Source organism: Phaseolus vulgaris, chromosome 4 (genome assembly GCF_000499845.2).
Source record: "Phaseolus vulgaris cultivar G19833 chromosome 4, P. vulgaris v2.0, whole genome shotgun sequence".
NCBI lineage: Eukaryota > Viridiplantae > Streptophyta > Magnoliopsida > Fabales > Fabaceae > Phaseolus > Phaseolus vulgaris.
In genome coordinates this window covers 43511467-43654171 of record NC_023756.2, presented here as the reverse complement: position 1 = coordinate 43654171, position 142705 = coordinate 43511467, and the positions used below count along the sequence as shown (strand labels likewise).

The 142705-nt window shown below is 30.3% G+C and overlaps 15 protein-coding genes and 1 non-coding gene across 22 annotated transcripts; 5 read left to right on the top strand and 11 right to left on the bottom strand.

Annotated features, from left to right (window-relative positions):
* The first annotated feature begins 445 nt into the window (after window positions 1–445).
* On the top strand, window positions 446–7941 carry LOC137837816 (uncharacterized). 3 transcript variants are annotated; one of them, XM_068646963.1, is made up of 6 exons: window positions 446–816; window positions 1402–2353; window positions 2467–2633; window positions 2923–3187; window positions 7474–7530; window positions 7782–7941. In XM_068646963.1, exons 1-4 carry the CDS (start codon window positions 629–631, stop codon window positions 3128–3130), a joined length of 1515 nt encoding a protein of 504 aa, XP_068503064.1. In that variant the 5' UTR covers window positions 446–628; the 3' UTR covers window positions 3131–3187; window positions 7474–7530; window positions 7782–7941. The 3 variants fall into 3 exon arrangements, with proteins under 3 accessions (XP_068503064.1, XP_068503063.1, XP_068503062.1); XM_068646962.1 differs by lacking the exon at window positions 7474–7530; XM_068646961.1 differs by lacking the exons at window positions 7474–7530; window positions 7782–7941 and adding an exon at window positions 4022–4685.
* Window positions 7942–8379: 438 nt separating this feature from the next.
* On the bottom strand, window positions 8380–9037 carry LOC137838886 (toll/interleukin-1 receptor-like protein). Its single transcript, XM_068648098.1, has one exon. It carries the CDS (start codon window positions 8917–8919, stop codon window positions 8380–8382), a length of 540 nt encoding a protein of 179 aa, XP_068504199.1. The 5' UTR covers window positions 8920–9037.
* Window positions 9038–9608: 571 nt separating this feature from the next.
* Window positions 9609–14538, bottom strand: LOC137837814 (alcohol dehydrogenase-like 6). The gene is made up of 10 exons (XM_068646951.1): window positions 14298–14538; window positions 14054–14190; window positions 13533–13570; window positions 12850–13172; window positions 11678–11760; window positions 11511–11586; window positions 11360–11421; window positions 11018–11113; window positions 10762–10923; window positions 9609–9907 (listed from the first exon to the last, which is right to left on the bottom strand). Exons 1-10 carry the CDS (start codon window positions 14332–14334, stop codon window positions 9791–9793), a joined length of 1131 nt encoding a protein of 376 aa, XP_068503052.1. The 5' UTR covers window positions 14335–14538; the 3' UTR covers window positions 9609–9790.
* A 1776-nt stretch (window positions 14539–16314) lies between these two features.
* Window positions 16315–19099, bottom strand: LOC137837813 (uncharacterized). Its single transcript, XM_068646950.1, has 5 exons — window positions 18812–19099; window positions 18071–18213; window positions 17383–17567; window positions 16764–16877; window positions 16315–16681 (listed from the first exon to the last, which is right to left on the bottom strand). The coding sequence occupies exons 1-5, from the start codon at window positions 19049–19051 to the stop codon at window positions 16554–16556; spliced, it is 810 nt and encodes a 269-aa protein (XP_068503051.1). The 5' UTR covers window positions 19052–19099; the 3' UTR covers window positions 16315–16553.
* Window positions 19100–24837: 5738 nt separating this feature from the next.
* Window positions 24838–28628, bottom strand: LOC137837811 (receptor-like protein kinase HSL1). Its single transcript, XM_068646949.1, has 2 exons — window positions 25875–28628; window positions 24838–25429 (listed from the first exon to the last, which is right to left on the bottom strand). The coding sequence occupies exons 1-2, from the start codon at window positions 28477–28479 to the stop codon at window positions 25023–25025; spliced, it is 3012 nt and encodes a 1003-aa protein (XP_068503050.1). The 5' UTR covers window positions 28480–28628; the 3' UTR covers window positions 24838–25022.
* A 13021-nt stretch (window positions 28629–41649) lies between these two features.
* On the bottom strand, window positions 41650–41734 carry TRNAM-CAU (transfer RNA methionine (anticodon CAU)). The gene is given in 2 exon segments: window positions 41650–41685; window positions 41697–41734. It is a non-coding gene; the product is annotated as a tRNA-Met (tRNA).
* Window positions 41735–42735: 1001 nt separating this feature from the next.
* LOC137837810 (uncharacterized) lies at window positions 42736–46252 on the bottom strand. The gene is made up of 6 exons (XM_068646948.1): window positions 46021–46252; window positions 45843–45913; window positions 44901–44949; window positions 44692–44798; window positions 43380–43462; window positions 42736–43284 (listed from the first exon to the last, which is right to left on the bottom strand). The coding sequence occupies exons 1-6, from the start codon at window positions 46067–46069 to the stop codon at window positions 42981–42983; spliced, it is 663 nt and encodes a 220-aa protein (XP_068503049.1). The 5' UTR covers window positions 46070–46252; the 3' UTR covers window positions 42736–42980.
* Window positions 46253–47825: 1573 nt separating this feature from the next.
* LOC137837809 (abietadienol/abietadienal oxidase) lies at window positions 47826–52857 on the bottom strand. 2 transcript variants are annotated; one of them, XM_068646946.1, is made up of 10 exons: window positions 52699–52857; window positions 51593–51862; window positions 50791–51115; window positions 50553–50702; window positions 50013–50252; window positions 49781–49864; window positions 49568–49646; window positions 49111–49232; window positions 48879–49006; window positions 47826–48248 (listed from the first exon to the last, which is right to left on the bottom strand). In XM_068646946.1, exons 2-10 carry the CDS (start codon window positions 51823–51825, stop codon window positions 48146–48148), a joined length of 1464 nt encoding a protein of 487 aa, XP_068503047.1. In that variant the 5' UTR covers window positions 51826–51862; window positions 52699–52857; the 3' UTR covers window positions 47826–48145. The 2 variants fall into 2 exon arrangements, with proteins under 2 accessions (XP_068503047.1, XP_068503048.1); XM_068646947.1 differs by having other exon boundaries at window positions 51593–51875; window positions 52699–52840.
* A 3890-nt stretch (window positions 52858–56747) lies between these two features.
* LOC137837808 (uncharacterized) lies at window positions 56748–63695 on the bottom strand. Of its 2 annotated transcripts, none has more exons than XM_068646945.1 (5): window positions 63525–63695; window positions 62362–62521; window positions 60731–61115; window positions 58405–59045; window positions 56748–57604 (listed from the first exon to the last, which is right to left on the bottom strand). In XM_068646945.1, exons 1-5 carry the CDS (start codon window positions 63604–63606, stop codon window positions 57490–57492), a joined length of 1383 nt encoding a protein of 460 aa, XP_068503046.1. In that variant the 5' UTR covers window positions 63607–63695; the 3' UTR covers window positions 56748–57489. The 2 variants fall into 2 exon arrangements, with proteins under 2 accessions (XP_068503046.1, XP_068503045.1); XM_068646944.1 differs by having other exon boundaries at window positions 62362–62524; window positions 63525–63693.
* Window positions 63696–66507: 2812 nt separating this feature from the next.
* Window positions 66508–69178, top strand: LOC137837807 (probable leucine-rich repeat receptor-like protein kinase At1g68400). The gene is made up of 3 exons (XM_068646943.1): window positions 66508–67575; window positions 67775–68164; window positions 68249–69178. The coding sequence occupies exons 1-3, from the start codon at window positions 66711–66713 to the stop codon at window positions 68845–68847; spliced, it is 1854 nt and encodes a 617-aa protein (XP_068503044.1). The 5' UTR covers window positions 66508–66710; the 3' UTR covers window positions 68848–69178.
* A 5065-nt stretch (window positions 69179–74243) lies between these two features.
* Window positions 74244–76011, top strand: LOC137837806 (probable aquaporin TIP-type alpha). The gene is made up of 3 exons (XM_068646942.1): window positions 74244–74598; window positions 74821–75071; window positions 75370–76011. Exons 1-3 carry the CDS (start codon window positions 74466–74468, stop codon window positions 75754–75756), a joined length of 771 nt encoding a protein of 256 aa, XP_068503043.1. The 5' UTR covers window positions 74244–74465; the 3' UTR covers window positions 75757–76011.
* Window positions 76012–76169: 158 nt separating this feature from the next.
* On the bottom strand, window positions 76170–81023 carry LOC137837805 (uncharacterized). The gene is made up of 6 exons (XM_068646941.1): window positions 80409–81023; window positions 79556–79675; window positions 79383–79436; window positions 77875–78032; window positions 76844–77026; window positions 76170–76563 (listed from the first exon to the last, which is right to left on the bottom strand). Exons 1-6 carry the CDS (start codon window positions 80814–80816, stop codon window positions 76338–76340), a joined length of 1149 nt encoding a protein of 382 aa, XP_068503042.1. The 5' UTR covers window positions 80817–81023; the 3' UTR covers window positions 76170–76337.
* A 16751-nt stretch (window positions 81024–97774) lies between these two features.
* On the top strand, window positions 97775–103198 carry LOC137837804 (alpha-galactosidase-like). Of its 2 annotated transcripts, none has more exons than XM_068646940.1 (15): window positions 97775–98207; window positions 98428–99989; window positions 100080–100136; window positions 100248–100282; window positions 100514–100617; window positions 100697–100772; window positions 100862–100920; window positions 100987–101052; window positions 101216–101299; window positions 101478–101542; window positions 101687–101769; window positions 101856–101946; window positions 102028–102077; window positions 102680–102820; window positions 102907–103198. In XM_068646940.1, exons 2-15 carry the CDS (start codon window positions 99896–99898, stop codon window positions 102991–102993), a joined length of 1092 nt encoding a protein of 363 aa, XP_068503041.1. In that variant the 5' UTR covers window positions 97775–98207; window positions 98428–99895; the 3' UTR covers window positions 102994–103198. The 2 variants fall into 2 exon arrangements, with proteins under 2 accessions (XP_068503041.1, XP_068503040.1); XM_068646939.1 differs by having other exon boundaries at window positions 97786–98207; window positions 99931–99989.
* A 1981-nt stretch (window positions 103199–105179) lies between these two features.
* Window positions 105180–107436, top strand: LOC137837803 (pentatricopeptide repeat-containing protein At4g35130, chloroplastic-like). The gene has a single exon (XM_068646938.1). The coding sequence runs from the start codon at window positions 105295–105297 to the stop codon at window positions 107137–107139; it is 1845 nt and encodes a 614-aa protein (XP_068503039.1). The 5' UTR covers window positions 105180–105294; the 3' UTR covers window positions 107140–107436.
* Window positions 107437–107758: 322 nt separating this feature from the next.
* On the bottom strand, window positions 107759–115464 carry LOC137837802 (nucleus-vacuole junction protein 2-like). Its single transcript, XM_068646937.1, has 7 exons — window positions 114691–115464; window positions 114344–114576; window positions 112691–113366; window positions 112101–112455; window positions 110919–111013; window positions 109471–109665; window positions 107759–108861 (listed from the first exon to the last, which is right to left on the bottom strand). Exons 1-7 carry the CDS (start codon window positions 114886–114888, stop codon window positions 108187–108189), a joined length of 2427 nt encoding a protein of 808 aa, XP_068503038.1. The 5' UTR covers window positions 114889–115464; the 3' UTR covers window positions 107759–108186.
* An 11917-nt stretch (window positions 115465–127381) lies between these two features.
* Window positions 127382–133634, bottom strand: LOC137837801 (uncharacterized). 2 transcript variants are annotated; one of them, XM_068646935.1, is made up of 6 exons: window positions 132728–133634; window positions 129402–129619; window positions 129071–129314; window positions 128853–128938; window positions 128320–128411; window positions 127382–127949 (listed from the first exon to the last, which is right to left on the bottom strand). In XM_068646935.1, the coding sequence occupies exons 1-6, from the start codon at window positions 132869–132871 to the stop codon at window positions 127696–127698; spliced, it is 1038 nt and encodes a 345-aa protein (XP_068503036.1). In that variant the 5' UTR covers window positions 132872–133634; the 3' UTR covers window positions 127382–127695. The 2 variants fall into 2 exon arrangements, with proteins under 2 accessions (XP_068503036.1, XP_068503037.1); XM_068646936.1 differs by having other exon boundaries at window positions 129402–129586; window positions 132728–133633.
* Between the last annotated feature and the right edge of the window lie 9071 nt (window positions 133635–142705).

Below are 142705 nucleotides of genomic sequence, written 5' to 3'. Positions count from 1 at the left end.
GACCAATTCATGCCAGTTTCACTATCCATTTTTACTTTGTAGTCATCAACCAGAAAGAACAAGGAAACTAGCAAACTCATCATTAGGATGATACACTGTTTTGTCAATGCTTTGTGCTATAAAGTTTTACCTATAAAGGAATTTTTATGGGATAAAAACTTAGATCGGTCATTGTACTTTTGGTATAAAAGAAAAATTCTTATGGCTTTCAACTTTCAAGTTGCTATAAACTAATTACAAAAGTATTTGAAGTTAAATTAAGTTAGACATTATGTTAATAGTTTTATATTACTTTGAATTATTAAAAATATAAAAGATTTAATGCATATAATTACATAATTATTTATTAGAGAATATTTATTTAGTCTGAGTTTAGGTACATTAAAAATACTAGTAATTATGTGCAAAGGTTACACTAAAAATAATCATGTAAAATTATAATTAAGGGTGAAAATCATAAGAAAATGGTAGCGGTAACTGTGAAATTGGTACTAGGGTTTTAAAAAGGATCCACTCTCGAGTAGCGAAGAATCTCTAACACTGAACAAGAAATGGGAAATTGGAGAAAAAGGGTTTGCAATTAAAGAACAAAGTTGATTCCTTGGAAGCAAAACAGAGCAAAAACAGAATGGAGGAGGAACAACGGGTTGCGCAAGTGGAAGTGGCGAAGCAGAGATGCAAGTGCGTCATTGATGCCATTGACAAGTTACCTTGTTCCACCAACATCACTCACTCGTGTAAACGAACCCTCCTCAAATTGGCACGTGCCGAGCTCGCTTTCCTCTCTCGCCCCTCTTCTTCTTCTGGGCCCCTCAGGTTTCTCTTCTCAATATCATAACTTTTTTTTGTATTTGATTCTATTCGTGTTTATAAATCAAGTTTTGATTGGTGGGTATTCCTCTTATGTGTTACTCTTTTGAGTTGTTAGAAATGACTAACTTTGACCTACTTGGTGAGTTTGGAATTTTGGATCATTAAACAAACATGAGTAATCCTATAATTTCTAATGGAGCATAGAGAAATGCTCACTAGCGCAATAATTTATGATGTTGAATTCAAATGAGCCTTACAGAAAGAGATTTGATTCAAATTATTTGTGGAACTCACATGAAATGTACCTGATAATTGTGTATTGGAAAGAGTGCATCAAAAAGTGTGTTGCTGGCATTTATCATAAAACATTTACCAGCAGTACCTTTTACATTGTGTATGGCTGGAAAGGATTTTTGTGACTTTACTCTGATGAAGTGTCTTTTATTTGATTTAATTCTTGTGCTTATTTTTTAGCTCTAAATAGATTTTGTTTGTCATAGTTTTATCTTTAAATGATTACTCTTGGTTAATACTTTCTATATTACTCACAATTTATGAAAATTTCTATGTATGTGATGAATATACCAGTGTCAACATTGGGCACCTTGAAGCAGTTGTGCATATGCTCCAGCAGCCTTTCATAACTGGAGTTTCTCGAGTTTGCAAGCCAATCCCACTCTCACCTTCAGTTAGCAGTGAGGAGAGATGTTCTCTTAAACACATTCATGTTGATGTGGTTTGTACCCTCAACAGGAAGCCTGTCTGGATTATAGTATCTGATAGAAACCCAGAGTACATTTCCTGGGATAGATGCCGTAAAAGTAAGGGTTTAAAGCTACGCATTCAAGAAGTGCTTGCTGCTGCTCAGTCTAACTTAACATTAAGACCATCCTCAGTTATTCTGTTCTTTGCCAATGGGCTTGCAACCCACATCTACAACAAACTTCGAGATGAACTTGGGGCATCTGAAATCAAGTTGGATTTCTCAGTTTTCAGTTCTGATGTCTTGGAAGAAACTGAAGGTGACTGGATAAATGTTATTGCAAGATCATATAGAAATTCATGTGTCCTTGAAATTAACCCTGCTGTTGGCAGGGATGTTGTTCCAAAATCTGGATGTAGCGTTCGAGGTTCAGCTGTGGACTCATCCCAAATAGATCTTTCTGTAGGAAAAACTGAAACTCAGCCACAACAGTTTGAAGAAAATCCCAGAATTGGGGAGTGCTTTCATCTTGAACTTTTGGTAGATGAAGCCAAAATTCAACCACGGCCTGTAGAAGAGAATGTTGGAACAAACTTGGGTGATACATTCTGTTCCATTCTTATGGGAATGAAACCAAGTTCAATGGAGAATAAAATTTTTGAATCCATGAAGTCTAGGAATCTCTTAGGTGAGATTGACCTAGTAAATTTTGATACAACAGCTTTGATAGCTCTAGTTTCAGGAATTAGTAATGGTGGAACAAAGAAACTTCTGGCCACTCCTGAGAGTGAAATAAGACAGCGGTTTAAGGGAAACTTCGATTTTGTGATTGGTCAAGTAAGTAAATTTTATTGAAATTACATGAACAACCATTACTTATGTAGTCTTTGTAAATTATTCTTCAACATCAATTGGAGTTATTAAAATTTTCCTCATTTTCTTTTTGGTAGATAATGTCTGAAATTCAAAACCCAATCCATATTGAATTTGGTAGAATCCTACATGGGAAGAATGGCCTAATTTGTGAGAGTGTTCTTGTGGAATTTAAGGAGTTGGTATCGATGTGTGGAGGGCCCAATGAGAAACTGAGAGCAGACAGGTTGATAGATTATCTCAGGTGAGTTTAGTCTGTGTTTACCTGAAATAAAAGAAAGAAAAATTTGCAACACAAAGTTATTGACATAACTAGTTTGTTACTATGCCGAGTAAATCAGTTTTATGAAATCAGTTGGAGGATGTTTTGCTATACTTATGTAGTTGCGGTAATGAATTCTTTTACATAATCTTTTATTTATACAGTTCAGATTTGAATCAAATGTTGTTGATACTTTTTTTGTCGTATTGTTACCAATGCCTAAATTACTATCTCCAACAATTTGCACTGACAAGCTAGAGTATCATCTCAGGGTTGTTCCTGATACTCCTTCGGAGCGCATGATGGGCCTCCCAACAACAAGGAAGCTGGCATTGAAAAACAAAGTTGTCTTTGGCACTGGTGACCATTGGCATGCCCCTACTTTAACTGCAAATATGGCATTTGTCAGAGCAGTTTCACAGACAGGGATGTCCCTTTCTACTATTGAACATAGACCAAGGGCCTTAACTGGTGATTAGTTGCATACATTCCTGAAAACAAGTCTTGTGGCTTTCATTCAGGCACCACTAAGCCAGGTACTAAAATCTATTTTCAATACGTTTGACATGTCTATTTTTTTTTATAGAAACAAGAGTTTATTGCATCACTATGTTGGTAGTCATCCAAACCAAGTTGACACCACTATCAACAACAATCATATGCAACACTCCTAGAATATAAAAATAAAGAAAAAATAACAGTACAAACAAGGGGGGGACCAAACCAAAATACACTAAGAAGAAAACCTATACCAAGGAAGATTGTATCTTTCCCTGAAAAATACATCATTAAGAAAATCAGGGATATTATCCCACCAATGAAAATCCTGACATGTAGTACCATAATCAGCAAGCCTATGGGGGCACCCTTTACCCTCTCTAAAGATATGTGAAATGTGCATAGACATGCTCCTTGCTCTCTCTATGCAATTTAACCATCTATTTCGTAACTTCCAAGGAATAATGTGACTATTTTTAAAAGCCATCAAGATTACATGAGAGTCACATTTAATCATAACTGGAATCAACCTTTGACACGAGCAATTTCAATAGCAATAATAACTCCCATTGCTTCTGCAAAGATAGCTATGATAAATAGATAGTTTGTGCCATCAATGAGTGCTTCACCTTGAGAAATTTTGTGTAACTGAACTAACATTGTCTTCAGTTTGCAAATTTCGTACATTTCCCTAATCTGGCAACTATGATGATAATTATTGGAATAAGAATCAGAGAATGTATGTGGAAGAGTTAAATGATACGGGCTACAATTTTTTTGTATTTGGTGCTTCAATCATTGTGTCATTTTTGCTTTAGAGCTTTAGCAATGTCAATTTAACTAGCCAAATGGAATCTTCATGTTTAATTCAGGAAGCCAGCCAGGTTTAATTGAATTCCTCCTCTCAGATCACTTATCCTCTGTCAATTGAACAGTGGGGAAGTTTAAAGGATCCTTGTAGTTGCTGCCAATATAACGATCAGGAAGACAAGCAAGCTTGTGCATCACATGACTCTCAAATCCAACCTCTTTTTGGTGGTATTGATTGTATTGCTAGCATGTCATATGATAATGGATGATGGTACCGCACCAACACCATACTATTTAATGATCTTGAGGAATCTATAATCATCAATGGAGATCTTTGGTGGCCCTGGTGCTTCCACCTCCAACAGCTGTTCTTCCTTTTGGTCTTCTTAAGAGATAGAATATGTTGTAAATAATTTTAGGCTCACTTTAGGGGTCCAAATAACAAAGATAGGCTAGAATAAGGTGCCTTTAGCATAATAGGGGGTGTAGGTATCATTTTAGCTTGTTCCTAGCCCTTTAGAAAGACAATTTGACCTAGTTTCTAGAAGGACAAACCTAGGATGCGGGTTTTACTTAGTCAAACCCTAATGTTGCCCATTTTTTCCCTTTTCCCATCCTACCCTCTTGCTTGTTTTCAAGGCTCCTTCACCTATAAATAGGAGGCCTACCCATTGTATTTTACAAGGTGAAATATTGTGAGAGCTTGAGTGAGTATTGTCTTCTCTTCCTTTTGATCTTATCTTGTTGAGAATGAAACTCTCAAGTGACGGTCTAGCACTTATCTTGGTGGTTTCCACCCATCAAGTGGCGTGACCACCTACCACCATCTCCATAAGTTCCTTCATCCATTTCCTTCATGTTTCCTTTCTATTAATGTTTTCTAGTTTTCTTTATTTCGGCAATTGCATACATGTTCACCATACAATGTCTTTTATCTTTGCCTTTGTGAAATACACCTTCACATCTACTTAACCACTTAGTTAAGTTAGAGTCCAATGAGAATTTTCCTAAGGTGTTAACTCCTAGATGTTTTCATTTTGGTGACACTTTACTTTAAGATTGAGATTTTAGGAGTTAATGGTGATGACCTTAGAAAATTTTTCACTGGACACTAACTTAACCAAGTGGTTAAGTAGGTGTGAAAGTGCATTTCACAAAGGTAAAGATAAAATACATTGTATGGTGAATATGTATGCAATTTACGAAATAAAGAAGAAAACTAGGAAACATTAATGGAAAGGAAATGGAAGAAGGAACTAGGCCGCTTGAGAGTTTCATTCTCATCAACATAAGACCAAAAAGGAAGAGGAGACAATACCTACTAAAGTTCTCACAATATTTGTGCAGAGTAACTTTTCTATTTAATTTCAACTTGTAAAATAAAAGGGTAGGCCTCCTATTTATAGGTGAGGGAGCCTTGGAAAACAAACAAAAGGGGTAGGACAGGAAAAAGGGAAAAATGGGCAGCCTTAGGGTTTGACTAAGTTATACCCGTATCCTAGGCTTGTCCTTCTAGAAACTAGGTCAAATTGTCTTCCTGAAGGGTTAGGAAAGTTAAAATGATACCTACACCCCCTATTATGGTATAGACACCTTATTCTAGCATATCTTTGCATTTTTGGATCCCTAAAGTGAGTCCAAAATTATTTACAACATATTCTATCTCTTAAGAAGACCAAAAGGAAGAACTGTTGGTGCTCTGATTTATGCCCATCTCCTCTGGTCGGGTCCATGAGATCCTTGGTAGGGTCTTGAATTGTTCGCTGAGATGATTGCTCACCATGTGCTTTGTCTTTTGTTTCCTTCGTCATCTTCATAGCTACTTGGTTTGTATCATGATTTCATCTTTTGTGATAGCTAAGTGCTTTGTGTTTAGTTCAAGAGAACAAATAGTAGGAATTATGTAATGTTACTGCCGAGTACAGCTTCCTTATTTGACCTGTCAAGTATGAAAATAAATTTGGAAGCTGAGTTGTGTAATACACTTTGGTATGTCACTTACTTACGAAAACATCAAATTAATATGGTTGACAAGAGCTGCTTTTTATTTTGTGGAGGAAGGTTGTCTTTGATGCATGTTTCATTGAGGAAGCAACAACTTACCAATGACATATACCCTAATGTGCATTTTAGAAAGTTCATTTTTTTTTACTCTTAAGGGAAGTAGGAAACTTGCTTATGCAGGTGTATCAACATTCTTTAAAAAGAATTTACTTATCCTAAAAAAATTTAAACATGTTTTAATTGAAAATGCATATTTTTTCCATTAAAAAACAAGAAAGCAAGTAGATTGATTGATTCATAAAACAAACTCAGAAATTGGAATGCAAGGAGAGTTAGATTTATAGTTCATAAAATAAATGGAGATCCACTCTCTTAAGGACTATGTAACTAATTAATAGAAAAAAAGAAGAGAACCAGAAAAGTGTTGAAATTTGAGAAAATACTGTAAGATGAAAGGAAAATAAACATTGCAAAGAAAAGGCACTGTAATTATTTTGAAAATAAATGTGTCAGTTTTTAAGATTCTGTAAGCCCTATTTTTTATAAATATACTTTTACACACTAAATATATTTTTTGAAAATAAACATGGCTTTTCTTGTACTACAAATGTTTTGAAAATAAATGACATTTTTTTTAGTACAACACAAAATGAGTATTGACCTAGTTTATAAAACTAAGAACTTCTACTTTGATAACATAATTAGGGATCTTCTACTTTGCCACAAAATTCTAGTTCCTATCTCAGAAAAAGAAAAGTTCACAACTCAGTAACAATATGTTTTTACCATTGTGATTGTAGCTATGCTGCTAAATAGTTAAACGAAGAGTTTATAAAAAGCTATTTAATTTTGATGATTTTCTCACCTAAACTTTGTTTATATCAAAGAAGTCTCAATTTTTTGAGCTGTGGAAAAAGGAAACAGAAGTCTGCCATGAAAAGAAAACTGAATAAAGATGGCCAAATAATTAAAGCACAGTTTTCACATCATTGGAGTTGAACACATGCCCCTCATTCTCACCTGCAATACCAAAATCAAATCAAGCAATGCCATATAAGACCTATTCAACCCAAAAAAGAACATTCTTAACCAAGAGGTTAAACCATGGAAATCCCTTTACATATTCATACCAAAATCTCATTTGTATTATAAAAATATGTTGAATCACATATCATAACTTTTGGCAATACAAAAATCTCTAGTTTACAACTGATAAGTAATGATATGACAGATTCTGTCAAAAAGTTTCCTGAAAAGGAAACCAATGCTGCTGGAGCAACTACCAATAGCTTGTATGAGGAATTTGAACCTTAAGATCATATGGCTTAAAAAGGAAGAAGAACTTACTAACCTTGCTCATCATTTATTGTTTCACCTCCACTATCTAATTTTTCAAAGTTATAAATTGTCTCTGCTTATCAATAGAAAATTTTCAAAGTTATAATCATCATCAAATAAGCCCTTCATAACAGCTTTCCTTATCAATGTTGTTGTGTTTATTAAATTTCAGAGAATCAGTTTCTGAGTTTTCGCTTATGTGCATTTATGATCATCAGCACTGGATTAGGTACCTTCTTTGGTTGTCTACCTTGTTTTTGCTTGATCTTATAGTATCCTTCCCTTCTCTTTTATAAAATGTGTGATGTGCTGGACTTTGGCTTGTTTATTTCTTAGGCTTCTTCCCCCTTAATGTTTGCAATGTAAGACCTGTTTATTATATTTAAGAGAAAGAAGTTAAACCAAATGGAGAAAGAATTTGTCTTCTGAAAAAGGTTATGAATAGTTTTAAAATATAATTGATAAGTTTGTGAATTGTAGTGGCAGGTATGGGAACCAATTAAAGGAAGGAGATATCATAGCTTAGGGGATGCTTCTTTATGTTTTGATATATATTTATTTGGATATGTAAACTCTTTGTTGAGTAATTTATAATTAAATTTTGTAAACATAAATATGTAAAGTTATGTTTTGATGTACATTAGCTGGGTATGCTAAGTTATTCTTTTGTCACTACTAAAACACCAAATTGAATTCCTCCTCTATGTATTCTTCAAGAAAAAAAATATCATGTACGCTAGTTTTAATACTTCTTCTCCTTTGTTTCATTTATACAGATCACAACAATAAGGACAACTACAATCAGTTAGCCACAACTTAATTTAAAACTTACACTAATTGTACCCTTGTTCAGTTTGACATCATTGAATTTGAATACAACTTCGCAATATTATACAATTTCAACTTAATAGAGGTGACCATAAATTGTACATTTTAACCAAAGTTTCATCATTAAATAAAATTTAATTTTAAAAACAAAAATAATTAGTCATTATATTGTCTCATATCTGTGTTAAACGTTCGCATTTATCAAACTTTAATACTCTAAGAATGACGAAATTCGTTTAGAGAAATCACTCTAAGAATCACAGTGAAAATTAATCAAACAAAAATTGAGGTAAGAGATTGGTAAGGTGGGGTACCCATGTTTCAAATGAAAGCCAGACAAGTTAGCTACTTGATGCAAAGCCTTCTTCCAATTCTTCAATTTCTCCATGTTATGGTTGAACCTTTCCTCATGCTTAGCCAATGCTTCTCCATAACTACCTTTCTGGTGTATGACATCAGAAGAATCTACCTTAAAGAAATCTGGCAACACCAACATATATTTTTTGTTAAAGCACCCAAGGATGTAGTCAAGTTCATCTAAGCAAAATGAGGAAGAAGCATAGTTTATAGAGAGCACAGTGATGGCAATCCTGGACTCTTCAATTGCCTTCACAAGTGCTGGTGTTATTTCCTCCCCTCTCTGAAGCTCCTCATCATCAATGAAAGTGTAGATTCCCCTGTCATGAAGGGCTTTGTAGAGATGGCCAGTAACACCATGGCGTGTGTCTTCCCCTCTGAAGCTGAGGAAAACATCATAGGTGAAGGAAGAGGAACATGATCCCATTGCCATGAGAACTGAGAAGAAAGTACACTATGATAGTATGATTGTGGTGGATGAAGTGTTAAGTCTCCAGTTTAATATGTAAAGCAAAGCACTCTCACTTTCTGAAATCAAACCAATAGATTTGTTGATCCTAACTAGTATTCACTGAAACCTTCCACCAAGATTTATAAAATAATCAACCTTGCCCTTCTTCTAACATGCATTATGAAATTATGTATCTACTTTTGTACTATAAAGTAGAATCTTCAACTTAGATAACACTCTCTTCAGTTGTCTCTGAAACGGACATTCTCAACACTAAAAAAAGTCTCTCTGCATCATATCAAATTACTCTCTTCTTATTTATATGTATATTTTGTTTGATTAACTATGTATCTGTTTTAAATTAGAAATCACTTATATCACATTTTAAATTGTTTCATTACATTTAAAGTATATTTTATATATTTAAAAATATTTTACAAATTTTAATGATATACAAATAAACGTTTATTATGTGTTGTGCAAGACTTCAAAATACTAATTTCATTAAACTGGTTGCAACTAGTCTAAAGAATACATTAATATGGCCTGCCATAATTGACAGATTACCTTGTTTCTTAAGGATGTAGTGTAACAACTTAGAGTGTATTAGAAGGTAGAATCGATGTGTACAGCTACAATGTCAGATTCTTTAGCATATGTAAATTTTATAGTTGAGCAAAGACAAAAATTAGCATAGCATATGATTAGCATAATCAATATTGCCATTACAAGATTCAACTCTCACCAATGTTCAATGATAACTATGCAAAGAAGTTTCTACATTCTATGGGGCACTGATTTCTACAATAACTTTCTCTTTTTAGAAAAAATAACATAAAAGAAACTTCAGGTATTATCTTGGCATGTGGATAACACAACGCAGACACTTTCCTTCCTTCATGAGATTAAAAGCTTTGTTGATGTCATCAAATGGCAAATTGTGTGTTATGTAGTCATCAATCTGGATTTCCTGCATATTAATCATAATATTAGTAATTTGGTGCATATATTTTTTGCTAAAAAACACTGCTTATAAGAATGTATCTCCAATATCAAACTAAAGAACAATAAAATAATCCACGGGGACAAAAAGTATATAAAGCAAGAATCTAGCTCTAATAGAATTTGAGGTTGCATTCTCAATTCCTTTCTCTCTGTTAACTCCAGAAAATCTCAGTTACAGACTTTTGATAGACTTTATAATAAAAAGTAAGACTAGGTTGCAAATACCAGATGTACATCACATCCCATGCTAAACGTTGTAAACTAAGATTTTTGTTCTTGTATTAATGATAACAGGAAATTTTCCTCAACTTTTTCGTGAATAACTATACAAGTGAAGCAGATGGAAGTAAGAAAGTGGCACACAGAAGCTAGATAAACACTTTCAGAAGAGTAAAATAAGAAAGAAAGATGAAATTAGCTTAGGCAGATAAGTTTATTTGTAAAAGTTTTCTCACATTAGCCTCTCAAAAAGCATATTTTTAACTCGTAGGCAATAACTTATATACAAAAAGTTTATTTCATTACACTTTCTGAATTTTTCTCCTATAAGTTCTTATGGAAAAAGCATAACTTCTTGGGCAATAAAATGGCATTTTCAAATAGTCTTGCTTGAGAACCATTTATGCAGAAGGTAACAGCCTAAATTGCTCGGTTTACCAACATTCGGTTATGTAAGAATACATATCCATCATGAAAGGGAACACATGATATTTCGATCAAGAAGTAGAGATAGACATGTTTCACCTTAGTGTAAAAATATATGAAGTAGTCATGCTTAGAAAGAAAAAAAGGAAATGTTCAGGGTACTGTTATTGTTACCTTGTTGACATACTTCTCTACTAATGAAGGCAGATCAGATTTTGGTTTCCATCCTCCAAATAGAGATCCTTTCAATGTTCTTCCCATTAGTAGTAGTCCATAATGAGCTGACATCACAGGCTTCACCTTTGGCACACCAAGTGTTACAGTCAAACCCCATCCCTATGCAACCAAGGAAAGACAGAATGAATCCAATTATAATGAATAAAAGCTTTTAAATGTCAAAAACACTAATTTTGGGTATATAGAGCATTACATCACAGCATGACTGCAATGCAGTGGTTATCATATCAGTGTCACCTACACATTCGAATGAGAAATCTGCTCCACCATCAGTAATCCGCTTAATAACCTGGAAATTTTCAACATATATTAATGGTTGTTATGACATCATAACCTTTTTGTGTACATACTAATAGATTTTGTGCTGAAGAATTAACCAAATTAGATTAACGATAGATTTGTATGGATCACATGTAATATTTGATCTTGAAGCATACTTTGGTTATACATGAATTAAAGCTATATACAATACTCTCCATAAGATAAAGTATGAAAAGTTAAATCAGATAATTTTGTAATGAGAAGATCAACCCACCTGAGCAACAGGTTCTTCACATGAATTCGGGTCAACAACTTCTGTAACACCAAAAGCCTTAGCTGTGGTAACACCAACAAGACAGCAATAAATAAATCAGGGGAATAATAAAAATAAATTAAGGAGTAATTTGGGGGACTGAATATGGTACCGTTTTCACACTTCTGTGGATTGTTGTCAACACCAATTATTCTAGATGCACCTCTTAGTTTTGATGCTTGAGCAACCTAATTGAAAGGAATGTTAACTACAATTTGGAAAATATTATCACTCATCTGTTGAGAAGCAAAGATACAATTGCTCAGTCCCTTTACTTACGGATAGGCCTACAGTTCCAAGACCAAAAATCACCACAGTTGATCCTTTTGACACATCAGCAACATTCCATGCTGCACCCAGACCTAATGTTGAAATGCAATGACTCCCATAATCAACCATAAATGAATAATTTATCAATGACATCAACAACACAACACTAATTGGGATCTTTGGTGAAAGTGTCCAGCAACAAAAGTTCATAATAAATTATACGTGAGGTGTAAGAAAAAGGAGGAAAATAAGTTATACCCTACAAAGTCATCCAGTGTCACTTAGAACTAACTAACAACTGCATCCAGTGATCCAATCTTTACCTAAGCCACTCACAATGGCTATAGCATCATCAAATCTAATATTAAAACATTTTAACACTATCTGATGTTTCCTTACCAATCATTTCTGAACCTGCTTTGGTTAATAATCTGGAAGTCCAGTAGAGTTTTGGGTCACATTTATAATTAAATTAGTTTCATGTTTTTCCGGAAGTCCAAAAGAAGCAACAAATCATCAGTTAATATCTCTAAACATGCAAAATGATGCGATTAAAAGTATTTTTTTCAATAAATTATTGGGATCAAACAAATTAGTTCATGTTATATTTGTCTTCATACAAAATAGTTGTTGTCAACAAGAAGAAAATATTAAAAGCAAACAATGCGATAGATGAGGACATTTTGCAGGCAAACCTATACGACAAGGATCTATGAACCAGGTGATGGAACAGTTATATGCCCTAAAATCAGTTTAAACTGTAAAGAACAGTAGACCTTTGACAATCAATCGGTGACAAAAATGCAAAACAACATAAAAGGGAATCATTATCTTTTTAAGTTCAACTAATTTAAGAGAAAATCAGGCCAATTCACATGGTGATCTGCAGCTGAGAGGATCAATAATGATAAGATTACAATTATATATATTGCCTTTATTTATTTGGTGAGGTCCTACTGTTCCTTTAACATTCAAGCTGCTGAATACAGAGACAGAGTCATGCCTCCTCTAACCATCCATGGGAAATAACAAGAAAAAAAAATCAGACAGCCCAATGGCTATTAACCTGTTACTACATCAAGTAATTTAAGTACAAAGTTAAATTTTTCAATGTTGATCTAAAACTCCTTTGATCTATTCCCAATTTTGTAGAACTAATAATAAACACTTGAAATTTTTACCTGCAGCAACCCCACAACTCAGAAGGCAAATTTTCTCAAGAGGGGCATGGGGGCTCACTTTCACTGCACATCCGGAATGGATTACTGTATATTCACTGAAACTTGAAACAGCACAATAATGATAAACTGGCTTCCCTTTTACTGAGAAGCGCGTCTTCTGATCACTGTGCATTAAACCCCTTCTTTCCAGTCCCAAAACTTGACAAATATTACTTTTTCCAGATGTACACTGTTTGCATGTCATGCATTCTCCAATGAATACTGTTAGTACATGGTCACCCTCTTTGAATTCAGTCACTCCCAGTCCCACACTCTCAACAATCCTGCAAAACTACACTAAATATTCAACTGACTATTCAGATAATTACTCATTTTTCCATGATTTAAGACATGTCCATGATGCAACTATTATCACATTGCCATGCATAGTGCATCACTTTCTAGCATCAGTAATATTCTCAGCGTCTGTGCCAAAGCCAATGCAGCTGCTCGCTGGTAGTTGGTCATTGTCACTCAAGGAACTTGGTACATGAGTATTTGATGCAATGCAATTCTCATACTGACTAATTGGTAACTCTAAAAGAAATTCTTCTTGAGAAATTCAAAGAAAAAATCCTAAGGATCAGTAGTAGTAGTGACTAATGTTGTCTATAGTCCAAAGATAAAAATTAAGAATAGATTACCCTGATGCTTCATGGCCAAATATGCGAGGAAATATGGCCTGCACAAAAAAGCACGCACAGTCTTAAATCTTTCAACAGAAAAGACAACAATCGTGACAGCAAAGAAATATTCAACAGCAAACTAATCCATCACACCACCAACCATCATTAAGCTCGAATAAGTTTCAGGTACACCTTACCTCTTATGTTATTCAATTACATCTCACAAAGAGTGGTTTCTGGACCCTTGTTGCCCAAGATATGATTCCACTAATTTTCATTAGTTTAATTCTAATACATGGTCATTTGTCAGCGCATGGACTTTTACACTCTTAACCAGTTAGAAGTCACATTAATTACTATTTTTAAAATTAAGAAGTCAATAATTTTCAATGATATGCCAATCCATGATTGGATGATGATGTAAAAAAACTTTGCAGTGTCAGTGCATTCCAATTAAATTATAGATTTGATATTCCAAAAGATCCCTAAAAAGTTCTATGAAACAAATTCTTCTGAAAGACAATGATGACAAGACTTACATGAGATTCCCAAGCAGAGAGATCACTGCGGCAGAGAGAGGTGGAGACAACCTTAATCCTAATCTCCATTGGTTGAGGAGGACTCACTTCCACTTCCTCCATCACCAGTGGCTCCCCAGCTCCCCATGCCACTGCAGCTGTTCCATGTTCCACATGCCATCATTAACAAAAACCCCACTATCAAATGTTCATCATAAAGAATGGAGAGACAGAGATATCAAAAGAAAAGGGTGGCTGAGTTTACCTTTGCAGGTGATGACTTGAGGGGTTGAAGTTGCCATGTTGGTGAGTGAAGAAGAATTAGAAAAGTGAAAAAGAAAAGGGTGGAAGAGAACTAGAAATAGCTGTTATTGTTCTTGTTGGTGGTGGTTGTGGTTGTGGTAGGTAGAGACTGTTGAGACATAGAATCAACTAGTTGGTGTTGGTAGGATTAAGAATGTAGTTACAGTGTGCCACTAGAGACATTAATTTTAAGGTTGTATCTTAATCTATACAACATAAAAAAATTCTTAGAAATAAGCTTAGTTTTTAGAGATCATATTCACAGATAAAAACTTATTCTACGGTATCAAACAAAACCAACAAAGATAAAAAAAAAAAAAAAAAAAAAAGCCTAAAAAAACGAGAAGAAGAACAAGAAGAAATTAAAATTAGTATGACAATAATGAACAAAAAAAGCAAAACTAACATAACAACCATTGAACTACGAAAATAAATGACAAAAATCATAGCCAACAAATCAACTCACAATAACTTATATTCTTTGCTCCTATATATTATCGTATTACTTTTGTTCTTAATAAATTTGTGACTTTTTTATTTTTAATTAAAAAAATTGTTTTTTTTTCAAAAGCACTATCTAAATCACTTAATTTTCACAAAGTAAAAAAAAGTAATATTTTTTTTATTAGAAACCAAATAAAAAGTCTAAAAGTCTACCAAGAACAAAAAACCTGAAGAAAAAAATATGATAACCAATAAATCATCGAAAAAAAACTTTAAAAAGTTAGCAGGAGACCCCATGAAGAGATTGGACGAAAATGAGTTAAGTTGAATTAACTGACAAGATTATATTAAATTAATATTTTAATTTTAAACAAATTATAAAAATGAGTTACTTAAATTTTTATTAATATAATTGTTTGAATATGATAATAATACAAGAGTCAAATAATTATTTAAATATAAAAAAAAATTATAAATAAGTATCTTAAATTTACAATTTGAAAAATTGATATATGTTTACTTAAAACCTATGAGGCCCAGACACTCCTCCTAAATGACATGTCCGTATCGGACACACGTATCGAATACGGACACTCGTAGAACACGTATTGGTGAAGTGTCAAATTCAAAAAAATATTTGTTTGATTTGTAACAATTCTAACACAATTTTAACACGGTTCTAACACAATTTTAATAAGGAGAAATACATTAATTTTTTTAAAACTCAAACTTATTACATAAATTTTTATTATAATAATAAAAATAATGAACAAATCCTCTTAAATCAATCATAAAAAAAATATTTCAACTAAAAAAGACTGAAATATACTTGTATACATACATCTTTATTGTCAATTTATATAATTCATAATTATATAACATATAAATTTGTATTTACATTTTAAAAATTATATGTATCTTCGTGTTCGTGTCGTACAATTATCTTTTGTTACATAGCATAAAACATTTTCTTAATCTTTAAACCTAACTTAAGAATTTCAATTTTAAGAAATCAAAATTTCAAATTCTTTATAAAAATAAATTATCTTTTTGAAATTTGTTAAAATAACTGGGAAGAAAAGTTAGAACTAAATCTGTATCTTGAATAACCTTTAAACTGTATCTCATTATTAATTTAAAATAATAAACAGTTTTGCATAAAACACTTATTTTCTTCAGATGCTTTTCACACTGGTTAACATTTTCTATTATCAAATACCAACAAAAAAAATGTGCATGCTTTAACAAATTCAGCTAAATCTTCTGCATTCCATCCCTTTAAAATGTAATAATATGGCAAAGTTTTTTCTTAGAAGTCATCAACCAAACAACAATGATAAACATAAAGATAAATAACTAATTTAGTTCTTAAATATGATACTTTGCCAATGTAATCCTTGAAAAAATAAAAAATAATAATTTAGACTCTAAATACATTAAAAATTCAAATTAATTCTTAAAATTATAACTTAATAACAAAATAGTGATGATTTTACTACTAAATTGATCCACAAAATTAGTAGTCTCACAAAACATAACAATAAATATTGCAAGATTTTTTATATATTCAAAGACTAAAATAAATATTATTTCAAAAGATTAAATTGACAACACTTCATGAACCAAATTAATCATTTATCCTAAAAAAACAAAATACTTGTGGGTTAACAAAGAAAATACAGTGAGAAAAAATCATAATGTCAAATTCTTAATGCACTTTATGGACATGGTGTTACCAGCATTACACAAGACAATTAAACATTAATCTCAACAATCATTTCTTCACTAGAACATAAAGAACAACACGATTGCTGCAATAATCAGGGTGCCAGAGTGTTTGATCCACACGGCCAATAGTGAAATTGTTCATTGCAGCTTCTAAGAAGTACTCAAGAATGGCATCTGAAATCAGAAAACACTATTTAGTACAACTGGTCATGGATTGTGGTCCTGAAAAAGAAGAAAAAGGAATGGAATTCTTTACCATTTCTGAGTTCTCCAGCCAAAAATATTGTTGTATTTGGTCCAGAGAGCTGCATAAGAGTCTCTAGCAGATCCACAACTGCCCCCTCACTGTACACTACATCAGATCCTAGCACTGATAACAGGAAAACAAGTATTGAATCAATAAGCTATTCATATAAATAGTTGAAAATTTAACAGCATCTTAAGGAACTCTTCTCATTCAATTCTCTCATTAGCCAAAAACACCAAAATGACAATTTTAGTAAACAAAGCATTAACAAGAGCCTCATGATGCAAGAATGTAAAAAATAAATACACTTCTGATATGAATTGAAGTGAAAAATTTCATGGGACCATGGTGGCATTAGTAGTAACACATTATCTAAATTATGATTTCGGAAAACAGGTTGTATTTGCAATGATCGCACAACGAATATTAGATTATAAACATAAAAGAAAGTACTAAAAGGAAATGCTAGCGAAGTAGACAAAGGTAACTCCAATAGGCATTCAGATCAACAGAAGAAAAAAATGCAACTAACTACAAATCTATTATTAGAACGAGGACTGTAATCACAATTTATAGCAACGCAGATCACTGTGACATGTGGGAAGGGGTTGAGGGAGAGAATTTTTACCGAAATCAGGTGTGGGATCAATGAGTTCTGAGTCAGGATCTTCTCCCCATGTGAGTTCAGTTGCTGTTATAGAACCCCGTAGAGAAACATGTTTCATATTGGTCTCAATGTTCTTTCTCAGTAGCCTCAGCCTATCAGGCAGATCAGTAACAACAACTTCTCCACCCAAGAGGGCTGCAATACAACTAAGGAAGAAAAATAAGAAAGGTGCATCATAGAATGAGTAAGAACAACCTGAAACAAATTGTTCTCCATTTGCTAGACAACCTAGAGCTAGTAGGGTTAAACTTCTTAACAACAGTTACAGAAAAGGATAAGAAGACAAACTAAGGAGGTGAAATAAATCAAACTTCTCCCATAAGATGAAATCAACTCATACACCACGACTAATAAGGTAGCTAGGGCTTATGAAAAAGTTGGTAGAAAAGTATATTTAAACTAGTGGGGGAAATTTGATTCAATTATATCTTAATTCATCTTATTTCTTCTGCCATAATGGCTCATTGAAAATTTTATCCAAATTGTCGCTTGGTTGTAAAGAAAAACAATGCCAAGGCTCAAACCTCTACTTTCCTAGTTCATTTAATCCATGTGAAAAAACGAAAAGCTAATCAAGAAATTACTGACAAACCATAGCAATGTGTCATGAACAGATAAAGAAGAAGAAAGAGATTGCAATTGAACTTACCCAACCAATCCACAACCAGATCCCAACTCAACAATCTTCTTTCCCTGAAGGACAAGCATCCCTGAGTCAACAGAATGCTCCAGAAACTTCCCCAATACAACTCCACTGTCCCACATCACCGATCCAGTCACTCCAGGTGTTCCCTAAAATCAAAATTCGAAAGTACCATAACTGTGAGCTGAGTTATCAATAGCCAATTCACCGTATGATATAAATTTCAACAATAAACCAACAATTAGAAAAGGCACAAGCTAAAGCAGAAGCTGTTGGGGCAATAATGTGAAGTTAACTTGCTCATTTCTCCAAATTCAAAGCTTCGATAACATACGTAATCAACAAGGGCTATTGCAAGATTCTTACTTTAACCAACAACAATCAGCAGCATGGCATTTTATGAAAACAGTAATCAAGTTCGGGCTAAAAAACAACCAAGTCATCAAGTTATAACCCAAACTACGATCAAAATGTTCATGATTACTCAGTGTGAAGCTAAGTGGTTCATTTTCTAAAATCCAGAGCTTCAACGGCACAAGTCATCAACCAGGCCTGTCATAAAGCCTCCACCTTTAAGCAACAACAATCAGTACCATGGTACTTTATGAAAAGGGCAATCACGTTCGGGCTAAACAAAGCAACTGGGTCATCATGTTAGAACCCGAACCACGATCAAAATCAAAGCTTTAAAGCTTTTTTACCAATAATCTTTTTAACTAAAGCAGTGAGGTTAAGAGAGAAAGATACCAAGGAAGAAGGGGATTGAAGAATGGAGAGAGAGTGGCCACAAGTGTCGAGGGAGAGCTGCAGAGAAGATTGAGAGACAAAAGCGTTGGGTTTGGAAAGCGTGGGTTGCTGAATACCCCAAAGAAGCATGGTCTCTTCCGCAGCAGATTCATCTCCACCAACCATCAACCGAACCTCACCACCGTACGATCCCAACTTCACCATTGGTGCCACTGCTTCCTCTTCCTCTTCCTTTTCCATGGTGTCTTCTCTCTCTCTCTCTGTGCTTCGCTTTCAATAGCCTTCGTTTTTTATGGCCTTTTTTGTTTAGGACATTGAAACAAACAAGGCCTTCTAGGTTTATACTTCCTGCACCCCCATAATTATGAACTACACCCTATTACTAAGAGAAAAAGTTTAAAATACCCTTCATCATGAACTACACTCTTGGATAGGAAGAAGAAGATAAAGAGAGGGTTGATGATATTCTAACAATCTATCTTTTTTATACAACCATATTATAATCTCGATATTATTATTTTAATATTTTTTCATATCATTTAATTATAAATTTACTCTTTATTATATATATTTATATCTAAATTTATGATTTTGTATAAAACTCTCATGATTGTTTTATCAAATATGATATTTTTTCTAAAGAGATGTTTTGGAAAGATAGTTCTGGAAGTTATCATTTATGTATTGAAAAGTGTGTTTTGAAAATTTTGTTCTTGAAAATTTATTGTAAAATGTATTTCATATTCTAAAAAACCAGATAAACTTGTTCTAGAATGTCTTATGTATATATTCTAAAAAAATTGTTCTAAAAATTATGTTATGAAAAGTTTGTTCTAAAATATATTTAGTGTATTTTAGATAGTTTGTTTTAGAGATTCTATTCCAATAATTATATTATGGAAATCATGCTCCAGAAATTATGGAAAAGTTTATTCCAAAAGATTTCTAGAATAGGTAATTCGAAAAATTTATAATCCAGAAATCACTTTTTACAAAAAGGTAAAATGGTTATTTTAAAAAATTATAAGTGTACTTAGAAATTATGGGAGTGAAGAAAGAAAAAAGAGATCGTGAAATTATGGAAGTTAAAAGAAAACGACCTTGCATTGTTACGCTGCCCAATAACACAGGGAGATTTTCTTCCCGTACTCTACTCTTTTATTTCTTCACCCCCCCCCCCAATAGAAAATACCATTTCAAAATGCATTTTAGAAAATTTTATCTGAAATATATTTACCATTTTGAGGGTATTCATTCTGAAAACAAAGATGGTAAGAGGTTTTCAGAATGTATAATGCACAATGAAATCAAATACATTTTAAATTATATATTTTAAAATATAGTCAAATATTTTTTTGAAAAAACCATTATGAAATAGTTGTAGAAGACATTTTGTAATACACTTTTTCGAAATTATGTAAAATATTTAATACAATTCCAGTTAAGACATTACACTAAATATTTCAATAAGAAAATTTGAATTCAGTTTTTTCATAAATTAAAATTAATTGATGTTCTCTTATACAAGTTATTTTATATACAGAGATAAAACCAAAAATTATTATGGTGGGTGGCTTAAAATAATTAAAATTATCTACTATTCCTATTCTTAGAAATAAATATAATTTTGATTAATTTATTTATTAAAAGGGTGAGCTTTTTTTGAATTTTTTTAAATAATTATAAATATATATGGAATGAATTATAAAATGATAAATTTTCATAAGTAATCCACAACTAAAAATCAATTAATCCTAACTATTATAGAAAATCAAACATAATATATAAACTGGTTCAAATAACTAGGAAGTTTTTTTTTCCTTAGTTGATTTAGGTAGACAAAATACAAAATTTCCACATATAAAAGAAAAGGAAAAAAAGAAAAAGAAATTCAATTGTAGAGAACTAGGAACTTTTTCCAAAACAAGATTTTTATCAAATGAACTTAATTTATAGTCAATTGTCTCTTAAATTGTAAAATTTGATTATAAAAAGGATGATTGATTTGTTGAGATATAAAAAACTTAGAGTTTATAATTTTAAAGAGATAAAATTTTGTAATAAATGAATAATGAAAATATTTTTAATTTATTTATAGTTTTTTAAAGATTTTTTTTTCATTTTCTATCTGATTTAAACTCTATTATCTAAACTCAAATTCATTCTTAAAAATTACATTTGAGTTAATTTATTTACTAAATTTTAAACGATATACCAACTAATGCTATATAACAATTTTATAACATAAATAATATTTAGGTCCTCAAGATACTATTTTTATTTTGAGTACTAAATAAATTTATTTTTTTTCAAATTAAATAATTAAAAAAATTTAAAATTTTGGTTGAAGTTTCTGAAAAGACATTTATTTATATTTTGTCTCTAATATGTTGTCGCGCTTTTAAGTGATCTCTAAAATATTTTTAAATTTATATTTTAGTCCCTTTTCTTATCATAACAATAATATATTTTTCATATAAGATGTAGTATTAGTATAAATAATAGAAGTGGATTAATATATATCGTTTTTTAATATGGTAAATTGTGTGAACAATCAAACTAAAATGAATAATAGAAGAGACTTAAACAAAAATATTTAATTTATTGGAAACCTAATTTAAAAAATAAATAAATACTCAAAATAAAAGAATATATTATATATCCAAAACCCATTTAAACCTAATATTATATATAAACTTAATATAGAAATAATGTGTTTAATACATTCACATTACATTATTAATGAATTTAAGTTAATCAGAATTTAAATATTTTTTTTCTTAATCATCTAGTGGTTTTTAAAAACAAAATCGTAATAAAAGTTAAAACAGACAATATTTATATAGAACACTTGACTTTAACGATACTATTTCACATTAGAAGAATAACTTATATGTGATGATTTAAAATGTAAAAATATTGGCTATTAAATCTATCAATAATGAAACTTAGAGATAAAAAGTAGTTTTCAAGCTAAAAAAAAAATCACATTCCTTTCAAAGACTTTTAAGAGAGAAAAAATTGGAAAAACTAAATAAACTTAAACTAATATCTAGAAGCTGTCATACAACTTTTCTAAATTTTTATTTCTAACTTTTGAATAAATTAGTTTTAATTTATAAAAAAATCTTATACCAAAGTTTTAGAATGAAAACCTTTAATTTCTACTGCTCTACAAAATAAATAACTTATACTTTTGGTTTCATGCATTTTAAAGTAAAAGATAGAACAAATTGTAAGGTAAATCATGAAAGGCAAGTTGTTTTGAATTCTTATACTTTCCAAAACTTTGAGCTTTTTGTTCATACTTTTCTTCACTAACTTTCATTTATAGCTTTTATGGCTTCACTTTTCTTTGCATGCCTATTTCTCAAAAGTCAACACATATGTTTGAATAGAGAAAAACCTAAAGTTGACTAGTTGACTCCATTCATTGCTACAAATGCTTAAACACTAGTAATCATTTAGAATACACTAATTCATTTGTTTTCTTACCTAAACTTGACTTATTTAGGAGATTAAATATCCAAAGTTTTAAATTTGGGAGCACTTTACCAATAGAATTTTTTTTTTCAAAAAGAAAAGTTTTGAAGCTTTTCATTTTATCAGTGGGAGTCTTCAAGCCTTGTTGTGTTACACAACAACTTAATCTCACAAGAAAAATATATTAAAATTATCTTAATATTATATTAATTAAATTAGATACTATTTTTTTAATTAAATTTTTGTTGATATTTAAAGTGATTTTTTATTATTAATAAAAAATTATATTATAAAATAATTTTTAAATTGTTATTTAAATTAACTACTAAGATTTTAACTAACTAATATTTTAGATTTTAAATTAGTCAGTAGAAACTAATTTACAATATAGGATAGTTAGTAGCTAAAATCTTGGTAGATAATGGTTAGATACCAATCTAAAAACTACTTTTTAAAACTTTATTAATAATAGAAACTATTTTAAATACTAATAATTTTTTTTAGTTTATAACATGGTCTTTAATTTAGTAAATATAGTAATTAATTATTTTATATCTAAAATTAGTTTTTATTTAATATTTTTTTATATGTATATATTATTTTGATCCATATTATATTATATATATGTATATATATATATTAGTTTTCAGGGTTTACTTAGATAGAAAGTAAAAAGAATTGAAAAAACACATCTATAAGAATAAAAAATAATAAATTTGAAGTATAGAAATTAAGATATTAAATTTAGTCAATTATGAGACTGAATAATTTATTTTTCAATATTATTTGTAAGAGGATAAATAAGTATGTTTTTAGGCCACATGATTAATAGCATAATGAAGAATAAAATGACCAAAACTATACGTTTTATGAAAGGTTGATATTGTTGTTAAAAAATCAAAAGAGATGCTATTTGGTCTAAGAACATTTGATACAAAAATCAATACTAATTTATCAATCATTTTGTCCAAAAGGAAAAAGAAGGATTGAAAGCTAATAGGACAACTCAATCTTTGATTTCACATTTCCTAGAGTCAACATATGTTTAAATAAACAAACAATATTTTTTTTTCCTTCCACGTTTGCTTCTACATTAGATATTGACTCTAATGAATTTTTTTTTTCTTAAATAAATTGTAAGTAAAAGGTACTAAATTATTTTTAAGTTTTTTTTTTCTTTTTTAAATTTAAGAAAAATAAGAGCACTAATTTTGTTTAAGATATTTGTAAAAATAAAAGTTTATATTTAAATATAACAATTTTCAAGGTTATAAATAAACCTATTATATATAACAATTTTATATTGAGTGACAGAATAATAAAATTTACATTCACAACATTCCAATGGATTTCAAATAAAATAATTTAAACACACTTTCATACTCCTATCTAGATAATAATTGTACCGGTTAGGACCGCACGACCGATATAACGTTTCAGACCTCAATGTTGGGTCGACCGAATATAGTCGAGACACACATCCGTTGGGCCGACCGATAGCTCAATCCAATTACGCTCAATCAAAGTCAGCAGAACTAATATGTGATTAGGAGCTAGGTAATTCAGCCATAAACACGGTCCAACCCCTTAACCTGACTCAATAAGAAAAACTCATCACAGGTAATATAAATAACGAATATTCCAAGAAACAGGCACGTCATTATCTACGTGTACTCTGATAACCGAGTGTTGAACCCTTCTGCGAGCGTCAGAGTGCCTTCTACAAGTACCTCCATTCGTGAATCACCAAAGGACCAAGAGCCGAGACTAAGAAGGACAGGAGGAACAAGCAAGGGAGTTGAAGTGCAATTCAACCGATATTAATAGTTCTTCAGGCCCATCCTCACACGAGAACAATAATATATATTTTAATTTGAATGAAAACCTCTTTTCATAAATATATAAATATGTTGAAGTTCATCCACCCCACCCACTCGGTAGATATATATGCAGATCATGATTTTATCAGTTGTTTCCAAGTTTGCAACTATACCAGCATTCAGAGTCAAAGCAGTTTTGCCGTAAAGGGTATATACCAGCAAGGATCCAACAAGAGCAAAACTATTGATTTTGCATAAACTATGTTTTAGTTTTCCTCTTTATTTAATGTCTATATTCTACACCCCCACATAGTTCCAACCTTACAAAACAGAATTTTGCTGTCACCAATGATTCTCCTTTGAAACAAATTTCAATTTGGATTTCTCTAACTAGACCAGCTAGTGCAGTCTAGAGAAAGGTTTTCAAAAGTATGACATTTGGTTAAAAGACAGTTAATAGTGTACTAAAATAACCATCCAAATTTAATAAAAATTTCTGATGATACTGGTATGAGAAAAAAAAAATGTTATAAAATTGTTGAAGATCTCACCACATTTACTAGAAATAAAGATTAGAAATAAAGACATTTTAGAATATATAAGTAAGAACAAACTTAATATTAAAACCAGATTTATAAATTCGAATTAGATTTAAGAGTCGGTTTTATAAGTTGGAGTTAGATGAAACTTTTCAAATCTCTCACTATATTGACTAGTTGGCTGTTGAAGCTTCAATTATGACTCTTCAATCATAACTTCACATTTCATTAAATCCATTCTATACAACAACTCTGTGACAAACTAACTACCCCACTCTTCATTTTCAAAAAACAAAAACCATTGCCTCAAGTTGCTAAACCTAATTTTTTTTTCACTATCTTGGCATTCTAGGGAATCCATTTTGCTAATCATTCACTATCAACATGCAATCTAGTTTCCTTGGAACTCTTAAGAAGGGGAATGGCATCATAGTAGTGGCCAAAGTTCTTCTCACCATAAAATAATGGTTCTCCTAAGCTTTGCAATATTTGTAGAGCATCCTTCATGGAAGGCCTACTAGTAGGTAGTGTTGCAGTGCACATGACACCAAGTTTGAAAACACTGCACATTTCATCTAAGTAACTGCCTTCAACCACATCTTTGTCTAGCAATTCTTCAACATTGCCTCCAATCAGAATGTGACGCCACGCCCACTCTGAAAGAGATGAGTGTTGGTCTCCATAACTTGCTTCTTTACCGGTTGTCAGTTCTAATAGGATCACCCCAAAGCTGAACACATCAACCTTTTCACTAACTCTGGTTGATTGCACATATTCTGCAATTCAAATATGAAAAGTTAGATTGAGAATAAACTAGTATGCCAGTGGAAAGAGAAGTGTAAACACCTCTATTTTTTACTAAGATTATAAGTGTCAATCAGTTTAGTTAGTTTCTTATTTTACAAAAAAAAAAGTCAGTTTTTTTGTTCACAGATTTTGCTCTGTCAGAGTGAATGATTTTCTAGTCAATGGTTTTGGATGTTTTTTATATGAGCAGCCAAATTTTAAACTTTCCCTTGTTTACCCACAAAAGACTAAAGTGAATGACATAGTATAAAGTCAAATACTAAGTGAAAAAATAGTAATTTCAAGGACTAATTTAGTGACTCTTAAAATTTTAAGATTAAATCCAAGGTTTACTCAAAAGTGGCACAGAATTTAACTTAGCAAAAGAAATAGTATTTTGCTAGTTAGGAACAAAAAAGATTGTATGTCACTCACCTGGAGCAATATAGCCAAATGAGCCAATAACAGCTGACATGGTGCTAAGTTCCTCTGGCTTGATTAACAACTTGGCTAGTCCAAAATCAGCAACTTTTGCATTGAATTGAGAATCCAGAAGGATGTTGCTTGTTTTTACATCTCTATGAACAACAGGTGGTAAACAATCATGATGCATGTAGCTCAAACCCTGAGCAATTCCAATTGCTATTTTCAACCTCTTTGGCCAATCAAGGACCACTTTATTGACTGAACCTGGCTTAACATTCTTATGCAGCCACTTATCTAGGCTGAGATTTTCATGATACTCATATACAAGGAGCATAGAATCCTCATTAGAGATACAACACATCAACTTCACTATGTTGGTATGACGAATGTTGCTCAATATTCTAACTTCTGCACGGAAGGAGCTCTCAAGCTTCTTGTTCAACTTTCTGTTATTCCAAATCTTTTTCACAGCAACATATTCTGAACCAACATCAATGCGGTATACTGTACCATATCCACCACTACCAATAATGTTTTGTTCTGTCATTGATGATACAATGGTTGATTCTGTGAAATTCACCCTCTGAAAGGAAGTGAGCTTCCAAGAGTTATCTAATCTGTGCTTTCTCTTCCTTTGAAATCTAATAAACAAGAATGATGCCAGAAGGATCAGTAACAAGGCTACTACCGCCAAGCATATAATCGAACCAATAGACCAAGATGAGCCCTTGCTTGTTCTTTGAAGGCCAGAATTGCACAAGGCGAGGTTCAGTGCTGGGTTGTCAGAACAAAGACCAGAATTGCCCAAAAAGCTACCAGCAAACACAGAATTTTCATATTCCCTTTGAATCCTCCCAGTCAAATTATTATAAGACAAATTGAGATTGGTGAGTCTGGAAGGTAGAGAAGGAACTTGGCCAGAGAGTTCATTTTCTGATAGATCAAGCTGACTAAGGACAGGTAACTGACCAATTGCATGAGGAATCTGTCCAGAGAGTTGGTTTTGGCTCAAATTTAGAGTTACCAAGGATTTCCATGATATTATATCTGATGGAAGTGCCCCAGTGAGTTGGTTCTGATCAAGTAACAAGGTTGTTAACTTACGAAGAGCTGTTAGCTCTTTTGGAATACTTCCATTGAAATTGTTCTTGCTGGCATCAAACACTACCAAATTAGTCCATGATGATACTCCACTTGGAATTTTACCAGAAAACTGATTGTAACTTATCTCAAACCTCGAAACATTCCAAGATAGCCTTTCAGGAAGCACACCAGTGAACTTATTATGGCTCACCATGAAATTTGACAAATTGAAAGATGTCCAAAGACCACTAGGAATGTTACCAGAAAACTCATTTTCATGAATTTTCAGGTCCAGTAAACTACTGCAATTTCCAAGAAATTTTGGCAACTCACCACTCAGATTATTCTCATAAACAGACAAGTTAAGTAACATCCCATGATAGCACAAGTTCTCCGGTAACTTCCCAGTAAAACTATTAGATGCAATCAAAAAGGTTTTAAGCTTTGAGTAACGGCCAAAATCAGGAGGAAGAGTACCTGATAACTTGTTGAAAAACACGCGAAAATCCCTGAGATCTGGAAGATTGCCTAAGCTTTCTGGTATCACACCTGACAAGCTATTCAAAGACAAACTCAACCATGACAACTGCTGCAGCTTTCCAAAATCATCTGGTATTTTCCCTGTGAGATTGTTCCTTGCAAGATCAAGGTTGACCAAGTTTAATGCCTCAACCACACTTGGTATCTCCCCTGAGAGATCATTTTCAAAAAGATAGAGTGAGGTCAGATTCTTCAGCAAGAACAAACCACTTGGAATTCCTCCAGTTAAGCCATTTTTTGACGCATCCAGCTTCTCCAAAGCCACCATATCTCCAATGTTATCTGGGATTTCCCCAACCAAGTTGGTTCCATACAAATAAAACACCTTCAATTTGTTGAACTTGGTCAAGTTCCAAGGCAACTTCCATTTGGGAAACAAGAAGTTAGAGGACAAGTCCAAGTACTCAAGATTGGACAAGCTATCAATCTCAGCAGCAACAGAGCCATTCAATAAGCAAAACTGAAGTCTAAGCTGTCTCAGTTGCTTTAAATTTGCAATACTAGCAGGAACACCACCATGGAAGTTGGTAGAACCAAGGTTGAGATATTGCAAATTAGCACCCAAATGGTCAATGTCAAGAGGAACCTTGCCATCAAAGTTGTTACCCGAAAGATCCAAGTACTCCAACTTGGAGCAGTTGTAGAGGGGTGTGGGGAAGTCACCAGGGATGAGGTTGAAGCTGAAGTCAAGGTGTGTGAGGTTGGTGAGGTCACAGGTGAAGGGTGGTATAGTTTTGTTGATGTTGGAATGGGAGAGGGTGAGGGAAGTAACCGAGCCAGAGGTGCATGTAATCTCAGCCCATGAACAGTGAGAGGAAGTTGAATTCCAGTGGGAGAGGAAAGAAGGGTCTTCAAGATATTGCTTTATCTTAAGCAAAACTGCATGCTCTTGATCATTCAATGACTGTGAGCTTGTGTGGACAAGGAAGAACAAAAAAATCAGAAAAATGTGACATGAAAAGTGCATACAAGATTGAATTGGCATAATCATCTTGGTGAGTGTGCAAAAGAGAGTTTCTGGTTGCTGCAGAGAGATAAGAAGATGATTCTGGTCAGCACTGTTACAATGAATTCTGAATGTGTACACAGAAAAGTCGAAGATGGTTGGCTTGCTTTCAGACAATTCACACGTTACTGTGTGATCTTATTCATACTTATATACAATTTTTTTATCATATTATTTTATTTTGAACTCTGTGAATAAGGATATTAAAAACTAACCATATCTTTTAACTATATACTTATAGATACGATTTCTGAAATATATAAATACGAAATAAAATTTATTAAAATGTTCCAAATAGATCCATGTAAAAATTATTCGTCTTTGACCCTAAAAGAGAATCTTATTTAAAAAAAATAATGAATCATTTTTTAAAATTAGGAAAAACATGATAGTATTTTTTATTTTCTGGGTTATTAAAATTTTAATTATGTAATAAGGTGAGTTTTTTTTAAAAAAAAAATAATGTGTCATTATTAGACCAAAAGAATTTATAAGGTGGGAAATTAATGCAATAATAAAAAATATAAGAAGCTTCTACGAAGTGCAGTAATATTTTTTTATACTATAGTTATGGATCAACATTACTGAATCTTTAATTACATACATTAATATGCTTTGATGGTGATGTTGACAATGACACGAGGTGTGAAACACAAACCAATAATTAAAAAAAAAATTGAATAATGGCAATTTTAGTTTTAATAAATTAATTAAAATTGAATTTATTTTTGGATTTTAATTTTATATATTTTCTATGCATAAAAATACCCAGACTTTGATCATGAGTTAAATTAACTTTATTAATTTAATTGTTTAATGTGTTTGATGAAAATATACACTATTGTACACATGGCCACTTAAAATGAGCCCTAAAAAATGTAACCCCAATCCTTGTTTTCCAAGTGTTTATTAATAATTTTGGTTTTAATTTTTTTCTAATTTTAAATTATTAACTTTAATTTTATTCCTTGTAAGAGAATTTTTTTAATTCAAGTCCTTCATTATTATTATTTTTTGACTTATTTTAGTCACTTTAAATCTCTATAATGTGTTGTTCAAATTTCACTTTTATTTAACCAATATTTTTATATATCTCACGTTACCTAAAATGTTACAATATTTGAAACTATAGGGTAATAAATACAAACTTAATTAAATTTTAAGTATGTTATAAGTTTACATATTTTTAAACAAAAAATTAAATTATATTATCAAGCACTCAAAATATTTTTTTATTTTTATTTAATTTTTTGTTTTTAAGGATGATGTGATTATTATTCATTTTCTCATCTAAAAATAACAGTAACTTCATTTAGTTAACAATTAAATCAAACTATACAATATTTAGATGAAAATAAAAAAGATTTTAAATACTTAATAGAATATTTTTAATGAATTTTTTTTATTAAAAATACATAAATTTATGAGATATCTTTAATTTAATTAAGTAAAAAGTAAATTAATAGTGTGTATAAGATCTTAAATTATTTATATATATATTTTTCTGCTTTTCTAATTGAATATACAAACTAATATTCACGAATAAAAAAAACTTTTTTTTCTAGTTTAAGAGAAAATATATTAGTTTAAGTAATAATGGATTCGTTACTTAAGCAAGAACATGGTCGAGAAAGTTAATTTTTCAATGTTATTTTCACTTTAACGAGAATTGAGTTGAGTTAGGTTTAGTTGTGGTACTATTTTTTGTTTGAATGAAAATCCCTTTACTTATGCAAAAACTTTTTTTGCTGGAATAAAAATAGTCCAAAGAGTAAATTTAGTTGCAATACTATTTTTTGATTGAGTGGAAATATTTTGACTTGAACGAAAATTCCTTTCAATTGAGTGAAAATTCTTTTTGCTTGAGCCAAAAAATATCATAATATTGACTAAGCTAACAAACTCAATTTCAATCTTCACCCAAAATCAACACTTCAAACCATTCATAATAGATTTCAACAACATTCAATAACATTTTCAACATAAAAAACAATATTTAAATACGAAACTATTAAAATCTCATATCTTTACCTTTTCAAACAACATAAAATCAAACATTTTTTATCAAATAACATTCCAATAAAAAAAGTTTAGAACTTGTGATCACGTTAACTTCACATTTAAATCCTCCAGTATAGGGTAATATTGAAAATTAAAACTAGTATTTTTTACCTGAAATATTTATCATCAAAGTAACTTCCCAAAATAAATTAGTAATGCTATAAAATTTGAGAGCCTAGAGAAAATTATCTACTCATAACAAAATTTCGTTGATAAAATAAGTTGAAATAATCAATTTTATTAGTTGAATCCACTTATATTGATGAAAAAATATAAAAAAATATAAAACAATAAATATTTTAAAAAAAAGTAGAAACTTAATTCTATTTGAAAATTTCATCAAATAAAAATAATCTTTATTCCTAACTAGTGGAAAATGATTCTGAAATAGATTTTAGAAAAAAGAGTTAAAGATGAAAGAGTGAGTTTTGTATTTTGTTACGAAAGATACATTTAAAACAATTATCTAAAATTAATGATATTGCAAAATTTAACAAATTACTTTGAAATATTAAAATTACTTAATTATAAAAACTATATAATTTGACATGTCTAGAAACTAAAAAGTTAGTATAAAGATGGGTTAATTAAATCTAAAGATTTTGCCTTAAGCATAAAAGCTTCTAGAATACCATTAATCCTTAAAAAGATTGGTCAACTCACTCACAATAATATATTATATTCACATTGCTTACCAAATTAGCTTCAAGTTCCAATACTCCATTAATAAATTTATTATAACTCTCAATCAAATCACCAATAACATATACTATGTCACATCACTGTAAAACTATTATATTAAGTTACATTTATTAGAGATAAATTTATTTATTTATTATTATTATTAAATTACATTTATTACAAAAATAAATTTATTTTTTAATAAATTCTTATTTTATAAATTAATTTTGTGACATTAAATTAGAATTACTTCTTAATACAATATTAAAATTTATTCTAATAAAATTTGTTGATCATCTGTATTTCTTTTTATTGAACTATTCACAAATATTTAATTTTATATTTGAAATTATATAATTAACTTAAAAGAAGAGTCTCTCTTAAAAATATTTCCTCAACTAAAAATATTTAAATTTGAAATTTAAGTCTTAATAGTTTTTAATATCTTTCTCAAGATTTTTTATATTCTTTTAATTTTCAATATATATAATTACATGAAAAATTAGAAGACAACTGTACTACATAAAATTATTTAAAAAGAGGTTTATCCTGAACATTATCATAATATTTGATATTCTAGATATGAAAGAACATAGAACTGTGTCAAGTTATTATAATTTTTAATTTGTCTTTGCTTTTGGATTGCGTGACGAAACTCTTTGTTTCTAGAATGCGACGAATGGTTGATTTAATAAAACAAAGAGATGAATATAAGAAAATAAAAATATTCTGTTGTCGTTATAAATAAAGATTTTTATGTGACACTAGAATCATATTCTAATTTTATAATGTTATCATTAAGTCTTGTTATTGTTAATCTCTTCTAAATGCATCCTGTTTTGTCTGAAAATTTCATTTTTTTTTCTTTTATTATTAACAAGCTAGTTTAAAAATATATCAAACTATTATTTTTAAGGATTTAGAAAAAAATTTAAGGGTAAAAATGGTATAATTAAGATAAAAATGTAAGATTTATAAATAGTAAAAAAATAATTATTTAAATTTCACGTTAAAAGAATTTTCTTCTTTCTAAAACTCTTTTTTTTTTCTTTCTTTCTAACTTCTCTATAAGATTCTAAACCTATTATAGGAATCTTGGTGGAAAATAGAAAAAGGTTATCTTATTAGAATTTTTTTTAAAATAAGTTGTTTTTTTCTTTGAATTACTTTTGGGAAGATATGCACGGGGGAGATTTTTACACATGACGTTTGTAAACTTAGGATGAGTACATGTTAGTCTAGGATTATAGAGGTATGTTCATATTGTTAGTTAAGACTCTATGAGTTAAATTTTAGTTTTATGTGAATTTTGTAGAGTTGAAACTTTTGGTTTAGTTTTTAGAAATCTAAATAATTAAGGAAAGCTAGTTTAGTTTTAAATTGTACCTTATGTTATACACTCCAAATGTGATGGTAACGATGTAACATTGCTTTTAAATTCTCGCAAGGATTGATGTATTGGTTAATTCTTTTGATTTAAATGAGTTCATCTTAAATTTGATTTGGTTGATTGAGTGTGATTTAAATGATGTTTACTTTTAATTTGTTTTGGTTGATTATGAAATTTAATGAGTCTACCTGGAATTTATGTATTGGTGGAATTGAAAAGAATATCCTATTTTGATTTTGAATACTTTGAAGTGAGTATGCATTTATCAATTAGGTTGTTTGTAGAAAATATAAAGTTAAAAATCATCTTGAATAAATTAAGATTCCTGTGTTATCTACAATTTTTATAATTTTTTGCAAACTCGTTGTGCGAGCCAAACTTATGCTGAACAAAAATTGTTTTAATAAAAACTCTAGAGTTTTGGTCCCTATGCGATCCAAGTCTTGTTGGGCAAGTTGTTAAATAAAATCTCACATGGGATTGATGGTTGGGTGAGCCACACTCTTGCTTGATGGATTTTATTTTAATAAAAACTTGAGAGGTTTGGTTGTTAGGCGAGCCAAGTCTCGCGGGACGAGTTGTTAAATAAAAGTTCCAAGAGATTGGTCGTTGGACGAGCTAAAATCTGATAAGGCAAATGTGTTTGTTCTGGAAATTTTAAATTTATTGTTTTAAGTGTTTTTTATGCTAAAAGGTTTTCTATCTTAAATATCAGAGTTGTATTGAATGAAATAAGGTGTAATTGATTTCTCTATAAAGCAAAAGATGATATAAAATTCATGTTAGTGATTTCTTAATTGAGTTATCATTGTTTAAAATACATTGTATATAATATGAAGTATGATGTTGACATAGTTACTTCCATGAAAGAGAATACTATGTTGTGATGTATATGATATGTATAATTTTTGAGATTCGTATTAAGGAGATGTCTTGGCTCTAGTGATATATTAGAATCACGTATATAAAAATTATTAGGTAGTGAAAGTCGAGAAAGATTCTTATGACTAAGTTTTTGGAAAAATAATTGATCAGGTAAGTCACCAGAATTTGCCCTAATGTAATTTTGTTGGAGAGACATCATAATGAAGGTAGTATGATAAAAAACGTCTTAGTCAAATTCAATGCGTGTGTCTTTCGAGAGTAAAGTCAAATGTTGTGTTATATGCTAGTAGTGTTCTCATATGATTTGAAAAATTTCATATACTGTGAAAAAAACATTATTAATATTTAATAAAATTATTTGAATATATTACGAAGTGAACTTTAAATCTAATTCAACTGAGATTTAAATTCCATTTTGTAATAGGATAAATATTTTTTAAACTTTAGATTGTCATGTTTTTGTTGCTTATATATGTTTATTAATTACTATAATTATGTATTACACGAGAGTAAAAGATATTGTAGAAAATTAGTATGAATGGATGGGGTTAGAATAGTAATGATGTATATGTATACATGTATTTTGATTTTTTACAAAGATTATTTTTTTAAAAAAACTTCTTGAGAGTGTTATTGATGATATAACTATAAATTACAAATTTAATCAAAATAAATTTATAATAAATTCATTTTATTTGTTTACCTTATTACTTATTTTTATAAGCTATTTCAATTATTTTATAATTTATAAACTCTTATTTTTTTCTTTCCTATTTGGATATTCTTATTAATTTAATTTAAATATTTTTTTTATTATTTTTTCTTATTTCATAAATTGTTTTTATTTTAGACCACCAATAATGAGTAAGCACAATAATCGAGTTTTATAAAAAAATAATTCGAACAAAATTTAAGGATAAAAATATTAAAAAGTGTAAAAAGTGAAAAAGTAAATTCGTGAATCCGTACATCATTGAAAAAAAATCATCTCTGCGCACCATGCCTATTGCACCTTCGCACTTCCCTATTCTCATCTCTGTGCACTCATGCTACTGCACACTCCTCCCAGCATTGCTCCCATTCACTCCTTCTCCTAAATCTTCCATTCCATTATCCTTTTCCCCAACTTCAAATTTATTACATACTAAAAGTTTTTACTAGAATAATATTTTTCAACTAAAAATACCTATTGAGCAAAATGGAAGACACAAAAAAAAGAAATGGAACGAGATTTGTAGTGAAGAAATGAAAAGATACCTGTTGAACACAATGGAAGCACAAGCAGCATAAAAATTTTGACGATACAAACTCGCAAATTTCAGAGAGATGTGTAGACCTTCAATGTCTCTAACACCTTGGAAATCTATTTGAGACATCCACAAACAAAGCACACATGAGAAATTATGAGAAATTAGAGTGAAATTGAAATTAGGAAAAGAGAAGAACCTGAACTCACGTAGAGAGGCAAAAAGAGTAGGAAGATGTGAGTAAAAAAACATAAGCATGAATATTTGCTGAATACGGAGACAATGTTAGTAGAGGAATGGAGAGATGAACTAGTAAAAAGGTAAAACTCTAAAAAATTTACTATAACAGCTGTCATAGTAAAATATATAAAATATATTTATTATGATGGTTCCTTATTAAAAGATATAAAATATATTTATTATGATGGTTTTTTGATAAATGATATTATAAGTTCTTTTATAATTATTATTGTGCCACGGCTTCACTTATTATGACAGGTAAAATATAATTGTCATAATAAGTCGTCCTTAAATGTATTTTTGTATTAGTGTGTAATGGATAAAAATTGCGGAAATCTAACATTAATTATTTTTTATTTGGATTTACTTTCATTGTTTTTTTATTAAAAATTCATTCAAACTAAATCATAAAAAAATAGTCCAATTTAACTTTAATTTAATACAGAATTTAAACGAAACCAATATTTTACAATTTAGTTGTATCAAATTTTCACTTTTTGTTTATAAACATTTTATAAAATTATTAAACGTGTTTTAAAAAATTATTAAACATTTTATAATAAAAACTTATTAAATAAAGAGATATGGTATAATTTTGTATTCATGATTAAAAAAATTCAAGTTATTTATAAATAAATTATATAATATTTTTAGTTGAAAGCAATAATATAATTTTGTTATTATATTTTGATAAGTATAAATATATTTTGAGTATAATAGAATTAAATTATGAAATAACTTTCAAGATACACTTCCATTTATGTTTATCAGTAGCTAATAAATTTTAAATATATAATATTATATTCAAGCGGCTTAATTTAGCTCAATTTAGTTTTTAATTTTCAATTCAATTTTTTATTTTTCATCAATTTTTAATTATTTCAATTTTTAAAACTTCAACCATTCTTATTGTGATATCATCATCAATCTCAAATATAAATATTCTAACTATAACAAAATTGTCGTTTATGTCCGAAACAAAATTGTAAATTGACGACATTTGGAGTGATTAAATGATAGAAAAGAATAAAATAAATAGAAGCAACTACTTATTTTAATATAGCAAAGGTTCATTGAAGAAGAAAGTTTCAAATAAAAAAAAAAAGAAAAAGAATATTTAACTAGCTAGCACATCACTAATACAATTAATGAAACTTTTGAAGAAAATATTTATAGTTTACTTGAATTTATCTTAAGATATAAATATAAATATAAAAATTTAAAAAAATTGTGAAAATAACGAAGAAATTGTCCGTGCAAGCAATATATAGTTTTTGGAAGTTAATAAAAAATTGTAAAGCGGGTTTGAGTTAAAAGGGTTATATATAAACTGTAAATTAATTTATTTTTCATTTTTATAAAACTAATATAGCTCCAAAATTTATTTTTTTCTAATTTTTTAAATATTTTTTTTTTGTTTTTCCTTGAAAACCACGTGTGAGGATTCATTAGATAGTAGATCTAAAATAATTTAACACAATTTTGTTTATGATAAATTTTAAGTTTCTTTTAGATTTCGAGTTCTCTTTATGTAATATTAAATACGTCATATGAATGATTAATTGAGAAAATATAAATATATATTAGTCCAAATATATAGTGATGTGCTTATTTGTTATGTTTGGTTTAAAGAGAAATATCTTGGAAATATATTGATAGTTTTTAATTTAATATTTTTTAGATAATTTAATATTGAAAGAAATGTTTTTTATTAGGTTACTAAATGTACTACAAAATATCGAGATAACAAAACGTCGAGTTCACACTTTGGCACACGGTCCAAGAAAACTATTAGTTCTAAACTCATGACATATCAGTCTTTCGACATGGTAGATCGATCATTAAGTCAAAATTATAGAATGTCATGATCAGTCGATCTCTCAACCTAGTAAGTTACATCTGCCATAAGATTAATTAAACATAAAATTTGATTGCCCCTAAGAGCATAATTAGGAGAACATTGAGCCTGAATGGACCTAGAATAATCCCTTTCGTAGGAAAGACTCATGACAAGACTATAAATAGGTGAAAACTTTCAAGGTAAAAAGTAATGAATGTTTAAATCCTAAACTTGTAACCTGAATATAACCACATCTAACTTGAAGTCAAAGTGTCTTTGCAGGTACCTCATCCCTACCAATAAGTTCAGAGAACGAGAGACTAAACGACCTGAAGATGAATTGGAATACCTCGAATAAGAGGTATTTAGCCTTGTTAAAAGACTAAATATTAATGCTATAATATTTTATTGAAGTTATATGAATGTAATTTAATTTTTCTCTTTTATATGTATATATATACAAGTTTTGTAATTATTTACTGTATGCTTATATTTTATAATATTTGTGATATAAATTTAAATATGTTAGATTAAGTTTTGGGCATGTTAAGTATAAATTACTAAATTGCTTTCAAATTTGGTGAATTATTTCATCGAATTCTTCCCAATATACCTTAAGAAAATAACTTATAACTTGTATGACAACAATTAAACTTTTCTTAGTGGATTATAAAGTAACATATATGTATACAAATAACATTAATTATTTAAGTTTAATTAAACTATTTCACGTTTAACTTGTACAAGAAAATTGAAAAGAGATATATATTATTCATGACTAATTACTATAAAAAAATCATTTTAACTATTTTTAATGAAAAAAAAATCTCAAATTTTTCATTCATAAAATTCAAATCTTTGAAAAGATCAAACTAGTTCATTGGTACAAAAATAAGAATCAATGACAATTTGCTATGACAAGTGTAATTTACCTACCATAAAAAATTATGCGTGTGATATTTTTGTAATAATCATAAATAACGGTTAAAATTAAAACTAACATAGTAAGTATTTATTATGTCTCTTCAGATAGAATCATCGTAATAAATTTTTAATATGTCATTTTTTTATTTTAACTTATATAACCTATTTTCACTTTCTCTTCTCAAACAATAATTTCGTAATAAATTTTTAATATGTCATTTTTTATTTCAATTGATATAATCTATTTTCACTTTCTTTTCTCAAACAATAATTTTTTTTAACTCTATAGCTTCCGCATCTTCTTGTTCCGCACTATGGCCTCCATGTCTTCTTCTTCCACAATAAAAGATCAAACTAGATGTTCAAACCTAAAACCCCAAACATAGATCTCAAGATGTCTAACATTTCTAACTAAAATTAATTGCAAGTTGACCAATATATACCTAATTTCTCAAAAAGCTCGAAAAATGAAAAAAACAGGTATAAATTATTAATTCCTACAAAATTAAATACTTTTCATTCCTTTTGATATATTTTTCTTTTACTAAATTTAATTATATGACTAAATCCAATTCAATTCAGAATACAATCATTTTGTTTCATTGAAGTTGTGCTGATTGAATAAATTGTTGTTACATAAATGAATATTAAAACATCTCAACATGTCTTTAGTGAACACAAATTAACATATCTAACGTGGTAAAAATTAAAAATCATTTGAAATATAAGTTATACTAACGATTTTTTTATAATACAAATTTACATCGATACAAGCTTAAGTGATTATATGTCTGATTTTACTAATCATTATAATTGTAAGAATGTGTAGAATTATAAAGATGTTAAGATAGGAGAGTTTGGACACTGGATAAAAGACACATGAGTGTTATTTCAACAACTTGATAAATATTATTACCTTTAAAAATTAAATAGGAATAAAGTGATGTGTTTAAATGGAAAATTTCAGAGTCCAACTTGTACACAGTAAGCAATGCTTACTCAATATTGCAGCAATCTTGTACAGAGGAGAATGGGAAAATTTTCAGAATGTTATGGAAAATTAGAGCCTTACCTTTATTGGACTGAATAGTTGCTAAGGAAAAATTAGGACTTAGAAGAATAGTAGTGCAACGGTTTATCCACTATGCAAAAATTGACCATATGACGATAAATCATTTGATATTTAAGTGTACAATTGAAATAGATGTTTGGAATAGATGTAACAAATGGTTAGGAATTAGCAATGTGCTATATTGCTATGCCAAAAATCATCTAAGCCAATTCAATATTGTGGGACTGAATTCTAAGCAAAATATGGCTTGGAAATGTATGGCTTGGAAATGTATGTGAGTGGTAGTGATTTGGGTTTTGTAGAATCATAAGAATAGTACAACTTTTAGGAATTGTGTGATGAATTCAAATGAATTTTTCACAATAGCACAATTAAAATGATGGGGATGGTTAACAAGTGTTCTTACAAGGCTGGATATCTCTTATGCAAGGTCTCCTTCTTCGTTTTCCTTCTTCTCTGTCGGTCTTTGTCACTTGTTCTCGACTACGTGTCCTCGATCTAGGCATAGTGTACCTGCAAGAACACTCTGATGCTCAAATCATGTGCAGTTAAATAGAGTTATTGTTAAAGATAAAAAAAATCATTATCTTTCATCCTAGGGGTGTCCATCTATTTATAGTGTTTTTCATGGACCCTATCTATAGGTTGGATTGAGCTAGGCTTATGTTATTTTGATCATGCTTTTAGGAAATGATTAAGTTCCCTTAATCACTAATCACCATTGTAGGTTTGCTTTTTTTTGGGTCGAGAGACTGATTGGTTGTAATACGTTAAGTATGTTGAGTCGTGTGATCAATAAGTTGAGGTTTGGTGAGGTCTTACTATAGACTCGGTGTCGCGAGATCTTATTATGAACTCTGTGTTTCGAGCACCTGATAGTACAAAAAGTATGTATCCTAAGGCAAGTTTCTCATTGTCTTACAGGTGCTTCTGTCCCGTTTTGTGTTTGAAATTAATCTAAATTAGCGTGTTTATGTCAACAACTCAAAAGGCTCAACGTAAGTTAGATAGTCCAACATTGTAGCTAATTCATGACAAGGGAATATGTCTAAGTGCAGGCAATACGAACAAGAATGCTTTATTTTTGCAGATTTGTGGAAGGAGACACAACATTCAACATTCAAGAACAAGTAAAATGATTCATAGGCGGATTCAACTTTAAACATATTTTCATATTTCATGTATCAGAATATCTCCTACAATCAAACATAACCAACACGTTTCAGGATAATAGTGAGAATGACCATATATCCATAATGAAGGAGGGCGGTGCAGGAGATGCAAAATACATAAGAGTTAATAGTGACGGGATGATCACACTACATATATCAACCATAAATGTCAATGAATGTAACTAAGATAGGGAAGGTATTTGTTTTTTAGGTGATATTTGAGAGGGTTACTAAAACATTAGAGGTTATTTTTTTTTAAAGCTAAACTATATGAAGTTCATTAACCTTACCTACTTTTATATACAAGTTGAGACATCCCTTAAATATCATAATTATTTAATTTTATTATTTACTAATTAAAAAAGAAATTATGTAGAATTATTTATTTTGTTTTATTCATTAATATATGTCCAAAAGAAATGTGTTGTTACGCACCTATAACTTATTTTCTTTTGCACAGGATCATCTATGTTTTGTTTACTTCCACTAATAACAAATAAAATACATGTTTTTGGCGATGAACAATCAAAATTATGCAAACTAATAAAAATATATTAAATTAATTGCTTAGTTAAAATATAGATTAATTTTTAATTGGTGCACTTCTATGAATACTCTTAAAAATAATTCAAATGTAAACACAATCAACATAAAATATTATGCACACCAAACACTAACATATAACTCCACCAAACTCCACCAAATGAGAAGGTGTGCCTAATTAAAACTGTGAAAAGAGGAAACATGGGTTAAAATAATATAGTTCATTTTCATGCTAAAAATAAGAAAATCTATTAACACACATTTAATACCTATGGCATGAAAGTATCTATAACAAGGAACACATAAAGAACCAAACAAAAACATGAATTGCATTGTAGCCCTTTAGGATAAAATATTGAGTGAATCCATCTCCATCATCACCCACATTCATTCAAAACTAACTTTTCTTGCAAACCAAACTTTCACAATTTCCTAACTCAACTTGCATTGAATTTAAGCAAGCTTTTCCTTTCTTCATGTTTCCTTGCTTATCAAACTTACTTTCCTCACTTTTCTCATGGATTTTCTTGCCTTTCCCGTGAAAAAGTTTCATGTAGTTAGAGATAAAATTCTATAATTTAAATTTATTTGTGGCATATTATTCAATCTTTTCAAATTCGTTAAATTTCTAGCAAAATGGTAATATGTATTATGAAAAAATTGATACAATAAAATGAGATCAAAACAAAGTGTTTAAGGAAAATAAATGGCGAATTTTTTATATTTTATTCTTTTGTGAGACATTATCAATCCGATACAAAATTAATATATTAGTAAAATGTATAAAAATTTATGATAAAAAAAATGGACAATCATTTATATCATATTATCTATATGTTTATATCTCTAAATTTTTCGAAAAAAGAGTTTATATAATAATATAAAACAATTTTATACTATCATCCTATTACATCCACTAATTTGTTGAGTTTAAAAATGATAATAATAATGATATCCAACTAGTTAACATTCTCCATTTTCTCCACTAGAAACATAATAACCTAAATCTATTATTTTTCATGTATACAATGTTCAAAAAATGTACTCATCAAATTAAAAAAAAAATATAACATTTTATTTTGTATGTGAAAAGCAAAAATTGGGGTGAGAGAGGCTCGAACTCTCGACCTCAGGATAACTCAGAAGCTATGAGACCTACGCGCTAGCCAACTGCGCCACCACCCCTATATTCTGTTATATGCATTTGTAAAACTTTGATAGATAACAGCTATTCATTTTCAAACAAAATTTTATTTCAACCCAACTAAACATTTTTAATTGAACCCTGTAAATGCATTTTTTTGTTAGATGCATTCAGTGTAAAACCAAGGATTGATTCAGTAAAGACATTGAGTTATTGACTGGTTGATAAGGCCAGCAAATTATCAGTTGAATGAAATAAACTGATACATTATAAAGTAATATAAGTATATGAAATTGGATATATAAGTTTGGCACATAATTGTGAGGCTGTGTTTGTCTCTAATATGTAACTTTCCATGTCTAAAGTTTCTATATAGATGAATGATGCCTGCAACTATAGACTACTTTTGTTACTCAAGATGTTACAATAATCACAACACCCAAAGAGCATAAAGATATTAATGTAGGGAATTAGATGGTTTGGTTTAGTTAGAAATACATTAGATTAGAACCAAAATATAAAAGTTAAGTCATTTGATAATCAACTTTTTATAGTTTGAATACGATTTTATTGCACAATTTTTTTATCAGTATATTTATCAGTATTATCTTTTTAAAATAAAATATAAAAGTATGTCCATTATTTTACAACAACAAAAAATAAAATAAAGAATATAATGACTCATCTTTCACATGTTTATACAAAAAATTTAAATTTATATGGAAGTTAAAGTTATTCTTCACTAAATTTGTTTACACATTACCCAAATTTCTTATCCAACCATTGACTAAACCAAACCACTAGGTTCTAAAAGGAAATCTAAATTGATACAATTTTTGTTTTGTTTTAATTGATTCTCAATTCTTTAATCTTTTTTTTCAGTTATTTTTTTAAACAATTTTTTGTTATTAAAACTTGCATTGGTTATCCATGCTACAACATGCCACATCCATAATATATATGGGTTCTGAACAAGTAATTTCTCAAGGACCACCATCATAGTTAAAATTATAGCAAGATAAACAAAACTGGCACATTGAAATGAGATGAGATGAGATGAATTAGCATACAAAATTGTATCTCACATACTCATATTGATGTAGTTATGGACTAGTTCTTCATTTTCTTTTCCAACCTTCAAAGGCTAATGCTTCATACAGGAAACTTTTTATGCCTTGACTACAATTCAATACTTTCTCTAAACAAATAAAACATTCTGTACTAAAACTAAAACCTACAGAGACAATGATGGAGAGAAGTAATCTGCCATCAAGCTGCAATTACCAATCATTCATCATCAGAACTATCATATGCTAGGCCTAGTAAACCCCCACCAGAGTTTTCAACACTAGGCTTAGCTTCGGTTTCAGGGGACCCCAATGGAGCATGCTCCTCAGCTTTCTTTAATCCAGATAAAGATTGTTCCTCCACTTTCTTTGGTCCTGGCAAATATTGCTTCTCTTTTGAAGGATCATGATCAGGCTTACAAGTTGTGACAGGAGCGTTTCGAGAAGCTGGGTTTGACTGATTGCCATCAGATCTTGGCCTCTTAGGTTTAATCTCAACAACTTTTTTCAGCAAATCTTGCTGCCTATATCATAAAACCCATAAATACTTTGAGAATCACTGAAGCTAGGAAAAGACAAGGAAATGCAAGGAGGGGCAAGAAGGATTGGGAAGATCTACCTAATACCACTCTTTGGCTTTGGCTCAACGCGAAATGCCAATGGTACAGATGCAGGTGTTGAATCTGCTAAACTTGCAGCTCTGTATTTGTTGGTGAAGGGGAAACAATGTAAAACAGACAACTTCACAGGCAACTTCATCAGAAACACTTTACCAGTATCATATAATATAGGTTTCACAAACTATGAAAAAGGACAAATGAATATGTAAATAGTGCCTACGTTGCATTTTGAATATATCAATTCAGCAGAACTTATTAGGATCAGACAACCATATTAAAAAATGTAACACCTGTTTAAATTCATTCAATCAAATTTCCAGACTAAAAACAGCATTATAATCATAAAGCTTGAAATGTATATTTTGTCATGCTTAAAGAAAAACCCTACTACTCCTACATAACTTCTTCATCAAAGCACTTGCATAGCATTGAACATCTTAAATGTATGATGTAAGATTCAGTGCATAGTTTCTAAAACTGGACCAGAATGGCTAGTTTGATTGGATTGAAGTGCACTACTGGACAGTCCAATCAAGGCTGAATAACATTAAAAGCCAGCCTTGAACATACTAAACTCCAAGTGAACTGAACTAACCATGTGAACCAGTCAGTCAGGGTTTGACCAGCTAAACCAATGCAAGCTAAATGGAAGCATAGCTAAAAGAATGCAGACAGGGATTCAAACCCTGAGCAATAAAATTCATGCATGTACCATTGTAGCACTAAGTCAGGAGTCAGCTGTTAAAAGTACAAAGTGAACCATATGTATATGTATTGCATCTGATCAACACATGAAAAATAACTGGCCCCCAAATGTCAGCATAAAACTACATACCAAGAAACACTATGTATTTTGAGAATAACTTTATTCATAGAAAACTGTTAGTTATAGCACATATTTAAATATTTATATAGAGTGACTATGATTTATTGTGACTTTGTAGCAATTGATTTGCTATAAATTACTTATACCATTATACACACACACACACGCATATTCTTATATTTTTACTTAAGCATATATATGTTACACCTTTTATATATTATCATACTATGTAGTTTGTTCAAAATCTTGGTTCAACCCACTCCAGAACCTTGAACATCTCCTATTGTGAGTTCACAGTCAGACCCTGATTCACAGTTTTCAAGTACCATTAAGAAAATAAGATGACTCTGATCATACACTAAAATGCATGCAAGAATGAAGCAAGAAATTTGTAGTCACAGGGCATAAAAATCAGTATCAAATCAACTCAAGATGAAAACAAAAACAAGGATTGTTATGTGTTACAAATGACTACAAAAGGATATCTTAAATGCAGCAAATGCCCGTTTCTCAGTTCGCCGTAGGAGGCGCTCTGCATCCTCCTCAGCTTCCATTTGCTCCTTGAGATAAAGAAGATCATCGCTGTCCAAGGCTGCATACTTAAACTTTAAAAAAAACGGAAGAAAGAAACTAAAAAAGCAGGTGAAGCAGAAGCACAGGCAAGACACAGATAGTAAGAGGAAATGAACAGTACCGCCTCGACCATGAAGGTAACCTCCACGCTCCCCAGCAACCTCTTGCATCTGCTTGCATCAACCACCCAATACAGGAAGCCAAGATCCCTGCCGGGGCATGTTATCAGAAAAATCCCTCAAATTGCAAAAAAAAGTGCTTGAAAGTTGAAAAAAAAAAGCATAGGCAGGCAGCACGTGGCCAAAAGAGAAAACCAACACAGGAGAATGACCAAATTCTGATTAGCTACATTCCCTAATGAAGGACAATGAAGTTAAAGAAACCACCAACAAAGACATGTTAAATACCTGACTCAACTCAACACTCAAGAACAAATCGGTCCATACATACCACCAAGGTTCATGTAGTGTTGTTCTGCTCAGTAGCAGAAATGAAGCAAACAGCTACTTTATTCAAAACTTTTTCTCAGTTTAATTTTTAAGCATAGTTTTGTTAGAACATTATGAAAATTGCATTTAAATTACCATTTTAATACATTTTTCTTATACTTTCATGTTTCTCTAAATAAATGATATACCATCTCATCACATATCCGTCCCATAGTTGTAGAAATTTTTCCAATTCCTCGTACTGATACCATATCAATGATAGTAACAACATAGCGGAACCATAGCATGCAACACAGCTAGAAGGCTTATTCCAAAGTTACTATTCTAAAGTCCATGCAACAATTACAGAACAATCGACAATCATAGAATAGTTTCATGAATAATCAAAGAAACAGTATTTTAGGCATATCACACATACATGAAAACCAATTCCAAAATATCATCAAACATTAAAAAAAAAAACCCATAACTATAAGGATTTCTTACAAAAAGGTTCAGACATTAGATTAGCTTCAACAGCAATTTAAAGCACACTTGCAAAAGGGCAGCAAAACACATATTACATTAATATCCAGATACACATAACATAACGGAGGGTGAATCAATGCGCTAACCTTTGCAACCATTCGTTGGAAAGTAATATCCTCATCGTCAATCCTATCTTTTCCCTTACCCCATTTCTTATCTGCGAAATTAACACATACCCAGTAATTAAAATCCAATAAAAATCAAAACTTCAAACAACAACAACAAATTGAAAAGCTCGAAAAAAAGAAATTCAGAATGGGATACCTTTGGGGTCGCTGAGATTTGTGTATTCTCTAACTTCCCTTCCTGCCATCGCTTTTTCTCTGCAAAATTTTGTCTATGACAGTGGGAAGTGATGAGAGAAGAGAACGCTGAGAGTCTGAAATTGGATTTGATTCCTTCGCAAAAGACACTCAAAGGGGAAGAAGATGACCCTTCCCGAACATAAATCTTCTTTTCTTCTTTTATCTCACTAAAACCTACACACACAAAATTCGTTTGTTGTTTTCATTTTTAGGGGTAAATAATGTGGATGAACTGATTAATTAATTTTTTTATTTGGTAAAAAATTAGAATTGATAAAAAAGGGAAAGTGTTTAAAAGGATTCGAATGAAAAATAAACTTATTTTTATTTATCATCAATAATAGAAAATATTTTGTATTTATTGGACATAAATATTCATAGATGTATTTTTCTCAAAAGATAAGGAAAGTTATGAGTTCATTTCACATCCCTAATAAAAGATACTTAAAACCAAATAAATAAATAAAATCATATTATTTCATCAATAAATTTAAAATGTTTTAATTTTAATATTCCAGAACACTTTTATTAGAATAAATGGTTTTTCTTTTACGACATCTCCTTAATTTGGTAACACCTAATAGAGTGTACAATACCTTGATAAATAATAATTTATTACGTTAACTAAAAAGAGCGTAGTTGACATAAAAAAACTGATGAAAGAATTAATTTACTTTATACAAATTGTTAAATGACTAAAATAAAAAATTTAATCCTGCCGAGTCAAATTAAAACCAATAAGTTTGATGAAATGGTGAAATTATATTTTATTGTGTAGTTTTATAAACAATTATGTTATATATTTAAAGACATAAAATAAATAATTAAATTTAGTTATTTGAATAACTTTTACTAACATCAATAATATGGATTATTAACTTTTATACTCATTAATATAAATTTAAATTTTTATCAATTATTTAAAAACTATTTTTGAAAATATTAGTTAATTAAAATTGTGTAATACTATATAGAAAAGAAAACCTATTTATTTATATATTAAAAAAAAGAATTATTTTTAAAAAATTCCAAAATTAAAACGAAATTTCATAATTTAAAAAAAGGCTAAAAACTATCTTCAAGCTAAGTATGTTATCTTCTCTTATCAGACTCTCGGGATTGTGTGTACCTGCAAGGCGCTCGGATGTCAAAGTCAGAAATAGTTTATATCATTATCCGATCAAATTCACTCTACTTACCTCTTAGATTCATGTCCTATTTATATCATCTTCTTATTGAACTTATAACCTTTTTGGGCTTTCATTTTGCACCCACATTATTTTAAACACACCTATTTGGACCTTATTAAGCTGAACCTTGCTATAGTAATAACATATATTTATTCCTAATATTTTATATTTATATTTTTCTTCTAACCCTTTCGATTATACTTTTCGGTAGACGCTTTCGATTATACCTTTCAATCCTAACTGTTCATGATCAATATTTGAAAAATCAAGGATTAAGTCAATGTATCACATGAAAAAAAGAGTAAAATCTCACTATAGTCTTAGCAATTGTGAAATACTATTTTATATTAGTCCTTCAAATTAATAAAATGCAAAATAAGTCTTTAAAATATAAATTTATTTAATTTAATTTTTTATGCGTATAATTTATTCTTAAATTTTAGAACCTAATATCATTATAGTCTTTAAAAATTAATGACAAAGACTAGTATAGTTAACGGATTTCAATTTCAAACATTTATTTTGATATTTTTTAATTTCATTCATACTAAAATAATAATCTAACTCATTGATAAAACAATAAAGGCACTTTTGATTGCACAAAAAATAATGAACATTAGACTTTGGTAAAAATAATAAATAAATAAACACACCTAAACTGAATTGGTGTATGCTATGCTACCTTTTATGAGTAATTACATGTTACAGTATAAAAATATAATTTACATTGATATTTTATACATGGCAAGTGACTGCAGAATTTGAACTCTGAAACATTACTGTTGTTGTTGGAGAACTGAGAGAGTACTCAGCAAAAACAATAGCCAGAGAAAACAATTACTGAAAAATAGTGAAGAACTAGGTTTGATTTTGAGGTGATCTTGGTGACATCTTTTAATCTGTCTCATTATGTCTTCTTGTTAGGCAGATTTCAAAACCATTCACCAAACGAGCAGAGGGAAAGAAGGACATCCTATCTTCCTTCATTTGTGTCCATCTGTTCATGAAAACATTCAATCAATCAGCTATTGTTAGTGTTCTAGTCAAGAAGAAAGACCATCTCAGTTATAGCATTAAGTTTGCTAGAAATATAGGGATTTCTAGCTAAATTGTTATCCGTCTCCTTCAATCATAAGTTCCTCTTAACTACATTGATATGCTTTATTTCATGGTAAAATGTTCTACTTATACCGTAATCGGCTCGGTCCATGACACTACAGTTATCGGACTCGGTCCATGACACTACAATTAGGTTTACAGTTAGGTTTGTTAACCTATGATAAACCTCAAAACTATGGCACTTAAATTGTAGAATAAGAAAGCTCATTGACTACTCTCTTAACACATTCTTTATTATTATTGTATAAAACTGATATAGTGGTTGAAAATCATAGATTCTGCTAGTTTGAAAGAGAAGCATTACCAAAACAATGAGACATATGTACTAATACTTAGATCTTTTAGTACATTCTAACAGTAGCTAAAAATATTCTAAATTTATAGAACTATAAGTGAGAATCATTATCAATAGTAGAAAGATGTGTTGTGATTATCATTCTCTGTGATTCTTTTAGTGAAATTTGTGAATCTTTTAGGCCACAATGTCTAGTGAGTTTGGGAGGGGTACCTGTATGTAGTGACAAAGTAATGAAGAAAAAGAGCAATTTGAAGGCGTGCCAGTTCTGCTCCTGGACAGAATCTGGCACCTCCTCCAAATGGTGCATAGAATGGACTACTTCTCCAGTTTCTCTTTTCCTGCATTCAGACCATAAAAATTAAGAACAAATGAAATAAAAAATAAAGAACTATAAAGTACTTAATTAAATCAAGAATGCATCAAAATGGTATGAGAAACTAACCTCATTTTCATGTTCCATCCATCTCCAAGGATTGAAGTTTAGAGCTCCACTGTATACTTTCTCATCTAAATGGACTGCTGAAAGAAATGGAACCACAAAGCACCCTTTGGGAATAACAAAATCTGCTCAAAACCAGAGAAGTTTGTGTTAGATAAATTGGCTGCAAGGGTACTAAAATGTATCAATGCTCAGTTATTTTAATCAATTATCAGCAAAAAAAGTTTAGAATCTAATTGGTATGTTGCTATCAATACAAAGGAGTTCTACTCTTGTATCTAGTTATGTTTTGACAGACTATTATTGATTGCTTTTGCTTTGATCATTGAGATTGAGAGAATGAAATTTAACTGATGAACAATAAAGTGTGAATATATATCATTGGATGTAAAATGTAATAGAAAAACTATTTTTAGACTAACTTTGCTTATCATATTTACACATACTCAAAATTTTGTACCTTGGTATTGAACGTCTTCTTTTGCTTCTCTCATTAACCAAATTGCAATGCCCCCAAGTCTCAGTGTTTCATCAATAACCTGTTTGTGAAGACAAGAACATGAAAACTTAAATAACTCCCTATTTTCTATTATTGAATATAAAAAAAATTAAATATACTCTAAACAAATGGAATTTAAAATTTATGAAACAGTGAAAATCTAATCTCACTTACACATTGAGTGAATGGCATTGCTTTATAATCCTGCCATGTAAGCAATTCATCTCCAGAATTACTCCTCAGTGAACCATGTTCATCCTGTCCAAGGGAAAATTTTGTAAGAATTATTAGACAAATTCTTCTTCAGTTTAAGTATTAAGCTCTAGAAATCACCTAAGGACAGTTATATTATATGTACCAAATAAATTTTCAGGAAAAAAATTTCAAAAATAGTTGTGTTACATACCAGCAACTGCTTCATGGCTCTAGGACATTGAGTAAGGAAATAGACTGCAAAGAGCATTGTTTTGGTGGTTGTTTCATTTCCCGCAAAGAGAAGATTGATAATGAAGTCTGCAACAGCATCATCTGGCAAGCTTTCTTCCTCTAGTAATCTTCCAAGTACACCATTACCTTCCATGGGAGCACCATTTTGTCTGTGTTCCTCAATGATCTTGTTTATCTTGCTTATGATATTCTCCCTTGCCTGATACCAAAACAATGTAAACTTCAATACCATTTTACTTGATAATCTCATCTAATCATATTAGTCTTAGAATTGTGCTCTATAATAACAATCATAAAAGGAAAGAAGAGGGTGTCCTGTGATAAATTTGAATACTAATGTAAGATTGGGAAGTTAAAAATTAGTTTTTCATGTTTCTTTACTACATTTAAGATGGTTCTTGAGTTCACTCATCGAAGGAAGTGATAATGAGAATGACAATATTCACTCTGTATTTTTTGTATGTATGTAAGTATGATTTTAGAAATTTAATTGTTGTACCTTCATAGCAGTGTGGTATGCATAGCCAGGGATGTTGATAGGAATGGATAAACAACCATCAACAAAGTCAGAAAACAACTGAGCCAATTCACTGACTTGAGACTCACTTGAAACCCCCAATAGCTGATTAACCATTAAATGTATAGCCACCTGAAGTAAATCATGTAGATATAGTAGAAAATGAGCCACTGAAACTAAATAGTAATGGTAAAACGCATCATTAGTTGAAATTACTTACTTTCCTACAAACATCTTGCAGAAGAATGACTTGGTTGTTGTTAAAATTGCCCAAAGTTTGGAGCATGACCTTTTGGATATCATTCAAGAAATGGAACTTAAGCTTCTCCAGACGCATCATGTTGGAGGCAATTCCATGTAGTTTCCTTTGTTGCTCTCCTTGCACTGTGATCACACCATTTTTTCCAACCAAATCTCTGAAAGATTTTGGGTAGCTGGAAATGAATAATCTTCCTTCATTTTGCATTACAAAGCGGTTGAAGCTTGGATCTGCTGACACCACTGCCCATTTGCCAAATAGGCTGCATGAAAATATCTTATCGTACCTATGACAAATGAAGGTTCCATCTGTCAGATTGGTTTCACAAACCATGTAACTGAATTTTGAGCTTTTGTAAAATATTCCCTTAAGAACAACTTAATTCTTAAACTAAGTGATTTCTAAAGAATGACCCTCTTCAGAGCATTTTTCATACAGAACAAAGCTTATACACATAGGTATTTTTCTATTGTTTTCCTATCAGAATTTTATATCAGCAACCTATGTTAACATTTAATGTAGGCCTTCATTACCTTGATGATCAAGATAAAAATCCAATTTTATTACAAAACAATACTAATAGTACCAAAAGAATTGCATCTAAGCTAGTCCTTTCAAAGGGTCTATGATTGGATTAATCAGCTCTTAAAAATTGAGAAGTTAACCTGTTAAAATTCTTATCTAACACATCAACCAAACTCAACTATTTCAAAAGCTAGAATATGTAGCACTTTTGTTGTGGTGGCCAATTGGCAGTAAATACCTCTTCACCATTTCTTCAACAAACTGAGGAGGATGAGAACTTGCAACAGCATTGTACCAATTGATGCTGTCTCCAATCAAAGGCCACCCTCTCCTTCCTGGTGGTAATCTGCATTTGCTTTTATCTTCCTTCCTTAACTTGAACTGAATTACTTTTGCAAATATAGCCGTGACCAATATCACTGAGATAATAACTAGCCAAGATTCTGAAATATTCTCTCTCATTTTCTCCATGGAATAAGATGGAGAGAAAAAGAAATCACTCGTCAACCTGCAAGAGAAAACTGACTATTCATAGTGAGCCAGACATGGTAATCATTTGGCAATGCAAATCTGAACTATTTATGAAGAAAAGGAAGAATTTATGAGGGCCAAACATGCATAGTTGACCAAACTTAAGAAGATCTGGTAGGCCATGTTAACTTAGTATTTTACATGAATAAATCATTCCCAGAATCTATTTTATTAAAACAAGTTTGAACATGTAAAGATACAACGAAAACTAAATAAAACAAAAAGTTGTGTTGGAGAACTATAAAATTCCAAGTTGAACAGAGAAAAAGTGTACATAAACATAAAAAGGGTTGAGTTCAATTGATTTTGATTTTTTGGACAATTATTTGATATAAATCCAACCTAGTCCACACTCTCCTATTTGGCCCGCATTCACAATTTCTACATCTTAACTTAGTATTTTACATGAACAAATCATTCCCAGAATCTATTTTATTAAAGCAAGTGTGAACTTGTAAACATTCAACCAAAATTAAATAAAAAAGGTGGGCACAAGATCACAATCTGGCAGCATTATTTGGAGAATATGAATCCATTTTTTTTGTCTCCATATGCAATCTAAAGCATAATCATATGTCTACTACGCAGCTACTCCATAAGACTAAAATTTTTGCTATATATAAGATTTGCTGACTCTTCACAATCTCACAAAAATACCTCTTATCCTAACAACCAAATGATAGATACTATGAATCTTTCTGGTGTGAGAAACACAAAAAAATGATGATGAAAATTTGAGCAAAAGGTGAGATAGTACTTCTGATACCAAGTGGTAACATAACATTAACATACTCTACCATAAAGAACAGTCACCTTATAACTCTGCTGCTGATGAACAGTCACCTTATAACTCCTTATTAACATACTCTACCATAAAGAACAGTCACCTTAAGAACTTCCTGTGTGTTCCTTAGAACACAGAAACATTGAGGAAAGGGAAGAAGGTGTGTCTTGTGGTTGTGATGACTTTCTAATTAGAATATATAAGGAAAAGGGTCACTTAACTGGTCCAAAAAAGTGCTTTTGGTGTGCATTTAATAGTGTCATGAACTCATCTGTTCAAATTGATGTGCACAAAATAAGGAGCATAATGATCAACTAGCAGAGGTTGTCATCAAGAAAAGTTAGCTAGAGTTTGACTTGCCCTTCTTACGCTATGCATTAATCAATTTGCCACATTCCAGTGACGCAACACTCACCTTTTTGTGAAAGAAATAAAAGAAATCATAGATTACTAGCTACTATAAATAGTATGAAAGACATTGAATAGGTGTGTTCCCTATCATATAGAATGAACACACATAATTGACAACCATCAATTAATGTAGGTAGCTATAAGTAGGAGCCACTACTCTCATATCTATCAGATTTAAATCTAATTAGAGAAACAACAATTTCTTTATCTTCTCTGGTTTTTATAGAGTGCTTGGATGAGAATACATTTTCAGACTCCAATGAATGTATACTTACAAGAATCTGACAACATTTTGATGTCTGTTCAAGAAAAAAAGAGCACTATTCTTAAGAAGAAGTGCTTGTCAGATTCTTGCATGTACATCATGTTAGGATTGTTAGCAAAAGTTTATTCAAATGTTGAAAACCACAAGCAAAACAAAAAATGGTTTGCAACAAACTACACTATGATGTTCCATATATGTTTTATGATAAGTCATTTTTATAATGAAAAATAATGTGAAATAGCTTAACACAACAACAACTTATTCACTTCTAAATCTTTAATGATATATACTTAAGAAAATAATGTGGAAGCTTTGTAGAATTACTATCACAGTATCTAAATTGGAGATTAATTCTTTCTTGTTTAATTTTCTTGACTTTGTCATATGAAAAAATTGTTTCTTTTTCTATCATGATATACATCAAATAGGTGGGGGCGTAATTAATGTTTGAATATTTAAAAAAAAAGATAAATACATAGTTTCAGTTTGATAAGTCATGCAGAAGTTCAACTTAAAAAGAAAATATTTTTAATTAAGTGGTATACTTTATAATATAAACTTTTTTTTTCTAAACGACAATAAAAATTGAGTTTATGCTTTATACACTGCCCAACACTTTTACTTTTGAGACCTTTATGGATTTATAATATCAATACAAGGACAATAGGACATATAAGCAAACAATCTTCCAATTGACATAGTTTTTCATTTGTTACAATTCCATTCATGTATTTCAATTTAACAAATTACAAAATAATTACAAACTACTTTTTTTTTAATGATCTGATCTTTTTAACTTATCTAGTGAAAATATTATAATTTATTTTTTATGTCTAGCAAAAGATGTATATATATATATATATATATATATATAAGTATGTTCTTTCATTATTATTTAATGGATTTAAAAACTAATGTATATGGAAAATGTAATTAAATATTGTATATACATAGTATTTGTATTTTTTTTTTCTCTTTTCACCTTGTGATCTATACAAACACCTAATCCATTTGTAGGAGGAAAGTTGGGTTTCTTAGGTCAGAATTATGGAAATGAATGGGTTATTATGGAGCCACTAAATGGAGCAGTCAAAGTAGTAAAGGCTTTGAATCCTAATTTTAAGGCCTTTTTCCAGGGATGACCACCCTAAAGCTATGCACTTAATTATTTAAGAATTATAAATGTTTAATGGTTATTGGGTGATTGATGTGCACTCAATTATTCTAAATAAATGCCAGCAACAGCCAGCCATGCATCACAATGCCAGTTATGTCAGCAAACTAGGCTACCTTGCTTCAACACAATACAAAAATAAACCAAAGGATAATTATAGATAAACTTATACCTTCATTATTAGCAATTCAAATCATTTAATTATTACTCCAATAAAGTAAAAAAAAAAATCATTATCTTTAAGAACATTGAGAGAAATAATATGGCTTTGTATTGATTGAATTATTGTTTACAAATGTCAGCAAGGTAACAATTTCTAAAAGAAAATATTTGAGTTAAAATTTATTGAAAATTATAAACTTTGATGGGTCTTGATTGTCATTTATTAAATCTCTCTTCTCAATTTGTAATCTTTAATAAGTTTTAGTAAAAAATAAAAAATATTTTTAAAAGGGTGTGTCAGAAAATTTATTTGTTAGTAGTATCCATGCTTGCCCATTGTATATTACATATGATCTCTCATATTTTTCACATTCCTTTTTTAGTTTATTAGTATCTAAAATGTATATTTGTCCACTATGATCTATAATTGTCCTCCTAACACACTTCTAATTTAAATTAAAATTTATTGAGAAAGTGCAATCGATAGAATTGTGTGATTTTCAATCAATTTTACTTAATAATACAGAGTGTATTTAAAAAATATATATCAAATTATAAAAAAAAGCTTTGTGCATTAAGTAGTATACAATATTGCTTCATTAACCCATCAAATCAAATAGCAATGTGATTCAGTTCTTTTTAAAGTGATTATTCTAACTGTTCAACCAATTTTGATAACTCTACCCTCCTCTCTCTTATAGTCTGATTTATGCTAATCAACAATTTGATTACATTACTTTGCTAAGCACGTCACTGACATGGTTTAAGAAATGGACGATACTATAATCAGTGTAGTTACCAACAGCAAAAAGTCACACAATATCATTAAGAGCATTCCAATGTTTTTGGGGGAGCTAATATGAAATGTTGGTTAATGAACTAAACTGAGATTCTAGAATCAGATATTAAATTAAGGATGCTTTTATTTAAAGCAGTTGAGAATGGCGTTTCTTGTTTGCAGAAGCCACCCCATTTATTTTATCACACAAGCATCTTGCAGGGTTAGAATATACAAATAAATTACTTGAGTTATAGTTATCTTGCAATACCAGCCAAGAGCTGTCATTCTTAAATTTTATACAACAATGTTCTGCTACATGATGAAATCACTGACGCAGTTTTGTTTGCCACAAAACATCTTACATGATCTGAACATAACAATATTCAATTCAAGCAGGGCATAAATATTTTTTGTTGCTAGACTAAGTAAATATCATTGTTTACATGATCTCCAAGGCCAGAATTCAACCCAAGGCATAAAAAATTACTTATTTAATATTACAGAATACTTTAAAAGAAACTGATAACAGATACATACTTAAATACTAACTATGGAGACAAAATACAATACAACTTGCATTGCAGGCCTTCATTGTGACGTCAAGATCCACAAGATGGAGCCCTGCAACTTGCAAGTGGTCAATGTTGCACCAAGATAAGCCATATGAAACCTTTTTCACATGCTCCACTACCCTAAAATGTCTTCATTACAATTATTTATTTAATTTAAATTTGGTACCTGTGAGTGCATTAATGTTTGCCTTTCTAAAGTAATGTTGCAAACTAGACATATCAATGCAGAAACAATCTCTTTCTAACATATACCTGACCTGGAAATATCACATTATCCCTGCTCAATTCCCGAAAAAAAAAATAGTATTTGCATAAAAAAATATATCCATTGCTATTAATGAATACAACACAGTTGCAGAACTCATTTCCATTTAACTGTCACTTCGTTTCATTTGTGTACATGGATGGCAGAGAGCCAATCAAACAATACCAAGTTTTACATGTAACCTGAATTGTTGTGCTCCACCAGATAGCATGGAAAAAATTATATTATATTACATCCTATTATGTCATATCATATATTAAAACAATGCATAGCTTTACATGTATCATTTATAACCTGACCAGTCGTTCTGTCAGATACCAAGGAAAAATACATATTATAACATAAATGTTCTACATCACATTCGGATCTGGCCATATTTGAAAATAGTTCAGATAATGCAAATTACACATTCGAATCGGATGCAAATTACATGAACAAAGATGGAATATAAAGGATAAGACTATTTAATTTTTTATTTAACTCCAAATTACCGTAGTTTCGATTTCTAAGCACACAATTGGTGCTCATGCTTTGCAAGTTTGGACAACATAAACATATTTTGGATGGAGGGTAATCAGTATATTTATGATGAAAATTAAAACAAAAATTTCAAAAACCCTTACAATTTCTTCAATTTGTTAGTCTGGTGCCTGGGAGGGGGAGGGGGAGACTGCAGTCCTTGAAAACCACTTGGTTATTCTTCTAATCTAATGCTATCCAAAACACAAACGCCTCGCCATCATAAACTGACCTTGGCTTTCTTTCACCCTTCCATTCTGCTCTTAAAATTCATATATGAAAACACAATTTGAGTAGGGGAGAAATTTGCAAATCGTGCATTTCCTTGGTGAGACTCATTTACAGTGGGAAGCTAATTTATTGAATGGGAACAAGTAATCCCCCATCCCGCCCCAGATGGGGGCCAATGGAGCAGAGGAGCTAGAAACTCATGCGCAAATTATCTTCCAATTAAATTGAGCAGCCAGCTTTATAATTAGCCGAATATCAGCTGCAAAACCTCTGGAAATGTCGAAGGATAGCAAAAGGGCAGAATAGAATTTGCAGGAACATGTAATGACTAGTCAAAAAGAGTTAGGAAGCCCATGAAGCCTATGCATACCGTCTGTCTATGTTGCACAGTAAGATTGAGATTCTATCTAACAAGTTGCACTATACACTTTCGTAAAGCTTCACAATTTTTTCCAGATATTTAAGATGTCATTAGCAAATGACTTCACATTTCCCCAAAAAGTTGATTTTTCTGAATAGACTGCAAGATTGTTATCCCTGCTATTAGGGCTGTCCCTGGATATTTGTCAGAAGAATGAAAGCAACTTTAATATCGTATACAATTTTCCATCAAATAAAATAGACATGAAAATTGACAAAAATAGAATAATATAAGGAAACATAGAGAAAAGGCAGGAAAGATTGCATAAGACAGATATATGTTATTTGCACATGCACCATCCACGAATGCCTATTTCAGGAAGAATACACATATAAGTTCCAAATCTCAGAAAACAAAATAATCTATAAATGAATGTACAACGAAGATGTACCCACACCTGGACCAGATACTTCAGTTTTTATGCGTGCATGATTTTAATCTACCTCAGATGTATTTTGCACATAGAAGTGGCTTGTTTTTCCTTTAGGGAAACTTTATTTCTTAAATTTTATGACTTCTATTTCATTAACATAAAATGATACTCATGTAAACTTTGTTGCACCTTTTCATTATTCTCTGAATATTCTCCTTGGTATATAAAATGATGAATGTAAGTTTCAGAGTGCATTTGCTTATTGTATAGAATAAACATTAATTTTAAAATTTTCTACAAGCCTGTTCTTTTGTGCTTCTCTACATCATTGCTTAAACTACTATTTAATTTTTCAAATTTGTTTATCAAAGTTTTATGCACAAACACTAAGAAGGAGTGCCCATGGAATATTAGAAGTTCGACTACGTGTATACTCTCACCTTACCAAATTATTTATCATACCAATGTTATTCACTGGTGAACTAGTGCTCGTATAGTGGTAATGGAAATAATAATAATATTCTATTAGCTATCCATCTAAAAAGATATCAAAGAACTCACAGTTTGGACTCATCCAACTCTGAAGACCTTTGAGATTGCTCTATTTCATGCTTTGAACCATCGACAGCCTCTTTGTCTTTTCTCTCATACCCTGCTTTCTCAAATGCTGAATGGTTTTCCATATCAACAAACTTAGAATCATGGCTCTGACCTTCGCTGCAACTGCTTTCAGATTGCTCAATAAAAGGAGCAGAAAATTGGTTTATTTCTTCTTTTAGAGGGTGTCTTTCTAGGGAATCAGAAGAACTAGATAGAGCTTCACTACCCTTCAAATGATTTGGCACCTGGAGACTTGAATGGGGAAGTTCTCTAGACAGGTCTTCCAAGTCAGGTTGCTCCCTACTCTCACAATTTGCTTTCTTAATGCATTTTTCCTCCAACTTTTGATGATTTTCTATATGAACAAAATCATATTTGCGGCTCCGAGCTCTATCATAACCAGTACCATCATTTTGACTAGACAAAGGAGAAAAATGTTCTCTTTCCTCTAGCAGCAGCTGACTTTCAGGTGCAAAAGAATCAAAATAACTAGGGTCAGCTTCCTCTGTTTTGATATCATTTGGCATATGCAGACTTGATGGGTAAGGCTCCTTAGAACACGTTTCCACAAGATTACTTTCAGGTGCAATGCAATGATTATTCTGTCATTAAAAGGAAGATAAACTATAAGTAGTACGAGAAAACTGCTTATTTTCTTTATATAATAAAAGCATATTCAATCAATGTTATTAAAATTAAAATTAACAAAAGTGAAGATTTAAGGAGCCAGATCAAAAAAGGTGAAAATACTGACAAACCCCATGAAAAAGAATGAGATGCAATTTAAGAAGTTTTGCACAATTTATAAGCACAATACATGTTTTGTTGTCAGGTAGAAGATGAAGGTTATGCAGTATGGCAGTGGCTTTAAATCTGAAGCTTTCCAAATTTATGGTCAGTTTAGTAAGGGGTTAGAAATAAGAGTGAAAATGCATTCACAATTTTACTACCATAATTGATCCATGAATTCGTCACCCTCTATGTTTTTCACTACACCAAACTGACCATTTACTTTTATTTAAAATTTGGTTTTAAATCTTAATTCTATGCCCTAGTCAAGCTAACATGCCCCAGCCAAGTCGAAGAGAAAACAATGTCGAGCTAATGATGCTCCAGTTAAGGTCAAGCCAACAACACCACACCAGAGGTTGACCCTACAATGCCTCAGTTGAAGCTGAGTAGATAATGGTTGAGCCAACAATGCCCCAGTTGTGGCTGGTAGACAACATTGAGCCAAATAAACCCCATCTAAGATCAACCAGACAATGCCATGGCCAAGCCCAATTGTGGCCGAGCAGATGACTCCCTATGCAAGGACGAGGCGACAACACCCCCAGCCAAAGCTGAAATGGCAACGCCTTGGCCAAGTCTGAACCAATCAAGGTCAAGCTGACTACACTTTGATCAAGGCCAAGCTAATGACTCCCTAGTCGAGACTGAGCCAATGACTCTTTGGCCAAGGCTAATCAAAAGATTTCTTGACCAAATGATGTTTTAGGATGAACAGTCTACAATTTATTAAAATCCAAACAAATATCTAATCCATATCCAATTGATTGGATTGAATTTAAAATCCAAAATTTGGAGTTGGACATGAAACTAGGGGTGGCAAAGCAATCCATTTATCTACCATCCATTCAGTCCATCAACAAGTAAATCCATCCAATCTATCCATTAAAAAATATAAAAAGGTTGATCAGATCAAATTCATCCACTTAATTTTATGGAAATTAATTATTTCATCCATTATTTCTCAAGATCCAATGGATCCTTCTATTAATGATTATCGGATGAATTATCCAAGCATTTTCATAGTTAAATCTTTCTTGAGTTTGCCTTTTTAAAAAGTTTTCAAGAATATATTTTTAAATTTGTTTACAAAATTATTTTTGAAAACTTCTGAAAATATATAAAAAGTTATTAGTTTTTCATGGACTGGATATCCATTCATGAAAAACTTGTTAATGGATGGATTGAATTGGATTTTTATTAATAAGATCAGATTTTTAATTAAATTTTTTGTGGAACAAAATGGGCTAATGGTTTTTTATCCTATCCATTATAATCTTAAATAAAATTTATCCAATCCATCCAGATTGCAACCCAGATAAAACCAATTCATTAAAACGGAGTTGAAGTGATTTGGTGGCTTTGATAATTTGGATATTTTGCACACCCTTAACAAAATTCATAATCTAATCAAGTAGACCTAGGAGCATGGCTTATCTTAACTACTATATTTAATATATTCATAACAACAATAAATCGTTCTTAATGCAACGCTTACTGATATAGGCATGATTTCTACTTCTTCAAACAACCTCCTTTCCCCAATGGATGTATGTGCCTCTCTCTTTCCTTCATGATGCTCATATCCAGTGTTCACAGTCTCCTTGTCATTCAAATCTAACGATTGAGAACCATCTTGGATAGCGTTGTATTTTGCAATCTCAATATTACCAGATGAAACACTCACAGATTTGGTGGTGGGATGTTTACTCTCATCAAATTGTTTTTCCACCAAAATTTCATTCACACTATGATGTGAAGAAATTGTTTTAGACTTATATTTTAATTCCTGAATGATGTCCCGGATAGCATAAAAACTGCCACCAACTTGGTTCTGGGCATCTGTTATTGTAGGGAATTTCCCCTGATTCTCTGCTCTATACCTACAGAGAGAACGTTATTTCATAATAAGTAATAAGAAACAGTTCAACAAGTGAAGTTCAATCATTGAATAGTTAACCAAAATTCATAAACAATGACAGTGTTTCTAATATTGGCATTACTTCAAGAATAAAATAAGGGATGTTCTAAGAATATCCACACAAAATTCTCTTTTTAAGTAAATTATCAAAATCCAGTTTTTCACAACAGAACAGACACAAAATTATCTCCTTTCCTGTCCCTAAGAACCCCCTTTGTTGCACCTCAAGGAATAAAACTAGCACAAAGGTGCGAGATAAGTACATATATAGAATTCTCCAATGTGAACTAAGATAGTATATATGCAATCATGTGATTCTACTGTGAGCCATAGACAAAAGGATCAGAAGAAAGGATGACTGATCAATAAAAAACAAGCATTTAGATCAAGCATGGGCACAAGAAAAATTCAATATATCATTTTTTTAATTCCTACTACCCATAATCTATTTTATTACCCCTTATAATTTGTTAACATACAATAAAAATGTAATTTTTTCTTGTTTTAAATATGAAGCAGGGTCGTTTGCTTTTGAATCCCTTCCACTTGGATGAATGTCTCCTGGTACCTAACAGTAGGTTTTGAATACAGATTTGGATTTTGTTGATAATCTTCTGAACACTAGCATATACTAATTAGTAAAAGCGAAAACATCCCAGACAAAGCCGAACAGACAACATCCCAGCCCAGCCCGAACTAATGATATCAAGGTCGAGCTCTTGCGGGCAACGCCAGGATCAAGGTCAAGCTGTACACTTGGTCAAGGCAAGATGATGACTTCCTAATTGTGTTCGAGCCAGTGACTCTTAGGCCAAGGCTAATAAAATAAACTCTTGACCAAATGATGTTTTAGGATGAACACTGATTTCAGATCTATTAAAATCCAAAGAAATACTAATGCATATCCAATTAATTGGATTGAATTTTAAATCCAAAAAATTGGATTTGGTACTGATTGAATCTTTTAATGCATTGATTTTTTTATGATAAAAAAAAATTTAAAAATATGAAAGAAAAGAGGGACAAAATACAATATCCCAAACTATTTTAATTCTAACTACATGTGAAAATAGTCTGAAAAGGTCAGGTATCTGTGATGTGAGAATCCTTGAATAATCGAAACACCAACATGGCAGGATGAAACATAGTGCAGGAAACCTCATAAAATGTTAAATAAAGCTTCAGCTTTAAAAGAAACCAAGAAATACTTGTTCACAAAAAGCTCCACCATATCTCTCCTTTTATCTCTTGGAACCCTTTTTTGGCCTTTCTGGGCATCCGGTGCCTCATAAGGGACAGTAGCAGCATGTGACCATCTATGCCACTGGACTTTAAACGGATCGACAGAATAGCATACTTCAAAGGATACTGCTGTCAAACAACACAGGAGTTATATGATCACGTTATTCAACAACAGAATCAATATCTCAAATAGTTGGTAATGCATTACAACCACAGTTCCAAAGAAAGGCATTGGAAACAGTAATCAACACTTACAACTAGAACCTCAAAAACGTCAAAAACCACTCACATTGATATGCATCAAATAACGCCAAAGCGTTGAACAGAAAAGGTAATAAAATTACAGTAAGTATCAAGAAAAGTGTTCCCAGTTCCCCAAAAGTAACAATGAAGAGTTATACAATGGCAGTAACGAGATGTGAACCTACAACCTCATGCAAACTTCCCAAACCTCCCACCACTAAGACAGAATCAATCTCACACGTGCAACAATAGAGTCCTATTCACTATCTAAGGTCTGCAACATGGATCATACACCGCCATTTGTCAAACTAAAGCTTCAAGATTATTATTTACCGTGAGATCTCCCTTGAAAACTCCCACCAAGTATTTTTTTATTATACCTCTACTCTTTTGACAACTTCGCGAAACTAAAAGTCATTCAACAGCCTTCTTTGTAACAACAACACAAAATCACAAGCTACTCCTCTTTCTTTAAAACAGTCTACAAACTATTCCTCTAGCTTTAAGATCATCATCATTTAACCTCCCCAACTATTTTTCCAAAACAAGACAAACGCAAAAAAAAACATAGACCTTAACAGAAATGAGAAGAACACGACAATGTCATAATGCCATTGACCCAATCCCCCATTCTAATTCAATTTCTAGCCAGATTAAACTTAACATGGCACCAAGCCTAAACTCATTAAACAGTTTCTAAAATATTGCTATTGATTAATGAACTCAGTTTCATTTCTGTCAACCATAAAAAAACTTAGTTCTAAAGAATACAAAAACCATAATAGTTGTGATTTGAGAAAAAAAAAAGAACAACAACAACAGAAAAGGGTATTAGAACATAGATAAAAATGAAACAGGAGAAGAAAATGAGAGGGAAGAAAGTTACAGTGATTGGGTTTGGAAGCGATATTGCGATTGGAGCGGAAGGAGAAGCCTTTTGTGGTGGCGATCAGAAGCTTCTTCCTCATCTCATGTATGTGTTGGTGGAGAAAGAGGGTTTAGGGTTTTGCAGGTTACTTCGTTCAAAATCCAAATGCGCAGAAACAAAATTAATTACATTCAATTAATAAATGTTCTTTAGTTTAATGTCATTTTTTTAAAAAAAAAATGTTTTTCACATTAAAAGTTATCGTAAATTAGTAATTAAAAAACATCTTAAAATGATTTTTAGAATAATCTATACCTATACTTATATATAAACTAAATTTTCCGTTATAATAACTTTTTTTTATATATACACATTTGTTTCTATTTTATAATTACTTTGATTTAAAATTAAAATAATAGTTAATATTAGAATTGAAAGAAATTGTTTGATTCGTACAAACAAATATTTGTTTGAAAAGAATAAGTAAAATAAAACTTTTGAATTGAAACGTGATAAGAATAAGTGAAATAAACTTTTTTGAATTGAAACGTGATTTGATGAGTATAATTCAGTTAAAAAAATTATTTTATATTTTATTATTATTATCGTTTTGAATTTTAAAAGAATTATTATTGTTATATATTTATATCAGTTTGTAATCATTATTTAGTGGATATAATTAATTATTAATTTTACTTTTATTAATGTAATTTCTTTTTTTATAAAATTAATAAATTTAAAATTTAGTTTTATAAATATTAATGGTTAAATTACATAAATTTTTCTTAAAATTTAGAGAATTTGGATCAAATATAAATACTTAAGATGTGTGCCAATAATCCGATTAAAAGACAAATTGTATGTAAATTAATATTTAAAATTGAATAAAATATTATTATTTGCATATTTATATTAAAAGTATAAATTATAATTTATTTTAATAAATATGAATATATTATATCTATATATAAAAATATTCCTCTTTTCAATGATTTTAAGAATGATATTATAGATTTGTTTTAAAAACTGTTTTTTCAATATGTAAGTATCTGCAAAACAAAAATTAAAAAATGATTTTTAAATGTATAAGTATTTTGCAAAATAAAATTATATATATATATATATATATTATTTAACTTTTCAGCTTACTAAAAATTTGTGGCTCTCAAGCAACTTCTTTCTTTCTTCCTTTTTTTTTTCTTTTTTTTTTCTTTTCTTCTTCCACTACCATCAGGTCTTTTTGTTACTTTTTTATTTATTTCATGTTGTAATCCCATTTTTATTTTTCGTATAAAAATCAAATAAATTATAATACTTAGAGATCATAATACTTCATCTTACTTTTTTTTAATCTTAATAAGACTATGTAAGTAAGAAAATAATAAATAAAATTTGTAATTTTTTAAAATTGAAAAAATTATAAATGATATATACAATTTGATTATTGTTATAATCTATACCTATATCTATACCTATCTATACTTATATATAAAAGAAATTTTCCATTATAACTGGTTTTTGATTGTACACAAATTTATTCCTATTTCATTATTTTATAATTATTTAAATTTAAAACTAAAAAAAATTAATATTAAATTTGAAAAAAATTGTTTTGAGAGACGGGTATTATATTTATTTGAAAATAATTAATCAAATAAAACATTGAATCGGTTTTGAATATCAATCTTTGTCTTTATTTGGTCATAACTTTAAATAATAGTTTAATTTTATTCTTGAATATATATATATATATATATATAATAGATAATTGTTAATGTTTCTCATTTTTATTTCTTTTACTGCATTTCATTATTGTAAAGCAAGTGGAAGCGAAAGAGATAGAAAATACAGAACATTTAGATTTTTGTATAAGTACAGAGTTATCTTGATGCATTGTTGATGAGGGTGTCGACAGAGAGGGTGTCGGCAGAGAATATGAATGCGTTCTGAATACAACACTATTGTTATCTACTATGATTAACTATGGTTAAGCTTACAAAATACTAAGACTACTAAACTAGGTTTTACTAAATTCTTCCATTCCCTTCTTATTTTCCGAATATCTCACTTATTTATATATGTGAGATTTAGGTTAACACAGATTGGATTTGTATGCTATTGAGTCTATCCTAACATTATATAAGTGAAATTTAGGTTAACATAGATTGAGCCTATTGAGTATTTCTAATATCATGTATGATGATGAATTAGTATAAAATAATTCTAATTTAACCACTAATCTCAATGCATATATAATGTTTGAAGAGAATGCTCTCTTACTCACACTACCTCTCAAGAATTTTATCCTCTAGAAATGATAGAGACGCAACAATTGACATTGAAAAAAACAAATCTAAACAACAAACCTCAAAGTCTAAAAGGTTCTCCAAGATTAAAAAATTCATTATAAATATTCATACACAATTATTATTCACAGTAGGTCCACCAAAACAAATGAAAAAATAATTAACATGTTTCAATCCATAAAATTATTGATTTGGAGCATAATCAAATTAATTAATAAATACGAACATGCGTAGCCACGAATCGACGGCGAATAATCAGTGTTTTACTTTATCTTCCACGAAACCTTTTTTTCTTGTTGTTTTTTTCTCAACGGATAATCACAATTTTGTTTATGCGTAAGACCAAACTTGCACATAATGTAACAAAAAATAAACACAATAAAATAATTTACTTTTTTATTAGCAGGAATTAATGAAATAATTCACTTTTAATTAGTTTAATGTATTCTTTAATAACCAAAATTGGTTAATACATGAAAACTTATTTATAAATTGAATAAAAAAAAGATAATTGGCATTTTTTGCTTGCCACGATGCCACTGTATTTGCATCAACCAACACTTGTTAAACATGAACAATTCAGTCACCAAATAAAAATCTGGAACACTGCATCATGCAAGATCATGTATATGAAAGCTGTCATCTTATGTAACTATAATTAGTATATTATATATTGATGTAATATAATAATGTTCACAGAGAAATTGCAAAACCTTGTTCTGATCGTTTCTGTCCAACATGATGTTCGGCAACATAGCACAACTTTACTTTGTCAACTTCGTCAAACTGTGAAATCATTGGAGACAAAAAGAGGATATGATAGTATTCACTCGGCAAACAATACCTGTTTGGTTCAAAAATCCATGTCAAGTTGTTTGGTGCAGTTTCTTCCACCATCATGAGCTTGGCCTTAACCATAAGGCTTTTGTATGTGGTCTTGTTTGTGTCATTCAAATCCAACATGGTGTTGTGCATTGAAATTGAGGAATTCTTCCCAGAAGAAAGAGATGGTTTGATGCTCATAAGGGATTCTTTGAATTCATCTGTGAATTTGCATGGGAATTGGACAGGTCCTCCTTGTATAGAAAATCTGAGTAGATGGATTGGTATCACTTGCTCAAATTGGCATGTTGTTCATATTGTTCTTGAAGGAGTTAACCTCAGTGGCTATTTACCTCCCACATTCCTTCAAAACATAACTCTCTTGAGCCAACTTGACTTCAGAAATAATGCACTTTTTGGACCATTGCCAAGCCTCAAGAATTTGGTGTTTTTGGAACAAGCCCTTTTATCATTCAATCGTTTCTCAGGGTCAATTCCTCTGGAGTATGTTGAACTTACCAGACTACAAGAGTTGGAGCTGCAAGAGAATTACTTACATGGTCAAATTCCACCCTTTGATCAACCATCATTGACCAGTTTCAATGTGTCATATAATTATCTGTCAGGGCCTATTCCTCAAACTTCTGTGCTGCTAAGGTTCCCAGAGAGTTCATATGGCAATAATTCAGATCTCTGTGGAGATCCATTGGATAAGTTATGTCCTATTGAACCTCCTGCCCCATCTCCAGCACCATTTTCTGCTCCACCTCCTTTTGCTATGCCTCCAATCCCAGCAGTGAAGCCAAATAAGAGGTTTCAAGCATGGACTGTTGCTGTGATTGGTGCTGCAGCTGCACTGATTCTTCTTTCTCTGATCACTATTACTGCTTTCTTGTTTCGTAAAAGAAGAGGAAAAGAAGTAAGAAGAAACGATTCAGATGGTAAGATATATCTTATGCATGCCAATCCAATTCCACCATTCACTTTGTTAACAGCTTATTGCAATGCTATTTGTGTAAACTTTCTAAGATAAAAAAAAAAATATGAAAGAATTCATATAGTAAATTTAGAATTTCCTATACTAAAATGCAATCTCATGCTGATTCAGGATTTCTAAATGTGTTGAATTTTTTAATATAGGGCATGTTTTTGGGGATTGGGCAAAGAAGATGGTGGCTTATGGTGGGGGCAGTGATGTTTCTGAAAGATTAGGCAGATTGGAATTTTCTAACAAGAAACTGCCAGTTTTTGACTTGGATGATTTATTAAGGGCATCAGCAGAAATTCTAGGGAGAGGGAACTTGGGTATTACGTACAAAGCAACACTTGAAACTGGAACTGTTGTTGCAGTGAAGAGACTAAACCACATGAATGAACTGAGCAAGAAGGAATTTATCCAGCAGATACAATTGCTAGGACAGATGAAGCATGAAAATATAGTAGAAATAATCTCCTTTTATCATTCAGAGGAGCAAAAGTTGGTCATATATGAATTTACTTCTGATGGCACTTTGTTTGAACTCCTACATGGTTAGTTTTGATTCTTTCCTTCCTTAACACAAAATAACTAACTTAAAAGTTCATACACTAACATTCATAATCTGCTGGTGCTAGAGGGTAGAGGAGTTGGAAGAATGCCACTTGATTGGACCACAAGACTTTCTATTATCAAAGACATAGCAAAGGGTCTTCTTTTCCTTCATCAATCCTTGCCTTCTCAAAAGGTCCCTCATGCCAACCTCAAGTCATCCAATGTCCTAATCCATCAAGATAGTAAAGGGTACCATTCCAAGCTCACAGACTATGGTTTCTTGCCACTACACTCAGCCAAACAGAATGCTGAAAAACTAGCCATAAGGAGGTCACCAGAATTTGTTCAAGGGAAGAAGCTGACACACAATGCTGATGTCTATTGCTTTGGCATCATTGTGCTAGAGATTGTAACTGGCAAAATCCCTGGCCATATCATAGGTGATATTGAAGAAACAACCAATGATCTCTCAGATTGGGTAAGAACTGTGGTGAACAATGATTGGTCCACAGATATATTGGACTTAGAAATACTTGCAGAAAAAGAAGGGCATGATGCAATGCTAAAGCTAACAGAGTTAGCTCTAGAGTGTACAGATATGACACCAGAGGAGAGGCCTAAAATGAGTGTAGTATTGAAGAGGATAGAAGAGATAGAGCAAATGCCAAAGGAGAATGACTAAAGTTTAAGTCCAGTGCATCTCAAGAAAGTGATTGTACTAATCTGAACACTCAATTCATTTGAAAGACACATAAAGTCAGAAATGGCTTAACAATTGCATATAAAAATATGTGGGAGAACATTTTTCCCAAGAAGAGATAAAATCTCTCTGATATTGAGAAGAGATAAAATCTCTCTGATATTAAGAAGAGATAAAATCTCTCTGATATTGAGAAATTATTATGTCCTTTGCTTTTTTTATGATTTTACTTTAGAAGACAACAAAAAAACTTTGTAAAAAGACACATATTTTTAAATTAGATGGAATTTATTAAAAATTAAAATTTTTGTTATCATGTTTCTTACTTAGTGAGTTTTATTTATGATTTTGTATTTTCAATCCATTTTAATTAATAATAAGAATCTGATAGAAAAAGAATCTGTGTTGAATAGTAACATGTACCCATCAGAAGGAAAGTAATATTTTTACTCACTGTTTTGGGATATAAAATATCAGTTACTCAAAATTACTTGAGATCACCTTTCTAGATGTACTATTTTTTTTGCCCTTTTGCTTCAGCTACGTCCAGATTTTGCAGAATATCACAGTTTAGTTGATCTGTTTATTGAATGAGAGTATGATTATTCTATTCTCTCCATTAGATAGATTCATTTGAGAGAATCATCATAATCAAGCAAGCAAGCAAGCATTTGAGTTTGAAGAGAAAATGACAATTTTTAATTTATGAGTGCCAATAATTAGTAAACTTACATTAAAAAAATTGGTCACTTTTGGATTTTAATTGTTGATTAAGATCACAATCTTTATGAAACAAATGAAGTTATTTAATCCTAATTTTGTATAAATTTCAGGTAATTAAGGAGTGAGAAAAGAAAGGATTGGAATATGCATGTACATTAGAAGATAGAAAAGAAGAGTTTTGATGCTAAATTTCTCAAGCCATAACTCTTCTCAAGCAAGATTAGTACTTGCTCAAGCTATAATCATCTCGCTTAGGCAAAAATTGGCTCGCTTAAGCGAGAATTTTTCAAAGAGTGGGTGTTTTTTAGCATATCCTCATTTAAGTGAGACACAACTCGCTTGAGCGAGAAAATTTGTCTTCAGGATAAACATTCTTCTAGTTTGAGCGAAAATTGGTTAGAATCAAGCGAAAAGTCATTAATCCAAATGACGAACAGGGTTTACAACAGAAACAAATGAAGAAAAAAGGAACTTTTTAAAACCTTGAAGCTCTAAAGAGAAGAAGAAGCTCTTTGTATCTTTTCTTTTGCAATTCATCCAATCTTGATGTTTGTAATGGCTACCATGAGTAGTTAACTTCTTTGATAAATGTAATCTATTCAACTTAAATGTATTTTGGTGATATGTACATACAATACTTTGTTTCTACTCGATATTGATATTTTCATTTTGGGCTTAATGCTAGATTCTATCTTATAAATAAACTTTTGAGTTTGTTTCTTAGATTTATCTAGAAAGTATTTATGAGAATCTGACCTAAATGACAATTCCCTACATACATTTCGTTAGAGTAGAGTGGAGTTGTGATTGTTTTGGTCTAGTTGCTAGGGGTTGAGGAAGGTCGTAGGAAGGCTAAGATGAGACGGTGTTGTGGCGCTCACATTGATAAGTGTCATTATTTAGTGAAATTTCATGCAAAAAGTTAGACATTTATTGATTTTAATTGTTTATTAAGTTATGACTCAATCCTAATTTGAAAAGTTAGAATTTGATAATATATTTTGGAGTTATGAGATTAACATAACTATTTATTCCCAATTTTCTGTTATTTTTAGGAATTTAAGGAGAGATGAAGCCGGATGATATATTATAAATAGAGAAGAGTTAGAAAAGAGAAGAATTGGACATTCAATTTTCGCCTCACTTGAGCAAGATGTCACTTAATCCAAGCCCAATTAGGTTAAATAAGGACGTAAGACAGAGCTAAAGGGGAGGGAGGAAACCCTGGGAAGCCGTTGTAAAGGAGAAACGTTTTTTATCTCTTTCTTTTGCTTTGGTGCATATAATGAACACCATGAGTGACTAATTCATTTCTTTCTTTTGGGATTAAATGTAATTTTTTTCAAACTCTGATAAATCCTGCTAATATTGATATATGATATTTTGTTTTTCTTTGATATTGATATTGTCATTTTATACTTAAAAGCTTGAATTTTTATTCGTGAACTTGATTATTGTATTTTGTGCTTAAAGCTTATTTTTTATTCATGAACTTGATTCTTGGATCTTATTCTGAAAAGTTTGAATTTTTATCCATGAACTTGATTCTTGTATGTTGTGCTTAAAACTTGAATTTTTTCTCATTAACTATTCTTGAATTTAACTGAAAAATACTTATGAGAATCTGACCTAAATGAAACCATACAAAGAAATACTAATAATATGTTACATTCCATAATGTTACATTAAATAATGTATAATTTTTTTTATTTGAATTACCCAAGCATGAATTTAGGAGCACTTCCCCGATATGGAAAAAAAGATATTAATCTCATATACGAGGTACACCTGCGGGCAACACGATATATAGTTGTCTATCATATTTGTGTTGTTGGTGATGTGCGAGTGCAATTGGATGGTCTGACACATGATGACACATCCCTTTACCAGGCTTTTTGAGTTCATTTATTTATTCTTTGGAGACCTTCGAGTGGGCAGCTTATCATAGAAACATGTGTTCGAGTGTGTGTTGTGTCAATTTGACTATGAGCGCAAAACATTCTATGACCTCTAATGTTGGCTAAGGGTTCTACTGCAATGTTATTGATCAAAAGTGGTTAAAATTTGTCGACCACCTCATCAATTAAAGAGCATTACATGATCAATTGACAATGCACATTATCATTATATTATGATTATTCTCTTATGACTGATAACTCATTCCACCACTAATGACCTCTTTATATGATCTACCCAATGTCGCGTATTCTTCTTCGCTCCATTGTATTATTTCTTTGAATAAATCCATTTTGACCAGTGATCACGAGAAACTAAAAGTATTACAATAAAAAAATTAGAAAATAGATATCATTGAATTTTTAAATTAGTTTTTCATTCTATTAATTAAATAAAAAAAATTATATATATATATATATGTATTATTTATTCACATTTTTTATTTCATAATAAAAAAATCATATTTATAGATTGAATTAGATGTATTTTAAATTATATTATATATAGAGAATTCATATTTACATTATATTGTAAAGAAAATGATAAAAAGAATTAAATTAAAATTAATGTAAGAAAATACCTTAAAAATAATAATTTTTTACATCAATATATATATATATATATTATTTTATATGAAAATAAAATAAAATAGTCTATAAAAATAAAATAAAATGAATTATAGAATTCAAGTAATTAAAAAAATAAGTGAAATAAAATAAATTATAAGAAAGATAATAGTTATTGCTAAAATATGTCTTTGTAATAAATAGTAACAAATATATAATTATTTTTAGACACTTTTAAAAAAAATTAAAGTTGATAATTTGAATACTTTTTATTATTAATTAAATTTTTAAAAAATGGTAAAATATTTATGGTAAAATAGATTTATTTTTTATTATTTTATTTATAAAATTAGTTTTGATACTTGTGTATTGTAAGTAGGATATTTTGTTTCATAAACTAAATTTAATTTAATTTTTTAATTTCGTAGAGTTTATTTATTCATTTTAAAATAATATTGAAAAATCACATAAATTAGACAAATTTTGAACATTGTTGTACGAAAATTTTAATATATTTATTATATATATATATATATATATTAGTTATAATGCTGCTCTAAAATTTATCCTTACAAAATTAAATTTTAAATAATTTGTAATTAATAGAAAAAAATTGTATAATTATTTGTGTAAAATTATTTTTAGACAATAATTTAAAAAAAATTATGAATTAAACACTTTTTATAAGTAATTATTATTTTTTAAATGGTAAAATATTTATGATAAAGTAAATTTAAATTTTTTATTTTATTTTATAATTTTTTTTTTATATTTGTGTGTTGTAATTTGTTTGACAATTTAAATTTAAATTTCACTTGCTAATTTCATAAATTTTATTTATCCATGAAATAATAATAAAAATCATATGTTATTTAATAGAAATTAAAAAACACTACAATAAAATAAATAGAAGTAGATTAGTAAATTTAAATTTTCTTATTTTATTTTATAAAAATAATTTCGATACCAAACAAGGAGTGTGACACCAAGCAAAGAAAGATGGGATGAAGAGATAAGAAGAAAAATCACTTACCTTGATAAACCCAAAGGAAAGAAGAGTTTGTGGTGTGCAAATTGAAGATGTGTGAGAGAGTGAAACAGTAATTTTTAATATATATATATATATATATATATTATCTCTTTAATCATCTCTATTATTTTTCTATCAGATTATAAAGTATATAAGTTTTTTTGTGGAGAACTTGTCACTGTGAGTTATATGAGGAACTTGAACTGGGCCAAAATTTTTGGGTTAATCAAGCTTCTTCCCATGGAGTACCCTCTACAGGAAAATTTGGCACAGTCACATGCACTTCTTACACATAAATAATTTGCATGTAAGCACTGCTTTTGACAGGTTCAGTAGGATGCAACCAAAATGGAGGAGAATACATGACATAACTTCTATAAGAAATTATATACTATTTTCAAATTTGTACAGTTTGAACTTAAAAAAATAAATTGACAATGTTTTTAATAGTTAATCAAATATTATTTCTTAACAGTGATTATTCTCTGTATTACAGTAAAATAATAAGTTTATCAGAGTTATGTTAATTAAAAGAAAGATATATCAGTTTAGATTTCACCATGAGGTGAATTTTCACTTGTCCCAATACTGTCAGTATCGAGAATCACGATATTATAATTTGTAGGGAGATTTTGTTGGTTAAAATATTGAATTGCATAGTTGTAATATTGCCTAAAACATTTCCTCTAAAAGAAAATTAAGTGGGAGAAAGGTGGTAGTTAATAAGTTAAATTTATTGAATTCTACATGTTTTGGTGTAATTATAATCATATCTAATGGTTAGATTTAATAAAAGATTTGAATATTATTGTTTTTTGCAATATGTAACATTTGTAAAAAAGAAAGAAAAACGCACTTCAATGCAGGAGTCAGCCAAAGCTCTTGAACCGCAACCGCAAGGCTTAGCTGGTGTCTGCACCTTGGTTTTTGTCCTGTTGAGAAAATGTGGATGAACATAACACTGCATCACATTGATGTTGATATGTGTAGCAAATAAAGAATGACTCAAATTGTAAGAAGCAGCCAACACATAGCAATAACACCACGTGTAAACCATGTAGCATTTCACATACTTAGGTGTCTCTCAACTAAGTTCCACACCTAGTTTTCCCTTATAAACTCAATCACTCCACCTTTAGAAGGGCACTCTTTCAGTTCCACCATAGTTTCTCACCTTTCAAATCTCCATTCTGTAAAGAGAAAACCCTTTTTTCTGAAGAAAGAATAATATAGTCTGAGCCGTTCAAGGATCTTTGATCTTGAAAGGCTAGTTGTGTGTGACAACCTTAGTTGTTAGTCCTAAGGTCTTGTAAGAGAGTGAGCTCATGGCAACCCGAAGATATTCTTTTGGAAGGGCTGATGAGGCCACTCATCCAGACTCCATGAGGGCCTCTTTGGCTGAATTTGCTTCTACTTTCATCTTTGTCTTTGCTGGAGAAGGCTCTGGCCTTGCTTTGGGTTTGTACATATTCAAAATCTTGGTTCATATACAAATGTTTTTGAATTGTTTATTGTATGTTTACATGAGCTGACATTACATGTCATGATCTAATCTTCCTTAGCTGAAACCTTTTCAGTTTGGTTAAAGGTGCTACTTAATACATGCATGCTAAGAATATATATGCTGATTTTTTATTGTGTTCTTGTGGGGGTGATTTGTGTGAGTTCTCTTTGTTGCAGTTAAGATTTACCAGGATTCAGCTTTCTCAGCTGGTGAACTGTTAGCACTTGCACTTGCCCATGCATTTGCTCTATTTGCTGCTGTTTCTGCTAGCATGCATGTATCAGGTGGTCATGTCAACCCAGCTGTGACATTCGGTGCTCTCATTGGGGGGAGGATCTCTGTGATCCGTGCAGTATACTACTGGATTGCTCAACTTCTGGGTTCTATAGTGGCTGCCCTTGTGCTCAGGCTTGTCACTAATAACATGGTAAACTGTTTTCTTTGTCAAAAATAACTTCTATAATTTAAGTATGATGTATATAAAGATGTCAAGTGTAGATGTTTATTGTAATTATATATTCTAACTAGAAGATTGTAAAAATGTGGCTTAACCTTGAATAACTATTATAAAAATAAACTCTTTGATTGGATGAAGTTAAAGGATTTTAAAAAGTTGAGAAAGGTCTAATCATATAGATTCAGTGTAATCAATTTAATTTTAAGAGTGACATGATAAAGATTGGATTTTTAATGGAAACTGATATGTTTGTGGTTGCTTGTTGCAGAGGCCATCAGGGTTCCACGTGTCACCAGGTGTTGGAGTTGGACACATGTTTATACTTGAGGTTGTGATGACATTTGGGCTGATGTATACTGTATATGGTACTGCAATAGATCCGAAAAGGGGTGCTGTTAGCAATATTGCACCCTTGGCAATTGGGCTCATTGTTGGTGCAAACATCCTTGTTGGTGGGCCATTTGATGGAGCATGCATGAACCCTGCTCTTGCTTTTGGACCTTCCTTGGTGGGCTGGCAATGGCACCAGCACTGGATCTTCTGGGTGGGTCCACTACTTGGGGCTGCACTGGCAGCACTGGTGTATGAATATGCTGTGATCCCAATTGAACCACCCCCACACCACCACCAACCTTTGGCAACTGAAGATTACTAGTTGCTTCTACCAGTTGTTGCATTTGTGCATCAAAATATGTTACTACTTGCTTTTGGGTATCTAAGTAGAATTGTATGCTTGTGTTTTCCTGTATTTTCTCAACCAACCTTCTCCTTGAGTGGTTACTAGGCTTCTGCATCTGCATTTTTATTTTCTTGTTTTGGGGTCACAACTTCCAAAACCTAGTTAAGTGTGTAGCTGTTGTATTTTATCTTTTACACATTGAATAAAATGTGTGGAACCCTTTGTTGTGTAGCTATGCTGCATCATATTAAATCACTCTGTAGATTACTATTATTCTAAAAGTAACTGATAGACATTTAAGCAGGGAATACTAGTAAAAGGATTGCAAAAGATAATACTAATTTGATTTAGGGTTTAGAACAATACTAATTTGATTTGACACAATTAGATAACAATGCAACCATTCAAGATTTTAGATTTTGGCTTGTGTTAGAGCAACAACTTTCACCTTACAAAAGGACTTGTCTCATTTATTGATTTAATCTAATAACAACACAAAAGAGGAATATCTAATTAACAAAGAAATCCAGCTTTTTAAAGTCACTTCATGGTGAAGACTATACATCTACAGTTTCTGTTTGCTTATAAAATCTGGCAACCCAAGGAGCAAGTTTAGTATTCTGAGGTGTTCTGGGGTTGGCAGAGTAATAATCAGACCAATAGCAAGGGTTGAGTCTATCAGCAAATTTGTTGTCAGCATAAAGGCAAAACGGTAGCCAATTTTCACCTCCATTCATTCTTCTCTTCCTTTCCCTTGGATAAGCTAAGGGTGCCTGAACATACCTGCAATTGTGTCAAAAACCATTTAACAATACAGCAAGTTTACTCATTTTCACTCCAACCAATAATTGTAAGTAAAAAATGACAGGCCAAAACACATTTTTGGTTCTTCCTCTTATTTCAGTTTGATTTTCCTTTGTCCTAAAATGTTTTTGTTATCTTGTTGATTAAATTCATCTTTCCCTTAGCTTTTTGTAATATTTATTTTGATGATAAACTGATTGAAGAACTAATTTGATTTGACACAATTGAAACTTTTAAGTTAAAGAGACTAAAAACACACCTGATACCATCAATAACAGCATCCCAGCAGAAGTGAGTATGACCAAAAACATGACAAGAAGACGCATCCTTCCTTCCCTCAGCCCCATGTATGGATCTTATTCGATCTTCGAGATAGTCTGAACCAATTATCTTTGGAAGCTTGGGATAGAATAACATCCTCTTCTCTGGACAAAGTTCCTGCCTGTGAAACGTGCAACCGTGACCACAATAAATCAACATATTTATCTTTTGAAGTAACACCATCACACAAGTGTTATCGTTTAAGCTGCTCCTCATGCACCAAGAGACTTGTATCATAAACTAATATCACGCATCTTGGTGTTTAATTATGCAAAGCAACGTCACAATTTGTAGCTTGATATCATGCAATCAAGCATTATAGGCCACTTCTCATTAGTTCAGTTTTGCCGAATCCTATAGCTCTGTGCATGCAACAAATAAGGTCGTTGTTATTACCTACATCTTTTCATAGGTAGATAACTGGGTAAAAAGTGTCAAACTATATATCTTCAGCACACAATTGGAAGGTTACATAGCAGAAGTTTTCAGGAGTGAGCTCTCCTTTACATATGCAGGGCGAAATTATACAAGAACAGATGGCTACAGTCAAGCAAAAGATCAAATAACACCATGGACTACATAAGTAGCTGCTACAAAATTTTCGAGTCCAATCATCTAAACTGTTCTACACAATGAGCAGTATCGTGTAATCAGATCATGTGAGATAAATCTATGAACACTTAATCAATTTCTCCAGGAAACCTAAGTTCTATAATGAAAAAACTACAAAAGGGAATTAATTAAAGTTTTTCATGTTGTCAATTAACCACCACAGTGCCACAACATAATTGGTTCCTAGAGAAGTTAGGAAAGAACAAAAAAGGAGTAAAGGACTACTGCATCATCTCTCATAACATGATTAGATAGATTTTCAGACCATGTCAGTTAAAACAGCACATCATACATGCATAGAAACAAATGAGTATACCAGACCAATAAAGCTACAATTTCAATGATAGATTTAACCACCTGGGAACAAAGTGGGAAAAGGTAATAATGTGATCACAGGTCATCTGAACGTCCTTTATCACTTCCATTCGTTCATCATTCATGGCATCAAAATATAAAGCCATATCTCCACTTGAAAGGCCCTCTGGCCACTTGCACGCATAGAAGTCTTTGCATGCCTAAAAAAGGGTACAGATTGCCATTAATATCAATCAAATTGAGAACTACAAAAGAGTTATAACAAAATCATAGCAATAAACATATTTGAATACTGAAATGCTATTAAAGAACAATGTTCCTACCATAATCTGTGCACCTAACCTTGCTCAAAAGTAGGCACAAGTAACTGTAAAAAATAATTTTCCTAATTATATATGTCGGGAACTAAGTCGTATATTAGAGTGACACTTTTAACCCATTGTTAGTTCCATTCATTTCATAAATGCCAAATTGATGGTATCCCTAATACCAAAAAAACCAACACTATTGTCTCCATTTTTTTACTACAACTTCTTACTTCCCCACTGTGAATAACAATCTCTAAAAAAAGTACTAAATGTCACAAAGCACAGGTCAATTTTAACATATGCTGAAATGTAAGTCTTATTTTTAAAGAAGAATGATAGCAGCAAGAATCAAACTCCTGCCTGACCACTTAATTATAGAAGCTTTGGTAACAAGTCAAGGACCAGCTCCCCAAAAGCTAGAGCTTTTAGGTGAAGGTTTAAGATTGATTTTATATCTCTAACAACTTTGTAAGAAGCTTGCATAAGAACAACCACCCTACATTATCTGCATATATATCACCAATCATAGCGTAATACAGCCCTCACAAAACTCTTGACCGATATCTTCCTGGTGCGTTCCTCTGATTTTGTGCTCTATCTTACCAAGTGACTGAATAGTGCATTGACTTAGGCAGCCTTTCCACACACTATCAAAAGCTGAGCTACTCGATTTCGTCTTATCATATGTACCACTAAAAATCTTTGTCTTTACCATGGTCTATATCATGCTTGAATTTCTTCTTGGTTATCCTTTGTTGCTTGCTACTTGGCTTTTTCCAAAAACATATATAGATAATGTCAACCTCGAGAGTGACTCAACATATTGTTTTATCAGAACTTGATTTTGAAATTTCTAGATTCTACCAACTAGCTAATCTCCTTAACCTTACGACCTTAACATAACTTTAGTAATGTTGTGAAGCAACAATCCAAGAATTGAGACAGGTGATGTAAAACTTTCCAACATATTTACACAATAATTACCAAACAATCACAAGCACAGTATTTCACCACCAGGGAACAATTTCAGGGATCGTGATTATATTATATTTTGTTCATTAGTAACACCATATCCATATAGTCAAAATCACATATATGTTTATCAAACAAGACAGCAATTGGCTTCATATCCATTATGCAGATAGTCCTTCTCAATCAAGCACTGTAGGAAATCAAGCGCATGATCAGACCATCAATTAATTTTTTTTAAATGGCTTACTAGGAGTTAAGGAGAATAGTCACCATCTCCAAAGACGGGATGCGAAAGCCTGTTATGTCCTTCTCTTTGTCAAAGCTCTGTCAAAGAAGCAGGTTGAGCATTTAAATAAATTGTCAGTAATGAACACTTTGGATCCAGTCCGACACATGGTATGCAAGATTGAGGAGCTAAAAACTGTCTCTATATAAGTAATCACCTCATGGTACCAAGAGAACAAAGGAATGATTCCTATTTCATCTATAACCATTGGATTTGTCTCCACTCCAATTCTCTTGCATGCATCAAGCAATTTATTCAGCTTTTCAAGAGAATCAACCTGGAAAAATATAGTATGAACTTCATCATTGTAAAACTATTGTAACAAAGATAGAAGGATTCAAAACCTATAAACCCCTGAAATAATGTTCATGGAATAAATGGAATGACATTCCAAAACAAAGTAACAAATCCTTCCCCTTTATTTGTTTACTTTTTGGTGGGGAAAGCTCAAAGGGAAACCATGATCGACTGACACAATGCAGAAAAACAAAGTCACTTGCCTCGAACTCATATTCAGATATTTAGACCGCAGGAATGTTGTGGTTCATTCATTGATCAAGTATAGGGATAACAGCTCATTGTTTAGACCAAAGCATGGCCAAAACCAAATTTAACAAAGAAGCTATAATTCATAATACATAATGTTTAACAAAGTCAAACTAAAGCATCTACTTTCAAATAATGGCTGCATAGCTAATTAAGTTGGCAAAACAATCCCCTTTAGAATTATGCCACGGTTTTCTCCTGAAGCAAGTAACATATCTCCATGGTGCTCAAAGTATAAGCACGGTCATGAACCATGAGAAAAAAGATCGCACTTTCAAAGTAAATAATGTCACAAATAAAGAACCAACCGTCCTTGCCTGACAACAAAACCAGTCATTCATCCCAAAAGTCTCTGTAGTTAGTAAGATAGAGGCATAGAATAATTTTCATTTGTAACAAATAGGATTATCAATCAAACATCATGCACAAACTTGAACCTCGCAATCATAGTACAACGACCTTACATAATTCTGTCCCTCACGGCGGCACCAAAGATCATGGTTTCCAGGAACATAGAAGACATGTTCAAACCTCTCTTTCAAAAGAGACATTGTCACAACAAACATGGAATATGTCTCAGCCACATCACCGGCCACAAGAAGCACATCATTCCTGTTCTTCACACTGGGCAAGCACTCCACCCACTTCAAATTCTCAGCATAGTCAGTGTGCAAGTCAGACACCACAAACACACTCACCCCTTCACTGTTACTGTTCCTCAGAACTGAAGGCACTATCTGAGGCCTTCCAAGGTCACCCTTTTTCATGTGTTTCCCATAACTGCCCCTAACTTTCACTTGTTTAGAGAAATATGCAGTGTGGTGAGGATTGTGATAGAGGGTGAGACATGAAGGGTTAAACCTCACCACCATGGGCACAAAATGCCGACCAAAAATATGAAAAAAAATAAATAAAACCCTTTGATATCCAAATTCGCCAAGGTAAACAAATGGCAAAAGGGTAGTCGTCAATTAGCTCAGAATAGAAAAACCAAGCTCAATTTTGGAACACGAAGAACTACATAGGAAACATCGAACAAAATACCCAAAATCGAAACATCATAATAAACTCACAAAAACAGGACCGCAATTAAATAAATTATTATTATATTATAACATAATATTTTATTTTAAAAATAATAGGTGTAAAGTAGTGTCAAACAAACTTTATAAATATACTCAAAAGCGAAGAAAATCAATTTGATCATGAATTTATGGTCACGTGTAAGATGTGATTATTTAGGATAATTGGTTACCTTTGTTGGAGATTTAACGTGGATATGGGTAAAAATATTATTATGAAATTGAAAAAATGATTTCAGTAATATTATTTAACGATTTTACTATAAAAATAATATTATTAAAGTTGTGTCACTTATATATACGAAGTTGTGTATACTAAATTTGTGTATCGAAATTACAACTTGAGTTTTTTATAATATTTTAAAGCAAAATTATTTATTTATTTTAAATAGAATAATTAATTAAATTTATAAAATATTAAAAATTTGTGACGAAATTTATAAAATATTATAGGAAAAAATTTTAAATCGTCATAATTTTCTATAAAGGAGAGATGTTAAAAATGAGAGTGGAAAAAAATAAGATAAGTAGTGTCATGACCAATAGTAAAAGGAGATTGAGATACAAAATTTATAAAAAAATCAATCATAGGTTTTTTTTAGTATTTTTAAGACATTTTTTTATATATTATGTTTCTTTTATGTTTTAGGTTTAGGGTTTTAATGTCGTTCTTTTAATTAGATTTTTCTTACTAATTCAAATTAATTATTCCAATTTTTTATAAATTTTTCATATTAATAATTTAATTAATTATTCTATTTTTTTAAAATAAAACAATTTTTTTTTTAAATAATTCAGTAAAAACCAAAGTCGTGGATGCATAACTTTTATACTGAAATCAGGTATGGTGATACGATTTTAATAGTAACATTTTTACACTGGAATTGTAGGCCATACACAATTTTACTTAATATTTAAATTCAATTAATAAGCTATGCAACACTTATTTATTATACAAATTTAAGTAAAATCGTATTATGGCACAACTTTTATAAGAATTAAATTTAAACCGAAATCGTATGTATGTGACAAATTTTTTTCATATAAAATTGTGTTAATTAGACAATTTTTTTCAGTAACGTAATAATTTTCTTTTACTCATACCCATAATACATGAAACGAATTGCATCATATCCGTGAAAAAAACCTCATTGGAGTATATTAAATTGGTCCACTACTTTTTGTGGAAAGCAATTCTTTAAAAGCTACCATTTTTCTTATATTTTGTGTAAAGTTGTTGTAGAGTTTAAGTGTTATTAGTAAACCATTTATTTAATTTTAACCAATTAATTAATCATGATTTTTTGAACAAAAAAACTTTCTTTTCGATTTATTTTTATGGACTCACCTCTTAATTCTTATGATTCTCAATTTCTTAAGGTTAGGAATCTCTCCCTTTCAAAACTCTCATGAACAAAGATTGAAACTTTCTTGTTTTCTTATCAATCAATTCAGGGAATTCTCAAAATTTCTGCCTCTAAATGGAAATTTACAAAAAAAAAAACTATTGTAATAAAATTACTATCTTTTGTTTGATATCTGATTTTTCTCTGTGAATCCAGAACAATGCATATTATGTCCATATAATATATACACACGTATATATAAAATGTATTAAAAAAAGTTGCATTATGTAACCCTAAAGAATCAATGAAGTTTAAAACTAAGAAAGGAACTAAACCTCACATTTTCCAACACACTCATAATCAACTTTTCATAATGTAAAAATTATGTTTATGGAAAGCTTATTTCAAAATAAATAGAGGTGGCCAAAATTTTAAGGGGTGTGCAAAAAAAAACTCTCACATTTGTTTCCAACTTTCTCTTTCACTTGAATTTCTTTATATGCATATGTGAGATTCTCTTTCAAGACTATCTTATTGATTATGACCTCCCTAAACTCAACAATATGCCTTACAAAGTGTAGTCTAACATTTATATGTTTGGTCATCTAGTGGTAAATCTAATAATCAACTAGATGTATGAAATTTTGAGTATCATAGTGAATAGTCACACTGTCTTGCACAATATTCAGCTTTTTATCATTAATTTCAACCATAGTGCCTTCTTTATCCCTTCTATGAGTGAAATATACTCGTCCTGGTAGTAGATAAAGTCCCCATTGATTGCAAACTGAATTTTCAACAAACTATATTTGCAATGTAAAAACATACCTAGAAAGTGACTCTCTGGTATCAAAACCCCATGCATAGTTTGTATCTACAAACCCTTCAATAGCACTTTTGTTATGGCTAGATCGTTTATATACCAAACTAGGAAATATTGTTCAGATATCTCAACACCCACTTCAAAAGCGTCCTAGTGAGTATGTTTAGAATCTACCATAAACCTACTAACCATATTAACAACATTTGCAAGATTATGCTACATACCATCTATAAATAATTCTCCCCACTCTATTAACATATGGAATAGTCTTTATCTCCCTTCTACCTTCCTCAAAACTAGAAGCTTGGATAATTGAGAGTTTCGTGTGATGTTCAAAAGGTGTACCCATAGGTTTAGCATGCATCATAGACATCTAAACCACTTTCTTTCTTTCAACATATTAACATTCTAATAAATAATACCCACAACTTATTTTTTTAAAAATAATTTTTGCAATGTATCAACACTAATAAATAATACTCACAACCTAATATTTGAAGATAAGACTATCAACATATCAACACTTTAATAAATAATACCTACAATTTCAATTTTTTAAGATTTTGTGTTAAAGTTGCTATAATGTTGTTGATAAAAAAAAAGATGTTATAATGTAGCTTAGTCATGCTTAAAAAACATTAGAAAAAAAAATTGAGTTGTAGCCTTTACCGTTGTGGGATGAGGTTGATCAAGAACCAATAAAAATTGGAACAACTCAAATTTGAGATTGCAACTGGGATACAAAACTCTTCCCCCCACGCTTCCCAAGAGAGACCAAGGGATATTTCCAATTATATCTTCCAAACAGCTCCTGGAATCATCACTAGACAAATCTTGCGTACATTACTATCCTTTATATCCTTCGCCATATTAGCCAACATATTTGATAGTGTAAAGGTGAAAAAATTTTGCTCAAGGGCGGTGTTGGAGACATCGATGACGTTCAACATTTGAAAAGTTGGATTTTTGTCTAGTTGGGAGAAGAAATAGCGCTTGGAATAGCGAAGCATGCAATGGTTGTACCAAATTACAACCTCTTGAAACGAATTGCACTTTGAGGATATTAGGTGGGTTGCATTGAGGACGCATTTTTCACAGAGCCGAGATGGGAGACCACCTTGGCACATGAAGAGCCCATTCACAATATTCTCCACACCAGATTTTGTATTCCTATTTTAATAAATGAAGACTCGACTTGCAACATAGCTTAAGGAAGTCATAGGGCCAGGGTTTTAATTGAAACAAAATTGATTATATGGGATGAAGCACCAATGATGAATCGAATGTGCCTTGATCCCTTCAGATGCAGGTGTGCCCTTTAAATTCCAAAGAAGACAATTTCCAGTAACTTTATCTATTGCAATGACAATCAATAAGAGCCAAGGTCAATCATTGAAAAAAGTTGGTTTATATCTTCCACGTCCAGTTTTCACACATGGACAATTGTATGTAACTATCTCTAGAGTTAGAACGAAGAAATGATTGAGAGATGAAGATGGGAATGTAACAAACAAGACAAACAAATGTTGTTTACACTAAATTTTTTTGACAATAATTGAAAGCAACACAATTATATGTTACACCTTGAATTACAGTAAATCATATTGTGACATTCAATTTATATTGTGTAAATTGTTGTTTTTTACTATGCACAACCTAATTTTTATTAGAATTGTGTTTTATGCCATAAAAAAATGTTTTATAATTCAATGTAGTTTTTATGATTCATCAGTCAATAATATTGTATAGAATTATTTTAATCACTGATGTTGTTGTACTAAATGTACAAAATAGTTCAATACCCATCTCGCTGAAACAGTAGTATAATTTTTACAATATAATATGATTAAAAACCAATTTTACTTTTTTAAAAACCAATGTTACACTAAAAGATTTATTTATTCATGAGGGTACATTTTTTAGACATGCACCATGCTCTACTTGATTGGATTTATGTATTGCCTTATAAAAGTTTCTCATTTCACAGTAAAATGTATACCTAACCCCTGAAAACTTTTTGAAACTCTTGCCTTTTAAACCTGATGTTTACCCAATGTTCTTTTCTATGGTTGTCTATACTTCTCATTCATAATGGAAAATATAAATTTATTTAGTATGACTGTCATTTCCAAAAACATTGGGTAGACTGCTATAACTTATATTGTTATATTAAATGTGTATAATAGTATTGTTATATAGTAAACCCATTATTTAGAAAAGTATACTACTTTTATATTCCTACTACATAATAAAAGTATATGCTAACTAATTAAGAATAAATTAATTTAATTTTTCAATTATAAAAGATATTTTTTGTTAATTTGAAATTAAATAGATAATTTTCTAATTACATGATAATTAAATAGAAACAAAATACATAAAAATGAGAAATATATATTAAAATGATATTATTATGATGTGCACATGTATGTTCAAATATGCACACGCTCTTTATTTCAAATTTTGTTTATTTTTTTAGATACTGGATATGTGTGAATGCTATTTAACCACTAAAAGATTTATTTATTCATGAGGGTGCATTTTTGAGGCATGCACTATGCTCTGCTAGATTGGATTTATGTGTTGTCTCATAAAAGTTTCTCATTTCTGAGTAAAACGTATACCTAACCCCTAAAGACTTTTTCAAAATCTTGCATTTTAAACTCATTATTTACCCAATGTTCTTTTCTATGGTTCTCTATACTTCTCATTCATAATGGAAAATAGCAATTTATTTAGTATGACTGTCGTTTCCAAAAAATTGCATTCATCATTTCAATACCAAGAAATTAAATTTTTTTTCCTTCTTTTATTGTCATAAAAACTATTAAATATTACTTATTAGTTATTATTTATAAATTGTACACCTTTCAACAATCACACCATAAGTTTGGATTTCTAAAAAGGTTTTGAACTATAATCTCCATCTCTTGTCTATATACTTTGATTTGGTAAACCACTTGAGTGTTTCATTAAGTTTTAAACAAACCAAATGAACAACGCAGACCCAACGAAAATCATAAGCAGGGAAACACTAGGTACATTCAAGACCACCATAGATCATTCAAAGGTATGTTCTCATATTTATTGTCAACCAAATGGTTTCCGAAGGACTTCTCCATATGTTTTTTTCTTTCTTTCCGTTTTAGGGTTAACTATTCTTTTTCTGCATTCTCATATCATTCTTATATTATCGTAGGATGATTTTTTGTGGACTGGACCTTTGGAATAATATTTGGTACGGAACTGAATCCTATATGTACCCTTGTTGATCAAAGAGGAAATATATTCAAGGTAAGTTATAATATGGACCTCCACAATCCCTTGATCGTTTACGGCTGCGATGAAATGCATAACCTGTACACGTTAAAAGAAGGATCTCATCAAATTCTATTTCGTTACGTGGAAGAGAGTTGTTTTGATGTAACAATAGTTGAGGATACGTTGTCTGAAGATATTGTCGTAGATTTCTTTCTAGAGATTGGAAGTCGAAGCTCACTAACGTATCATGTACTTGTGTATTTTACACTAACTATGACTGTTTCCCAGTGCAAAACAAGTCATCTAGTATTTTTTTTTATAATAGACTTTCGTTTTATATATATTAAATATATTAAATGAAAATGTATTTTTTTCACAAATGCAAATATTTAACTTTTTATTGTTGTGTAGGATTTTCCTCTGCCTTTTGTAGGGAACACTCACTTCAGGAGAAGGATAAAATTATTTTTGAGGTAGATGATGAACATACATGGCAACACTTTTGGGTTATCATTATGAAAATGATTTGATTGAAAGTTTATTGTAATATATTTGGGAGTCAGAACTGTTTTTAAATCCTGCATAAATTACAATTATTTATTTATTTATTAATATGGTAATAATACTTCATAAATAATTATACCTTATATTTCTTTCCCGTGCGATGCACGGGTTACTAGCACTAGTTGTTAACAAAGCTGAGAAGGAACGTCACCCCTACACATGAAAAGTCCAAATATAAAGTTCGTTTTATCGAGGGACTGTGTTGTTGTAGAATCAGTTGATGTCGTTGGCGTTATTTGATAAGGACGAGAGTAGGGTCTTGAGATTGGATTGGAAGGTGTTGTCATCTATAGTGTTGCCTTGGGAGCAACTCTGGTATAGATAGATAAGGTCAAAAATGTGTTGTGCCAGAGTAGTTGCAAAATTAAGGAAGCTAAAAAGGAAGGACAATGATGGTTTGACAACTCCAAGAGTTGTATACAACTCTTGATGTGATATGTTTAGAAATAAATATATATAATAAATGGTTTTGTGCGACCAAAATTATTCTCGCTCCGTGCTATTGGAAATATTATCACTTCGTGCGATTGGAATTATTATCGCCACATGCGATCAAAATTATTATCGCCCAGTGCAATCAGAAATATTATCGCCCTGTGCGATCAGAATTACTATCACTTCGTGCGACCAGAATAAATTATGATCACCCCGCGTGACCAAAAAATATTATCGCCCTATGTGATCAGAATTATTATCGCCCCATGCGATTATAATTGTTATCGCACTGTGCGAGCAAAAATATATCATCCCGTGCGATCATAATTATTATCACCCTGCGGGACCAATAAAAACATTATCATCCCATGCGATCAAAAAAATATTACAACAAGCCATGGATGTCCTCACTGGCTCTAGGATCATGTTAAAATATTAACATTCTGATAAATATTACCCACAACTTAATTTTTTAAAATAAAATTGTCAACATATCAAGACTCTAATAAATAATACTCACAACACAATTTTTTAAGATAAGAGTATCAACACTTTAATAAATAATACCTACAATTTCAATTTTTTAAGATTTTGTGTTAAAGATGTTATAATGTTACTCATAACAAAAAAAGGATGGTATAATGTAGCCTAGTCATGATTAAAATACATTAGAAAAAAAATATTGAGTTGTAGCATTTACTATTATGGGATGCTGGAGAAGGATCACTGGACGTTGGCCGTTGAGGTTTGTCAGGAACCCAGAAAAATTGGAACAATTCAAATTTTATATTGTAACTGGGATACAAAACTCTTTCCCTCATGCTTCCCAAGAGAGACCAAGGGATATTTCCAATTATATCTTCCACAAAGCTCTTACAATCATCACTAAACAAATCTTGCGTACATTGGCTAAGTGCATAAAGGGTTTGTAAAGAATTCAATTTCGACGATTTTATCAAATATCTCTCATCACTATCCTTTGTCTCCTTCACCAGATTAGCCAACTTCTTTGATAGTGTAAAGGTGAAGAACTTTTGCTCAGGGGTGGTGCTGGAGACAACGATGGCGTTCAACATGTGAAAAGATGGACTTTTTTGCACTTGGGAGAAGAAATAGCGATTGGAATAGCGAAGCATGCAGTGGTTGTACCAAATTATAGTCTCTTGAAACGAATTGCACTTTGAGGATATTAAGTGGGTTGCATTGAGGACACATTTTTCACAGAGCCGAGATGGGAGACCACCTTGGCACATGAAGAGCCATTCATAGTATTCTTTGCACCGCCCTTATTAGAGATTTTTCCATTGGTGGCATTGGAAGACATGTAAGAGAAGAGGGTCTCTAGACACATTTTTGAAAGTGTTGTCAATAGTTATATTAGTTGAGCAACTGTGGTTTAAATAATTTGGATCTTCTGAAAATCTTGAATCTACATATCCAAATTTTGATGCAGGAACCCACGTTGGTGTAGAAGTAATACTATTCAAGCGATAGAAATGGTAGAGTTCATACCTAACAATACAACTTATATACAGAATTTTCCCTCCTTGATTCCCTTGGCAGAACCATGGAAGGTCGCCTATCATTCCACTCACACACCTCATGCAATCACTAGGTGACAGGTTTAGAGTACACTGAGCTAGACAATAAACTCTCTGAAGTCTAGAAATATTTGCTTCCCTTGTTGCAAACTTTTTATCAATAGCAGCAACATCTGCAGTTTTGTTCATGACCTAGAACAATAAATGCATGAAACTATCCGGGTTTGAGATATTAGCAGTGTTAATCACGTCAACCTAGGTTCGATGGACATAGTATAGAAGAACAAGGTGTTGGAGGAACGACTGGTGCACTCATAGTACCAAATGACAACTTACTTGACCAATGGGCAATCTAAGGATAATTGGCAAGTTTCATTTCGGACACATTGTTGTGAAAGTTGAGAAGGGACATCACCCCTGCACAGAAAAAGTCTGAGGAGTTTTATCGAGGGACTGTGTTGTTGTAGAACTAAATATATGTAATAAATGGTCCCGTGTAACCAGAATTATTCTCGCCCCGTGCGACCAGAATTATTCTCGCCTCGTGCGATTAGAATTATTATCGCCACCTGCTATCAGAACTATTATCACCCCGCACGACCAAAAAGATATTATCGTCCCGCGTGACTAGAATAAATTATTATCGCCTCGCGCGACCAGAAAAATATTATCGTCCCATGCGATCAGAAAAATATTATCCCCCTGTGCGATTAGAAAAATATTATCACCTCGTGCGATTAGTATTATTATCGCCCCGTGCGATCAGAATTATTATCAGCCTGTGCGATCAGAATTATTATCGTCCTGTGCGAGGAGATTAGCCAACATATTTGATAGTGAACGGTGAAGAACTTTAGCTCAGGGGCGGTGCTGGAGACACCTTCTGCAATCACTGGGTGACAGGTCCGTAGTACACTGAGCAAGACAATAAACTCTTTGAAGTCCATTAATATTTGTTTCCGTTGTTGCAAACTTTTTTATCAAATGTAGCAACAATAACATTTGCAATTTCGTTCATGACCTGAAAAAATAAATGTATGAAACTTTCCGGGTTTGAGATATTAACAGTGTTGATCACGGTCAGCCTAGGTCCGATGGACACAGTAGAGAAGAACGAGGTGTTGGAATAACAAACGGTACCAAATCATAGATTGCTTCGCCAACAGGAAATTTGAAGATAATTGGCAGTTTGCATTTTGGATACATTGTTGACAAAGCTGAGAATTCCAAAGACAGATTCCGAGGAGTTTTATCGAGGGACTGTGTTGTTGTAGAATCTATTGTTGTCGGTGGCGTTATTTGATAAGGAGGAGAGTACGAACTTGAGATTGGATTGGAAGGTGTTGCCATCTGTAGTGTTGCCCCGGGAGTAAGTCTGGTATAGATAGGTAGGGTCAGAAATGTGTTGTGCCTGAGTATTTGCAAAACTGAGGAAGCTAATAAGGAAGGAAAATGATGGTTTGACAACTCCAAGAGCTTTTTTTTTTTTTTTTATCAGCAAATAATGAAATTAAATTAAAAGGGATACAATAGGGGTATCCTAACCCTTTTACACAAACCAAATACTAGATTAAGAGTTCTCTAAACAATTGAGACACCCTAAAAGCAAAAGAAAAATGTTGTTTGCTGCATAATACACCAACAAGCACCCTGCCTCGGAAAAACTATATAAAAACTTACAATCTGCTACTTTTGAGACACCAAAACCTACCAAAAGTTAGAAACCTCCCTCTTGATGTTGACATTCATTTGGCTTCAATTCACTTTAGAATCAAGGCACTCACCTTCCATATGGCCACAATACACAAGGCTACGTTTGCTCCAGACCTGACTCAATCAACATAAGCTATAAGGACAACCCTTCCTCCAGATCTTCTTCCTTGTCAGACCTTGCATAGACAGTTCCTCTGCTAACAAAGCTGCTCAGCCCCTCATAAGACCATTACTCTTCACTTCTTCTTCATTGGCCATTTGATTGACTCGATGGCAAGACACCTGCATCTCCCTCTCCTTCACCACACCATCCTTTACTTCATGATATCTAAGAGCAACTAAGTATCCCGAACTCCAAGAGTTGTATACAACTTTTGATGTAATGGGTTTTGAAATATATATATATATATATATATAATAAATGGTTCTATGCGACCATAATTATTCTTGCTCCGTGCGATCAGAATTATTATCGCCACTTGCGATTAGAATTATTATCGCCCAGTGCAATCAGAAATATTATCGCCTTGTGCGATCAGAATTATTATCACCTCGCACGACTAGAGTAAATTATTATCGCCCCGCTTGACTAGAAAAATATTATCACCCTATGTGATTAGAATTATTATCTCCCCATGCGAGCAAAATTATTATCATCCTGTGAAATCAGAATTATTATCGCCCTGCGCGACTAGAAAAACATTATCGCCCCGTGCGATCAAAAAAATATTATAGGAAGTCATGGATGTCCTCACTGGCTCTAGGATCATGTGAACATATTAACATTCTAATAGACAATACTCAACTTAATTTTTTAAAATAAAATTGTCAACTTATCAACACTCTAATAAATAATACCCACACCCTAATTTTTGAGATAAGACTATTAACATATCAACGCTATAATAAATAATACCTACAATTTCAATTTTTTAAGATTTTGTGTTAAAGATGTTATAATGTTGCTGATAAAAATAAAAAAGATGTTATAATGTAGCCTGGTCATGATTAATAAAACATTAGAAAAAAAACATTGAGTTGTAGCCTTTACCATTATGGGATGATGGAGAAGGATCACCGAACATTGGCCGTTAAGGTTGGTCAGTAACCTAGAAAAATTGGAACAATTCAAATTTGAGATTGCAACTCGAATACAAAACACTTTCCCCCATGCTTTACAAGAGATACCAAGGGATATTTCTAATTATATCTTCCAAACAGCTCCTACAATCATCACTAGACAAATCCTGCGTACATTGGCTAAGTGCATAAAGGGTTTGTAAATCATTCAATTTCGATGATTTTATTAGATATCTCTCATCACTATCCTTTGTTTTCTTCGCCAGATTAGCCAACATATTTGATAGCGTAAAGGTAAAGAACTTTTGCTCATGGGCGGTGTTGAGTAGTTGCAAAATTGAGGAAGCTAACAAGGAAGGAAAATTATGGTTTGACAACTCCAAGAGTTGTATAAAACTCTTGATGTGATCGGTTTAGAAATAAATAGTGAGCACCTAAATGAGATTTCACGCTCATTAGTGAGCACCTAAATGACCATTACGGAACATAACGGATCGAAATTGGATTAACTTTGTTCGCATAAGTGATGAGTATGAAAGAGGAGTAGAAGAATTTATACAATTTGCGCAACATAATGCTAATAATAGTGGTCATCTATGCGTTAGTTGTTTGAACGGAAGGAGACTGGATGTTAACAAAATCAGGGAGCACCTTTTATGTGATGGGTTTCTTCGATCTTATACAACTTGGACATGGCATGATGAATTATTAAATTTACCAAGTGTTTCCATATCCGAACAATATGTGGGTTGCACCATGTATGATGTAGTATATGGTGAAGATGATGATGATCAATTGGAGGACATGATTCTTGATGTTGGAGCTGAGTCTTTTGCAGAAGTGCAAAGATATAAAAGTATGTCAACCGATACAAAGATTTCATTGTATCCTAGATCAACTAACTTCAAACAGTTGTTAGCAGTGTTAAGATTGATGAATGAGTTTATAATATCTATGAAGTTTTTTATTTCATAATTCATTATAAAAAGTTGGCAAGAAACTAATCTAGGTTATATTTGATTTGGAACTCAAATGAATGTCAAGTTTAAGGTTTTCTTTTTATATGCTATAAACTTTTAGTGCCTCATTCATTTTGGAATGAACTTTTCATAATGTAAAAAATATGTTTATGGAAAACTTATTTTAAAATAAATAGAGGTGACCAAAATTTTAAGGGGTGCGCAAAGAAAAACTCTCACATTTGTTACCAACTTTCTCTCTCACTTGTAGTATTTCTTTATCTGGGCTTGAGAATTTGTTGCCCAATAACAAGAACCTCCATAATTTCTAACTTCACCTCCATAACTTTAAAATGAGCCTTTTATCTTTTATAAATGTAACTTTTGTATTACATGATCCGGAGATCTTCTACCATAAGTTTTTCAAAATATATAAAATACAATGTAGAACAAGTTTTTTAAAATATAATTTTTAGAACAAACTTTCCTGAATAAATTTTCAACAATATATAAGATGTGTTTCAAAACTGAAATAAAACTTTTCATAACATATAATTTCCAAAACGAGTTTTCCGAAACAATTCTGTTTCTCTCATAAGAGTGCAACAAAGATGAAAAATGAAGGTGTAGATGATGGCGGCAGCGGCAAAATGTGCAACGATGAAGGATATTTTAGTGTTTCTCCTCTTGGTATTCAGGTATAGTTAGTAATTATGGGGTTCAGAAAGCAAAAGCCCCTTTATTTTTATGGCGTGTGTTGAAACTATTGTGAATTGGACCCACTTTTTTTAAAAAATTTCATAGTACTTTTTCCTGCACGCTACATTTTTCTTCCTACACCCCTACAATTTTCTAAATCCCAAAATTGGCTTTGACTTTTTATTTGAAAAAGAACACCGTGGTTACTGGAAATCAGGATCTGGGAGTGTACTACGAATTCATCAATCCGGAACTGAATCATTTTTTTTCCGGATGAGGGGGTGTTCCAAAAGCAAATTTTGCATAAATTATTGATTTTTGGATTGCTGAATCCAAAAGCCTAATTCTATTACGGATTGATGGATCCATAATGATTTTTTTTTAATTATGAATTTCTTAATCCGGAATGCATATTTCTGTTACGGATTAGTGAATCCGAAATGCTTTTTTTGAATGATGATTTTTTAATGTGAAATGCATATTTTTGAATTATGAATTGATGAATCCAAAATTTTATGGGAAGTGTCAATTCAAAAAATTTCTGGATTCCATAATCTGGAATGAAAAAAAAATACAGTTAAAGTGCATTTTAGGGTTTTTGAAAAATAATAGAATAATTTGGTCTTTGCATACCATTATGAAGATGCAGGAAGAAAAATGTAGGGGTGCAGGAAGAAACGGCCTTCTTAGTATATGAGACAAAACTATTTATATAAAATATGAGAGAAAGAAAATAAATATAAGCCTCGTATGCATATTTTATTATATATTTTAGATGTGATAGTAGGTAAAACATTTCAACATGAATGGTGGATGCAATTTAGTTTCATATGTTTATAAATTCACATTCTTATATTATTAAACCTTTTTCTCTCTCTTTTCTTTAATATACTATTATTATAAAGGTATACGGGTTTGAGCATTCTAAGTATTTCCTTTTTATTTATTTTTTATCCATAAAAAAATATTATAAAGTAAAAATATCAATGATATCACATTAATTTGCTATATTCTTCAAGGAAACATTAATTTGCTACCTTCTTTAAAGAAAGTTGAATTTAACAAAAGAGTTCATTCTTCAAAATAAAATAAAAAATTAAAATTTTTGTAAAATACATTTTTTGTTTAATATTTAATTATGTCTTAAAGAGAATTGTCTTGAACTTTATGTATACATATATATCAAATATTTATATGTTTAATCTTGTATAACAAGTCTCTTTAAAATTATATAAATAAGCACGATTTTTTTAGCAGGAAAGAAAATAAATAAAGCTAACAATTTAAAATATAATTTTCTATATTAGTTATGACCATATTATCATATAAAACATCATTTCTTTATATTTAGAAAGAAATGGACATACAAATTACTATATCAATACTTTAATTAATATAAAAGGTTTGAATGATTGATTTTTTTTTATGTTGGTGTGTTCATGTTAATCTATTATTTTTCTTTTTTTAAATAGATTTAACACTTCCATCAAAATTATGTTTTATGAAAAATATAATAAAAATTCTATAAAAATAATAATGTTTATTTTTGTATTTTCATTATCTAAAGAAATATTTTAATAGTTATAAAAAGTCAAGTTTAATTTTTGTATTTTCATTATCAAAAGAAATATTCTAATAGTTATATACAAGTAAAGTTTAATTATTTTCACCTTAGTAAAATTAACTGTTTTTTTGTAAGTTTAGTAATTCTTGTCTTCAGCTAAATTGAAAAACCTTATAGTTGCTAATTTAATTAAAAGAACTTCCCAATTTTCTTCAATTAAATTGCCCTCGGTTAGAACCGTACCTAATAATCTTCAATCCATAGTGAAATTGATTTTTTTTTTAACCTAAATTTTAGAAATTAAAGATACCAATTTTTTTAAAGAAACACATTATTACAATAAAATTATTAAACAAAAATTAATTTTAAAGACAAAAAATAATTAATCACTATATTAACTAAATTAAATATTATTTTAAAAATAAAAAATTATTCATATTTAATTTTTTTTTTTTTAATTTATAAATTAGTTTTTAAATTGGTATGTAAATTAACTAATTGATATTTAATTAGTCATTAAGATTTAGTTATCAATACTAAAATCTAAAATAGTCAATAATTAATTAAATATCATTTTAGAAAGTAATTTATAAATTTAAAAATTATTTTAAATAATAATATTTTTTAGTTTATAAAAATATTTAATTTAATCATGATTAATTATTTTTTTGTTTTTAAAAATAGTTTTTATTTAATAATTTTGTGTTTTTAGAATGATGGAAAAATATTTTAATGTAAAGTTAAAGGAAACAAAGTGTAATCACAAAAGAAACAAATGCAACCCGTAAATTAACAAATAAAAATAAGTTTAACTTGAATAATAAATTAAAAAAACAAATTAAAGCATGAGGTCAAGGACATCAATTCAGAAACATACCTTGTTAATATTTACATTTAAGTTTAATCTAATATAAATTTATAAGAGAAAGTTTATTTTATTTATTTATATACAATCTTTAACAATTTATATATATAAAATATACTGAAGTACGTAAAATTTTTAAAATTAAGAAATATAAGGATAAGGATCTATATATTATATAATTATGAATTGTATAAATTAATAATAAAGATTTATGTGCATAAGTATGTATTAGATTTTTTTTAAAAAAAATATGTTTTTTTATGACTGGTTCAAAATAATTTGTTTCTTATTTTTATAATCATAATAAAAATTTATACAATAAATTTGAGTTTTTAAAATATTAATGTATTTCTAATTTTTAAAATTATGTTAGAACTACTAAAATTGTCAGAAATCCAACAAATATTTTTTGAACGTGTTTTACGAATATCAATGTATGATACATATATCCAACATGAACACACCATTTAAGAGGAGTGTTTGAGCCTCATATATAAATCCTCAATTTTCATTCCTGGCAGTTAAAATTTATGTACAAAATTAACATTTATTTGTTGTTTCAATCATACAAGACATGAAAAAGTCCAGGGATCTACCGATAGTGTCATTATTTTTATAATAGCTCAAAAATACGAGTTTCCGTATTAAAAGAATATAATTGTAAAAAGTATAATAAATAAATATATTTATAGAAAAAGAGTGATTAATTGTAAGTTGAATATGTATTTTTCACACAATAAACTATTTAATTTAATAAAAGGTAAAATAATTTATATTAAATGTTATATCCTTTTTATATAAAAGTGAATTTTCAATTTGAGCCATTTTGTCACGAAGTTGTGTTTTTAATTATTTGATTTGAAGTGATATGATTTCTTGTGTTCATCTATATTCAGAATACATATAGGATACAGCAAAGCAAATTGAGAATGGTGGTTAAGTGGGCCAGTTTTTAAGCTTTATTTAAAAAAATGGATAACTTTTTTTTAAAAATAAATAAATAATTTTTTAAAGTTTGTAATTGATCTATCAAAACTTTGTGGATAAATGTACCAGATGTTTCAACTAAAGAATAATTTGAGAAAATGAAAAACTTATCAGTATTTTTAAAAAATATTTCCTTTTCTTTAATTTATTAGGATATAAATTATAATTCATTAAACAAAAAATTACCAAATTAAATTATTTATTTATTTCAGTTAATTGTTTGTATACTTTTTTTCTGAAAGTTTTGTTTCAAAGTCTACGAGTTTAATTAGATAGGTAAATTTTCTATAATCATGTGGATTTGAAAATATTAATAATACTTATTTATATGTTACATAGAAATTACAATTTTATTTATAATTTTGAGAATGAGAGACAAAATAATATATTTAAACTAAATTTAATTTTAATGTTTAATATTTATATTAAAGTTACTAAAACTTATTCTTTTAACAATTTTTTTATATATACATCTGTCACTATAAAAAATAATTAAATAAAATTTAATTTTAAAAACTAAAATAATTAATTATTATTTGACTAAATTAAAAATTGTCTTATAAATTATATTTTTTTATAAATAAAATAATTTTATTATTAATAAAAATTATTTTTTATTGGTATCTAACAGTTAGTTATTAAGATTTTGTGCAGTGATAATTTGACACTAAATATTCCAAATGACACCCATCTTATACTTTATTATTTTACAAAAATATCCCTAATTCAACACTTAAAAGAATGTGTAATCTAAAGCAAAGAAAAAATGGGTGTGAAAAAATCATTTTTCTAATATTTTTGTTACTTTATTAATTAGGAATTGAATTTCAATTTTATTTTAATAATCCAACAATATTTTTCAATATGATAATATTATTTTTGAAAAGTAGAGAAAGCTGGTCCATTGAACCAACCCTCACTTGCACTACTTATTGCTCTTTAAATTGCAAGTTACTCTTCTAAGTTTGCTCAATACTCATGCTACCTTAGCTCCTTCCTCTTCCCAACTTTCATTTCCTTCTTCCTTCCTTTCAAATCCCTTTTGAACCTTCAATATATTCTACCACCCCATATAATAAAGATAAAAACTTTACACATTTTTATGTTCATATAGTATATACTTTACTACATGGCAATTCAATACTCATCATCAAGTTGGAGATTGAAGTTATCCATGGTGGGAAAACTTGCCTTGTGCTTCCTTCTGATGTTGAACTCTGCAAGATTTTCATCTGCTAGATTGTTGATGAATAGAACAAGAGGAGTGATGATGATGACGATGTCTAGAGAGGTTCATAGAAGAAACTTGGTTGGGAATGGACTTGGCCAAACACCTCCAATGGGGTAAGCTTCTTTTTCTTCACTTTTCTCACCAAACTTTGCTGGTTTCTACCCTCCTTGTGAACACTGTCCCTTTAGCTTTTGCATCTAACTAACATGCTCAAATAATTGAAACACTATTTCACATGTGTGTGCAAGTTTAATTGATTCACATGCATTGTCTTTTTGTGGGATAATATCATTTTCAATCAAAGTTAGAGTTTTGCTTTATTAATCTTTATAGGTGTTTGCTGAGATAATGTTCATTGCTCCATGATCAGTTTGAACATTTTGGGGGTGATGGTGGAAATTAGATCAAAAGGGTCTTTAAAATGAGACAAATTCTTCTGTCATGTGTGAAGTTGAAAACACAAATTTCAATAAAAATATGAATTATTATGTCTTATCGTGATCTGATTCTTGATACATATGAATGGATAATTTATGGTGGCACCGTCAAGTCCAGCCACTAAGAAGATGATGTGAGTGCTCCAAGGCATATCCATGGTGGTGCCATGATTTGTCTTGTAATTGGTTAAAGCTTCAACTATGATTCTTGTTTGGGGTTTGTGGAATTTTGGAATTATGGCACTTGGCACAATGAAAAGGACATTTGGTGACTTTATTGATGAATTGCACAAAATGTTAAGAAGAAGAGTTACTATAGCTTTTCATTGTTTTACCAAAGACCCCTAATAGGGAATATAAATATTTTAGGTGGTTGAGTTGTTTAAATTTCTTAACCTATGTTAATTTTTGTAAATAAAAAAAGTCATAGGTTCTTGTTCCATCTTTATTATTAGCTTTCACCAATCATCAACAAGAATCTATATCACATAAATAAATTAGGGAAAAAAAACCATTTTCTCTTTAAAAATTATAAGATTGTAGAATCTAGAAAATATTCATGAAATTAGAAATTTCTTCTAGATTCTACAATCCAAAATATTTTTTTTTCTACTTACACTGAATTGTAGAATTTATAGAACACATCTAATTTCGGAAATACTTTTCGTATTCTACAGAATATACTTATGGATCCAAAAATATATTTTTTAAATTCTACAATTCAAAATTTTCTTTTTAGAAAAAAAATTATGAATTATAGAATCTAAAAGGTATTTTTAAACCTAAAAATATCTTTTGAACTCCATAATCCAATTTTTTTTGAAATCATCCATTCTAAAATAAAGAACATCATATAATAAAGAGTAATTTAAGATTTAAGAAATATGAGATGGAGTTATAAAAAAACAGCCATGATGTTATAGAAATAGATGTCACAAGCTTTTTAAGTGTCCCCATCTAACCATTATTTGGTTCTAATCCACTATCTTTCCTCTTACTTTGATTGAGCTTTAAACTCATAACTCAGTTTTCAATTGACCCTCCAACCACTTCTTCTTATGGTTAGGGTAGGCCAATAGAAAGTTAATGATCTTTTTTTTGTTATTATTGAATGACTTTTCTAACTGATCTTATCTTGAACTTTAGGCCAAATTTTGTCACAATTACTTCAATAATGTTTATTTCATATATTACTTTTTTATTAGTTTTCATTATATTATAAGAAAACACAACCTGTATTTGACTAAAGCCAGCAAGAAATGAGAATTTAACATTTTATATACATTTATGAATAAAAAAACATATAATTAAAATAATTTCTATGATTTCATTAGTGATGAATTTTTGCAAATATATAAAAGCAAATGTACAGTGATAAATTACTAACCATAAAATTCAGATGGAATAGCTGGAACCATTTTTCCTGCAATATTAATGAAGGCTTAATTCGGGAAACAGGTACTTAACTATTTCTGCATGAACTTTGAATTTAATAGAAACATTCTTGTTAATATATGTTTTGTGACATCTCTTGATTTTTTTTTGCAGCTGATGCTATGGTGTCAACTGGCCTTGCTGCTCTTGGTTACCAATATATCAACATAGGTAGAACAGTTTGTATTATGAAAATTACTACTTCCATCAATAGCAGTACAAAATTATGGCACATTTGTTCATAACACAAAATAATGTAGAACTCTTTTTTCAAATGTCTAGATGATTGTTGGGGAGAGCTTAATCGAGATTCACAGGTAATTATACTATTTAGTATGATATTTTCAATTAGAAAGTTGCATTAGACACTATTTTCATGATGATTGCAAAGTTTGAATTTGAATATAGGTGCATGAAATTACTGAGTATAGTTGTTTCACAATGAATTTGACATGTTTGATACTTGGTCTTTCACTATAGAATTGCATATCACAGTATAATATCCAGTTTCTGTGATATTTAATTTGGCTGATGTAAAATGGTGGCAGGGAAATTTGGTTCCCAAAGCCTCAACATTTCCTTCAGGAATGAAGGCTCTTGCTGATTATGTTCATAAAAAAGGTTTGAAGTTGGGGATCTATTCAGATGCAGGGTATATCACAGATTAAACTCTTAATTTTGCATATCTGTGATGATTCAACTTTTTCCAATCTCTCACAATTTCTCTGCAGAACTCAAACATGCAGCAAAACTATGCCTGGATCACTAGGACATGAAGAGCAAGATGCAAAAACATTTGCTTCCTGGGTAACATCCATTCATTTCATAGTCATTTTGCATTTATCAACCTCTGTCCTATGTAGTTCTATTAAGACCTATTTTCAATGTTACTTTAGGGGATTGACTACTTGAAGTATGATAATTGTGAGAATAAGAACATAAACCCCAAAGAAAGGTATTTGTGACCTTCAAATACAAATATACCTCTAGAATTCAGGGATTGATACAATTTGTAACACAGGTACCCTCCAATGAGTAAAGCTTTGGCAAACAGTGGAAGGCCAATTTTCTTCTCTTTGTGTGAATGGTGAGAAAATTGGTGATCATGTTTCACAAACATTATGCTGATGAACTTGACTACTCATTTGAGGAATTTATATTGCTAGAAGAAAGTGTAGCTGCATTTCATCTACTCTATTATTCCTCTAAGCCAAAGAACTCACAAGTATTAACTGCTTTCTCAAACATAGGGGATCAGAAGATCCAGCAACTTGGGCCAAAAGTGTGGGAAATAGTTGGAGAACAACAGGAGACATTGAAGATAAGTGGGAAAGGCAAGCATGCATGATATGATTCAATACAAATCTATTTATCTTCAATGCCAATGTAATATGAATCTAGTCTGAGCAATTTCATTCTCTGCATGATAATTAAGTTATAAAGAGTATCACTTTCAAGGAATACATTTTCTTTCATTTTCCACATCAAAATCTTAGTATATTTTCTCCACAGTATGATATCTCGTGCAGATCTGAATGATGAATGGGCTTCTTATGCTGGACCAGGAGGATGGAATGGTAAGAATCCTCACCTCTCACTAGTTTTGTACATAGAATCAATCTTAGATTGTTTGGTGACTAAATACAAGTTCTTCAACCAAAATAAATATATAATTATGTCCATGTGCAATTTTTGTTTACTGTGATATTTTTTGTCTACAGACCCTGACATGCTAGAAGTTGGAAATGGAGGCATGACAACAGAAGAATATCGTGCTCATTTCAGCATATGGGCACTGGCTAAGGTAACATGAAACCAATAAATGTACATATTTAGGCATTTGCATATAATAATGTATTCTGCATATTTACATTTTTTTTGTACTTACAGGCTCCTTTATTGATTGGTTGTGACATTAGAGCACTGGATGTCACCACAAAAGAATTGCTAAGCAATGAAGAAGTCATTGCAGTAAACCAAGGTATGGAAATACCAAACTAACATTCTTATCTTTTCTTAAACAGGGAATGCTTTTAAAACTAATCATCCTAGGGTATTTCAGACAAGCTTGGAGTTCAAGGAAAGAAGGTGAAAAGTAATAATGATTTGGAGGTAACTTCCTTTGCTTTTGTGTTGCAGTGCGTTTCCTTACAAAGAAGCGGACTTTAATTCTAACTCTCGATAGCTTGATAAACTCAACAAACTTGTTAAAATAGTTTTTAAATGATTCTAATACCATATTAAGAAACAAACTTTAAGCCTAACTCAACCTTATAAAATCGACTTATAAGATGAGGTTTGCACCCACTTATATAATATGAAAAATCTTTATCTCTTGTCGACGTGGATCTTCGACACTCTTTTGCACTAAAACTGATGATAAGGTTGACATCATCTTAGTTTACAATGCTACTCCATGTTTCCATATAATGTGAAGCTGCCACCAACATAGTTTTTTATGTTTTCTAACAGATAAAAACAAAGCAGCTACTAATAGATACGTACACATAAAGTCAAAAACCACTTGAGTCTTCAATGAGTTTGTGACCAAATGTAGTGACAAAAATCGTTTTTCAGATTACTAATTTTGTGGTCACAGAAATTTCAGTGACATATTCTTCAAAAGTTACACAAATTATTCTGGCACTAATATCAATTTTTCTTGTATGTCAAATTACTCAATAGAACTTCTTAAAAGAAAGCAAGTGTTGCAGGTTTGGGCAGGTCCTCTCAGCAATAACAGGTTAGCAGTGATATTATGGAATAGAAGTTCATCCAAAGCAAAAGTTACTGCATCATGGTCTGACATAGGCCTGAAGCCAGGAACTTTAGTTGATGCAAGAGATTTATGGAAGGTGAGCTACATAGTTTAACTCATTGCATGCCTTACAATCATCTAAAAATAATTATGAATTTTACTATTTGTTTTTGAATTTTGCAGCATTCAACACAATCATCAGTCTCCGGAGAAATATCTGCTGAATTAGATTCACATGCTTGTAACATGTATGTTCTGACTCATAAATAAGTAGTTTATTTCTTGAGGCAGAAAAAAAGGTAAAAGCAGAAATCAAGAGAAATAAATGCACTGACAATGATTGGATGTTCCATAGAAGGAAAAGGAAGTGAACAATATATTTATCTATCAGTAGAAAATACAAAAAAAGTACACATTAGTTGCTATCTCTCCAAGGTTTCAATATTAAATTATACACAGTGATTGAGGCATTTCATATCCGAGTGCTTGTTTGACATCAAATATGGTAATAAGAGCAAGTTTATAGAATATTATATATATATATATATATATATATATATATATATATTATATGGTTGGTCTTTTTTTTAGAATTCAAAGTTACAAATGTCTGATATTAACTGGATACATACAGTGCAAGCCACATAACAGATGATCGATGCTAAAATAGAACTATATCCCACTAAAGGTTTTTTTAATCTCTCATTTACATATTAATTAATAAATCTGTGCAAGAAACAAGCTACATTTTAATAATTTTTTCTCATCCTGTTTAGATATATTTGTTGTCAAAATACCTTTTTTTTTTCCTTTAGAAACTATTTTAAAAGATAAAGATCCTTTTCACAAGAAAATAAATAGAATTTATTTTTATTTATTTTGATTCGCTTCCACTATCAAAATTAAGTTTTATTGTTAAAAACTTCCAAATTTTACTAAAGATCAAGTTTACAACATGAGCATTTTTCAGAGCCAATTATTACCAGACATTAATATTAGTTTTGCTTGTTTCTCCAAACAATTTAATTTTTCTAAGTATTATCTAGACAGTGGTGTCTTTCATGCTTTTATACTTTCCTATTTAAAATGTCTTAAACATATGAATGAAGAGGTTAAGCTCAAACTTTTATCACAATTGGAGAATAATATAATTATTTGACATGTTTGATATTGGAAAGAGGATTTATAGTATATAAGTGAATGCAGATCTTATTTTATAAGCCAGTTTTGTAAGGTTAGATTTAAAGTTCACTTCATAATATGATATTAGAGGCATTTTCGAACCTATCCTAAACAAATCTTTGTTGGTGAAGGGTTAAATATGATATTTTTTTTAAGATAGTAGTAAAATAATAAAACAATTTACTTATATTTTAGTTGGTAGACCATCTTTCATCTTTAACTCAATATATATTAGAAGTACTAGATAAATTAATTAATAAATTAGATTGTAAATATAAAATGATATAATTACATAAGTTTTATTATATAAATGAGATTTGTGTTTCTAAACAAAAATATATTATTATATAAGTATAGTTTATTTTTTTAAATAATTAAATCCTTATTAAACTTAAACTTTTTAGTACTTCTATTTATTTTTCAAAATTATCTATTTTTTATTTGAACAAATCATTTTATTTATATAATTTGATCTATTATATATTAATTAAATTAATTTTTATTTATTTTTTAATTTGAACTAGTGTTACATTAAATTTATTTTTTATAATTTTCATTATGTATAATTTTCACGTTGAACCATGTAATAAAGCATTTATTAGTTCCATTTCTAATGTTAAATCTTTTTAATTTAAACTTAGTAAAAAGTTAAGCAGTAATCAAACAAATACTAAGAATAATACAATAATCAGTTATCTCTATAAAATTGAAATAGGTAAAACAAAATTAAAGATATTAAAATATGATATAACAATAAAAGAAAATTTAATAAATTATAGAATCTTCGTGTAATACTCTCACGTATTTATTTGAATGTTGTACTTAAAAAAATTAACTATTTTTTTATCTAATATTAATTATCTTTATAAACACTTGATCAGTGAAATGAAATTATTTGCTTAAATTAATTTGTAAATTTTTTTCTCGTTTTAATTTACTTTAAATTTGACTCTTATCTAGGCAAACTAATTTCTTATAATCTTATTGTAATTAGAAATGGTTATGAAAAAACTATACTCTACATGTAAATGTTTACATACAAAAATGTATTACAATGGAACTCACTGTTTAGTTATGAATTCGTTAAAATTTGCTTTAAATTTTTTTACCACTTTGGTATTTTTTTAATACTTTGTTTTTTTTTTCAAGAATAGTGAAAATATTATTGATTTTTACACTATCTTTCTATCACTATCAAACATTTTTGGGTAAATAGTTATTATATTTCATTTTTAATACAATAAAAAAATTATAAGGTTGAATTCGACAACATGGTAAACAAAACAAAACAAAAACATAGAATTGGAACAGTGATAGTGGCATCATGGTAGCTTCTTTGGCAGCACCAAACAAGAGAAACAAAGATGCCTTCAAACTGAGAAGAAGTAAATGCCATTGCTTCCTTCATCCCTTGCCAGCTTCCGAAGACCACTTTACCTATGGAACTTGATGATTCGAGATTCCACCAACAATGGCTTCTTCACACAAACTTTAAACATATACTCTTCCATGGCACACTCTGGTGTCCATGGCAACAACCTCACCTACCCTTTGCTCCTCAAGGCCTGTGCTAACCTTGCTTCCATTCAACATGGCACTGTGCTTCATGGGCATGTCCTCAAACTTGGGTTCCAAGAAGATACCTTTGTTCAAACTGCTCTTGTTGATATGTACTCCAAATGCTCCCATGTTGCATCTGCACGCCTTGTATTTGATGAAATGCCGCAGAGAAGTGTTGTCTCGTGGAATGCCATGGTTTCGGCTTACTCTCGCGTGTCTTCAATGGACCAGGCGTTGAGCCTCTTGAAAGAAATGTGGGTTCTTGGTTTTGAGCCAACTGCTTCAACGTTCGTTTCAATTTTGTCGGGTTATTCAGAGTTGGATTCTTTCAAGTTTCGTTTGCAGGGTGAGTCGATACACTGTTGCTTGATCAAACTTGGGATTGTGCATACAGAGGTCTCTCTGGGCAACTCACTAATGGCTATGTATGCGCAGTTTTGTATAATGGATGAAGCTAGGAAAGTTTTTGACTTGATGGATGAGAAGTCAATAATTTCTTGGACAACTATGATAGGGGGTTATGTGAAAATTGGGCATGCTGTGGAAGCATTTGCTTTATTTAACCAAATGCAACGTCAAAGTGTTGGCATAGACTTTGTTGTGTTTCTAAATCTGATTTCTGGTTGCATACAAGTAGGAGAGCTTTTGTTAGCTTCATCTGTTCACTCTCTTGTACTTAAATGCGGGTGTGATGAAGTGGATTCCATTGAAAATTTGCTTATTGCTATGTATGCAAAATGTGGTAACCTTACCTTTGCTAAAAAGATATTTGATATGATCATTGAAAAGAGCATGTTATCGTGGACCTCAATCATTGCAGGATATGCCCATTCAGGCCATCCAGCGGAAGCACTGGATCTGTTTAGAAGGATGGTAAAGACAGATATTAGACCAAATGGAGCAACCCTTGCAGTTGTTTTATCAGCTTGTGCTGATTTGGGATCACTGAGCATGGGACAAGAGATTGAAGAGTATGTTTTCCTAAACGGGTTGGAATCAGACCAACAAGTCCAAACGTCCCTCATACACATGTACTCTAAATGTGGGAGCATCAAGAAAGCAAGAGAAGTGTTTGAAAGAGTGACGGATAAAGATTTAACTGTTTGGACTTCCATGATAAATAGTTATGCAATCCATGGGATGGGGAATGAGGCTATCACCCTCTTCCACAAAATGACTACTGAAGAAGGGATAATTCCAGATGCCATTGTCTATACTAGTGTTTTTCTGGCCTGTAGCCATTCCGGATTGGTAGAAGATGGCTTGAAGTACTTCAAAAGTATGCAAAAGGACTTTAGAATAGCTCCTACAGTAGAACATTGTACCTGTTTGATAGATCTTCTCGGTCGAGTTGGCCAGCTTGACTTAGCTTTAGATGCAATTCAGGGAATGCCACTTGCAGTCCAAGCACAAGCTTGGGGTTCATTGCTTAGTGCTTGTAGGATTCATGGCAATGTTGAGTTGGGAGAGCTTGCAACTGTTAAGTTATTGGAAATTGCTCCTGGAAGCTCCGGAAGTTATGTCTTGATGGCTAACTTGTATACCTCTTCAGGCAAGTGGAAGGAGGCGCATATGATGAGAAATTTGATAGATGGTAAAGGATTGGTTAAAGAATGTGGCTGGAGCCAAGTTGAGGTCAGCGATAGCTATCATGCATTTGCTGCTGGAAATTGATAACAGGTTGGCTTATTAAACACTAGAAGATCTAAACTTTGTTCTTCAAGAAGGTAGCTATAGAGTAGAAGCAATATCAGCGAATGATTAACAAAGTTTTTACTCATGAATCTGTTTCATACTACTTCACGTGTAATTCAACTTCTTCACCATAGGATGAACGATGTAAATTGAAAACACCATGCCTTTATTGTCTTTTCTGCCAGACACTACATTCAGTTACCGGATTAATGCATCATTCTTCCAGGTTGGGGGAAGATAGCCTACTTGAATAAATCACAATCATTTTTTGCATAATTTTTTTTGTTGAGCACCTGCTTACTTTATTATTCTCAGTAAAAGTATTGCCTTCATTCATTCAAGTCTTCGTTGCTGTTTTATTTTCTTAAAAAGGGATATCATTAGAACATTTGAGAAGTCGGTTAGGAGGCAAGACTTGCAGTGGTTGCCTGCTTACACGTGATAATAGCAGCTACAAAGAGCAAAGTTAAAGACAAAGATGTATGGAATGATCTCTTCGTAGTTCAAACTACTTTCTACATTCCACTTCATAGTTCCAAGATACTTCCAGATGGCTAGTTAAGAAAGGGATTAATAGAAATTCAAGTATGCAAAATAATGAAATGAAATATTTCTCAAATGAGAACTATAAATGTATATATTTTTTTCTGTCACAATATTAATTCGTACACAACAATTCAATGTGTCTTCTATCATACCCTGTTTGCCTTTGCAAATTTACAAGTGGATTACGTCAGTGTTGTGGAACTCCCGTGGAATGCAATAAAAGTATTTTCTGTGACGTGTATATCTAGTTCCATTTTGATCTTCTAACCCCTAAAAATATACAACTCATCAATGAAACAATACCTAATATCCCACGTTCTTATTTTTGAATGGCACTAATTTCTGATATGGTAAAAAAATCAGTAACAAATATCTAAGCATTCTGGCATTTACTTTGTCTATATTTCTCATGGTCCTCGCATCTTCTCAACAATGTTCCTACCCTTTTCTTCAAAGTTCCGCTTCTTTTCTTCAAATTTCTCATGGTCCTCGCATCTTCTCAACAATGTTCCTACCCTTTTCTTCAAAGTTCCGCTTCTTTTCTTCAAATTTCTCACTCATCCTTTTTTTCAAATCAAGCATTCTTTCCTTTCTCCCAATTTTCCTTGGCCTTGAATCATCCTGTTCAATTGAACTATCCTGTTTGTCCAACACCTTGTTTCTGGGAGGTGATTCACTCACAGAAATATCCCCTATCTTCACCAATTCATTGCCTTCATGTGTATTGTCGTTGTGCGATAAAGTAGTTCCAGGTTCTTGCAAATCTCTTGTTTCTTGTGATTTGGCATTCTCTAAAAAGGGTCTTGTCAGCTCTTCCGAACTTTTGCTGCTCCTTAATGCTAATGCACAAGAGGAAATTGGTGGAAACGCCACAGAATCTGATTTCCTAGCTGGTTCCTGACTAGATTTGGTACACTTAGGTGGTTTATGTGGTTTGAAATCTGGACTATCAATTAAGGCCTTTGAGTTAGCTTTCAATCCACCAGAAGGTTGATTATTGGTATCAACTGAGGTTGAAGTCTCGTTTCCTGATTCGTGGCGGATCCATATAAACGGAGCAACACTCTTGGGAACCCAATCATCCTTTTCAGCTAGCATCCATGAAATGCATATACTTTCACAATTTGGGAGCACTAAAGTATCCCGGATGGCTGCCTGCAGGAGAGAACATAAATTAAGTTTGCAAGTGAAAATGTTGTAATCCTTTATATCGAGAACTACAATAGATTACAACAGAGAAAACACGAAAAGAGATCATAATAATTGTGATATTTGAGACATTGGTCTAAAGGTGTAGTGTAGGTGCCCACTCACGGATTTAACTGATCCGGAATTAGTGTAGGTTACACAGAATAATTTATTTACTAAAACCTGTGGATAGTGTTATTTGTTGAGAAACAGAGAGAGAACCAAGTGTATCAAAAACAAATACTAACAAATCCAAATTTCTATGGCCACATACTCCGACAGAATGGAAGTCACTCCAGAGAAAAAAAAATGGGCACTTGAAAGGGAGGTCGGCTAAACTGACAGAAAGAGCATAAAGAATTTGCCCTTATATTATCTCCCGAAGAAATTCTCCTCTTTGAACATAGTAAGTTAGTAACCAATACTGGAAGTGCATATGATCTATTTGTACAAAGATTTACCAAGAACATGGAAATGAACAACATAAAGCTTGGAACCCACAAATAACATCTGAAGGGAAAGAGTAATTCTTCATCAACATCCAGTAATAACTAAATGAGTAGAGAACTAGCATACCTTGAGCCGATTGACCATAAACATAGCTATGTGTGAATTAGTTATCTTGCGTTCTCCAACAAATGATTCCAAGCTGAAGTCTATATCAGGCATAAATGTGAAACCAAACCACAGTTGATCAGAGGGAGGTGGCTTTATCTGCAAACGCAATGTCCCTTTGAGGGATGCTATCCTTACTCCCAAGGTGAGAGGAACCTTTTCATAATGAATAATCCGTTAACTTGAGAATAACACAGCTTAAACTATTTATAAGTGTACAATAGATAAAATGGCATAAAATCTATGCATTATTATAAAATATAAATTAGTAATAACATCTATGCATTATTAAATACTTAAATGTGTCTCGATGTGCATCTAATTGGCTTGAAAATGCTCCAAGACAAGATTCACATCATTCTTCTCCTGATAGCTTATTGTTAGAGATGGAAAAAAGAAATCTCATATTTTACCTAAAAGGCTTAGATTTTTGGCACAATAATTTTAGCACAATCCATTTAATAAAAAGTTGGATTTTACCACAAGGTAGGCGAGCCAGTGCGTTGTCCTTCAGGGCTGCAGGGTTATTAGGGTTCTAATATAAAAATCATTTATGTATCTTTTCCTAAAAGCTGAAGCTTTCAGCAGAATTGAATTAAATTTATAATTGTTGTAATTAAATATGTGAACTGACTTTAGTTAAATCCAAATGAACATTGATTATTGGGCTCCCTTTTTTCCAGTTTAGAGACTCGCTGGATTTTCATAACACTAACTTATACAATTATAAACTAATGCTAACATGCTATTTTCATAACATTTCACCATATAATAAATTTTATATGCATGACAAAAAAGAGTACTTTCGATAAGAACCCATGCAGTCCGAATTTCTACAGTCATGATTTGCAGAGATATGCTATTGTGAGTAAGCCAAAGCAAAAAAAAAGTAGAGCAAAGAATAATTCAACAGGGTTTCACAAAGCATATGCAGACATCACATCTAGTTTCATATCAGTCAAAATCTCCTTTGAGATTAATTTTTAATGGAAAAAAAGCATATCATATCATGTTTCTAGAAAAAGTTTACAAACAGAAGATATTTATCTGACAGAATTACAATAGGCAAGGCCAGTGTAATAATATGAAAAAGGATCTGAGCATGAGCTTGGAAAACCTCAGCAGCTTACTGTAACTTGCCTAAAAATGAAGCCATTGCCCATCAACAGAACAGAACCAAAGAACAAGACTGTGCATTAAATAAACATGATAAGAGAAACTAAACACGAATTTAGCTAAACTATCCTTAAACTACAAAGAGAAAGAAAGTATATATATCTTTAGCCCTGGACAGAGAACCACACTTCATAGCTCATACAAGCACAACCACACTACATAATAATGAAGCAGACTCCTAATAATTAAAGAACAACTGAAAATTTGAAGTGGGAATAATAACAATGTGCTACCTGTGAAACATGCTTGGCAACAGAATTTAACATAGACTTCCATCTTGATCCCTGAGACGAGGAAGATGTACTCTGCTTAGAGCTCTTAGGCACATCTGAAAAGCACAGACTAGAATTCTCAATATGAATGCTTTTATTGAAAATCCTACATTGACTAGCAATATGACCAAAATAATATATGTAAGTGGAAGGTAACCATTCTCATGAGCTAACTTTTGCAATTCAGTTATACCCGAACCCAAATTCTAAGATCTTTATATAACAATATCTAGCTACAATAAAAACTTCAACATCGCCCAACCCACACACAAATCAATTTTGGAAATTCATCATCCCTTGGAGAAAAGGACTAGAAAGGGCTGATAGGATATCCTATAGGAAAACACAAAATATTAAAATAACCACTGTTTCATTACTCCTAAAAATATAAAAAAAGATTTAGTACTGTAAGCAGACACCATAGTCCATAGATACAATGTAGAGATACTATAGGAATTTGGAAGGCACCTTCCGTCAACCTTGTATATCTTGTATATCAAGATGCAAATTAAAGTATAATACATATGCATGGATTATCGTATAAAGTGATGTGACCTTAGATGACTAACTGATTGGACATCTAATTAAGCAACCAAACAAGATTAAGAGTATATCCTCCTTCAGTGATGATGTAGAAACAGTAGTGCAAGAACAGTCAAAAGAAGTTTCATTATAGGATATGTCCAAAACTTTCAAAAACCCAGTCTTTAAAAGCTAAGTTATTAGAATGAGACCCATGAATGGTTTAGTATTCAAACATGCCAACCAGACAAGAGCCATCATTTGAACTTGAGATGTGGACAATGCACAAGCAAAAGCTCACTTTATCTTGTGAAGAAATAAAATTTAATATAATGAATAGGAAAGACATGGATTGAAATCCTGATCATTTGATTTTAAAGGATTTAATACCATGCCCAAGATACACTATTTTAAAAGCTAAAGATGTTTTGTAGAGTTTAGGGTTTAGGGTAGAGGCCCATAAATGGTTTTATATCTGAACAAAAGCTACTACCATGGTCCTCATTAATTCCATTTTTATGGGGAAAGAAATCCAGTATAATTTCACCAAACCATTACATATAGAAATTGCACAAATAGTTGCATTTGTTAGGACAATGTACTAACGAATAATACACTCACCATCTCCTTTTGGCTCTTGTAAATCATTCATTCCTTCTGCAAGATTCAATTGCTCACCCAAATATTCAAATCCTTCAAGAAAATCTGATGGGACAGCCCCATCATTACTTGATTCCGGATTTGAGTCCTCTGCTCTTTCCCTTTCGAGCTCTAGTTCTCCTACTTCAAGTCTTGTTTCAATCTCTAACAATGCACCACCAGAATATTCAATGTCAACTTCTAAGGCACACACCTCACTCATTTCCATTGGAAGAACCCTCATTCGAATTATACAGGGTGGAACATTTCCCATGTTGATTTCTGTACAGACTACTTCCCCTACATAACTGGGAGTTCTCATGTTTCCCAATGTCCTCTGTAAAAATAATAGAAAAGAGCAACAGTTATCTAACAGAGACCAAAACAGAATGACGTTTCAGCATGTGTCTGCGTGTATATAAAAGTGAGAAGGGCTTAATTTATTCTTTTAATCTAATGATTCTAAAAAGCAACACACCTTTAACATCCCTCTTACATACATACATACACACACATACATATATATGTACATAAATGCAAAATTAATATTATCATAAGGGAACATTTGTTACCTGAATCCTTTCTTGGATGGATTTCTTTATTCGCACATTTTCTTTTACATCAAAGAAGAGTCGGGAAACCAACAAATTCCAACACAATGTTCCTTCGTCAATACCTAACTTTTCATTTGTGTCCGCATCAGAGAATTGACTCTGGCTTGTTGAACGAGATATGGTTGAAGATGATGGTGCAGCATTCTCTAACAAGGGAAGTTTTAGATGGTTTGCTGCTGGAGTAGATTTCATGAAAGCAGTGGCTAAAACTGCATCTTGACAACTGCGAAGCCTATCCGTGCTCTTTCTTTCTTCACGGCCTGACAATGAAGTCCAAGCTGATTTATTTTCCACGCCAACTTTGGAAGATTTTTTTGTAAGTTTTTTCAAAAATTGACGAACCTTAGAACCCCCATCAGGCTTACTGGCCCTTTCTATTGCATCAGCAATTGATCCTCCCGATGGTTTCATATGAGAATGATATTCAGTATCTAATGATGTCAAATAACTACGAAAGTCATCTTGCAACTGGGCAAACCACTCGTGCTTTTCTTTTTTATCAGAAGAAGCCAGACGGAGGGCCTTACACCATGCTTCTTTTTCACATGCAGTCTCAAGATATATGTACAAAGTCTTGCTTCGATGGTAGATGACAGACGTCTTGGCTTCCACTTTGATGGGGTACTTTTTCGCCCTATACGAGTCATTACATTGAAGCACCTAATTTCTTCAGTAAATAAGCAAGAATATAAAATATATCTATCCATTATCTTTTGAAGTAAGACACCCATAAGTCAAGAAATAACAAGTTACTTCATCAGGAGAGGAGTGCTAGCAAAACACCATATCATTTTTAAGAATTATTAAGAACCAAAAATAGGAGAGAGAAACATTAAATAAAATGTGGGACATACAAAAATTGTGATTTCCAACAAACTCCGGATAATAGATGAGAGTGTGTTAAAAAATAACATGTTAGGATGTATGCAGGGCAGAAAGGAATTGAGACTTCTCCATTTTAAATTTATTAACAGGAAAAGTTCAAAATAATTTTTTTAAACTGTGATCCTATGTTGAATCAAAATGATGGGCATTTCAATATGTATCCCACTGAAAGGATAAAAAAAATTGTTGTATAAGAGGAACTATGAATCTAACATAGTCTATTTCACAATCATGTTTCTGCAAATTATGCACTAGCACTGATTTGACATGTATTATACCTTTGTTTTTAAATAAACTTTATACCAACTACAGCTTCTACCCAGTTCCCACTATTCAGAATAAGGTAATGGCTAGAGCAAGTCTCATACTAGTACAAACCCAACCCAGAAACACTCCTAACATGAGAACAATTGTAACTATAACATTGTAAATTACTTCCCCTCAAAATGGCATCTTCTCCCAGTTTGCATGCAACATATAAACACACTTATCTAAAGAAGGGAACTTCAAAAACATAATGTAACCAACCATGAAGTGAAGTCATATGCCGATAAAAAAAATGAAGTGAAGTCATATAATGCAGGCAGTTAACCCAAATGGAACCAAACCAACACCACCATCACGACAGCAAAGTCTTGGTATCCAATTAGGTGATGTCGGCTACAAGGATCACACAGTGGATGAAAACAAAAGTGTGGCTCCCTCCCACTTAACATTACAAATTACCATTTTTTTGAAGGAAGACTTGTAGCTGAAACAGCTTCCACTGAGCACCCCTTAAGCTGAATGGCGGTGTGAAAGCCATCAGCATCTGTGATCACAAGTGACTGCCCATTGATTTTCCCATACTTCCTAACCGGAGTCACCTCCATCACATCTTTCTTCTTCTTCTGTTCTTTTGACTGTTTCTCTACCCAAAATTTTGAAACCTTGTCAGGCTCCAAAACCCAAACTACACCCTGAAGATGAAAGAACACAAAAAGCCAAACCCGAACACATCAACAAATTAAGACCCCCAAAATAACCAAACACAAAACTAAAGAAACAGATATCATTGGAAACCAGAAAGTCACCTCCTTTTTTAGCAACTGCTGATTGGAATCACTTTGAGAACCATCCAGCTGCGTTTTTGACGCGATTTTCGCTTGGTCTCTGCTGATCCTTCTATCCAACCGTTTTACCACCCACAACAACCCAAGAGCTTCCGCGGCCACAACCACCACCACCCCAAGAATAAACCCAAGGAGAATCAAAGCGAAAACAATAATCATTTCACACCTCAATTGTTCAATTTTCTTGAATCAGAGAAAACAGGAACGAACCAAAGTGAGCAAAATGGGACCGACCCAGATGGGGTAATCGAAGGAAAAGCGGGTAGAAGAGATGCCCAGATGCTCAAAATGGAAGCTTCCAAAGGAATTTAATGTCGAACACAGTGGCAAGCAATGATACTTTTCTTCCTTAACGGTTATATATATATAGAGAGAGAGAGAGGAAGTGAAAGCGCGTTCGTGTTAGTTTGTTTGGGGGAAAACAACAACGGCAAACGTGAGAATAACGGTGAGAAAAAAAGGACAGAGATGAAGGGATTTCCTTAGTAAAAAAATGGGGGTTTTGTGTTTTTTCAGAATTTGTGTTGTGTTCATGCAGAGAAGGAAGAGTGGGAGTTGAAGAAACTGAAATTGTTATGAAGCATTGCAGTGGGTAACCATTTTATGGACACCAAATGAATCAAAGTTGAGTTCTTCATTCTTCATTCTTCATTCTTCATGTGGGATTCTGTGATCGTAATATTTGTCTTTTGGCCACACCTTTTAACCATTTTTCTTTCACCTTGGATGATGAACATCACATGTTTCTCACAAATCTCTAATTTTACCATGAATTTTCGAATGATTTTGAAATGGAGAATATAATTGCAAAATAAATAAATAAATAAATTATTCTTATTTTGAAAATTCTATTACGCATTTTTTATTTTATTTTTTATTTTTTCTGTATTTTACCATTCATTTTGGTGATGGTAATAAAGAATCCATTAAGAGATTAATTCATATTATATAGAGGGACGTATAAATAATCTTATAAAGTGTGAATAAAAGTTTTTTAATCACTATATTAATACATTGATAATTTATATCATGCACAAGTGGGAATTGAAAAAGTTGAAGAAAAATGTGTATAAAAACCAACACATAGATGAACAAAATGATGATGAAATGGTTTTTATAGTATTATTGATTATAGTGTTTATATATTATTTTTTTACAATTTTTCTTCATGAACTGTTTAAACAGATATTCCTAAATATTGAATCATTTTATTATATTTGCCGTCTTCATATATAATTTGTCTTTTTAAAATTTCTAGTGAACTTATTGGACATGATAATGGTTAAAAACTTCAAACTCTGATTTTTAAAAAGATAGTCATATTTTATTCTTAAATTATGTATTTAGTAAATGACATTTTAAGTATTACTCTTTCAAGGGAAAAAAAATCAGATTTAGTCTTTTTTTGTCACTTTAGAAATTGGTCCATGAAAAAAAATAATTCAAACCTTTAGTTTCAGAATCATCTATTATTATAGAATGGTCTTAATTGTCATGTTCTTTCTTAATTCCATCAATTTAAGGTAATAATCATTAATCAAATGAAATCATCTTCAAACTATAATTGGAAATAGACTCTTTGGAAGTAAAAGTTACCTTTTCAAAATCTATTTGTAAAAAGATGCTTTTGGAACTGCATGAAGTTGGTTTCTTGAGAGGGTAGGTTCTAAAGAATTAAATCAATTTAGTTTAATTAAAATTTTCCATATTGAAAAAGTGTCTTAAATGAATGTCTTACAAAAATTAGCTTAAATGAAGTGTGTTTTAACTATGAAAGAGATTAAATCTTAAAATACAAAATAAAAAATAGTTCACAACTATAAAACTGAGATACTTTTCTTAAATGGTGTGTCGGTGTCGGATACTCATATTAGACACCGACACTCGTATGACACTTGTAGGACACGTATCCATGAAGTGTTCAATTCAAAAAGTATTTGTTCGATTTCTGATAATTTTAGTACGGTTCTAACACAATTTAAAAAAAATATTAATTTTCTAAAAACTCAAACTTATTGTATAAATTTTTATTATGATTATAAAAATAAGAAACAAATCATTTTGAACCAGTCATGAAAAACATTTTTCTGCTCCAAAAAATAATTTGCAACATACTTGTGCATATAAATCTTTATCGTCAATTTATATAATTCATAATTATATAATATATAGATTTGTATCATTGTGTCCTACATTTTAGATATTATACGTATATTTATGTTTGTATCCGTATCGTATAAATATCCGTATCAGTACTACATAGTTTCACAAACAAAAGTGAAACAAATGCATTTCAAAAAAAGTGAGGAGAGGGGAGGATAATTAGTATGACTTTCATTGCATGAAATTCATTTGAATAATGTACCTTTTATATAGGTTTTGAACGTATTAAGGTTTTATTTTAATTTATTATGTTTACAATGTCATCTTATCACAAATAATAACTTATGATAAGTTTCTTAACTTTTAATAGTGTTTGGATGAAAATATAAAAAAAAAACATTGAATTCTAATATTAATTCAATATTAATATTAAATGTTTCATATGCATGGATGTTGTAATAATATTTTCATTGAATGTCATTTTAAATAATATTATTATTCATATCAATATTAAATATTTGAATAAATAATATACACACAAGTGTATAAAGCTATTTTTATAGTCATTCAATTACACTCATTCTTATAATACATTTATAAACTTTAAAAACACTAATTTGAATTTATGTTTAACTTAGTCATACAAAGTCAATTTGTAAAATATATTATAAAATTGAGCAATAATCAATAACAATTTGATAACAAGTGCTCAATAAACCCATCAATAATTGTTAGGATAATTTTTTTATAACTAATGATACACGTGTATTGGCACTAACCCCATAAATGGAAGGGTGATTTTTTTATTTTTTTAACTTTGTTGTTTATAAAAGAAATACATTTTTTTCAAACATAACTTTTATTATTTTTAAATTAAAATATTAAAACTCATATTTCTATATCTTTATTTATTATTCTATTATAAACCCACTAAAATATACTGGTGCTATGTGTCATTTGGATTTCATTTAGTATTTGAGCTATTTATCTATTTAACTCAGCAAATCCTAATAATACTTCTAAGTAAATGAAACAGAATAAAGAAATTGTTAAATATAAATCAATTTTAATGATAAAAAACAATTAATATTATTTTATAGATTAAAAAATTATTAATATAAAGTAATTTTTATTATTAATAAATGTTATAAATTCGTTTTTAAATGAGTAATTAATAATTAGTTATCAACTTTAGAATATAAAATAATTATTAATTAAATAATAATTTAAAAATTAATTTAAATTTTTTATTAATAATAAAAAATTTAATATCAATATTTTTTTTAATTTCTTTAACATAGTATCTATTTTAGTTGTTAATATAATATATATTTTTAAGTTGATTTCTATTTAATATTTTTTTTTAATAAAAATTGTTTTATGAATATAAAACCATATTTTGTCTATCAAAACTAAAGTAAGATATCATTTTTCCATGCAAGAATAAAGCCAAATAACTGAAATTACTTATAAAGGAATAATAACAATTTACTGATCATAAAGATCACCCTTTCTCCATCAAATAAATATTATTTTATAAAAAAATATTTTCTGAATAAAAAATCTATCCAAACATTTTGTAAGAAGGGGACAAAAAAAAGTTAGTCTTTTCACATGCACCAAACTGAATAACTGAAGTCACTTACTTTTGATAAAATGGAATATGAAACTATTAAACAAAAAAACAACAACAATCAAACTCCAATTTCAACCATGTAATGATAGTGACAATAAGCATCGCATTTTGAAAAAGAGACAAAACGCTAAGTTGAGGGATATATGTATTATAATAAACTAAATTCTAGAATTAGGGGTAGCAATATGGGCTGCCCCGCCCCGCATAGGTCCCCCGCACTTGGCCCACAAAAAGCGGGCCGGGTTGGCCTGTCCCGCATAAAATTTGCGGGCTGATTTTTTTAACCCGCCCTGCATAAGGGTTGGTCCGCAGGTCTGCGGGCCAACCCGCATAAAAAATATTTATTAAATACAAATTTTGAATTTTTTTTATTTAAATGCATTAGGTAAATGGTTTCATAATATTATTTTTATGAAACATGCGTAATAACATGTTATTAAAAATTTTGGAATGTAAAATATGAGACTAGATGAAGAAAATATAGGGGTGTAGAAAAAAAGTTATACATTTTAAAGTTATGCGGACCAACCCGCCCCGTCCTGCACTTGGCCCACGCGAGCTGCGGATTATGCGGGGTGGGCCTAAGCGGGTCAGCGGGTTGAAATAAGCAACTCGCCCCGTGTTTTTCTGCAGCGGGTCGCGGACCCGCCCGCACAGCCCGCCCCACTTTGTCACCCTTATCTAGAATAGAGTGAAATATATATATATATATATGTAAAAATTGTGAAAAAAATTAACTTAATTCTCTAAAAAATTTATTCCGAATTCAGTATGTAAATATCATTGCATTAGAGATGTTATTTCTTTCCATATTTTGAAAGTGTTTGTTTGATGTTAAATCCTAAATAGTATGATATAAGGACTCGTTTTTGTACTCTAATATAAAATGTGTGAATAAATTAAAAAGAGAAAATTTAAATTTATTTGTGTCTAAGTTTTAGTCTATTTAATTATATATTTAAAATATGTATAATATGTATGTAGATTAATTTTAGATTTTTATTAGAGGGTGGTGGTAGGTTATGCTTAAGTTAAAAAGTAAGAATAGTATTTGAGGGGTGTGGAAAATAAAAAATAAGTTTGAATTTTGCTTTCGACTTTAGAAAAAAAAAATAGAAAGGAGATAAGTTTTGTAAAATGGAGGGTGTAAATGGTGATTAGGAAACTCCTTTTTAATTGTACCAAAATAATTTTCTTCTTCTTCTTTTTTCTTCCTTCCTCATTCTTGTTTCTCCAAAACTTCATAACCTAAATCCCCATTGTTTTTATTTATGACCATTCATTTTTCAAACTAAATTATGCAAAAAAATCCATCACAAAAATTGGTTTTGGTTAATCTTCTTCTCCTCTCTACTATGCATGACTTTAGATTTATGGTTATACAAATTTTTGGTTTAAATTTAAGCTTGATTTTGGTGTATTTGATGGTTAAGATTTGAAATTTAAGGTGTTTAAGGAACTCTTATGGTGCTATGTTTGATCATCTTCTTCAACCATTGTACTCTTCAATGGGAGCTATTTTTGTTCTAAATTTTAATTTATGTTATATTTAATAATTTAACTTTATATAAAGTTGAGTTAATTTCATGCAAAGGATGTAAATATCTAATTAGTAATATTTGTTATTTTGTTTGAATTGAGAAGTTTGGCCGATGATTGATGAGTTAAGACATTGTAGTTTTTCTTAAGTTAATAACCTTACTAGTATTTAATGGTTAATTTTAAGACTAAAATTTTAAGTAAATGTGTAAAGAAACATAAATATTGAATTCTAAACCTAAAGATAGATTAGATTGTGATTCTAACTTTGACTATTAATTTTGATTTTCAATGTAATGTAATAAATTTATGATTCTTTTGAACTTAGTTTAGATAGTAAATTTTATTATCCCTAGCTTGTTATAAGGACGGGTATTTAATTGAAGAAGTTAAACAACTTTTAGTAGCACTCTTCATTTTAAGTATTGAGATAAAGTAAATTTTGGTTTGTCAGTTGTGTAAGAGTTATCTTAGTGAATATTTTGTAATAATCTAAAATTTAGATGTAAGTAAATGTCATTTTTTTATTATCATCTCTAATTTAGTAATTAAAAATAATATTTGGAATTTTGGGACCTTGTTCAAATGAGTTGATGACTTACAAGTGATACATTGTGTCACTCAAACTATATGAGTTGTATTTTAAGCGACTAAAACATCATTCTCCTATTTGCTTTTCCATCTAGTCTTTAAAGTTGAATCTCCTTGGTTGGATTATTTAGGTTGAGTATTAATTATTCTATTATTTATATTTATGATATATTTATTTAGCCAAATAACTGAAAAGTCACTCATATTCAATGAGATGTTGATAAGTGTCATATTTCAATAAAATTTTAAATTAAAAGATAGACGCTTATGATTTTTTATTGATAAAGTAACTATAATTCAACCCCTAATTTAGGAACTTAAACCTTTTTTTACATATTTTGTGATTATAAGATGATTAAGAACGATCAATTCCCATAATTGTATTAATTTCATGATTTTAAGGGAAAATGGAGATGAAAGAGCTAAAGGAGAATGGACAAGATGAAAACGGAAAGTTGGAACATTGAAAACTCATTCAAAACTCGTCTAAACTCGCCAAGCAAGATCACTCCAGAGGAACTTGCCCAAGCGAGTTTGACTAAACGAGTTCACTCCAGAGAAGTTGGGTTTTTTCTCATCAAACTCGCTTAAGCGAGATGTCACTTAGCTCAAACCCAACTAGGTTAAAGAAGAGGCATGAGGAATAACCCTAAACATCATTGGGAGAATAGAAAGAGATAGAGAGATAGAAAATCCTAGAGGAGGCAACCTTCATGGAGAGACATCCTGGATCTTCTCTTTCTTGCTTTCCATGCTTGTAATGACAAACATGACTAATTTTTCCATTTGGGATTGAGAGTAGTCGGTTCAAACTCTTATGTATTGAGGTGATATTTATCTATAATATTTCAGTTATTGATTGATGATTGATATTATCATTTTATTCTCAAAGTTTAAATTATTCATAATTTTTATCCTTAGATCTGACTGGAACGTACTTTTAAGAATCTGACCTAAATGATAATGTTTAACCTATTTAAATGCTAAGAATATAATTTGAAATGTTAATTGTTTTATAACTTTATAACATCTCTTCATAATGATGAAGAGTTTTTATAAATATGTGAGAAATAAATATTTATGAGACTTTCTTACTAATTTTGTACGTGAGGAATCGATATGAATGATTTTTATATGTGCATCAATATCAATCAAGATTGAATATTATAATCTTTTGTAAAAATACATACTATCAATTGAATCAAATCAATCTTTTACTTTGCTTTATTTAATTTCTTGCAAATTCATCATATAGAACAATTTTTCCAACAAACTTTTATATATTATTTTATATTTAGTGAATATTATATTTAAGAATGCAATTGTTCCTTATGGGTTCGATATTTGTTCTTAGGGAGAATTCATTACTTCTGACATGGTACATTGACAGTAAAATAATCATCAAATGTGCGAGAAATTACCCTATTGTAGGAGTTTGTTAAATATAATCTATACCAAAAAAAGGTTGATTGTTAGTCTAACCATGTTTTATGACAAATATCAATCTCAAATTTGAACTTATTATTAGTCTTTTGAAAGGAATCAATTATTATATATCTATTGTTGATGAGTTCAATATTCTTTGATAGGATTGATATTTAATTATATTTATATTGATGTTAATTATTATATTTTTAATTGAATATTAGTCACTCTTGTGTTTTATTATGTTTTGTGATCTTGTTAAAATCATATTACGACACGAGAGGATATTATTCTACAAACAGGAAAACTTAAGGATAAATTAGAGTTAAGCCTAAATGTGCTCTAATTAGAATTTATTTGTTTAGTTTTTTCAATTTAAGAAATTGTCTCTTCCTCAGCTTTTCACTTAATTTTAGAATTATCTTTTTCATCCTATTCTTTCTTGTGTTCTTTGTTATTCATTCACGTGGAATTAATTTTTGAAGTTTAATTCATATAATCAAGATTACACAATTTGAATTACGTTTTGCACCAATTGTTTAAGCTACAAGTTTGTTTTTCTTCTCTCTAGTTTCGAATTTGTACTTTATGATACTAATTTATGCTCTAATTTTAAAAATTAATTTAATCTTAATTTAATAACTTGATATGAATTATATTGAATGATATTTTAATTTAATCCAATACTTTTGGTTCAAATACATTTTTCAATTAAATTAATTCATTGAATCAGATAATTGTTTAAACTTAGATTTGAAAAGTTAAAGAACTACTATAAAAGGAATAAATATTAAATATATTAATTGACCTTTTATTTTATGAATTTTATTTTCAAATCTTAGAATTTTTTTATCATGCGTTTCCAATTCCATTGCATTTCAATATTATTTCATTCTAAAACTCTCAAATAAATTTTTATAGTTGAATAATATATATATATATATATATATAAATGTATAATATGTCCTTTGATAATTGACACAAGTTGTGTTCTACATAAAAAAAATTCTTATAGAAAACTTAAATGCTTTGAATTCAAAATGACAATGAATATCACCCAACTCATCACTAATTTAATAAGACAAATTGATATTTTGTAACATGTTAGCCTACTCTACCGTCTTACCTGACTCACCAACTTAATGGGTTAGAGACAAGACAAGGGTGTTAGTTTGCTTACTTGTTTTTAATTAAATAAAATATATATATATATATATGTATTATTACATTACATGAATAGTAAAAATACGCAATGATAATAAAATTTAAATAATTGATATATTAAGTTGTAATTATTAATTATAAGAAAATAATATTTGATATATGTACCGAGAGGTTGCTAGGAATTAGGTCGAGCTTCTCAAGATTGACCAAGAAGAAGGAATTGAGGGGAGGGGTCCACATCAAAGTCTGGTCAACATAACCTTTGTATATAATTAATGACACTCATAATATCCCAGATTACGCTATAAATGTTAACGCGATATTTCTGATTGTGCTATAAAAGTCAACGCGATATTTTTGATTGCGCTATAAATGCTAACGCGGTATTCTTGATTACGTATAAATATTATGCAATCATATCACTTGATTTGATGACCAGTTACCACAATACAAGAAATTAATGTTTGGAGGAATCGGAGGCAAGGGTCCAAGTCCATAAAGACCTATAAATAGATAACCACTCACAGGGAGTATCTCATCTCACTACATACATTTTTTTTTTTCATTTGATCAGCAAAGAATAAATAAAATAAAATGAAGAACTTTAGGAATGCTCCAACCCTTATACACAAAACAAAACCAATTTCCTTGCACCAACCAGCTAAGAATCTAACGGAACTTTCACCACATTACCCAAAATTACAATCCAAAACAAGAATCAGAGTCTCCAATAACATCAACCCAATATTCACTACATACATAATATTTGGTGCTCTTACTCGAAGTGTAATCGCAGGAGGAGACCATTGTCTCTCAAAAGGTTGCTTTGCTAAGAGTTCGAAGAAGGATCAACATGAGCTCATGCAATTGGACGAATGAGAGTTTGAAGGGAGACCACACATATCTCGGACCGGCGAGAACAATATATAATAATAATTTTTAATTTTTTCAATTAAAAATAATAATTAAATATGATTAATGGATTTTTAATATAAATATATATTAAAAATAAAAGGCAATAAATTTGTAAAAAAAAGTTAGTAGGAGACGGGTAAAAATTCAACCCAATTTTTTACACGCCGACAATCATGGCAAAATTGGCTGGATTACGCGTTTCGTAAACTTTTATTTACAAACTTCTTTTTTTCTATATGCATGATGACATTATATTGCTATACTATTTATTTTATTTGACTGCAATAAATTTTTCTTTCTCAAATTTGAGGTACTAATAACATTGATTATCCGAATTTAAAAAGTTTTAACTAATTTATTAAATATTTGATAATATAATAAACTAATTTAACAAAGTTTAAAGTTCCAAATAACTTTTTGACCTTCAACTAATTTTCACAAACGCAATCTGAAACTTGAAAAGTCTTAATCAAATCAAAGAGTAGATAGATAACATGAATGAGGGAGAAACAAGTGATAGTTGTTGTGTGGTTATGGGCCACAAATATTCTTGCCCAATAACGTAGTGCCATTTCCCTTACTCTTAATGACCAAGACAATTACCTTAATATATCATGTTGTTCCTCTTGTCTAGGTTTCATATTTAAGAAACTTGCATCAATAAAATCCACACACATGTCACTCTCAATGCTCCTACTCACATGGATTAATGTCTCCTTCCAATTTAACAATCTCCTCATCTTCTCAATCCTTGTGCTAGCCACCTAATTCAAAACATAGTAAGTAAAAATAAAATTTTGTAAATGTTAGATTCTTTTAACAAAATATACACATTTGATTTCTTAGGAATAAGAAGTTAGAAAAGTGAGTTTTTCATATATGATTTTGTTGGAGATCCAAGTGAACTAGAGATTATGAAATTTCATAATGTATAAATAAGTGTAAATCTTATCCTATAAGTCAGTTTTATAAGATTGAGTTAGACTTAAAATTTACTTTTTAATGTGGTATCAGAATCATTTAGAACATATCTTAGTTAGAGTTTGATGACCTTATCAGGCCACCGACTATCAGGTCGTAGGGGTGGCAAAGTGGGTCAGCCCGCCCCGCATACAAAATGCGGGCTGGTTTTCATGACCCGCGGGCTGGTTTTCATGACCCGCGGGCTTGCGGGTCGGCTTGCTTTTTTTTTGTAGAAGAAAAAACAATTGAGTGTTGCAGAAACAACTAAAAGAAAAAAAATGCAAAATTAATTATTTATTATATTCTTTTTAGAAGTTTATTGTCTAATCCTACTAAGAGGTTGGAAACCAATGTTCATGAAACCAAGCTTAGAACAAACACAACAAAGGATTCAGGATATAAAATTTATGTATATATCTATACCAGTTACTTAATATAGAAAGTTTTTTTTAACGAGATTGATTCCCGTGTTTCATGCGCTCACAAAATATAAAATTAACTGTATGTCTTGTTAAATCATTGTCTCAATATAAAGGGATGATCACTTAAAAGGAACCTTCAAATTTTGTAAAAAATAGTTTAATCACACTGGATTTAATTAGAACCCTTAGTGTTGTAATGTAATGAACCACTATAGAATAAATTTTAAGAATTGATGAACAGAGAAAGTTATATTCTAGCAAGTCAAGTCAATTATTTTTTTTTTTTTTTTTGCGGGCTAGCGGGCCAACCTGCCCCGCCCCACTGTTGGCCCATGCGGGTCGCGGGTTATGCGGGTCAGCGGGTTGAAAATGTCAGCCCGCCCCGCATTTTTACCGCGGGCTGCGAGCCGGCCCGCATGACCCGCCCCACTTTGCTACCTCTATCAGGTCGTTATTGGATCACCCTTAAATATATAGTCTCACACACAAGTTAACAGTCTCGATGTGAAAGTATGTGTTGGAGATCTAATATCGACTAAAGATATATAAGTGGGTGCAAACACTTTATAAACCAATTTAATAAAGTTGAGTTCAACTTAAAGTTCATTTCTTAATACTACTAATAATTTTTAGTTAAGTTTATCGAAAACGATTTCTAGAAAGAAGGTAGAATTTAAATTAAGTCAAATACAATTTTAACTAAAAAATGTCATTACTCTCATAGATTCAATAATAACTTATTAAATATTTTATTAAAAATAGAGTATTACTCTTTGATTTCTAAAATATAAATCATAAGGAAAATCTTCCTATTTGTAGAAAACTAAAAGAAATCTCCTACATCAACTTTTTCCTCAATTTATCTATAACTAAGCACTCTTTTGTATTTTAACATAAATAAAATTAACTAATATTTACGCTAATTAAAAATTTAATTAGTATAACATTACATTTAATATTCATACAGTAGTCGATAAATATAATATATATTACATAGCATTGGAACACCATGTTCCTATCACAATATAATATATACACTCAAAATTAAAATCTATCACTATTACTAAGCAACTTCTCTATTACCACTCACAACATCATTTATCTTTTATTAAGTATAATTACAGTAACCTTTTTATTTAAACTAATGGTTTCATTTTTTATTATAACGTTTTTATTAAAAATAAACTTAACATTTTTTTAAATAAAAATTTTCATATTTGGTATCATTATGCAACTTGATATCTCAGTTATGTTCACCTCTCAAGTAACAACAATCATTTGTCATCACATAAAAAAAACTTAATTTTTTATTTTCTCATAAAAAGAAAAAAAAAACATTACTAGTTTTTATAATACTTTTTTTACATATGTATAAATCATATTATACCACAACAAGAACATCTAGACCAAATGTAACCAAAGACTAAGACTACTTAAGTAACTTTTAACTATGGTGGAAGAATGCATTTACATAAAGATATGCATATTTATTAATTTTAGTATATCTCAATCTCATAAAATCGATTTTAAATTAGTTTGCAAAAATATTTTAATATTTAGTCAATGTAAGATATTAATACACCTTTCTTATCGAGATTATCAATTCATACAATATTTATAAGTGATCCAATAACAATTCAACAACAAGTGATTTGAAAAATCCAACCAACTTTCTTTATGATATATTTTAAATAAAAGTCAAGTAAAATTCACTTCTTAATAATTTTTTTTTAATATATATAAAGAAGTTCATATTATCAATGTTGATGGAAATGGATTTTTTTTAGTAAAAAATTTATTTGATTTTCTCTACGAAAAATCTTTTTTTTTTCAAGAATGTCACCATAAAGATTAAAAAAGTAAAAGAATATACAAGATTGCAATTGAGGAGAAATTTGGAGAAGAAAAAGTCTATAATACAAAACATTTATGATAGTTTAGTTACCTAAAAAGAAACTGTTATAATCTTACTCAAAAAGAGTAGCATTAAAAAAAAATGGTCAGGTAAAAAAAACTCACCCCCCTTAAACAAAACTTTACATTGCATGGGGTTATACACTCTTTTGAGATATAACTCCTCAGTTTCTGAATGTTTCCAGAATTGCTCTCCCAGGGGAACCATTTTTCTTGGGCCGGTGTCAGAGTTCAGAGCCTAACAAAGGGATGTCAGTGAAGGATGGAGATGGAGATGGTGATGCCTCAGCCAATTTACATGGTGGAATGTAATGTGAAGAAGTTGAAGTCATGGTGATGAACATTCAGCTGTTTCAGCCATGAGTCTGCAGCACTGTATAGACATGATATGCTCTCATTGTCATAAGGGTCAGTGTTTAGCCAAACATCTCCTTGCATTTTATATGTAGCTAGTCCAAAGGGAAGGAGTGACACATGCTCACTGTTCTGTTTCTTCCCATTCTCTCCTTGGTTCTTCAAACAGCATACATCACACTCCATTGCACAATCTGCACACACACATTTCAGATCACATTCAGCTTTCAGCAGATAGTATTTGAACCAAAAACCAGCCAAGAACCTTAGGGGTTATGTATAACTATGTCTGTCATGTAGTGATAGGCCAATGAAATTGTGTGTAGCACTTACCTCTTGACATAGCTTTTAGAAAGAAATATAGTATAATCTACTCTTTTTGCATGCTTACCTAATGACCTATAACTCATTTGAACACAATCAGGCATTATAATATTTGAAAATCCTGAATTTGGAGGTGAATAATGAGATAAACAAGCAAACCTCAAAAACTTGAACTACAACTAATTTGATCTTCTTTTCCACTATGCAGAAGAAAAAAAAGTATTCAAAACATTATGATACCTTCAAAAGATGATGACAGAGTATGGTAAGTGAGGAAGCATGCTTCCAATTCCTTTTCATTGTTTCTGCTTGGAACAGTATAAATTGGGTACCTATTCAATGATGAAAAGTCAGTATAAAATCTCTCTACCATGGAAATTAACAGAGGCTAGTCATCCTCTAGAAAGTAATATAAACAAGATAAAGAAACCACAGATTAAAAAGTGGTAATGAATTGTGTGATGGCAGATGATTGTTGAAACCTGGAGTGTCAGCTTAGCTAAGATGAGATGTCAGTTTTCATAGTGATGTATGATAGTTTTTATTTAAAAAACAAGAGGTAAAAATTATGATGCATTCAATTTATACAAGGACCAACTTTGCCTTGAATTACAATAACAATAACAAAGCCTTATACTACTACTACATTATCACATGACATGATTTCCTTCAGTTAAATACCAAATCTTCTGAGATGTTATTTAATATACTTGACATTGTTAATCCAAGAAAAACGTAAAATCACATGTAACAAAGCAACAAACTATGCTCACCAAGAAACAGCCATCCAACTTGCTGGGGAAAGATCCACACTCTTCAAGGTCAGTAATGCTGGATGGGTCCGAGCCAACTCGTCTATCTGAAACAAGAAACAGCCCAAAACAATGTATAGAATGAGTGTAGTGACATACAAATCCAAAAATCTCTGTTATTTCATTTGAATTCAGGTGGTAAAAACTGAAGTGAATACTACTTGAGAAAAAAAGAATACCTTCTCAGCAAGAGGAACCCTTGAGTATGGAGAAGCCATCTCAGTATACTGTAAATAAAGGTAGCCAAGCTTGTTGTCCCTTAGCCAGGAACCCTCCTGCTCACAGCATGAGTCCTCAGAAACAGCATCCTCCCAAGCTTTGCTGGAATTGTTACTCAATGATCTAGAGAGGTTATCACTTGAACTATCCTCACTCCATGAATCACTTTCAAATTCAACTCCATCACAATCCTCTCTCCGGTTGCTTCAAAACACAAAAGAGGAAGATCAATTACAGCATTTTGTTGACATGTTTAGCATAATATACACGAGGCTTTGTCTCCCTACATACCGAGATGCTGCAACAGACTTGTTGCTGTAGATTTGGATAGCAGATAGGTATGGAACATAGTACTGAGTCACAGTCTCACCATCCTCCAACGTCACCGGAGTTCCGGCGCCATACGCGCTCCATTCATAGTAGCGGTCCCAAAGGTCTTGCAGAGTGAAGAATTCAACTTTGTCCTTGCCAAGAGGCTGCCAGAGGGGATTTAGATCAGTAAAGGAGCTCTGCAAATTACATGATAAAAGCAAAGAAAATTAAGGATACCAATCACCAGGTAATGGTCCTTCTTCCTTTTATTAACATGAATAAGTGTTTCTTAATTGAATCAAAATCAGATTAAAGAAGCATATTAAATCACAACCAGAATTAACTAACACTACTTCACTTCCTCTAATCTCTTGACTGTAAACAAAAAATAGTTCATTACAAGAGGACAACTAATGCAAGACTAAATAGTATATAGACTGAATATGTAAATGATTTATATGACAGTAAATTTGAACAATGATTTTTTCATTTTATAAAAAACTATCATGATAAGTATCACTATAAAACATGACATCTCAGCGACATTTCAGCTAAGCTGAGATATCAGGTTGTCATCACATGAAAATAGTATTATAATTGGAACAATGATTTCAAATTGGTTGCTAATGATAAGTGTTTTATAGCAACAATGCATGTAGATTAAACACATTACACCAAATATTGCAAAAGAGGTTTTTTGTAAGAAACTAAGAGTTAGAATGAAAAAAAACACATTCCTATCTACAATGCTTTTTATAAACTACCAATTAGTTTAAGATAGAGTTTATGCCAATAGAATATGATAAAAAAAGGAACAGTTGACAAAAAAAGTCATCAGCCACTACAAGCAGTAACAGCTTAAAAAGCATAGATGTTAGAAACAGCATATTCCAGAAAATCATGTTTTCTTTTTGCTTCCTTCATTTGTCCCCCTTCTGAACAGCCAAAAAGCATTGACTGGTTCTCAAAACAACAGATGCTGATAGAAAACCACTAAATGAATGGCATTGTAATAATGTGGTAACTTTGAAAACAGGAGCAGGAAAATCCCAGAGGACATGTCCTTCTAAGTAACAGCTTGCCAAAAATAATGAATGATTTTAATACTAGCATGAACCATTTTTACCACAAATCAAAACTATTGGCTTGTGCCCACAAAATGTGCAATGACCAAGTTCCCAGTCAAACACGACACATTAAGTAAAGTAGAAGCAGCCACAACACAAACACACGCTAATCTCATCAATGAAAATCGATGGTTTTTTTTTATCTTTAACGTTAGGCCCTTGTCTCTAACACCACATGCCAAGATTGAAGAAGAAACAAAAATCTCTCACCAAGTCAAATCAAGTATCATAATTTCCACACAAAACCATCTTGACTACGAACAGTCACCCATAGTTCATGCTTAAACAAGACAAAAGCATCAGAATTCAAACAAAAAAAAATCAAATTTTGCATGATCCCTCTTTCAGAACGAAAAGTGGAACCTTCCTAATCTAGATTTTTGAATTTTCTAACCAAAGAATGATTAGAGTAAGTGTTAACAAATTTAAATCCTACAAGCAAAGTATATAAAACATGCCTAATTAGTTATTTATTTTCCATTTTTTTCAAACTGAAGTTGCGGAAAGGATAATGGGTAGTCTCATATCACACAATTGGGGTAAGAAAAGATACAAAATAATTAATGAAATTTGTAAGAAGAAAAAAAAGAAGACAACTTTATTCTGACTTTTCTAAACTAAGAAAAATTTATAATTATAAAAAAAAAAGGTATTTTTCTTGGAGAAAGAAAACTCTGGTGTCAGTATCAACAATGGTTGATTCAACATTTACTTTATGTACCATAATAATTAAAAAAAAAATGACAGGTACGAAGATTTTTCAAAAGGCATCAAATGGATATTCCCTACACAGGTCTTCCTTCTATACGACATCGTTTCAGCCATGACAGAAAATCATAGAAAAATATTACAACAATAATTACAAAAATACTAGTAATAATTCAAATTCAAATAAATAATATTGTTTTATTTTTAAAATAAAATTAAAATAATAATAGTATTACCTGTATATTAAAACCATTAATTGGTTATTAATTTGAAATAAATGTATTTCATCATATTTTAAAACTTTAATATCACAAATATTCAAAAGTTACGATTTTATATTTATTTGAAGGAAGTTAAATTCATTGATTCAATACGTTTTTAAAGCTTTATTCAACAAAAAGAAACGGTGATTGATATCATTAATATTTTGAAATGGAATAATTCCAAAAACTGATTGTGCTAAATTAGAGAAAAAATTCATTTAATATTTTCTTTCATTTTTGTTATTACAAAATTTCAATGACATCACAAATACCACAAATAGCTCTTCTGAGAAAACGACAGTTACAGATTTATTATTTTAGATCAAACGTTGAATAACAAAGTTACATCTTTAAATTTATTTCATATCCACTTTGGGTATTTTCAATATTTAAATTAATTTATTTAAAAAAATTTACTCATAAATGCAAGTGACGGGTACAAATATTCTGAGAACAGAAAAACCAAAAATATATTCACACAAGTTACGGAAAAATAATTTTTAATTGAAACTTAAAAAAAAATAATAATTCCTATCCAATTTTTTTAATTTATTAAAACTTTAAAACAATACCAAATGTGTAGTCTGATAAATTTATTAATTTGTACTATAATTACCTTAAAATCATACCAAGACCGAAAAAGAAGATAAAATTCTCTAAAATTAATATAGCAAAGTCATTAAATTTAATTTTAATTAAATAACATGTTAAAAAGTCAATGCATAAAGTATTTATACAAAGGGAAATATTAATTACTTATTTCAAATAAATTTTTTTGACTAAATTTATCAAAAAAAAAATAATATTAATTTATATTATTTAATGAGTTTTTTAAAAATATTTTTAATAAGTATTAAAAAACACTCCTCTTGCACAAGTCAAAATCAGTGAATTTCATGAGAATTAAAAAAGATTTCACCCTGCAGTGATTCACACAGAATACAAAAACGAGTGAAAAAGGAAACAATTAAGAGATTGAAGAAAGATCCAAAAAATATTCCAGTTTCTGCATATGGTAATGGCAGAAATTAAAAAACACAACATAAATAAACACAAATGAACAAACAAACGCACCGTCCGATGAATCGAAGCAAAGAGAATCAGCCCAGAGAGACAAAAATAGTGGTACTTCTTGAACACAACCCAAAGAACAAAAACACAGAAAATCAAAATTTGACAGAGAAATTAAAACGAATGAAACAAATACCTTGGGTAGAGTCTGAGAAGGAACATGAGGGGTGACACATTGAAGGAAGCGTTGCAGGTTGGAGGGAGATGTGGCTGAGAAGCAGGTGAAGGAAGAGGTTGAGTAGGAGGAGGAGGAATAGGAAGAGGTGGTGGAAGAGGGCATTGTCGTTTGTGAGTAATTTTCAGGAGAAAGTGAGAGAGAATGCAGAGAGAGAAACCCACAGAAGAATGATGCAGGAAATGGGGTTTAGTTTGGATATATAGGAAGCTCTCAAGTCTCTCTCATTGTGAAGAAGATTGTGACACACAAAGGACAAAAGATCGTGTTTTTATTGGTGGGTTATGGGGGAACTGGTATGTGGTTCAATCAATAATCAAGGAGAACTCTGCAACCAGATTTGGAAGATTTTCATGGGGTGGGGCATGAAGAGGAGAATCAGGAACAGAAACTGAGAAATTGAAAATGGGAAGAAGAGAGAAGAAAAAGAAGGGATAGAGGAAGTGGACAAAGTGCACCCACTCAATATTTTAAGCTGGAAAATGCAGGGAACAATTGATTGAACCTTCTGGGTTTGTGAAATACTCCATGAAAGTGAAAAAGATTGAAGTTTTTTTATGGTCTGAGAATTTGGTGTTGAAGAAGAAGAAGAAGAAGAAAGAGAAAAAAATGTAACTGGTTTTGGTGTATTAATTGAGGGATAAGAGAAACGGATTTGGGGGGTTTTGTACTGATTTTTTTTGTTGACAAAAGTGACATAGAAAGAGAGGTTTTATAGAGAGAGAGAGAGAGAGAGAGAGAGAGAGAGAGTGTCTGAGAGTGAGAGGAAGAGGAAAAAGGAAGAAGAAAGAGAGGAGAGTACGTGATGGCGCGTCGCGGTGGCGAAGGAGAGAGAGTTCGCTTCGCCGCGTGTTAAGGTTCAAGTGTTGTCAGTACCTGTTTTTTATTTAATTTAACGTAGTACACATCAATTTATGTTTTATTATTATCCATTCAAAAAAAAAATTGAGAAATTTTATCAATCGAATAACTAGTTTCTATGAATATTTTGTATTCATAATAATGTTTACTAAAATAAATATTTTTTTATCTAAAAAATGATCATACTTTACCTTTTTTAAAAAAGTTAAAGTTGACTGGTTTTCTTCATTTTTATAGAAATTTTATATTTTTTTTTCTAAATTTGCTTTGAAGTATATTATGCCAATATTTATATTTATAAGAATATATAAAATGAATATATTCATTGAGAGGGCTACATAAATCCTAACTTTTTTTTTTCTTAGAAACTTTATATTGTGATATTTGAAGAAATAATATAACTTTAAAAGTTTCAGTTATGGCTGAGTAATTAATATGCTATTAATTATCATAATATATTTATTAATAACTTTATTAAATACTTTTATTTCTATCAATGCTATTAAAATTCAGCTTTTAATAAATAAAAATTTGTATTTTTTTCTTCACTTCCAAAATTTTGAATTTTCATTGTGTAATTTGTTTAGATAAAATTTTGGTTGCAACATGATACACGTGTCGAATATCTTTTGGGATAAGGTGTGTGGGGTCGTAGAGTTTTTTATTTTTTTAATGTTAATAAATTATATTACTGTAATATATTTATTTATTTGTTGTATTTTGTATTCACTCTACATGCATGTTCATTCAGCATAATTGAATGTGATGATGATGAAGATGAGATGACTATTCATAACATTCATTTTCTGGATTTATCATTATCCATAAATCAAATTCTAATAATGATGGTTTATTTTTCGATCAAATATAGTAGCTGAGTTATTACACTTTTTAAAGATTAAGATTTGTATGCATTACAAAAATGAATATATATTAATTAATTAATTAATAAGAGTCACTTTTAATATGTCTTTTATGATAATTATTATAAAATTAATTTAATACATATTTAAATTATAATTACTTAATTAATAAAAAAGTCTTAAACCATTAACATATATATTGTTTTGCATTTATTATTTCTCACATTTCTGTTTATAGTCCTTATTCAAATTTCAAAGTCTTTAAAACTCTTTTTAATCTCTTGAGTTGAGTCACAATGTTAAATTAAATTATGATATAACAGTGAGATTCAAAGAGTTTTTTTTTTTCTTTTTAAATAAGAGATTCAAACAGTTTAACATTTGAATGTTGCAGTTGTACCATTTTTACATGAAGAAGTCATGTTCTCCTTTTTTCTATTTTTTATTTATTTTTTTTCTTGATTAAAAGAAATAGTTTAACATTATAAATTCTGTCAACTAATCAAACTGATCCAAAAATTAAAAACTGAAAAAACACAAATTATTAAAAGTTGTAAGTTATACTACTACAAGTGCTATAACAGAAAAAAAAAGGTTAAAAAAAAAATTAGCCAATCAAATTTATATTGAAAATATGAAAAATTTAAGAAATAAAAGGATAGTGCTGATATTTTATTTTTAACATAAGGTGATAAACATAAATACATTTTACTTTTTTTAAAGTATATTGCATTTTAAATTAAGGGAGTTATTCAAAATGTGATAATTCATAAGTTTAAAGTAGCTAGATTATTAAGTTGATCATTCAAAAATTCAGAATAACGTATATATAATTATAATTTACAATATAACATGGAAAAATGCAATGAATTTTAGAAAATAACTATTAATTTTATTGTCTATATTTTCTATATACGTTTCAATAGATCAATTTATATGTTGAAAACAGAAATAATGTAATATAAATGTTTACAACAATTTAGTTAAAACATATTGATAGAATTAAAATATTTTTATAATAACATTTGATTACAAATTGTTACGTATGACTTGTTGAATGTTATTTAAAAATTATATTTAAAACAATATAAAATATGTGAGATTGCACGTAACCTTGACTTTTTAATACAGATTTTTTATAGTGGAAAATGGTGTAATAGTATCTATTATAAATTGCTAAGAAAAGATTAACACAGTGTATAAAATGTGTGAATATAATAATATTGTTTTCAAACCATCAGTGAGATTAGTGGTATAAAGATTTTTTGTGAAAATTTGCAAAACTGCAAAGAAAAGGTCAGTTTTACTATTTATTTTTAAAATGATTTTAATGAATTAATAAATATATTTACATTGTGGAAATTTAACTCGTTTCATAAATAGAGGTATGGTATTTATACAGATGTACAATGAACTCTAATATATCTTTATTAGAAAATATGGAAGGATGATACTTAAGACAATAACTAATGAATACAGATTGGCATAATTAATTTTCCTTTTAATAATTTAACTTCAAATTATTATCAAATTGTCCACAAGTAGTTGCTTTCATAAAATTTACTTTTGACTTTTGCAATTTTTAAGAAAATTTGCTCTAAGAATTATTCCATAAGTAGATCGAATTAATGACTTTCAAAGAATATGTAATGTACAAGTCAACTAGTAGATTCTAAAAGTAAGAAAAAAATACATTAAATTTATGCCTTATATGATGATAATAATAAAAGTAATGGAAGATTTTTTTTTTCAAGAAAATTTATTTAATATTAATCGAATTAGTTAAGCTTCATCTACCATATGCAAGGATTTTAGAATAATTTTAAAGTAAAAATAGTATAATTAAAATAATATATGAATATTTTATTATTAAAATGAAAAAATTATATAAATAGAAAAATGAGTTATTTGAATTTCATTTTAAAATAATCACCGTCTTTTTAGAAAAGCTTTTTTCTATTCTCCTTAACCTTCTTTTTACATTTCTAACCTTATACTTCGTAGACGGATGATCAAAGGTTATCTTTGGACTCCTGACAGTGAGTAGAGCAAAACTACCCGATCATATTTATGTTCAAAGTGAGTTATTTACAACATGTTAGATAATGTACATTTGGGATGTTACACCATAACTCTCAATGTCACGGTCCAAGACTAAAAATAATAGTAATATGCTTCAACAATGTTAACAAATATTATATTGATTCCAAACTATCTATGTACGATAATGTTTTTATGTGATAAATAAGCATATAAAATTAATTAATGATATGATAATTTAATTTAAATGTTAATTATTTAATATTGTATTTTATATGTATATGGAGTATGTGGGTTAGTTTTGTATCTACGAGGAGTATAATAGTTGTATTGAAAAGATATGTGATAATATAATTTTTTTAGTAATGGTTGTAGTAAACTAATTGAGCTTCCTCGGTTGAAAATAGTTAAATTAAAGGATGATGTATGATTGTTATCTTTTAGCAACCAAATTAATTATATTTTAGCATACTAATAAAATAAATTTATATTTTAGTATAGATTGTCTAACGTAATGTTAGACGATCTACCATCAACGAGATGATAGTACAAATGTGGTCAAATGACTCCAAATTATCGAATTCAATAGTAAATATAGTAAAATTGTGTTCATAATTCACAATGAAAATTAAAGATTTCGTAATTTTTTTTTAAAAAAATTGTATGTGTGATGATATTTTTTAGTTTAATGAGACTTTACAAATTTGATAATTCGCGTTGTTTAGAATATTGTTGTTTAAAATATTCCTATACTTAATACACTTACAAATCATACCATAAATAAAGACAGAGTAAACTATACATCAATACAGAGTAAACTATACATCAATATAGAGTAAATTATACATCAATATTGTAATCAGGAATTTCATCTAGGAGAAAATATGTAATTTATATAAGATTTGTCGTATTTGAAATATATATATATATATATATATTATATAACTTTTTAATATATAATGGTGGTACACAATTATTTAAAGGAATCGGTTTAATAAATGTTTAAATAGATGGTGTATGTGCAATACCCGTATTTTTAATAATTTATCATTTTTAATTTATTTACTAAAATAATATTTAAATAAAATATAAGATGACGTATATGTTATTTAAAGGACTTTTTAATATATAAAGAGAGTATAAACTACAGAATTATATTAAAAAAGGAATCGATCCAAAAGAAATGTTTAAATAGATGGTATATGTGCCCATACCCATATTTAACCACAAAAATACATGTAAATATTAATGGAAACATATATAATATTTATATTGTATTATACTAGAAATAATACAATTAAAGAAAATGAACCGTATGTACGAAATGTATATACCTCATGCAATGTAAGACTTGGACCAATAGCGAAATCTTAACTTTCACCAGCTCAAATCGATAGGTAGTTGCCCAATTGCATTAATGGCTCTCTCTCTCTCTCTATCATCACCTTATTTCCAACATAAAAATAAATATCTTTTATCATAAAATTTAATCTCAGCTTTCCTTTATTATTTTTTAGAATTTTCAAATTTCCTCATTTTATGTATTAGTTTCAAGTTAATTACATCTTTTAATAATTTTTATTTACTCAAATGAAATTTGGTGTTAATAATAGTGATAAAAAAATATGTTAGCTAAATTCCATAGGTTTAGGCTTTTTTTTCAATTTAGTTTGTAAATTTAGATTTAGGAGGTCATTTTGCTCCAACGTGTCCTTGACTCATTAAAAGTGAGGTGGAACAGATCGGTTGGTTATCAAGATTATATGGATTGAAATTGATAACTCGCTCTTTCACTTTTCAATTTTTTTTTATATTTTATATTTTTTATCTATTTATTTGGTTGTAATAATTAATATTATTTTTGAATAATAAAAATGTAAAGATATAAAAAAAATTATACAAAATATTAAACATCACTAATTTTAATTCCAAAAACATAAGATTTTTATTTAAAAGTATCAAAAATAAAGAAAGACTGATGGATTAATTTTTGATTTATCGTGTTAGGTCATCATGTACGGGTGGCAAAGCGGGTCGGCCCACCCCGCATACAAAATGCGGGTTGGTTTTCCTGACTCGCCCCACATGCAGGTTGACCCGCGAGCTTGCGGGCCAACCCGCTTTTTTTTTGCGAACGTAGAGGAGGAGTGGAGGCAGTAGCAGTGTGCAGCAGCAGAGCGGTAGTAGCGCGCGACAGTTGCAGGCGAAGCCACGTAGAGTCGCAAGCTTCGCTTGTGACGGCGTTGCAAAGGAAAGTGCGTTGTGTGTGTTTTTTTGGAACAGCGTAACTGTGTTGTGTTTTGAGTGAAAACCTAATTTCTTTCACTCAAAGTTGTCACTCCTCCACTGGACCATTATTGTCAAGTCAATTAATTTTTTTTTGCGGGTTAGTGGACCAGTCCACCCCGCTCTGTTGCTGATCTGCGCAGACCATGAATTATACGAGACAGACTAATACGGGTCAGTAGGTTGAAAAAGTCAACCCACACCGCATTTTTTACCACGGGCCGCGAGCTTGCCCGTGACCGACCCATTTTGACATCCTACCATCATGACATATTCACTTTATCATTCTTATCTAAAATTCTGTGCTAATTTGGTGCTTCCATACAATATTTTATATGTAAAAAAAATATGCTGGCATACCTTATTGGTGTTTGTTTCATTTGAAGTTAGAAAATGCAAATGCAGTAATGAAGTCAGGTGGGGATATTTGGTGTTAATGATGTTGTGTATAAAGTGGGAAAGTGTTATGATTCTATGTTAAATTAAATAAAGGTGTGTTATAAGTATTGATATGTTAACCCTTCAAGTTGACCAACTTATAAATCTTTATTTGTTATTTTACATATAACGTCTTTTATGTATATTTTAGTTGATTTAATTATATATTTAAAAGGTAATATTCTGTATAACTTTTTTATTGTACCTAATTATTTTTCCACACTTTATCAACCAACAATATATTATTGGTGTGGAAGTGGATTGTAAATAAAAAGTTGTCACTATTGCACCTATAATGATTAGGACTTCTACGTTTGTATTGCAATTGATTTCCAAAGAAACTACTAAATCTAAATAAATTTAGAAAGGTTGATACTTCCATATATTTTAATTATTTTTTATTATATATGAGAGACAAAAATAAAAAATAGAACAAATGTTATGTAAAATAGTATAATATTAAAGCAAAACAATATAAAATACATATCACTTTTACAATTTTATTAATATATTATATCTTATTTTATACTATAAATATTTAAATTAGTTTTATAGTAACTAAGAGTTTTAACACGGTGAACACAATAACACAAAATTATTTCATCTAGATTGATATATACTTCTATAATTTTCAAGTTCAAACCTTCAATTATAATTTTATGAAATATTGAATATTTATTATAAATAACTATTATGATAACTTTGTATTTAAGAAATATTATTTTTATTATACGAAAAAGTATAAAATGAGGGTTAAGAAGACTCCATAGTACAAATGTGCTGCTCTTCTCTTTCCATTGTTTAATAAATGGAGAGATCAATATGTTATGTTTCATTCTTTTACTATATCAAGTTCATTACTCATTAATAAAGTAGACGACACTATAGAGTAGGGATGTAGAGAAGTGCAAACTTCCACCATGGTCATGAACATAAACCACAAAAATCAATAAATAACCATATCACTTTCTTTTTCTCGAATTGGGGAAATGGACAAGTTCAAGGTGTTTCAAAGATGAACAGGACCCGAAGGAGGTGTTCATTTCCCACGTACATCGTATTTATAAAATATTTATAAATTTTGAATGTTACGATACATATATCATTAAAATAAAGTGGATCCCATTCAAACAATGAATGGACCCGAAAGCAAAATTTCAACTCTGAAACTTCTCCCTCAAGTGATCAAGTCTCCTTCAAGTGACAATTGCATTGCAAATAGTTCTTAATTATTTGAACAACCTGATTATATTTTTAATTTAATAATATTGTTAAAGTGAGAAACCCTTGATCAAATGATATTCTCCTATTTTATAAAGTATATTTTACTCATTTAGATTAGTTTTAAATACTTAAATGATGTTTCTAATCTAATATTAATAAAAGTATCTTGAAAATCAATACAGATTTTTTTTAAGTACTTATTATAAGACAAATATTCACTACGAACTAGATAGACATGTAATAAATTATCATGTAATGTGTGAATTCTAGTTGGGAACAAAATTGTGAGACAATTTAATAATTAAGTTACATATTGTATTGTCCGGATACGTCAGTCAGGTTGTACTTTCTGGATAGGTCAGTCAATTGACCAATCTATTAACTAATAAAGTAATTAATCAACTTGAAACATGGACTTGATGTGTCATTTTGAGGTGTCTGAGTAAGTCAGTATAATCCCTAATAAGAAAAGTATTTTCACGGAAAAGTGAGAGTGATCCAAGTTGTGGAATAAAGGATAATGAAGTAAGCAAGGGAAGAAGAGACGTGGGGACGAGTCTTTAACAACTCACCCCAATACAGGACTATAAAGGAGAACATATATATTACACTACAGTAAAATCATTAAATAAAAAACCACTTTTAGAAACAAAAAATAATTAATTACTACATTGACTAAATTAGATAATATTTTAGAGACTAAACAAATTATTAGTATATAAAATAGTTCCTATTATTAATAAATAGTGTATAAATTAATATTTAATAAACTATTAACTTTAGAATATAATTTAATCATATAATAATTAATTATTTTTTGTCTTTAAAATTAATTTTTATTTAATGAATTTATTGTAGTTAGTCTAAAGTGTTTTAGCCGAATATTCTCTTCAAAATTTTCTTTATTTTCATACACAATAAATATGTTTGATATAATTATTAAATTAATTTGGTATAATTTATATTATTTATTTATTGTGGAATTTTGTTGATTGCAACACATAATCAAATGATAATGCAAGCATGCTATAACTCCATAGATAATTATTGTAACAGAGGACCTAAGGTGGAGGTTGGGGAAACTTTTCTTTCCGTCATATAATAAGAAATTAATGGCAAAGATTTTATTTTTGAAATATTTTTTGGAAGTTGATTAATTTTTTTTTATATATTTATATGTTTTTTTATGTGTTATTAAGTTTTAGTTTAATAATAATTGTAAAATCAATACTTAGTTAATGGTAATTACCATGAATTTGTTTTAATAAAAAGATGAAAAAGATATATGTATTGAATAAAAAAAAAATCATGCGTTCCAATCATTGTCACGTGCCTGTGTGCCTATCTATCACGTGAGTCCATTGACATTTTGCTGTTAACCTTGGTCCTGTCTCTTCTTTTCAATCCTAAAGTCAATCTACGTGTTTCTTTGTTCCAAGCTTTCAAAATGCAATAAAAAATTTAAAATGTTTCTATTTATTTATTTTTGATAAAAAAAATAATGTATTGAATAAATATACACAGTGACGATCAAATCTCTTAATTCAGGGTTTATCATTCAAAGTTTAAAGTTTAGAGGTTATGTATTATTATATAATTTCACATTTCAGGTAAACTGACACTTCAAATAAAAATAAGTATTATTAAAAATAAAAAAATATAAAAAATATGGGAAGTTTAGACCAAAATCATATATAAACAAAAACATACATAAATAGATTATACATATTAATAAAAAAGTCTAAAAAAAAAACTAGATGAAAACTTATTATTGATTTTATCTTTTTTATAAAAGTTTTTAAGTTAGACATCACTATATAACTTGACATCTGAACTAGGTTGACACCTCAAGCAACAACAATTATTTGCCATAAGATGAAAAAAATATTATTAAAAAAAAATACAAAAATATGGGAGGACTAGGTCAAAACACATATGCTAACAAAAATGATACATATGTAGACTATACCTATTCATAAAGAATTCAAATAACAAACTAGATGGAAGTTTATTATACCAATGAAATGGTTCTCTATGAATAAATTATAAATTAGCCAACTTATCAGCACATGTATTTCTTTAACGAAAAAAAATATGAGTAACCATAAACTTGATTTTCCCACAGTAATTAAGATAAGTATTTCATCGATTAAGAAGCATCCATGGAACATTAGTCATAACAGTAAACGTAGCACAAACCAGCGCAGAATCACATTCACGTCAGACA

What these genes read in the sequence shown, in the direction of transcription:
- LOC137837816 (XM_068646962.1), top strand. Translation starts at nt 629, where the DNA reads ATGGAGGAGGAACAACGGGTTGCGCAAGTGGAAGTGGCGAAGCAGAGA. An exon ending in TCGATTTTGTGATTGGTCAA is followed by an intron (nt 2,354 to 2,466) that starts GTAAGTAAATTT and finishes TCTTTTTGGTAG; the next exon opens with ATAATGTCTGAAATTCAAAA. An exon ending in AGGTTGATAGATTATCTCAG is followed by an intron (nt 2,634 to 2,922) that starts GTGAGTTTAGTC and finishes GTATCATCTCAG; the next exon opens with GGTTGTTCCTGATACTCCTT.
- LOC137838886 (XM_068648098.1), bottom strand. Translation starts at nt 8,919, where the DNA reads ATGGCAATGGGATCATGTTCCTCTTCCTTCACCTATGATGTTTTCCTC.
- LOC137837814 (XM_068646951.1), bottom strand. Translation starts at nt 14,334, where the DNA reads ATGGCAACTTCAACCCCTCAAGTCATCACCTGCAAAG. An exon ending in TCTCTGCTTGGGAATCTCAT is followed by an intron (nt 13,571 to 14,053) that starts GTAAGTCTTGTC and finishes TTTTTTGTGCAG; the next exon opens with GCCATATTTCCTCGCATATT. An exon ending in GTGAAGAACCTGTTGCTCAG is followed by an intron (nt 11,114 to 11,359) that starts GTGGGTTGATCT and finishes GAAAATTTCCAG; the next exon opens with GTTATTAAGCGGATTACTGA.
- LOC137837813 (XM_068646950.1), bottom strand. Translation starts at nt 19,051, where the DNA reads ATGGAAAAGGAAGAGGAAGAGGAAGCAGTGGCACCAATGGTGAAGTTG. An exon ending in TTCAATCCCCTTCTTCCTTG is followed by an intron (nt 18,214 to 18,811) that starts GTATCTTTCTCT and finishes TTTTGATTTTAG; the next exon opens with GGAACACCTGGAGTGACTGG. An exon ending in GGCTGGAGAACTCAGAAATG is followed by an intron (nt 16,682 to 16,763) that starts GTAAAGAATTCC and finishes TTCTGATTTCAG; the next exon opens with ATGCCATTCTTGAGTACTTC.
- LOC137837811 (XM_068646949.1), bottom strand. Translation starts at nt 28,479, where the DNA reads ATGATTATGCCAATTCAATCTTGTATGCACTTTTCATGTCACATTTTT. An exon ending in ATTTGGCTATATTGCTCCAG is followed by an intron (nt 25,430 to 25,874) that starts GTGAGTGACATA and finishes TTTGAATTGCAG; the next exon opens with AATATGTGCAATCAACCAGA.
- LOC137837810 (XM_068646948.1), bottom strand. Translation starts at nt 46,069, where the DNA reads ATGGCAGGAAGGGAAGTTAGAGAATACACAAATCTCAGCGACCCCAAA. An exon ending in TTACCTTCATGGTCGAGGCG is followed by an intron (nt 44,799 to 44,900) that starts GTACTGTTCATT and finishes TTAAGTATGCAG; the next exon opens with CCTTGGACAGCGATGATCTT. An exon ending in GGGCATTTGCTGCATTTAAG is followed by an intron (nt 43,463 to 44,691) that starts ATATCCTTTTGT and finishes ACCAACAAATAC; the next exon opens with AGAGCTGCAAGTTTAGCAGA.
- LOC137837809 (XM_068646946.1), bottom strand. Translation starts at nt 51,825, where the DNA reads ATGGAGAAAATGAGAGAGAATATTTCAGAATCTTGGCTAGTTATTATC. An exon ending in TGCAAGATGTTTGTAGGAAA is followed by an intron (nt 50,703 to 50,790) that starts GTAAGTAATTTC and finishes GATTTACTTCAG; the next exon opens with GTGGCTATACATTTAATGGT. An exon ending in GAGCCATGAAGCAGTTGCTG is followed by an intron (nt 49,865 to 50,012) that starts GTATGTAACACA and finishes TCCCTTGGACAG; the next exon opens with GATGAACATGGTTCACTGAG.
- LOC137837808 (XM_068646944.1), bottom strand. Translation starts at nt 63,606, where the DNA reads ATGAGGAAGAAGCTTCTGATCGCCACCACAAAAGGCTTCTCCTTCCGC. An exon ending in CGCTTCCAAACCCAATCACT is followed by an intron (nt 62,525 to 63,524) that starts GTAACTTTCTTC and finishes GTTGTTTGACAG; the next exon opens with CAGTATCCTTTGAAGTATGC. An exon ending in TAGAAATCATGCCTATATCA is followed by an intron (nt 59,046 to 60,730) that starts GTAAGCGTTGCA and finishes TTTTAATGACAG; the next exon opens with AATAATCATTGCATTGCACC.
- LOC137837807 (XM_068646943.1), top strand. Translation starts at nt 66,711, where the DNA reads ATGAGCTTGGCCTTAACCATAAGGCTTTTGTATGTGGTCTTGTTTGTG. An exon ending in AAGAAGAAACGATTCAGATG is followed by an intron (nt 67,576 to 67,774) that starts GTAAGATATATC and finishes TTTTTAATATAG; the next exon opens with GGCATGTTTTTGGGGATTGG. An exon ending in TTTGTTTGAACTCCTACATG is followed by an intron (nt 68,165 to 68,248) that starts GTTAGTTTTGAT and finishes TGCTGGTGCTAG; the next exon opens with AGGGTAGAGGAGTTGGAAGA.
- LOC137837806 (XM_068646942.1), top strand. Translation starts at nt 74,466, where the DNA reads ATGGCAACCCGAAGATATTCTTTTGGAAGGGCTGATGAGGCCACTCAT. An exon ending in AGGCTCTGGCCTTGCTTTGG is followed by an intron (nt 74,599 to 74,820) that starts GTTTGTACATAT and finishes TCTTTGTTGCAG; the next exon opens with TTAAGATTTACCAGGATTCA. An exon ending in GGCTTGTCACTAATAACATG is followed by an intron (nt 75,072 to 75,369) that starts GTAAACTGTTTT and finishes TGCTTGTTGCAG; the next exon opens with AGGCCATCAGGGTTCCACGT.
- LOC137837805 (XM_068646941.1), bottom strand. Translation starts at nt 80,816, where the DNA reads ATGGTGGTGAGGTTTAACCCTTCATGTCTCACCCTCTATCACAATCCT. An exon ending in TTTTCCCACTTTGTTCCCAG is followed by an intron (nt 77,027 to 77,874) that starts GTGGTTAAATCT and finishes CACGTTTCACAG; the next exon opens with GCAGGAACTTTGTCCAGAGA. An exon ending in GCTGTTATTGATGGTATCAG is followed by an intron (nt 76,564 to 76,843) that starts GTGTGTTTTTAG and finishes ACACAATTGCAG; the next exon opens with GTATGTTCAGGCACCCTTAG.
- LOC137837804 (XM_068646939.1), top strand. Translation starts at nt 97,993, where the DNA reads ATGGCAATTCAATACTCATCATCAAGTTGGAGATTGAAGTTATCCATG. An exon ending in AACATAAACCCCAAAGAAAG is followed by an intron (nt 100,921 to 100,986) that starts GTATTTGTGACC and finishes TTTGTAACACAG; the next exon opens with GTACCCTCCAATGAGTAAAG. An exon ending in AGTCATTGCAGTAAACCAAG is followed by an intron (nt 101,947 to 102,027) that starts GTATGGAAATAC and finishes AGGGTATTTCAG; the next exon opens with ACAAGCTTGGAGTTCAAGGA.
- LOC137837803 (XM_068646938.1), top strand. Translation starts at nt 105,295, where the DNA reads ATGCCATTGCTTCCTTCATCCCTTGCCAGCTTCCGAAGACCACTTTAC.
- LOC137837802 (XM_068646937.1), bottom strand. Translation starts at nt 114,888, where the DNA reads ATGATTATTGTTTTCGCTTTGATTCTCCTTGGGTTTATTCTTGGGGTG. An exon ending in AGTCTTCCTTCAAAAAAATG is followed by an intron (nt 113,367 to 114,343) that starts GTAATTTGTAAT and finishes TGACTCGTATAG; the next exon opens with GGCGAAAAAGTACCCCATCA. An exon ending in CCATCCAAGAAAGGATTCAG is followed by an intron (nt 112,456 to 112,690) that starts GTAACAAATGTT and finishes TTATTTTTACAG; the next exon opens with AGGACATTGGGAAACATGAG.
- LOC137837801 (XM_068646935.1), bottom strand. Translation starts at nt 132,871, where the DNA reads ATGCCCTCTTCCACCACCTCTTCCTATTCCTCCTCCTCCTACTCAACC. An exon ending in AAGTCTGTTGCAGCATCTCG is followed by an intron (nt 129,315 to 129,401) that starts GTATGTAGGGAG and finishes TGTGTTTTGAAG; the next exon opens with CAACCGGAGAGAGGATTGTG. An exon ending in GGGTTCCTCTTGCTGAGAAG is followed by an intron (nt 128,939 to 129,070) that starts GTATTCTTTTTT and finishes TTCTTGTTTCAG; the next exon opens with ATAGACGAGTTGGCTCGGAC.